At 55.3% G+C, this 140,253-nt stretch overlaps 1 protein-coding gene across 5 annotated transcripts; it reads left to right on the top strand.

The window, feature by feature from the left end:
• The first annotated feature begins 24,499 nt into the window (after nucleotides 1-24,499).
• On the top strand, nucleotides 24,500-134,751 carry GTF2IRD1 (GTF2I repeat domain containing 1). 5 transcript variants are annotated; one of them, XM_041748076.1, is made up of 27 exons: nucleotides 24,501-24,659; nucleotides 58,906-59,034; nucleotides 61,332-61,473; nucleotides 63,970-64,125; nucleotides 66,097-66,280; nucleotides 67,093-67,403; nucleotides 68,988-69,077; nucleotides 71,094-71,177; nucleotides 74,334-74,517; nucleotides 79,719-79,744; nucleotides 80,631-80,739; nucleotides 81,688-81,725; nucleotides 82,190-82,270; nucleotides 82,903-82,992; nucleotides 89,395-89,442; nucleotides 90,371-90,436; nucleotides 91,427-91,610; nucleotides 97,721-97,770; nucleotides 97,992-98,048; nucleotides 99,310-99,393; nucleotides 102,916-103,099; nucleotides 103,654-103,682; nucleotides 125,066-125,143; nucleotides 126,792-126,984; nucleotides 130,841-130,878; nucleotides 133,088-133,221; nucleotides 134,349-134,751. In XM_041748076.1, the coding sequence occupies exons 2-27, from the start codon at nucleotides 58,912-58,914 to the stop codon at nucleotides 134,415-134,417; spliced, it is 2,832 nt and encodes a 943-aa protein (XP_041604010.1). In that variant the 5' UTR covers nucleotides 24,501-24,659; nucleotides 58,906-58,911; the 3' UTR covers nucleotides 134,418-134,751. The 5 variants fall into 5 exon arrangements, with proteins under 5 accessions (XP_041604013.1, XP_041604014.1, XP_041604010.1 ...); XM_041748077.1 differs by lacking the exon at nucleotides 24,501-24,659 and adding an exon at nucleotides 24,904-24,965; XM_041748078.1 differs by lacking the exon at nucleotides 24,501-24,659 and adding an exon at nucleotides 25,531-26,324.
• Nucleotides 134,752-140,253: the final 5,502 nt, after the last annotated feature.

Raw genomic sequence — 140,253 nt, 5'->3', positions numbered from 1 at the left:
GGATATGATCCTAACAGCAACTTGATTCATGTCTCCCAGTGAAATCTGTTCAAGAGGTGATGCTCCTGCCCTGCCCTGCACGAAAACTGGGGCAACCCCCCCCACACACCTCACCAGCCTCTCATAGGTATAAGAGAGTACCATGGTCACTTTGATTGCAAAAATAGTCTCAAGTCAGGACTTAAAATGTTGGGTATCTATCCACTGTGTCTCCCATCCTCTAGGACAGCAGAACAAAGTCTCCCTGGGGTCTTCTTTTTATCTTATTTTTAATTTATTTATTTATTCATGAGAAACACAGAGAGAGAGGCAGAGACACAGGCAGAGGGAGAATCAGACTCCCTGCAGGGAGCCCAATGTGGGACTCGATCCCAGGACCCCAGGATCACGCCCTGAGCCAAAGGCAGACACTCAACCCTGAGCCACCCAGGTGCCCCTCCCGGGGATCTTCTTAATGCCTCTCTTAGGAGCCTTCAGAGTTAGGAAATTGAAACCCCACCCTCGCCCAGAAAGTGAAATTCCCTACATAGCTTCGTTGAAGCCAGTGGTTCTCAACCCAACCTGAATTTTCCAAGGGGACATTGGGCAGGTCTTAAGACATTTTTGGTGGTCACAAAAATGTCCACCATTTGAGGGGGGCATGAGTGGCTCACTCGGTTAAGTCTCTGGACTCTTGATTTCCGATCAAGTCATGATCTCGGGGTCCTAAGATTGGGCCCACATTGGGCTCCATGATGGGTGTGGATCCTACTCAAGAATTTCTCCCTCTCTCCTTCTGCCCCTCCCCACCTCTAAAAAAAATGTCCACCATTTAAAATCTTTAAATAAATAAACAAACAAATCCCCTACAATACACAAGACAGGCCCCCAAAACAAAGAATTACCCCAAACATCAGTAATGCCAAGGGTGAGAAATGCTGCAAGAAAGGAATCCTCCTCTGACTCTTTCTTACCATCCCTGGCTGGGGTCCCCTTTTATATTCCTGATGGTTGTGAATCACTTAACAGTGTCTTAGATCTCATAGGGCTCCCCATTTGTCACCAAGGGGCTGAGACCCAGCACTAACTGGCACTGTCACTGGCACTAAACCTACCTGTGACCTTGGGCACTCCCCCAGCCTCAGTTTCCTTACCTGTAAAGTAGGGCGTGTAATCCTCAGGCATGGGGGTCACAGCGGGAAATGTTGGCACTTTTGAGTTGGGCAGGGGTGGGAGGAGCATCCTTCCCTGGGTCGCTCCTCCTGGGATGGGGTCAGGTGGGGCCCTAGATCCTGCTTTGGGAAGAATTGGTAGAACTTGGAGCAGCAGTGTTCAGGTGCAGAGTCGAGCCACCACCCACCCGGACACGGCGGGGGGGGGGGGGGGGGGCAAGCTCCCTGAGTCCCTTTTTTGCCATCTCCAGTAGCATCAGAACAATGAAATACATTGGATGCGGTTGTTAATTTTTTTTTAAGATTTTTAAAAAGATTTTATTTATTTATTCATGAGAGACAGAGAAAGAGAGAGGCAGAGACACAGGCAGAGGGAGAAGCAGGCTCCCTGCGGGGAGCCCAACGTGGGACTCGATCCCAGGACCCGGGGTCACCCCCTGGGCCGAAGGCAGGGGCTCAACCGCATCCCCCCCCTCAACACAGGGTCTGTCACGTGGCAGGGGGTGGTCTCCAGACCTGGGGGTTCTCTCTGGGCTTCGGGCTTTGCTCTGCCCGCCTGGGGAGACACTCACCAGACCAGCCAGGTAGGTCGGGAGGGAATGTGGGAGAAAGCTGGAGGGTGGGTGAAACCTGCACCCCTGGCTCGGGTTAGGAGATGGAAAGGCCACCGTCGCCCAGAAAGTGGGACTCCCCACGCGGCTTTGTTCCCGCGCGCTCGCGCCCTCTCACCTGTGATGCCGCCCGCTCCCCGCCAGGTGTCACCCTCGGCTCTCCCAAGCCCCATCCGTGGCCGGGAGGGAGGGGCCGCCGGGGATCCCAGGCCTGAGCCCAAGGCGGACCCAGAGGCGCCAGCTCCTGCCCTGGAGGCCTCTGCCACTGTGGCTCTGACCCCCTATGAGCGTCCGCCTGGGACAGTACATTCTGTCCCCGGGACCCCAACAGGCCAGGACTGGAAGTCTCCCTCCTCCGTCTTGAGGCTCCCCACCCACACAAGCTGCCCCCAGCAGGACCCAACCCTGCAGGACCTCGGGCTGATTTGCCCTCCTGCCTCCAGGCTCTGCCCCCACCCTGTCACCACTTCCCCCTCACCAAACCCAGCTCCGGGCACTCACCCCCCTCCCCCGTCCCTCTCTCCTACTCTCTGTGAGTGACTGAAAAATGTCCTAAGACTGTGGTTTGGGGTCTTAAATTCAGGAGGCAACATGGCAAAGGGCAAATAACCAGGCAACAGTTCTAGAATCTTCTCTGGAGCCGTGAGCCAAGATTTCTGCCCTTTCCTTCCAGCGACCCAGCAGAGGGAAGGCCTGCTGTCTCCAGGGCTGCCCCAACAGCCGCCTGGACCTGCCCCTCACGGCCTTGTCTCCAGCTACAGGGGCCATCTGCTCTCTGACCCGCACCAACAACTTTGTCTCCAATTCCCCGCAGGCCTTGAGCCGGAAATTTACCAGGAGCATCTTCGTAGGCCCCTCACCCGGTGTGCACCCCGGGACTCCGGTATGCTCACCTCACCGCTGTGTGTCCTTGTCTCCCCCTCAGGGGGTCCTCCTGCACTCGGTTCTTTTTTTTTTTTTTTTAAGATTTTATTTATTCATGAAAGACACAAAGAGAGAGGAACAGACACAGAGGGAGAAGCAGGCTCCACGCAGGGAGCCTGATGTGGGACTCGATCCCGGGTCTCCAAGATCAGACCCCAGGCTGCAGGCGGCGCCCAAACCGCTGCTCCACCGGGGCTGCCCTGGAATGAGGTTTTTAAATGAAGTTTTTAATTCACCCTTTTTAAAAATTAATTAATTAAAAAATAAAGTGTACGTCTTGTTTAGAAGACAAACATCAGTGTCTTCATTCTTGGTGTTGCTCACGGTCCTGTCTTCTGGAAAATCTGTTTGTCCCGCGGGTGGTCGTCGGACCTTCTTAAATTCTTACATCTTAATGCTCACATGGTTAATCTTTTAATCTGGGACTCCAGGCTTTGATCCTCCACCTTAAATCAAATTCACGTTGTCACTTTATTTTACCGTTATTTTAAACCTCTTAACTCCTGTTTCTTGTTCAGGGTAACTTGTCAGCTCGACCTCTTGGTTTTACATTTTAACTTCATGTTTGCTGCTTTTGGCTGTGATAAAATGTAGCCTAGCCCCCACGTTTCTATTTGACGGTTTACATCATATCGCTCCCGAACTTTTATTTATTTTCACCTGAGATTTTTTCTTTGCCACTTAAAAAAAAAGAGAGAAAGAAAATCTCCAGTTTTAAGTCTTTGCTGGCTTTTGATTTTTCTGTTTCAAATGCTCATTCTCCCTGACTCCTCCTTAATCATCCAGGCGTCCGGGTCTCACAACCCCTTCCCCCCTGTGCAATCAGGGTTCTAGGATTGTCATCAATCCCGCTTTACAGCTGAGCAAATGAGTCCCAAGGAGAGGGAGCGTTTGCTGGAGGTCACGGGGGCTAGTGAGTGGCGGGAGGTGTGACAAACCCAGGCCATGTGGCGGGATCCCTGCTCTCACCCTCCGCTTCCCGGCTCCCTGCTCCTGCCTCTGCTTCTCTCCAGGCACCTACAGTGCCATCCAGGAGGCCAGGGAGGGGGGTGCTCATGCCCCTCCATGAGCTTGTAGGTGCCCCCCCAGACTGCCCCGAGAATCTCCCTGCCTTTCACAACTACTTTTCCCCAAAACCTCATTCCAAGAGACTCCAGAGTCTCACTGGCCTCTCTGTGCAAATGGCCCCCTTGATTTACCAAAGCACATGGCCGCCTAGAACCTCATGCCACCTGGGCTTTGTTTAAAGACCCTTGCACATCTTGGAATCTGTGTTCTCTGACACCCACACCTTTGGAGTCAGGGTAGAGTCTGCCACTAGCATGCCACCATCCTGGAGGAGACACTGGGCAGAATGTCCTGCCTCTGCCCCCACCTTCTGGTGGGGTGCTGGCCAGACCTGATGCTGGAGTCCTGATAGATGGCACGAGGGAGGACAGCAAAGGCTCTACACCAGGCTACCCTGACACACTGATTTCCTTGATGGTCCAGTCCTGCTCTCCAGAAGACAATGTGACAAGTGGGCCATCATATTCCGTGACCCCAGGGGGACCTATTCCCAGAGCCTCATGCAGAGATACTGTGCAAGGATAGTCCTAGTTGGCTGAGGGTCAAGGAGCCCTAGACTCCTGTAGACTCCTCCTTTTTTTTTTTTTTTTTTTTTTTCCTTGCAAAAACCCTCGGCTCACCCGAGGGCCAGTGGAAATTTATTTTTTGTCCTTTGTCTTTCCCCAAGTGGCTTTTCCTTGCAAAATGCCTGACATGACACCAGAGGGGAACCTGGGAGTGAGGGGCACCCCAGGGACTTAAATACAAGCTGGAGGGCAGGGCACAGGTGGGACAGTCGAGAGACAGCACAAGGGACATGGCTTCTCAGGTAGAGACCAAAGGTTTGTTTTTCTGCAGGAAGAAGCTATGCCAGAGGGCATGGGGCTAGGATCCTGGGTGGGAGGGGGTGAGGGGAGAGGCCCCCAACCCTGGATTTGCACCCACATTCCCCAGAAGAGAAGTAGTGACAGGGCATGAGGACCTGCCCTCATAGGCTCCAAACAGAAGGAAGAGAATAAGCCAGGAGCCTCTGTATCCCAAACAGAGGTCATCTTTGGGATCACCTACATTGGTTAACAGGTGGGTTCATAACTCAGGCCAACCAATGGGATGCCCCACTGCAGCACTTTCTGCACTGTCACCAGGATGCCCTAGGGTGTCCATCCTTCAGATTTATGTCACCTCCTTCCCACCTCTCACCCCCAGATATAAAGAACAGAAAAGAGGGTGCCTGGGTGGCTCAGCAGTTAAGCATCTGCCTTTGGCTCAGGGTGTGATCCTGGCGTCCTGGGATCAAGTCCTGTACTGGGCTCCCTGCATGGAGTCTGCTTCTCCCTCTGCCTGTGTCTCTGCTTCTCTCTCTCTCTCTCTTTGTGTCTCTCATGTATAAATAAATAAATAAAATATTTTAAAAACACACACAAAACAGAAAAGTATAGATTTTCTTTTTTTGTTTTTCCATTTTTTTTAAGTAACTGCGTGACAGTTTTTTTTTTTTTTCTTTTTAAAGTACTGTTCTGTGGAAATGAAAGAAGCCAGATAAAACAGTTCATGCTGGAGGGTTCTGTGTGTATCAGGAAAAAAACAGGCAACAGTAATTGAAGTCAGAGTAGTCTTCCTCCAAGGTAATGACTAGCAGGAGGTATAAAGAGGCTTTTGGGGGTTCTACCATATTCTATTTCTTCACTTGGGTGCTGATCACATGGAAGTTTTCAGTTTATAAAATCCAATATGCTGCACACAGATGATTTATATACTTTCCTGTATGTAACACCTCAATTAAAAAGAATTTTTTTAAACAAAAAAGGAAGCATTCTCCTCCACGCAGAGGATATGGCTTTCCCAGGGCCTGAACCAGATCTGGCCTGCCCATTAATTATCTCCATCAGACCCACCATCCGGGGTCACAACTCTTGGAAATTCTCCAGGCTTCTACAGACTTTTAGGTAACAACTCATTTCAGCAAATCGCCCCACTGAGTCGCAAAGGCCTGGTTTAGAGCCCATTTATCCCAGAGGCTTTGCCAGAGAGCCACATGGCTCACACCCACACATCTACGATGCCTTACTGTGTGTTCTTCTTTGTTCTCTTATTTTTTTTAACAGCTTTCTTGAGATATGATTCGCATGCCATACAACTCACCCACTTGAAGTGCGCAATTTGATGGTTTTTCGCGTATTCACAGAGTTGTGCAACCATCATCACATTTCAGAACATTTTCATTACCTCAGAAAGAAACTCCCGTGCCCCTCAGCTGGCACCCCCCAGTCCCTCCACTGCTCCCAGGAAGAATTGTGTTTACCTGGATGCGCTTTTCTCCCCCCCACTTTAAATAAAAATGTATCGGGTTTCCCTGAGTATTGGTTGCCAGAAATTTCAAAGGGAAATGTGTGACCCCACCTCTGACAAATTCATGAGCCGTCACCTCTGGCCAACCTCTTATTTTTCTGTCCTATTTCCCCTAATTTCCTAGCTTGCTTTTGTTTTATCTTATCTTTGCATATATAACTTGAGAAACCCACATCATGACTTGAATGGGATGGCATTGAATTTATAGATTAACTCAGGAAAGAACAATCTTTTCTTTTTTTAAGTAGGTTCCATGACCAGCACAGAGCCCAAATAGGACTCGATCTCACGACCCTGAGATCATGACCTGAGCTGAGATCAAGAGTCAGATGCTTAACCGACCGAGTCACCCAGGGACCCCAGGAATTATCTTTCCATCTGTGAGCATGGTATGACTTTCCATTTATCCAAGTGTTCTTATATTTTTTACATTTTATTTATTTATTCATGAGAGACACAGAGAGAGGCAGAGACACAGGCAGAGGGAGAAGCAGGCTCCCTGTGGGGAACCTGATACAGAACTCGATCCCAGGACCCTGGGATCATGCCCTGAACCAAAGGTAGACACTCAACCACTGAGCCACCCAGCTGCCCCTATCTAAGTGTTTTTAAATTTTACATTAATTTTACAATGTTATCTATAAAGGCCTGGAGCAACTTGTACTAAATTTCTTCCAAAACACCGTATATTTTGTTTTGGACTATTTAATAAATGATGCTAGGACAATTAGCTGTCCATATGGAAAAAGAATAAAATTAGATCTCCACCTCCCACATAAACAAAACCCGGCTCCCGATGAATTAAAGAACTATGAAAAGTAAAGTTGTAAACTTTAAAAGAAAATATGGGGTAAGAAAGTGTATTCCATTGGAAAAACCCAGAGCCATAGTGGCTTCAGTAAACTCTCTTATTTATGATCATTTCTATCTACGGATAATCATGCTGGAGGTAGGCAACAAAACAAAATAATACCAGAAATGTGACCGATTCACAATGATATCAAGAATGAGGCTTCTGGGGCACTTCAGTGGCTCAATCAGTTAAGCGTCCAACTCTTGATTTTAGCTCAGGTCATGATCTCAGGGTTGTGGGATGAAGCCCCACAAGGGGATCCTCGCTCAGTGTGGAGCCTCCTTGATTCTCTCTCTTCCTCTCCCTCACCCCCTTTCCCCCTTACTTCTGGGAGGTCTCAACCTTCATAGCTGCAGATACCTCATCTTCCCCGTGGCTTCTGCAGCTCCACCTTAGGCTCCTTCTCCCACCTTGTCCGCAATGCCTCTTCTCCTTCCTGGCAGAGTTGATCTCAGAGGAATAGGAGTTCTGGCTGTCTTCACTTGGATTCCCCCAGGATTTGGGTGCAAGTGGTTGGGTGACCGTGGGATGTCCGTGAGGACAGGGAGGAAAGCCAGTGAAGAATGCATTAGTGAGCAGGTGAGTTTGGGGGTTCGGTCTTGCTAGAGAACCTCTGAAAGCTGGTGACCACATGCCTCGGGATTGGTCACCAGCTCCCACCCCTCAGTGGTTAAGGGTCACCCCTTTTTCCCCAGAGGAATTCAGGAACTCACCTGGAGCCGGACAGTGCCCTCAGGCAGAGTCCCAGGAAGCTGTTGGCAGATGACTCCAGGTGACCCAAGGACACCCGAGAGGGACACCAACATGCACTCGGCCAAGTGCACTGTCTCCTGGGCAGTGCTCAGGCTTTTCCTTCCTTCTCATCCTATTCTGGCTCCTTTCTCACCATTTATGTCCCGTTCAGATGCTAGTGTCTCTCTCTTCTCACTCTCCCTCCCACCCGGTCCTTCTATCTTTCTTTTCTTTTTCCTTTTAATTTATTCATGACAGATACAGAGAGAGAAAGAGGCAGACACAAGCAGAAGAAGAAGGAGGCTGCATGCAGGGAGTCCAGTGCGGGACTCGATACCGGAACTCCGGGATCACGCCTTGAGCCAAAGGCAGACACTTAACCACTGAGCCACCCAGGCGCCCCTCCTTCTCTCTTTCTCTCTCTAATTACCTGGTATTTATTCCTAAGTTTGCTGGGTGTCTCCCCAGCTAGCCTTGGGCTCTGAGAAAGCAGGGATAGTCAGACCTGCTTCTTCCGTGGGGCCCAGGGTCCGCGCTGTGCCCTACACATAGTAGGTGCTCCATAAAATGCCCAAGGATTCTTGTCCTTCAGATGAGAAGCAAACTGACTTAAATCCCCAAACATCTATGGAGGGAGCACCAACAGTAAACTCAGCCCCACCCAAGGAAATCCTGGCATAGGAGGTGTTGGGCATAAAAGGGGAGATAGCGTGGTCTCTGCCATCGGGGGGCACGGCTCATTCACACATCCAGGGCACGTCAAGTGTCCTGCTCTGTGCTGGAAATGCAAGCATTCGGGATCGGCCAGTCCTGATCGTCCAGGCCTGCGCTAGGCCACATATGGGATTGGAGGCAGGAAGGCTAGGAAAGAAAGGGACTCTATCCTTGTCCTCAAGGAAGCCACAATCCAGAGAGGAGACCAGCGCATCCTGGGAGAAGAAGACCACCTGAGAAGTTCGAGTTATGGTGAGCAATGTGGACAGTGGAGGATAAAGTAGTTCAGAGAAGCCAGAGATCTGGGAAGACTTCTCAGAGGAGGCAAGTTGGAGCTGAGACCCAGAGAACAAAAGGAAAGGTTTCCTGGCTGCCGCAGCCCTCAGAGACCATGGCCCTGGCTCACCAGCCTCGCTTTTGTGTACATGGTCTTCTTGTGAGGGCCTGGTCTCCTCAAAGACCCCAGGAGCCCACAGCATGTAGGAAATCCTACTCTTTGAGATGAAAGCACTGGGTGTAATTCCACAATGAAGCCCTGAGTAACCACAGGCCAATCCCTCCTTTTCTCTAGTCTCTTTCTTCATCTGTTAAATGGGTTCATCGCTCTCATTACCCTCACAAGTTTGCCAAGAGGAAAGGAGACTATCTATATGTGTGGTTTCTGAGCCAGGAGTGAGCAAATCTCCTTAGAGTGAGCAAATCACACCACTCAGCCCCTCATTTCACAGATGGAGAAACTGAGACCCAGAGAAGCCAAGAGCCCGCCCAAGTGCACTTATGTTCAAGTCCTCGTCTGAGGCTCAGCTTTTAGGACAATAGGAGTGTACTTCTCTCCCAGGAAGCCTGGGTCCCTCCAGAGTGAGGGGGGTCCCCACTTGGGGTTGTGTGTGTGCTGTCTTCTTTAACACCTTGGAAATGTTAATTGAGAGAGAAATTATGCAAAGGAGCCCAGATTGGAGATGCTCATTTGAATCTCAACAAGGTGGCTAGATTAAAAATAGCAGGAGCAGGGAGGTAAGTTTGGGCTTGGAGAGGCTGCCAAGAGCTGTAGCTGAGAAGATCCAGGCTCCGGGGCCCGTGGTGTGGAGAGCAGGTCTCAGGGCCTCAGCCTGGACCCTGGTGTCTGCATCCGCGGCCTCCCCTGCTGGCTTGTTCCCGCTCGTCCCTCTCACACACTGGACACCCGGGCGATGGCTCTACATAGCAAATCTGCCCCTGGCACTCCCCTGTATATAACTGGCCGAGGCTGCCTACTGCCCCCCCGGCAAAAGCCTCAGTCTGCACTCAAGACCTATTGTTGCGCCTGGTCCCTCGCCTCACCCCAACCCAGTCCCTAGTGCTCCCCAGAGCTCCTACCCAGGGAACATCCACTCCTGACTGAGCGTTTGCACGGACCACTCCTGCCTCTGGGAACAGCCAGTGTCACCTCTTCTCCACCAGGAGAGCTACGTCATCTTTCCAGCTCCAGCTCAAAGGCACCTTCCCAGCACCTCTGGGCCAAGCTGGTTGTTTCTGGCTCTGCTCTTCAGACAAGTCTCCTACAGCACCTACTCTTGAGGTTGATGTGCCTGTGGGTCTGGCCATCCTGGGCTACGAGCTCCCCAAGATTGGGGCCCCCCATATCTGGGGCATCCCTGGGGCCCGGCCCTGCCTGCAGCTGGCTCTTCCAGCCCGCACAGAGAATGTCTGGGGCGGTTGCAGGGGAATGGCCACAGGACTGCCTCCCTGTGCTCCCCGACTCACCCCTCCCTCAGTAGCTGGCTGGACTGGCCTGGGTGGCTGTGGGCCCCTCACCCCAGCCTGTCCTCAAGGACAGCAGGGGGAGGGGAGGAGAGTGGGGAGAGAGGCTGGTTATTAATTAAAAAGCAAGTCATGTGCAGGCCTGCTTCATTCCAATAAAAACCGTCAAGGGTATTAATTACCAGATCTGGCGATAGACGCCAGGGTTAGGTTTGCTCAGGCCGGGTAAGGATCCCGGTGGTCGGAATGTCAATGAGCACCGGGTCTCCACAGCCCAGGCCTGGGCTGAGGAGGGGAGGGAGGTGAGGGGCACCTTGGCTGGATGACCGATCATGGAAACACCACCACCATAACCACCACCACCACCACCGATTACCTCCTCCTGAGGCCCCCACTTGGCACGTGATAACCACTTGACCATCCTCACATACCATCTGTCATCTCACTCCTAACAGCCTCATGAGATTGGTCCTATTTTATCCCCATCTTGCAGCTGGGACATTCAGGCGCGGAGAGGTTTTGTAACTTGGACAGGGTCACACAGCTAGGAGGTGGCTCCACCAGGACAACAGTCAGGGCTCCTCCTTTTTTATTTTATTTTATTTTATTTTATTTATTTATTTTATTTTATTTTATTTTATTTATTTATTTATTTATTTATTTATTTGAGAGAGAGAGAGAACACAAAAAAGGGGAGGGGCACAGGAAGAGGGACTTGCAGAATTCAGGCTGAGCGGGGAGTCTGACACGGGGCTCTATCCCAGGACCCCAAGATCATGACCTTAGCTGAGATCAAACACATCACTGACTGAGCCACCCAGGTGCCCTAGTCAGGGCTCCTCTTTACTGCAAGGACATAAGAACCTGGACATGTTGCTTAGCATCATTGAAGCAGCTCGTCATCACACAGGTGAGGAAAGTCATACGGCACACTGGTGAACCTAAACCATGTCCTCTGATGCTCTGACCAGGGCTCCCTCCCCTCCTCCCCAGCTAAGTGTGTATCAGGGTCTCCCAGGAAGGGAGAGGATGAGGGGCCCCAGATGAGCCAGGAGCGTGGGGTTCAAGGCTCTCTGCCCCTTGCTGCCTCCCTTCACACCTCCCTGCTCCTCCCTCTGCTGCCTCCTGGGACCTCAGCAGCCCAGCTGGGCTGAACCAACCAGTACTTCCCTGTGTCAGCCCTGCTCAGCTCTGGTCCCAGCAGAGTTAAAATAGGTCTGACCCAAATACAAGCACAATGCCAGTGCTGAAAATACAGCTGTGTCAGCAGAAACTCCAACTGGGTAGGAAACCCATGCATTTTGGCATGAACACCCCCCACCCCAAGAAGGGGGCCAGGCTGGGCGACCATGAACTCTGAGAATTCCCTTAAGTATCTCCAGTGTGACAGAGGTGGACAAGATAGAAGGACAACTGCTCCCCTGACCTGGCTGGCCACAAGCTCGCAGAGCGGATCCAGCAGCCCGCAGCATCGCTGCTGGCACCCCAGAGAAAGTGAGGCTCAGAGAGGGGAGGTGCCGACTCAAGATTGCACAGCTCGGGAGAGGCAGGTGTGGGGAGGCAGGTCTCTGGTTTCTGGGTGGGATGAAGAGCTAGGGGTGTGGGAGATCAGCTGGAGTAGAAATTCGGGGCCATTGCTCAGGGCGGACAGCTAGAGGTGATGGCCTTGACTGGCTTTGGAGTGGAGGCCCCAGGCTGGCCTGGACTGGGTCCCCAGGGCCACAGCACACTCCTTTGGTCACCAGAAGGAACCAGCCCTGCAGGTGGCCATTAATATGCAAACAGAGCCCGCTTCTTGGGCCATAGAGGGCAAGGCTGCTCAGACATGCTCCACACATAGTCACGTGCTCTGCTGTTGTTGTCCTAGACTCCTTAATCAGGGCGCCCGGGGGGCTCAGCGGTTGGGCATCTGCCTTTGGCTCAGGGCGTGATCCCAGGGTCCTGGGGTTGAGTCCCACATTGGGCTCCCTGCGTGGAGCCTGCTTCTCCCTCTGCCTGTGTCTTTGCCTCTCTCTGTGTCTCTCATAAATAATTTTTTTTTTTTAAAAGAATCCTTAATCATTTCATCTTTGAGTGTGTGTTTTAGTGAAGTCCAACAAGATCACGAGCATGCATGGGAGCAGAGGGCGTATTCAGAACATGTGTGTCCATGTCCTGTGCTGTCATAGTTGCATACAGCATTGGTGATGACCCGTGGGCATGGAGTCAGAGTCCCAGTGGGCCCAAGGTGAGCAGGAGTTCAGCGAGACTCAAGCAGGTCAAGGCACACATGTCATATGAAGGGGCTGCCAAGGCACCTGGGTGCCTCAGCGGTTGAGCATCTGCCTTCCACTCAGGGCGTGATTCTGGAGACCCGGGTCGAGTCCCACGTCAGGTTCCCCGCATGGAGCCTGCTTCTCCCTCTGCCTGTGTCTCTGCCTCTCTCTCTCTCTCTCTCTCCTCTCTGTGTATTCTCATGAATAAATAAATAAAATATTTTAAAATAAAATAAAATCTTTTAAAAAGAGGGGCTGCCGACAGCCCTGAGAGGCCCTACTTTCTGTTCAAGCCTGTTCTGAATGCAGAAGGGAGACAATGACTTTCTCAGAAAGCATCCAAGGGTCACCTGTACATCATAAGCCAAAGGTAGAGGAAGTTGGTTGAATGTGTGTGTATCAAGAAGTAAAATAGAGGGGCGCCTGGGTGACTCTCTTGGTTGAGAATCCAACTCTTGGGTCATGATGATGATCTCAGGGTCATGGGATCAAGCCCCACATGGGGCTCCCTGCTCAGCACGGAGTCTCCTGAAGATTCTTTCCTCCCTCTCTGTCTCCCTCTGCCCTTCCCGCTGCTCGTGCACGCTTGCTCTCTAAAATAAATAAATAAAATCTTTAAAAATAAAACAACAACCATGAAATAGAGTTGAGTTAGTTTGGGGCAGTTTTTCCCACTGTTGGAGAAACAGGGAAATACAGGCTACCTCATTTTTTTGCACACATTGCAGATATGTTTTTTACAAATTGGAGATTTGTGGCAACCTGGTGCTGAGCAAGCCTCTTGATGTCATTTTTCCAACAGCCTCTGCTCACCTCGTGTCTCTGAGTCACGTTTTTGTCCTTCTCACATTATTTAAAACTTTTTCATTATTATATTTGTCATGACAATCAATCTGTGATCAGTAATTACGAGTCACTGAAAGCTCGGATGATGCTTAGCACTTTTTAGCAACAAAGCGTATTAAAATTAAGATGTGTCCATTTTTTGAGATATAACGCTATTGCACTTACTAGGCTACGAATAGCATGGCCGTAACTTTTCTATGCACCAAGAAACCATTTGACTCGCTTTATTGTGATAATAGCTTCACTGAAATATTTACTTTGTTGCAGTGGTCTGCGACCAAACCCGCAGTGTCTCTGAGGTGTGCCTGGGCATCTCCACAGGTACAAAGCATGATACTGTGTAAATTTGGTGATTTCAAGTAGGGGTCAAATGCCCTCACAGCTTTGTTTAAAACTGGCATTTGGGGGATCCCTGGGTGGCGCAGCGGTTTGGCGCCTGCCTTTGGCCCAGGGCACGATCCTGGAGACCCGGGATCGAATCCCACGTCGGGCTCCCGGTGCATGGAGCCTGCTTATCCCTCTGCCTGTGTCTCTGCCTCTCTCTCTCTCTCTCTCTCTCTCTCTCTGTGACTATCATAAATAAATAAAACTAAAAAAAAAAAAAAACAAAACTGGCATTTGGGGGCATCTAGCTGGCTCAGTGGGAAGAGTGTGTGACTCTTGATCTCAGGGTCATGAGTTCAAGCCCCATGTTGGGTGCAGAGATAAATAAATAAGAACTTTTTAAATAATGGCCTTGAGCAATGTGAAGATGAATGGTAAAGAATGATAGCAAAATGCAATTTTATTTTTTTTTTGTTTTAAATATTTTATGTATTTATTCACGAGAGACACAGAGAGAGAGGCAGAGACACAGGCAGAGGGAGAAGCAGGCTCCCTGCAGGGAGCCCGGTGTGGGACTTGATCCCAGGACCTGGAGATCACTGCCTGAGCTGAAGGCAGCTGCTCAACTGCTGAGCCACCCAGGTGTCCTGCAATTTTAAATTTAAATTTTTCCTTACTTACAACACTTTTAAGTAGCAAATTGTTAAGAAACCATCATCTAGGGACGCCTGAGTGGCTCAGTGGTTGAGTGTCTGCCTTTGGCTCAGGGCATGATCCTGGGGTCCCAGGATCGAGTCCCACATCAGGCTCCCTGCATGGAGCCTGCTTCTCTCTCTGCCTCTCTCTCTCTCTCTCTCTCTCTCTCTCTCTGTGTCTCTCATGAATAATTAATAAAAATATTTTTTTAAAAAAGAAACCATCATCTATTGAAAGATAGTGGGAGAAAGAAAAATGTTTATTTTAAAGATACATTTTCCTGCTTTTTGAACAGTGCGCACCCCATTTTTCATTCTGCAATTGGAGAGCTGGCCCAGGCCCTGGGGTGTGAACTATTCTGGGGCCCGGCAGGAAGAGAAGTGCGTCTTCTGGTTCTCTTTTCTCCTTTACACAACTATCTGCAAACCTGACTGAGCAGGCGCAGCGCACTGTGGCTGTTGGGGGCGGAGGGTGTGCAGATAGGCAGCTGGCCAGCCTGAGATCAGGGACTCCTTCCTGGAGGCAGTGACATGAGGGCCAGAAGAGGTGATCAGAATGTTGGCAGGCAGACCAGAGGGCTTTGAGGACCCACCCAGTGGCCACCAGTCTCAGGGCCTCGGGGTTCTCTGAGAGTCCAGGCTGGCTGTGGCATGTGTGTCCACCTAAGCAGCATCTCCAAGGGGGAATTAGCACCCATCCCGGGGACTCACTGCAAATCCAGGATTGAAGATTGTCCCTTGGTTGAGGGGTGGGGGCCTAGCACTCCAGGTCCAGGCTAAACCCTAGAGAGGCCCACCCACCCCTCATCCAATAAACACACATCTATTGAGCTTCTTTGGGCAGTGTTCTGGAGGCAGGATGTAGAGCAGAGAATAACACAGACAAGGGCCCTGGCATCAGCGGGACAGCTGGCTGGAAAGGACCAAGAGCTAGCTGTGAGCTAGTTGTGAATGTCTGCAGTGGCAGGAAGCTCCTGGTCCAGCGGGGCTCCAGCCTGGACAGAATTGTTTCTCAGAGCTGGATGTCACTCTCAGGAGCTTGGGCAGAGGACCCACATGCCCACAAATGTCAAGGGGCATGTCTGAGGCAGTCCCAGCTGGCAGGGTGCTGGCAGCCTCTGAACAAATTAGAATGTGGTCAGGTGTGGTGCTGGGGTGATAAGTGTGATGTGCTAACCATGGAGGCACCCTGGCGTCCTGAGCCCCTGTGAGCTACCCATGCCCACGGCTTGCCTGTCTACAGCCTGCCCAGCCACTGAAGCCCAGAGCAGTAGGTCTAGACGTTGGTGTGTCTGTCCTCTCAGGTGCCTGGCTTGCCTCCCCACAAAGGTCCCTGAGGCTGCAGGGTGCTGGGGGGCAGAAGGCAGGTAGTGGGGGCACCCACAGCTAATGCTCTGAGGCCTTATACCAGCCAGACGCAGTTCTGATTATTTGACTTGCAGGACTCATTTACTTCCCACAGCACCTCCTGCAGGCGTGCAAGCTCCTGGTCCCCACGTCATCAGAGAGGTCACTCATTGATGCACAGAGGGGTGAGATTATTTGCCCAAAGACACACAGCTAGTAAGCAAGCCAGTGGCTGAGCTAAAACTCGCACTTTTTTTTTTAAGTTTTTTTTTTTTTAATTTAAGATTTTGTTTATTTATTCATGAGACACACAGAGAGAGAGGCAGAGACACAGGCAGAGGAAAAGCAGGCTCCATGCAGGGAGCCTGATGTGGGACTCGATCCCGAGGCTCCAGGATCACGCCCTGGGCTGAAGGCAGACAATCAACTGCTGAGCCAACCAGGCATCCTTTTTTTAAAGTTTTCTTAAAAAAAGATTTTATTTATTTAATAGAGAGAGGGAGCACGAGCAGGGGGAGAGGGAGAGAGAGAAGCAGACTCCCCACCGAGCAGGGGTCCCCACATGGGGCTCCATCCCAGGACCCTGGGATCATGGCCTGAGCCAAAGGCAGATGTTTAACTCACTAAGCCACTCAGGTGCCCCTCTTTTGAAGATTTTATTTACTTGTTTGGGAGAAAGGCCAGAGAGAGAGAACACGAGTGGGAAGGAGGGGCAGAGAGAGAGGGAGAAGCAGACTCTCCGCTCAATCCCAGGATCCCAGGATCACAACCTGAGCCCAAGGCAGATGCTCCACCCTGGCGCCCCTGGAAATCACGCCGTTAACCACTAGGCTGAACAACCTCTTTCTCTTGATTGCTTGCTTCTCTTTGGTTCTGGCTCAAATGGCCACCATATAGGACGAAACTGAGGGGAATTCATTAGAATGTTAGAGAACTCCCCTCATTTATAAATGAAAAAACAAAAGCCCAGAGAGGGGAAGAGACTTGCCTGTGGTTGCACAGCAACTCCTGACTCCCTAAGCGGGAGTGAAGAGGCTCCAATGGGAGCAAACAGCCCCCACTGTCCCTGAAAGATATTTCCCTTCTGAGATCTCAAGGGGTCCCGGGGACAGGTGGGGGCTGACATCCAGCCCACAGTCGGCTAGCCAACCTCGTGGATCTCGGGCCTGCCATTCAGGGGCCCCGGGTAAGGGGACAGAAATAGGCCATCTGTGAGCTTTCCCAGGGCTCTGCCCAGCCTGGGCCCACCGCCTCCGAGTGCGCTGGCATTCTCTGCTCATTTATTTATTTTTCAGAGCAGGAAAGTGGATTTGAAACGCTCCTCCTGCATGTTTACCCCTGGGGGAATGTCAGGCTTATGAATAATGCAGCAAGTCGGGGGCTGCGGGGCAGCGGGCTCCGTCCTGTTCCAGAAGTCGCCACACGCGGGCTCAGGGCAGGTCCCGCCCTGCCACTTGCTGCTGGGGGTGGGACAGGACTGGGGGAGTCTCTCCAGGCCTCAGAGCCCCCAGCCATAAACGGGGGTGCTGACCCTCCTCACCACGGGGCGGCCCACGCACACCGTCGGGTCCTGGGCCGTGGCCTTCCCCTTGGGCATTGCTCATGGTCCTCATCCGGCTCTCAGCGCCCGCAGCCCTTTCTGAGCACGTCACCATGGAACAGAGCAGAGACCCGGGCTGGAGGGCGCAGGCCCAGGGAGCGCCTGGCCCCACTGGACGCTGCGGGCTCAGCTGGAAGGGGGGCCTGTAGGAGCTCTGCGCTGGCACCTCTCCCCGCAGCCTCGGGCTACCTTGGTGGGTCTCTCAAAAGGGCCATTTTTATGTCTGAGGTGAACTGTTGTCCTTGTTCCCACCCTGGGCCCCAGGCTCGCTTCTCCTGAGCAGAAGGGAAGACCTCTGGATGCCAGAAGTATCCCTGTCCCCCTGGAATGGCATGCCTGGGGCAGTGGCCCTGTCCCAGGGCCCCCTGCCAAGACCCCCAGGCCACCTCTGAGTTCCTGTGGGCCTGAGTCACCAGGCACACCAATGTGGGTGTGAAGGACCATCCTTGGGCCTCCTTACCTCCCAGGTGGGAGTCACACCACAGCCTTGGAGTCCTTTCGTTGGTGGGGCGACACATGGCATGCTCCCACACCCTCACAGGCTCCTAAATGCTCACTGCTGAGCCTAAAGCAGGAGGGATTGCAGTTAGATTTAATCAGGCAGGATTGTTGGTGAATGGATGAGTGAATGGGGGAGGAGTACTGAGTTTTCTGGAGAGGGTGGGACGGGGAGGGGTCACACGACCCCTCATGGCACTCCCATCCCCACCCTATCCCTCAAGCTCTAGGAGGCAGTGACCTCACTCTACTCTCTATCATAATATTTACCAACAGTGCTGCAGTTGAGCCAGGCAGCTCGGCAATTATAATCATGTTATCATTATTGCTGATAATTCCGATCATAAGCATAAATTTTAAACAGGAGCAGGGCACAGCAGGTACGAGCAGGGGCAGGGCCACCTCTGGGAGGCGTGAGTGTGGGGGCGGTGGGGGGTGAGACTGGCCTGCCTCCCCTTTCTCCCATCTCATCCTGTGTCTGGCCAAGGGCAAATCCCCTCCGGAGCCCTGCCCAGGGACACCAGGGCCTCTGGGTGGCCTATTCCTGCCAGGGGCCCGGGGTTGTCCTGACCCCCTCTCACCAAGCCCCTCTCTGCCTCACAGAAACTATTAAGGTGCAATTATTACTGAGATAGTCTTTCCAAATTGATCTTTCAGTTACTCTGCGGCTGCAGCCATGGAGACGGCCCCAACTCAATTACATGCTCTCTCTCTTCTTGACAGATTCCAGCGGAGGAGAGTCGGAGGAGGAGGAGGCGCGAGGCAGGGACGTGCACAGAGCAAGGGGTCCTGCTGGAAGAGCTCCCTACAAAGGCAGCGACCAACAGAGGGAGGGAAACACAGAGCAAACAGATCAACAAGGCACCTGACAGCAGAGGAGGCCCACGTCTTCCTTCCTTCCTTCCTTCCTTCCTTCCTTCCGCAAATGTTTGCTCTGTGTGCTAACCTGGGTGCTGAGGACAGAGCAATGCCTGAGGATCCCTGTACCTCCTCCTCCCCCAACTGAGCAGAGTTTATTGGGGTGAGTCAAACGGGGATCAAATTATCACTCACCCAACGTCAAATCAACCGGCCAGAGTACTCAGAGTGCCTAAGGGCTCTGGGAGCCTCGCTCAGGAGGCTGGTCTGGTCAGTGAGGTCAGGAAGGCTAAGATCTACAGGATAAAGAGCTGGGTGGGCAGGACACTGGGGTCAGGACACCATGCAAAGGTGGCTTTCCTTCTATGACTCCAAGGCCTAAGCAGATCCCTCCTTTCAGGGAGGTGCGCCGGGGGAGGGGGGGTGTCCATGGGTATAGCAGGCTGGTAGGGAAAAGGAGGACCCTTCCCCTGGAGGTGAGGAGCTATAGCTCCTCTTGGGGCCCCAGGAAATCCCAGGGTGGGAGAGAAATATTTTAGGGGGCACTGATGCCAGAGGGGGGGTGTCTGGTTGGTTTGCCATTCCCAATGGGGCCGGGGGCATGACCTTAGGCTCAGGTGGATGCCCTATCTGGCTCACTGGTACACACTGGTACACACACCACAGCTGCTGGCCCAGAGTCCCCAAGTTCTGAGGCTACGTGATACCCAGCACAGACAGGGTACTGTGGTGTAGATCCCAGGCTCTCCCATCTCAGGGCCAGTCTGACTCAGATGTGACAGCCTGTCTGTGACAGAGGAGCTGGCACAAAGTGCCCCATGGCACAAGGGACATGGCAGTGGGCCAGTCCTGCGTGGCTGAGTGTGGTCAAATCACGGATGCCAGAGCTTGAAAGCACTCCCTAAACTTGAATGTGTATCAGAAGAGCTAGGGACCATGTTCTACAGTGCAAAGTCCCGGGCCTCCCTCCCACCCCTCCACAGGGTCTGAGCCCACATATCTGGAAGGTCTTGGGCCTGCACCTTTAACAGGTATGCAGGGCAAGGAAAAACTGAGCCCCAGGCCCCAATAATGTCAGCTGTGAGCTGAGATAGAAGATGACCCCTTTAGCCACTAGCTACGTATGAAAGTCTGTCTCTTCCAAACTGAGATGTAAGTGGATATTTAAGTCAAAGACTTTGTAACAAAAAATATAAAACATCTTAAATCTTTAAAAATATTATGCGCTGAAACAAATACAGTCTGGGCTGAATACATCAAATACAAGGCTGGGTTGAATAAAATTTATTGTTGAAATTAATTTCACCTGTTTCTTCTTCACTTTTTACTTTTTTTTTTTTAATTTATCAAACCGCTGCGCCACCCAGGGATCCCTTCTTCACTTTTTAAAATGCAGCTACTAGGAAATTTCAAATTTCCTCTGTGGTGTGCGTATGTGGCTCGCCACCTATTTCTGTTGGCCAGTGCTGCCCTCCTCTCCTCATGGGGGCAAATCCAGGGACCCAGGAGGCCAAGGCTGCAGATCTGCCCATGTCCTGATGGCAGACTTCCTTGCCTCCTGCCGCAGCTTGCCAGCCTGGGTGTGTGAAGTCCCAGAAAGAGCGCTTTACTTTGTTGGGTCCGGAAGCCTTGGAGGACTCTGAGAGGTTACTCTGCTGATGGGACACCACAGGGAAAGAAATTATTTCTGTCCTTATGGGCCTGGAGGCGCCATGGAAACAAATATTTGGGAATGAAGGGAGATGCTGGTGGCCTGGGGGAATGGCCTGTCTGTGGAGGGGGGTGATTTGGGTCACAGACTCAGGAGGCTGCCCTCCCCTATAGCAAGCCCATCACCTACCCTTGGTCCGATGGGGCCTCCCTATCGCCTGAATGCTCTGGCCGGTAGGGATAACATTTAACATCTAGGCTCCAGATTCTATGCCCACCTTGTCTGTCCTGGTTGTACGGACCCTGCACGGTGCCTTCATTTAAAACATTTATTATTAAAAAAAATAAATAAATAAAATAAAATAAAACATTTATTATTATTATTTTTTATTCATGAGAGACACACAGAGAGAGGCAGAGACATAGGCAAGAGGGAGAAGCAGGCTCCTTGCAGGGAGCCTGATGTAGGACTTGATCCCAGGACCCTGCCCCGAAGGCAGACAATCCACCACTGAGCCACCCAGGCTTCCCTGCCTGCTGCCTTCAAAGCACATTTCCATACAATGAATCTTATTTTCCCTTTGATTTCCATGATGGAGCAGGAGAGAGTCTCTGAAGAGAAAGAGGAGTACCTGGTTCCAGAAACTGTTCAAGTCTTATTTTAAAAGGTTGAATACTAATTATCAGAGAAAAATCATTTCCTGAAAATCCAAGGAAACCCATGGAGATGGGAAACATGAATGGCAGGTTGGGGAATTGTAAGTCTGAGGTCCACCTCTGACATGTATGGCTGGGCTGCTGGGACCCAATCCTGCCCTCCCAAAATGCAGGCTCCTGACCTATAAGATTAAAGTGCTGGGTTCAGCGTCCTCCCCTTTGGCTCCTGTGGTCATGTCCAGGGTAGCATAGTCCCAGGCTCCCTGGAAGCTTGCCTCAAGCTAAGAGTTACCTCACTGGGGACAGCAGGGTTGTCTCTCTATCTGCTCCCTGACCCCCTGGAGTCTTATGTCCAAGAAGCCAGGAGAAGTGGCCCAGAATTGTGGAACAAGGCAATGATGCATGCAGGAGGTCAGGGACCCAGGACTGGGCCCAAACCCCAGTGAGGCATGGGGACTGAGTCCCTGTAGGCAGCTTTTCCTGCTGGCTAGATCTGCTCATCAGAGACCCTGGAATATACACACTGGGCCAGGAGGTAGAGACTAGCTCCTGCCAGGGAGTCCCTGGACTGACAGGGATACAGGACACCCAGGGATGCACTCACTTCCGCCAGTGCCCTGGCATCTTCCATCCCCATCTGTGAAATGGGATTGTCAGGCCCACATGACTGCCAGGAGGGTTGTTGGGAGGGTGACAAGGCTGGAGGAGGCTTTGTGATGGAGGAGGTCCTGTGGCTTCGAGGTTGATAAGGGGTAGGCAGTGGGCAGAGCCTATTGCCATATCCGTGTAGTAGGGGGATGCGGCCAGGTCTGAGGGAGAATGAGGCAAGGCCAGTGCAAATGTTCTTCTTCTTCTTTTTTTAAAGATCCTATTTATTTATTTGAGAGAGACAGACACATAGACAGAGAGAGAGAACAAGCAGGGGGAGGCTCAGAGGCAGAGGGAGGAGCAGTCTCCCCACTGAGCAGGGAGCCCGATGCAGGGCTCCATACCAGGACTCCAAGATCATGCCCTGCGCTAAAGGCAGAGCCATCGACGGAGCCACCCAGGTGCCCCGCAAATGTGCTTCTTAAAGCTGAAAGAAGCCCCTTCAGGTGGGGAGCAGTCACCAGCAAGGACTTCTTCGCCAAGCTCCCCTCCCAACTGCGCGAGCTTCTGCTGCCCTACTCAGGGGAAAGAAGTGAACTTGACAAAATTAGGATGTCCATGACCTTGTCCTTAGAATTCTCACCTCCTCAGGAAGAGCAGCTCAAGCAAAGGCCAAGACTGCAAATTTGCCTCTAGATGTAGTACCAGGCACTACACCAAGCATTTGTCCTGTGTCACATGTCATTCAGTCTCCACAGCCATCACACAGAGTAAGGACTATCTTGTCTCCATATTCTTGATGAGGTAGCTCAGGCTGAGAGAGACTTGGCCTAGGACAGAGGTCAATCAACTTGGCCCAGGAGACACAGTGAGTGAATGTGAAGCCTGGTGTCATATCCCCTGGGGAGCAGAGCTTACGCATGCCGGGCCAAGGCCTTCTGCTGACCACACTGCACCCAGTCTACCTAGGCAAGGTTGGGCTCAGGCTGGCTCTACCCGCCGGCAGGAAGAGCAGCCCAGAGGCTGGAAGAGGGCACTTAACCCCAGCACTCCACTAGCATCATTGCTGCTCTGGATTCTGCCTGCAGAGGGCAGTACTGAGCACACACTGGTGCTCCCTCCCCACTAGGGCTTAGCTACTCTCCACCTTGAGGTGCAAAGGCTTCTGGCACTTTGCCCCAGGACTTAGGGTCTGGAAAGCATTCTCCCTAGAAACCAACAGCCCAACTAGACAGCCCTTTTGGGGACCAGTGTGCCCCAGGTGGGCCCACAAAGGCCACGCCTTACCTCCAACATATCGTGGGCTGATGCAGATGGGATAGAGGAACAGTAGGCCAGTGGGCTGAACCAGGGCTATGATGACAGTCCCAGCCACGCGATGCTGGTGCTGTATGTCCCTAAGCAAGTCACTTCCCCTCATTGTAAAAGGAGGCCAATACAAGACACCCCCACAGGCTTAGTGATGCTTAGAAAGCACCCATCATCACTGTTCTCCACAGTGGGGCCACGTTGTGGTTTACTGAGAGGCTGCAAAAGATGGGAAATAGAGGTTCAGGGAGGTGAACTGCCCTGCCTAAGGTCACCTGGTGTTAAGAGGAAGAGCCAGGATTTGAACCCACAGTCTCTAGATCTTAGCTCTTCCCTTCAGTGACATTGCCACACCAGGGCTAGCAGAGGGCAGGTGGGGATTGGAGGGGCGGGGGGGGGGGCGGGCACACAACAGTGATGCTGGGGATAGGGTGGTACCCCCAAGATGGCAAAAAGCAGTGTGGGATGGAGGGGGCATCGTGGCCTCATGCCCAGTCCTCAGTCTTCTGGCCAACACTGTGAGCAAGGCATTCGGTGGGCACCAGGGCTCCTGGGGCTTGGCCTTTGGCTGGGCCTTGTGGACCTGGCCTGCCCAGGAGGAGCTGTCTGACAGGCTTGTGGGATAGACCTGGTCAGCCAAGTTTATCCTTTGCCGAGTGCCCAGCGGGGCCCCAGGACCCTGGGAGAAGACCTCGAGGGCTTTGCTGGGACCCTGAAGATTCTCAATCTCTGTGCCGCTCTCTCCATCTAGGCCAGGAGCTCCCTGGGGTCCGGGCCTGCCTGACTTGTGTCCCTCCCAGGAGTGCCCAGCATAGCAAGGGCCTAGCACAGGACTCAGGACACCACTCCTTGTGCTGAATTAAGATGCACGGCTTTGGAGAGGATGGGAAGTGTGCTCCCCGATTCCACAGGACGGCTGGCATGGTAGAGGAAGCGGGTGGCAAAAGCCCGAGCCCGGGCCGGGGATCAGAAGGAGGGCTGCCCGGGCGAGATGGGCCCCGGAGCCTCCAACTGGATCTGCTGCGACCTTGGGCAGGCCGCTGCCTTCCTTCACGTCCCGGGGGACACAGGCTGAAGGAGGTACCGGGACCTAGGCCGGAAGCTAACCTGGGCAAGGTGGGAGTGACCAGCGGCCCCCTTCAGTTGTGCAGCCCCCGCGGCCCGGCGCCGCCCTCCGGGTGACCTTGACCCCGCGCCCCGGCCTCCTAATCCGCCCCACCCCGCGCTGGGGAGGGGAGGCGGCGGGCGGCGCCGGGCAGCCAGGGGGCGCCGGGCAGCCAGGGGGCGCCGAGGCCGCGGGCGCCCCTCCCGCCTCCCGCCTCCCGCCTCCCGCCCCTCCCGCAGGCCCCCCTGGCGGCGGGCGCCGGGGCGGCGCGCTCGGGGCGCCGGGGGCGGGGCGGGGCGGGGCGGGGGGCGCGGCGCTCCCCCCGCGGTGCCCAGGCCGGGGCGCGGGGCGGGCCGGGCGGGCTAATCCCGTATGTAAATGGCAGCCAATGGAGGGTGGTGTTGCGCGGGGCTGGGATTAGGGCCGGGGCGAATGGCTGGCAATCTTACTGGGATTACAGAACAAAGAGCCTCCCTGCGCTCCCGCTCTCGGCTCCGCGCCCCGCGCCGCGCCCCGCCCTCCGCCGCAGCCCGCGCCGGGGGTGGGGGCCGCCGAGCGCCAGCCCCCCGGCCGGCCCGAGACCCCCGCCGCGGCCCCTCCCCGCCGGCGCCCCGCGCCCGCGCCCCGCGCCCCCCGCCGCGCCCCCGCCGCGCCCCCGCCGCGCCGCGCTCCCTCCCCCCGCCCGCCCTCCGCCGCGCCTTCCCCCATTCTCCCGGATTAATTAAGGAGGCAGCGGCAGGAGGCTGAGTCCTGGCCGCGGGCCGGGGCCGGGGCGCCGCCGGCAGGAGCGCTTGGGGATCCCCCAAGGTAGGAGAAACTTTTGCGGGGGGCGGGCGCCGAGGCCCTGCTCCCCTGCTCCCTGCGCCGCCGCCCCCCGCCGCGGCCCCCGCCCCTCCCCCTCCCCTCCCCTCCCCCCCTCCCCCCCTCCAGGTGTTCCGGGGTCCGGTCCGGCGTTCGGGTGCCGGGAGGCACGTGACTGCGACTCTGATTCGGGCCGCCGCCCCCCACCTGCCGGACGGGGTGGGGGGCGGGCGCTGTGCCCCGGCCCGGCCGGAGCTGGGGGGCGCCCCGGGCGGCGGCGGCGCCCGCAGGCTGCTGCGGTGGGCGAATGAGGTCAGTCGTGCTGCCCGCGGCGGCGGCCGCCCCTGTGGGAGCGGAGGGGGCCGGAGCGGGCCGGGAAGGCCGCGGGTCCCCGCCCCCCGCCCCCCGCCTCCGGGCTGCGCCGTCTCCGGCCGGGCCCCCCGCGCGCAGGCCGAGTCCCGCAGCCGGCGCTGCCCGGGCGCAGCGGCTCCTGCGGGTCCTGCGGGTCCCCCGGGAGGGGGCCGGTCCGAGCCGCGGCAGCTGAAGCTCCGGGGAGAGCCGGAGTCTGGCCTCGGGGGGCGGCGGTGGGGCCCCCGAGCTTCCAGAGGAGCGAGCTGGGGGTGCCCCGCGCGTGCTGGGCTCTGAGTTCCTGCACGAGGGCACGGAGGCCTGTGGAGCGCCACAGCGTGCTCCGCGTCCACCCCCCCATCCCGAGTCCTTGGAAATGATGGGCTTGGTGCCTCTCCTGGGCTCCAGCCACGGCCTGCGGCCAGGGACAGGGACGATGCCCTGGGCTGGGCCCAGGGCAGAGGGGGGCCTTGCAGCTGAGAGTTCTGCCCTCCTGGCGGTGCTGGAGGAGCCCTGCACATCTGGCCATATGACCCAGCCTCCAAAGACCAGACCTGGGGTGGGAGCCTCTTCCGTTCCCATCGCAGCCAAAGTGAGGGACCTGGCTTGCAGGGGTCCCCGCACCAGGCCCCTTAGGGGAAGCGCCCGCCTTGGATGGAGTATGGGACTGGTGATATGGGGGGCGTGGGACTGCCCCGGGATTCTCCCCCACCCTCCCCCCCCCCGGCCCCAGTAGCTGGGGTGTGGGGCAGGTGTGGACAGCTAGAGGAGTGGGCGTTTGGTCACACTGGAAGGAAGGGGCTGCCAGAAGCTGCTCTGACCTCCTTTGGCGGGATTTGGTTGCCCCGCAGCTGGGACTGCTTGCTCCTCCGCACTGCTATGGTCCTCGGGGCTTGGGAGGTGCCTTTCCAAGCAGCCATTTATTTCAGCAGCGTCATTCCCAAAGGGAAAGGGCATGGGCATTGATTATTTATTCGGAGCAGGAGGTAGTAGTGGCTGGGAGGCTGGTGGCTGCTGGTGGCTGCCGGGAGGGAAGATCTGGGCGCCGGGGTGGCAAAGAGGGGGTGGCCAGGCGCCCATCACGAGCCACCCATTGCAAGTGGGAGCACAGGAGGCTTCGAGGTAGACTCTGACCTCTTCTGAACAGGAACTGCTGGACCAAGGGACAGACCCGGCTCCAAGGTGACAGGATGTCGGAATTCCCGACCTGCTTTTGGGATGTGAGAGGCTTAAGACCACACCCCGTGCCATAGCCTGCTCTGAGAGTGACCTAGAAAGTTGAGGCTCTGACTCAGAGGGTCCCAGCAGAGGAACCAAGCAAAGGTGGGAACTCTGTGGCCACTGGTTGCCTGCACATTTAAAATGTGGAAGACCTGGGGCCGAAGGTTGCAAAACTGGGTCTCGGAGATGGCGTTGTAGGGACAAGCGTAACCAACTTAAGAGGACTGACTGTTCTCTTGGTGCTGGAGGAAGGGTCATTTACGTGCAATGTGTTAATCACAAATACTTTCTATCTGTTCTTTGAAGGCTGGTCTCCCAGAGCCTTCCAACACAGTGGCGGTTGTTAGCGTTCGGTGCTTGGAAATAGTCGGAAAGGCGGGCTTAATGATAGGGGTCTTGGAGGCAGCTGTTCTAGCAGCCTGTCTCCAGCAGCCAGGGCCTGCGCGGTTTGGTGGCAGCTGGGTTGTCAGAAACCCAGGTGAGGATCTCGGGGCGATGCGACGGGCGACGCCTTGGGGCGTTTATATCTTGAGTGTGACCTTGGAAGCACAGATCGCTTCTCTTGGTCCATCCCCATTCTGGATTCTGGTTCATCCGCTCTGGCTCTCCTCTATCCATCAACTGGCTCGTGGAATCCTGAAGTTTTCTTGAATGGCCTTCGCACATGCTGTTCTTCACTGGAAGGTTCTTCCCATCCTTCCCCTGTAGGAGTGGGAGACTTCCTCTGATGTCCTGACCTGGCCAGAGTGGGGGTATGCGCGGTGGGATTTGCTGCTCTCGTCGCCTCTCTGTTAAGACTTAACTGGCTGCTGTGTCCTCGGGCTGGCATCCCATCCCAGGGCCGGCCCAGGGGCTACCTCTGTGGTCCCCCGTGACGTCCTGTCCTTCCTCTGTCCCAGTGTTGATCTCACATCTGCCTCCCAGTTGCTCTTGGAACAGGGCAGGGTCCGAGGCTTGCTTTGGATTCCCTGGTGCCCCGGAGCTGGTCCCCAAATACTTGAGGAATGACTACCTGAGGGAATGAATGAATGAAGTCTAGCTTCAAGCCCTGGGCCCACATTGCTAAGGAGCTTCTCCTGTTCCTGAATCCCCTTCTCTGAGGAAGCACTCCCTTCCCCATGGTGGCGAGAATCCAGGATCTTCCCCTGCCTCCTTATCGTCCTCGGGCCCCGAGCCTGTGTCTTCCCCTCAAACCTGAGCCTGGGGCTTTGCTCCCAGGATGTCCTTTGCCCCGCTTCTCTCAGCCCTCCAACTCTTGGCTCTTTGTGGGTGCTCTCCTTGTGATGCCTCGCGGCTGAGTTCTCTGGGACAAGCAGGAATGTGTGCCCATCCCCCTGGGCCCATGGAGGCCTCAAGGGGCACCTCAGGGTGCAGGGAACAAGACCTGCGGAGTTAACTCACAGACAAAGAGGAACAGAGCAGGACTCTGGGCCAAGGGCTTGGAACCTTCCAGAAAAGTGTGAGGCCCAGAAGATGTAGACCCTTGAGGCACCTGCAAGGGAATTCCCAGCAGGAATTCATAAGCTGGGCCAGAGTAGTGGAAGGATCGTTTTATGTGGGAGAACTGGAAGAGATAAAAAATGATTATAAGTCAGTGAGATGCTCCCCCTTCTGTGGCTGGGTGACAGTGGAGATTTCTGTGGGTAGGTGTTGGGGTGTCCAGGCGGGCCCACGAGGAGCCAGCTCCCTCGCTTGGTTCCCAGGTCCCTCATTTGCAGGCAGATCTGGCTGGGACTCAGTGATCCTCATGCTCACCAGGGTGGATACTGTATCATTTCAGACTCAGTGCTGTGGGTTACGGCTGATGACAGCAAAGAGGCTCAGAGCCCCCGGTGAGGATGTGCAAGGGGCTCAACGCTTGTTCGCTTGTTCGCTTTGTGGGGAGTTAGATTTGCTGAATGAGCTGAGTGGAGGCCATACTTTGTCCTTGCCCGGGCTTGGGATGCCTGGTGGGGGTGTCCCGGGCAGAAGTCTTGCTCCTGACTCCCATCCTCTTGGTCCGGAGCCGGGCTTGGCCAACACAGAGCTATTTGTGTGCCCACCTGTCTCCCTCCTTCAGGACCACCTGCTCTGGTTGCCAGATCTGGCTAATAAAAATAGGGATGCCCAGTTAAATTTGGATTTCAGATAAGCCATGGATAATGCAGGATTGAAGACGTAACGTATACTAAAGACTTACTTGTTTATCTGAAGCTGAACTGGGGTCTTCTGTTTGATCTGGCAACCCTACAGCTCTGACCTCTGGGCAGTGGGACTGTTGGGGACTGGGGAGAGGCTCAGGGCGTGGTTGGGCCTGGGGTTGGGGTCAGGGCTCAGCCTAAAGCTCCCGGAAGGGTCTGGGTCAGTTAGCAGCAGGCAGGTCTCATTCCTGTTTCCTTGGCTGGGCTTTCTCCAGGCCGCGGTCCCAGGGTCCAGATCCCCTGTTAGCTTGGGTGGTGTGGGCGACCCAGGGATCCCCCAGTCTGGGAACCCCTGGTTTTCAGAGATTTCTGTTCACTGTGGCGGGAGGCAGGGGGAAGGGTGGTGGTAAGGTGCACCAAATCAGACACCGGAGTTAGGGTTTGCAGAGCCAGGCCTGAGCACTGGGAGGCTGTTTTCTCTAATGTCCCCCCCCTCCCCACTCCATCAAGGCTTAGAGATCCTACCTGGGGGGTGCCCCCTGGTAGGGGAGGGTCTTCACTGGGCAGGGTCACAGGTGTGAAGGGCAGCCTCTGTGCTGTGCTGAGGCCCCTGGAATGTGAACTGACTGTAGCCAGGAAGCAAGGGGCAGGGTCTCAGGTACCATGTCCCTCCTCCCCCAAATCCAGGCTGTATGCTCACATGTGAAGTGGAGAAGATACCCCATGTCCTGCCAGAGTCTCAGCTGCTGTGGCTGGGGGGGAGGCTTTCAGAGCTGGATGTGTGGGTCACCCCAGTGCGGGTCTGGAGTGGAGACTGTGGGAAGCCAGAGGTGAGTGGTCCTGGCTCGGGGGCTTGGGCTTCTGGGCAGCCTGCAGGTGCCCAGCAAGGCTACGTAGTTGGAGATGGAGGGCCTGAACCCGGAGCTGGAAGGAGCCCCTCTCAGGCTGCTTCTCTCCTGGAGGCTTGGGCAGGGCCAGGCTTGTTTGCCGATTGGAGTGGGAGGGTGGTCTTCAGGTACATTTTCTGGCTTCTTCTACCATAGAGGGGAGTCTCTGTCCATCCGTCTGTCACTCTTAACCGGCCAGTAAGAAACTTACAGATGCCCCAGGTCTGCAGGGTCTCAGGTCCTGGCATCCGGCCCCAGGCCAGCAAGTAGGAGGGGCTCACCCCATAGGTTGTCCTGTTTTGTTTTGTTTTGTTTTGTTTTAAAGATTTTATTTATTTATTCATGAGAGACACAGGCAGAGGGAGAAGCAGGCTCCCGGTGAGGAGCCCGATACAGGACTTGATCCCAGGACCCCGGGATAACGACCTGAGCCGAAGGCAGACACTTAACCACTGAGCCCCCCAGATGCCCCTCTCCTGTTTTATCAAGGGATGGGGGATATCCAGTGAAATGGCTCAAGTTTTAGTAAATGTGCCTTCTGAGGGGTTTGACTCTGTACACATTCACATGGCCCAGCCCCTGTCAAGACACGGAACATTCCATCACCCCTTAAACTTCCCTTAAGCTCACTTGCAGCCAACCTCTTACCCTCCCCCAGCCCCTGGCAACCACTGTGTGTTTTCTTTTTTCTTTTCTTTGCTTTCCTTTTAACCACTGTGTGTTTTCTGTCTCTGTACTTTTGCATTTTCTAGAATGTCACATAAATGCAGTCACACAGAATGCAGCCTGAGTCTGGCTTCTTAGACCTTTTGGTTGCTGAGTACTGTTCCATCATAGGACTGTGCCACACGGCTCCCCCTTTCTGGTGGTGGTGGTGGTGGTGGTCAGGGACACTGGGTGTGCAGAGCCCTGCTTGGGACCAGCCCGGAGGAGGGGGTACCCTTTGCTCGTTGTTACAAAGGCACTGCCTGTACCCCATCCCCACCCCCATAGAGAGCTGACCCTGAGCCAAGAGAGGTGCGCACCTCTGTCCGCAGAGCTAGAATTTCATCCTCTGGTTCTGGTGACTCACAGAGCCAGCGAGCCTGCGATGAAATTACACCTGCCCGCAGCTGCCCTCACACCCACAACCCTCCGCCGTGCAGGTGGGCTCCTGGGACAGTGATGCTCTGAGGCCAGGACAGCTGGGGGGCGGGTGAGGGCAGCCGTCTGTGCCCTGTGCTGTCTCCCCCATCTCCACGTGCCCCACTCCCCGGGATCTGGGGGTCTCTGGCTGTGCATCCCCGGTCTGCTCCTGCAGCCTTTTAGCTTGGGGTAGAAGGTCTGTGTTTTCCAGAAGCAGGGGCAGAGCTTGTTCTGGGGGTGTAGTGGGGTGGGGAGGGACAATGAGGCTGGTGTTACAGTCAGGAACACGATTTAGGGTCATATAGAGGGGGCTCTGTGACCTCCAGCAAGTGACTTCTGATCTCTGTGCTTGGATCGGGGCATCTGCAAATGGGAGAACAGAGCCTCTGGTTTGCAGGCCGGAGAGGGATTCAGCTGTGGTCACACAGGCCAGTGGGCCTCCGACGGGGAGGAGGTGGGGCCCTGCAGACCTCCTCCCGTGTCTCCCTTGGAGCCGGAGTAGGGCCACTTTCATCCACGTTTACCTGGTGGGGTTCTAAATACGAATGTTTGCCATCTACCTCTGCCTCCGGCCCACCCCACGTGGACAGTGGCTGTTCTGAACATTTCTGTGGGCATCACTGAGATTTCGGTTGGGCACAGCCCTGCCACCTGCCTGCTTCGTGTGATTTGGACAGCTGCCAAGCCGCTGAGCCTCAGTTTGACCATCTGAGAAGGAAGAAAGCAGTACCTTGCAGAGTTGTGGGTGGGCGTCATGAAGGGTGGTGTCTGAGTGAAGGGGGGCCCAACAGGGGCTTGACGGCCTCCCAGGGCATGTGTGCCCCACAGGAAAAGGAGCTCCTGGGGTGTTAACATTACCTGCATGGGTGTCTTGAGAGATTTCAGGAGTTTTACCTTTGTTTTTGGTAAACAGGTCATTTTTTTTTTCTTGATGAGCTCAGCTGCCCCCCCAGCACCCCTTTTCCTGCACCCCCTGACTCCCCTGGCTCAGTCTCAAAGCCTGCACCCCTCGGCCCGACCCTTGGGCAGTACTTGGTGGGAAGCCTGTGGCAGGCTCCTGGGTGGCTCCCTGGAAGTGGGCAGGATCTCTGTCTACCCACCCACCCAGCTCCAAGGTGGTCCTGGCGGGCTCCAGGGGGGTCTTATGACTGGGCCCAGTCTAGTGTCTCTCATGTTTATCCAGGAGCTGGTTTTTCAGGTGTGCCGGCTTCTAGCAGAGAGGCCCAGGTTGGGAGAGGTAGGGCCTTTGGGAAGGGGGGCAGTTGCCCCTGTTCCCCTGTGTGCATCCTGGCTTCCAGCTTAGGTTAAGCACATCCTCCCTCTGGTCCTGGTCCATTGCCCTGCATATCCAAGGGAGTGATGCCCCCCCCCCCCCCCCCATGGAACCAGCAGGGCCTTTTGAAGCCAGCCAGACATGGAGTCAAGTCTCAGTTCTTTTTTTTTTTTTTTTTTTTTTTTTTAAATTGGTTTATTTTTTAATTCATTAGCTTTATTTTTTTTTAATTTTTATTTATTTATGATAGTCACAGAGAGAGAGAGAGAGAGGCAGAGACATAGACAGAGGGAGAAACAGGCTCCATGCACCGGGAGCCCGATGTGGGATTCGATCCCGGGTCTCCAGGATCGCGCCCCGGGCCAAAGGCAGGCGCCAAACCGCTGCGCCACCCAGGGATCCCTCAAGTCTCAGTTCTAACCACTGACCTGCTGTGTGCTCTCCGGCAAGTGGCTTCGCCTCTCTGAGCCTCATCAGAACAGATGAGGGTGCTTCTCCCTCTGTAGCAGTACTCTTGGGAGGATCAGCACATCCGGTTGTGGGGAGCTGGTTGCCAATCCAATTTTCTCACCTTGGCGCCTGATGACCCCAGTCCTCCCCAGAGAAGAACTGGTTGCCGTCCTTCCCTGCTGTGCTCTTACATCCTCTGCCCACAGAGCAAGTGGGCATGCCTCAGTTTCTATTTCTGTCAGCTGGGGAAAACCCCTGGGGGTGGGGGGACTGATTAGTCCCCTGGAGCTGTGGCTACCCAGGGGCAGTGGCCCTGTGGTGGGTTTTTGGAGTACCCTCTATTCTCAGAGGGATGTGCCTGAGGACAGCCTGCAGGAGGTGACTTTTCACTGGCCCCTGGAGGGTGGGTGGAGTCTGAACCCAGGAGTAGTCTGGGGTGGGCATTCCAAATGCAGGCAAGGGGTTGGGAAGGGATGGGGATGGGGGTTGGGAAAGGGCAGAAGTGTATGGGTCCAGAGACCACAGTGATTACACAGGTGGCCACGGGAGCATCCTACTGTAGAAGTGATGGCAGGGCCCAGCTCTGGCCATTGTGTTGGGTCCAGGTGAAGACCTTCATCCGATTGCCTCCCTCCCAGACTGGGCATGCTCAGCCCCTGCCTGTTTCCGTGCCAGCACAATGAGCTTCCCTGGGTTTCTAGAACATACTGTGCTGCTGTCTTGCCTCCCCGTGTGGTGTGGCTTCTCCCTGGAACGTACTTAATGCTCTCTGTTGGTCGGTTTCATTGGGCTGATTTTTGCTTGCAGGTCTCAGCTTGGATGGCACTTCTCTCTGGAAGCCTTCCCCGTGCGCCCTTCCAAGTCTGGTGTTAGGTGCCTCTCCTCTGTGTTCCGACAACCCCTGAACGTCCCCCAGCACAGGCCTCCTCACGTACTGGGTTCTAACTGCCCTTGCGCTTGTCTGTCACCCTCGGTTGGGTCCAGGCCTTGAAGCTTTGTCCCTCCGCCTCCCTGCCCCCAGCAGCCTGCCTGGCACAGAGTGAATATCCAGTACAGACTTGCTAAGTGAGTTAGAAGCGGCTAGGTGTCAGGGCACTCGGGGTGGAGCTTTGGAAGGTCCACTCTTCAATACTGATTTTCATTGGCTCACCCCATCCTCCTCGGTTGCTGGCCTGGCTGTGGCTCTTGGAGGCATCTAGGGTGGTGGTGGGGGAGGGTGGTGGTCCGGGGGGGATACTGTGTCTCCCTGGGCTGGGTGCAACCCAGTTTGGGGGGTTCCCCCCTGTGAAGGCAGCTGGTGTATGGGGAGAGAGCACAAGTGTGGAGCGTCAGTACAGTTAATCCCCTGGGCTATTTAGACACACACGCTTGTGTGCGTGTACTTGTGTGTGTGTGTGTGGGGGGTGCATGCCCACACACACATATGTGTGGCATTCTGGGGGCCGCTGGTGGTGACTGTGTCAGATAACCTGAGGTTTAGGCGAATCCCAGCCACCAGCCTGGGACAGGTGCTGCTGAGTGTGCAGAGCCCCCTTGAGTCCCGGCAGGTGGCACAGGGGGCACGAGTCTGTTGGTTAGGAGTGCGTTTGGCTCCAGGTAATAGAAAATCTCACGTGAACAGCTTTGGCAGGGGGTTATTTACTACCTCCCAAGGAAAAGCCGGTGTCTAGGCAGTCAGAGGCTGGGACGGGGGCTCGGCGATGCTGTAAGGGGCTCGCTTCTTTTCCTCCCTAACTTGTTAGGTTGTTTAGCTTGCTTTAAAAATTATTTTTCCTTGAGTGTGCTTTTAGAGTTGTGTGATATTTACCGCTAATTTCAGGGCATTTCATCACCAGGAGAAGAAATCCTGACCCGTTAAGCAGTCAGCCTTCTGCTCTCCCCACCCCCAATCCCTGGCAACCACTGATTCATGTTCTGTCCCTACAGATTTGCCTATTCTGGATGTTTCGAATCAGTGGAATACTGTAACATGTGGCCTTGGCATCTGGCTTCTTTCGCTGAGCATCATATTTTCAAGGTCATCCATGTGTGGTAGATGTCAAGAGGTGCCGCTCCTTGTTATGGCCAAATAATATTCCGTTGTGTGGATGGGCCACCTTTTCTTTTCTTTTCTTTTCTTTTCTTTTCTTTTCTTTTCTTTTCTTTTCTTTTCTTTTCTTTTCTTTCTTTTCTTTTTTTCTTTTCTTCTTTTTTTTCTATTTTTAAAGATTTTTATTTATTTATTCATGAGAGACACCGAGAGAGAGAGAAAGAGACACAGGCAGAGGGAGAAGCAGGCTCCCCGCAGGGAGTTTGACGTGGGACTTGATCCTGGGTCTCTAGGATCACACCCTGGGCCGAAGGCAGCGCTAAACTGCTGAGCCACCCGGGCTGCCCTGTATACGAGTTTTTGAGTGAACTCTGTTGTCTCTTCTCTTGGGTAAACACCTGTGAGTGGGATTGCCAGGTCATTTTAGAAGTTCCATGTTTAACATACTGAGGAACTGCCTGGCTGTTTTCCAAAGTGGCTGCGCCATTTTACATTCCCACCAGCAGTGTATGTGGATCCAGTTTTTCCACATCCTTGCCAGCACTTGGGATTGTCTTTTTGATTACAGCCATCCTGGAAAGGGTGAAGTGCTACTTCACGTGATTTTGATTTAGCTTGTTGGATTTTTATCTTTATGTTTATGCCTCATGGTTACGGAATGGCCACATCCCCTCCAGCCCTCACACCCATGGCCCAGATGGAGAGAAGGAGTGAGGGCAGAGTGCTTCTACTCTCAAAGCTTTGCCTTCACATATGTTTTCCTCAGTGGTTTCTTCAGTTTCGCATATGTCAGACTTTGGTCCTGTTGTGCCCCCTAACTGGGAAGCTAGAGGTGTGCCTATTGGGGGGGAAGGGGATTGGGAATGCTAGTGGACAGGCATCGCCCCTCTTTGCCCCTTGTGGCCCAGACCAGTGTGGACATCTTCATTTCTCCAGGAGCAAGAAGAGGGATGTGGAGCACCCCACCCCCTCAACAGGTAGGGCAGGGGCTTGGATCATGGGTGCCTGGCTCTTCTGTGGTCCAGAGTTACCACTGCCCATCTGAGGCCCCAGGGGATTCCAGTTTGCGGAGGGCGGTACCAGTCACCTGCCATGCCTCCCTGACCCTGTCCCCATCCAGTCACCTCCTTTGTGCTCAGCCCAGGAGGCCTGTGAGCCTAGGGCTCATTCCATCCTGCCTCAGGGCCTTTGTTCCTCCCTTCCCTGTACCCAACTATGGAACATCTTGCCTTTAAAAGTGGCCTGGGCCGTACCTCAGGCACAGCTGGTGGGAGTGTCCAGTGGTGTGGCCATTTTTGGAAAAAGGTTTATTATTTTCGCTGACCTGTAATCACATCATAAAGGTAAAAGTCACCGTGTCAGTATTGTGTCCGGTGGTTTTTAGTATAGTCACAAGGTTGGGCCACTGTCACCACTGTCTCATTCCAGAAGAATTTTTATCACCCCCAAAAGAAACCCCATATCCATTAGCCGTCCCTCCCTGTTCCCCCCACTCCCACCCCCTAGCAACCACTAATGGTGTCTCTGTGGATTTGGGGGCAGCTTTTTGTAAGTTAAAACACATGCTTACCATATGACCAGGCAGTTCTGCTCCTCGGTATTTGCCCAAGGAAAATGAAAACTTAGGTTTACATAAGAACCTGAAGAAAAGAGCTACCTGCAGTGGTTTTATTCATAATTACCCCACACTGGAAATAATGTCCGTGTCCAGCTGGTGGTGCGTGGATAAGCAAACTCCCATACGTGCAGACTATGGGGTACTGGTCAGCGTCGAAAAGGAGCAAGCACTTGATCCAGACAGCATGGTGACCCGTAGGCGTGCTAAGCTGGCTGGAGGGTGCAGACCCAGAAAGCCAGGTCCTGTTGCGTTCATATGACATCTTGGAAAATGCAAAACCATAGGAATGGAGCCGATCCGGAGTCGCGTGGGCATGAGTTGACTTGGGCCTGCAGGAATTTAGGGTGTTGGTGGGACTGCCCTGTGTCTTGATCATGGTGGTAGTTACTCCAGCAAGCGTGCGTTTATAAAAACTCCAGACTCCCAGGACTGGCGGCCAAAGAGCGTGACTTTCACTGTGTGTATGTTACCTCTCGGCTTTATTTTTTTATTTAAAGATTTTATTTATTTATTCCTGAGAGATACAGAGAATGAGAGAGAGAGAGACAGAGAGAGGCAGAGACACAGGTAGAGGGAGAAACAGGCTCCATGCAGGGAGCCTGACGTGGGACTCGATCCCGGGACTCTAGGATCATGCCCTGGGCTGAAGGCGGCTCTAAACTGCTGAGCCACCCGGGCTGCCCACCTCTCGGCTTTAGAAAGCCATCCCTAGGGATCCCTGGGTGGCGCAGCGGTTTGGCGCTGGCCTTTGGCCCAGGGCGCGATCCTGGAGACCCCGGATCGAATCCCACATCGGGCTCCCGGTGCATGGAGCCTGCTTCTCCCTCTGCCTGTGTCTCTGCCTCTCTCTCTCTCTCTCTCTGTGACTATCATGAATAAATAAATAAAATCTTTAAAAAAAAAAAAAAATAGAAAGCCATCCCGAACCTGGAGCTGGCCCCCTCTCAGATTAACCCCTGTGCAGGGTTTACCCTTTCCATTGCTCTAGTTGGTGCCGGTCCTCCTTATACATGTGACTGTGGGGTTTGGGTCTTTCGGATTGGGCCTCATACCTGGGGCTGGGGCTTCCTGGATGGGGTGTGCCGTGCGGTCCGCTGTTGATCCCTGAACCATTAGAACTGGAAGGGACCTCAGAATAGGTTGAAGACCTTTCCTTTTCACACGGGGAAGCTGAGGCCAGGGCAGAGAAGGCACTCGGCTGATTGCAGAGTTCTAAGAATCAAGATCCAAAACCACATCTTGTGACTCCTGGGCCAGGACTCCTTGCCCTCCTGCGGGTGCCGGAGCCTCCCTTGTCTGACTGTTCCAGGCGACTGGGCGGGCACAGCAAGACCAAACAGCTGGCGGGAGGTTTTAGAGCAGATGAGGTGGAAGATGGGGTCGGGGGTGGTCAGGGCCTCTAAAACCCCCAAATGAGGAGAGAAAAGAGTGTAGCTCATGGTGGCTACACATTCTGCCCACAGGCTGGGGGTGGAACATGGTTGGTTACCTTGATGTGTAGGAATGGCTGGTGGCCCCTGGGGACAGGCTAGGGGCGGGAGGGTGGGGGCACGCCAGCTTCTGCCCTGATGTGTACCCTGATGCCCCATTATGTGTCCAGGTAAATCCCAACAGACCTGGTCCTTGGGGTGTGCAGGGTGGGGCTGACAACCTGGAAAATCTTAAGGAGCAACTCCAGGAGACCCTGACAGGGATAGGTGGGCTCTCTTGGGTGGTGACTCTTCTCAGGCAGGAGAGACGCAGGAGAGACCCAGCCTCAGAGATGCAGGCCCTGGGTTTATCCTGGCATTGATGTTGAATGGCTGCTGTGTGGGCTGCATCCACCCTCGAGGTGTGGCTGAGAGGTCTGGAAGCTACTGTGAGGGTGAGCATGGGTGGGCGGGGGGGGACAGGCAGGTGCACCTGCAGCATGGAGCTGGAGCTGGTGCTCAGGAAGCCAGTTTGGAGCTACGTGAGCCTCATGAGGAGGGTTCTCAGGCTGTAGGCTGTGCAAGGCCAGCGGGTGCCCTGGACGGGGCCATGAGGATGCCAGAAGTAAGGACTGGGACGCCTCCCTGCCGACCTGGGCCTCTGTGGGGACATGGCTTTGGAAGAGGAGTGATTTTCTCATCCTAGGCTTCAGATGGGTCTCCTGGCCAGGAAACCAGTGCCTCTTTGCTCCCATTTTTTGGGCTCTGTGCAGCTGCAGGTTGGTGGTGGGGGCCGGGGGCAGACTGGCTGAGCTGGAGTCTGGGGTCTGTGTAGAGGGCAAGCAGTTCCTGGAATTGTGCTGTGCCATGTCTCTAACCCCCACTGTCCTGGAAGGCCCATGATCTTGGCAACACAGGACCCTTTTCTGAGCCCTAAGCCCTGTTTTTGGCTCAGAAAATGATGTCTCCATACTTTGAGGTCCCTTCTGGTTTTCAGGACTCACAGGGCCTCACTGTGACCCCAGTCAGGAAGCCTGGCCCCTTTCCTGAAGCTCCTTACCGTCTGGGGGAGGCAGAAAAGGAGTTTGTGCTAAAGAGATCTTCTGTGAATATCTGCCTGTCAGCCGCTGGGCAGCGAGCCGTGCCCAGGGGCCTCTGGAGGGCTGCTTCCGGGACGTCACGGGTTGGGTGCACATTTGCTCTTTCCAGCAGACCTTGCTTTGAAGCTGGCCCCTGACTCTTCTGGCTGTGTGACATTGGGCAAGTTACTCAGCCTTTCTGAGCATCCCTGTCTTCTGTCAAATGGGAAGAATGCCATTGTGCTCTAGGGTTGCTGTGGGGGATTAAAAGGATGCTCACAGCACAGCACTGGGCAGTCATGTGGCTGTTGATGGTAATGGTGACCATAATGTGACGTGGCGTTTCAGCTAGGCTCAAGGCCAAGGTAGGGTTTGGGTAGAAAGAAAGGCTCTGTTGGGCCTTGCTTCCACTGCCCACCACTGCTCTGGGAGGGAGGAAGGGGCAGGGTGCCGTGGATGTTTGTCTTTTTTGAAGACAGAAATGATGCCCAGGGAGGGGAAGCAAGTTGCCCAGCATCACACAGCCAGTGGGTTGGCAAAGACTCGGCTAGACCCAGATCTCATAAGGAGTGGCCCTGTGCACACTCCTGAGACTCAGGCTTGGCGACGGGCTGCTCTGTCATCAGTCGTTGGGCTCTAGGTGGGGGATGGTGCGGCCTGGGCTGGGCTGCAGGTTCTTCCCATCCCCGGGGAGAAATCAATGGAATACCACCACCTGGCCAGAGCCGCCGGTGAGCCTGGCTTGCCCTGGTGGATCGAGGTGGCCAGGCTCTCCTCACCCACATGAGGGAGTGTGAGCACAGCAGGGCCGTAGTGAGCCTTTACACACGAGCCTGTGTGGGCTTTGGGAGGGGAGGGCTGGGCAACAGAGTGTGAACATGTCCACACTGGCTCCCCACAGTTCTTGTGGAATCATAGGAAGGTCGCATGCACAGTGTGGCTCCGTCGTCCAGCAAGGGATGGGTGACGGTCCCTGCCCATGTCTGCTGGGGATGCTGGGGTGTCGGATGTGATGGAGGATGAAAGCCCTGACGGAGTGTATGTGTGAGGGGGTGTTGGTTCACCTGCGTGTTCACGCCTCTGACCCTCCAGCTACCGAATTAAGTGTGTCATCCCCCAGGGACCAGGTCACTAATGTGTACCAGTCCCCGAGCCAGCAGGTGGCGGGGACTGCGGCACGGTGCCTGCGGGACAGAGCGCGGCCCAGTGGACAGGGAGGCCCTGTGGGCGAGTGGGCGGGGCGCGGGCAGGCATCGGCATCGGCCTGTGCAGCTGCCAGCCGGCCGGAGGGCCCCAGGCGGCAGGTGCCTCTGCCGAGTACCTGCTGGACAGACCTTGATGGAAAAGGCCCCTTCTCTCGAGTGCCGTCACCATTTATACCTCAGCTGCTGTTTCCCCACCTGGGAGCCCCGGGTCAGGGCCTGGGTCTGATTTACCCCCAGTTCTGGGGCTGGGGTATCCGGGTGCACTGAAGGAGCCACGTGATGAGTTGGTGCTCCACGCATCCGGCAGGAGTGCCTCCCACCGGGAGCACATGGGACTGGGACCAGGGGAGCTCGTGGGATGGGGAGTGTGGGAGGACAGGGTCCTGCAGGCTGTGGCGTTGGGATTAAAGGAGCTGGAACAAGAGGCATGGGATCGCAGGGCGTTGAGGGTGGGCACAGGGTGACTGTGATGACTGCTCTTGCATGGATCGGGGCAGGTATGGAGGCCAGAGGCCAGAGGCCAGGGGAGGGGAGGGGGCGTGGTGGTCCTTTCACCTGGGGTGGAGGGGAAGAAGGTCTTGAGAGAAGTTTCCAAAGGCATAGTTGAGGCCCACTTTGGGGGGGTGTTTGGAGTTAGAAGCCAGTTCTCCTTATCCCAACCTGCGGCAGGGCCTGACCTTCCCTGGGACCCCTGCCCCCTACCCCTGGCAGACTGGGTTGAGCGGGATAGCCAGCAGCAGGAGGAGGGAGGGAGCGGGCCGCTCAGGAGGGCTGGCTGGGGTGGGAGCCTGTGAGCCAGAGCCTCGAGATTAGATCACCCACTGTGATTAGCTTTTTTCCGCCCAGCCTTTTCCCGACAAGAAAGGGCCTGATGCTCCTCATCCACGTTGCTCATCCTTCTGAGAAGGCCTGTTTACGTCTGGCAGGGGGGCTCTCTGGAGATGGGATCGCCCCAGGGGCTGGCACCACCCCAGTGCTGGCTTCTTCCCACCACCTCCTGACACCCCAAGCGCTCCAGAAGCTTAAGAACCAATACATACTTTCACCTCCTGCAGCTGAGTTGCCAAGGTTCAGCCAGAACCAGGGGACAGGTGCTGGGGTCTCCTGATACCAAGCCCAGTGCCGGGTCTGCATGTCCTACCCCAGAGCCCCCTCACATGGGGTAGCAGAAGCATCTGTGTGCTGCCTGTCCGGGGACCTGCGTGAGCTAACTCAGAGTTAATGGGATGCGGTGATGTCAGGGCGGGACAGCAGCTCTGTAGTCCTCCTCCCCATCATCACTCCCGTGTCTTTAATGAGCACCTGTGATCTCTAGGCCCCGGGCCAGACACTCTTCACACGTCAGCTTGCCGTCCTCGAAACGCTGAGAGCAGCAGAATTGGTGGCGCCAGTTTGCTCACAAGGAAACTGAGGCATGGTGTGTCTGCCTCCACTGATGTCACAGGCCGGTGATAGCTGGGTAGGGACTCAGACCCAGGCTGGATTGACCCCCAAGTCCAGACATTTCCTTGCTCCTCCAGCCGAGAGGTCAGCCTGGTGTGGACAGGGCCTCAGCCTTAGGGGGACCCCATGTAGTGGGGCTGGAGGTGCCCTGGGAGGGCCAAGGAGGCCAAGGATGGTCTACTCTGGTTAAGCTTCATTTTGCAGTCCCTGCTCTGACTTCTTTGAGTCCTCGCTCATTCACCAAGCAAGTATATATGGAGTGCCTGCTGTGGTTCTGGGGCTTAGCCAGGAACAAAACTAAATTTCTGTCCCCATGTGTGCATGTTCTGTTGGGGGTGTTGTTGAGACCACCCCCACTTGGCTTGTGGTTCCCCCTCTCCTGTCCTGCACACACCTCCTCATCCAATGGGATGAAGCAACTCTTCAGCGTCCTAGACCAGCAGAGGGCCAGCGGGGAGAGGCTCCTGGCTCAGGCTCTGAGATCTAGCTGGAAGGATGTAGGAGGCCTGCATGTGTGTTTGTCCAATCCCATTTCTTGAGGTTTTCCCATCCTAGAGAATGAAGCCCTCTGGAGCCCTCTGCACCCATTCCCCTGCCCATCTCGTGTGCCACCCCAGAATCAGAACCTGGGCATCACTCCAGGTGCCCCCTTCTGGGGACTCCCCCATCCATGCTGTCCCAAACCTCTGCCCTTTTCTTGGTCACAACCACCCTCCCCTCCATCCTGCTGCTGCTGCCCTTGGCCTCAGACCTGGCCATCTCTTGCCTGGACCATTGAAGAAGCTTGGTTACCACCGGCTCCCTGGCTCTGGATTCATGTCTGCCCAATCCTGCCAGGATCCCTAAAACTAACATCTTGCCCCTGCTCCCAACTCTTCAGTGAGTCCTGCTCCCTAAATGATGATGACCTAAGGTTCTTGACCTGACCCCCATTGCCGAGCCTGCCCCTCTGCCCACCACTTCCTGCCCTGCCCTGGACCTTCTAGGCACGCAGAGCCGGCCCCACCCCACCCACCACCCTGCTCAGGCCCAGTCGAGACACGTGGGCAGCTGGACTGGAGGTTGGGTTTCCCGGGCAGCCAGTAATTTGGCACTCCTTCAAACGGGTCTAGCTGTATTTGCTCAGCATTTGTTTCCAGGGAGGGGGGCTGCTCACATCCCCTGCATATGAGCAGAGCTTGGGCCCCGTTCCCCTGGCTATGCTCCTGCCCTGCTACCCGGTGGCATACCACTCCGCTCAGCTCAGGTGTCACCTCTTCAAGGAGCCTCCCCTGACTTCCCCACCCGCTAGCCTGTGCTTCTTGCATGTCACTCATTTTTATCTTTACTATAAAATGCATAAACTTTAAGTGTCCATAGTGATGAGTTTTTACCTGTGTATACCCATGTAACCATTTAAATCAAGGTGTATCATAGTGGTGTTTTGTTTTGTTTTAATTTTTAAAAGATTTTATTTATTTGAGAGAGAGTGAGAGACAGCATGAGAGATAGGGAAGAATCAGAGGGAAAAGCAGACTCAGCAGGGAGCCCGACTTGGGGCTCAATCCTGGGACTCCGAGATCATGACCTGAGCCAACTGAGTCACCCAGGTGCCCTGGATCACACTTTTAATCTTTTTTTTTCTTAATAGTCTATTTTATTGTCATCCCTGCCCCCTTCCAGCCTGGGAGGGACTCTCTCACAGGCAGGAGCACCTGCCGTGGGTCCCGTGCTGTATCGAATGAAGCATGACAGAGGTGATTGTGCACAGTGGTCACGTCCCATGTGTGTGACTATGAGTGGGGGGTTGTGGCCGGGGCCCTGGGAATTTGTATGTTTTGAGACCGGCCAGGGGCACACCTGCAAGGGCAGATGCCCTGTCCTCGGCTGGGAGAGGCCTGGGTCCCCTTCCTGGCCAAGGGTCTCCACGGGGAGCAGGGGCCCCGCCTGGAGAGGCCCCTGCAGGCTGGCAGCCTGGAGATTAGTCTCCAAGGCCACACCGCCAGTTGCCATAGGCACGCGGGCCGAGTCAGGATTGCGATTTCTCATCCTAGTCACGCAGGCGGCGGCTGGCCCTGCCCGCCTGGAGCCTGGAGCCGGGCTTTAAATAACGGGGCAGAAACCTGACCCTGGAGAGCCGCCTGCCCACTGGAGCCCAGCCTCCCCTCCTGGCGAGGCAGGCACGGGGCCACCTGGTCACCCGTCCCACCAGCAGCACCCCCTGGTCACCCGCGGGGCGCCGAAACCCCATAAAACCTGGATTTGCAGGCTTCCTTCACGGTCTCCATGCCCAGCACCCAGGCCTGGCCTTGGGGAGCCCCGTCTGTGGGGAGGCTGCCCCGCTTCATGAACCCCTCTCCACCCCGTGGGGATAAGGCCGTACCTTCTGGAAGCCCTGGACTAAGAGGAGACCAGCTTCCCACAGCCAGCTCGCAGACCTGCCCCTTCCCCCAGCACCCCTCGGCAGAGAAGGCCGAGGCCTCCCTCATTTTCCAGGAAAGCCGCAGGAGGCATGTGCTTCCCTGCGTCTGCCCTTTGCCCGGGCCGGGCCTGCTTTCCTATCCGGGGGGCGGGGCGGCTGGAAGGCCTGAGCTTTCTGCTATTTCTCTCCAGATTGCAGAAATGACACGTCCTTAGCTCAGATCAATTACAAAAGATGGAAAAGTAGAGGGAAGAGAGGTCAGCTGTGGATGCAGCCCAGCAAGGTGCACGGCCTGTGTGGGGACCATTCTTGGCTCTTCCAAGATGGGTACCTGGGGCCAGTCATCACCCCAACGTCGCTTCCACCCCCCATGGGGCGCTTGGATTGTCTGCTGTTTCCCTTTGGTGTGTGTGCGGTGTGTATTTACGGATGTGTGACATGCTTTGGCGAGATGCCTTTGCACATAAAAGTCTTCATGTTGCGGAGAGTTTTCTCAGGATGAAGCGAGAGAACTGAAAGTGCTGGTCACAGGGTGGGAACTTGGTTCACCCTCTTTAGGTATGTCGGGACAGCGCCCCTGTTGTCTGCCACCTAACCGGGGATCCCATACCTGACATCTTTTTAAAACTTTTTACTGAAAAAAAAAAAAAAAAAGCTATGGGTTCTAAGTCAACAGCTTGATAAGTTTTTTGAAACTGAATCATCTCCAGGTAACAGCCCAGATGGAGGACAGAACATTCCCAGCCCCCCAGGAGCCCCTTTCATGCCTCCTTCCCACCCCCCCCCCCCCCCCCCACCAAAATGACCAGCATCCTGACTTCTACCTTCGGAGTTCGGATGTGTTTGAGCTGCACATAAATGGAATCCTACAGTGTGACCTTTGGCTCCTGGATGCTTTCATCATATTTGAGAGACTCGGCCGTGTTGCTGTGGGTAGTTGTGGTTTGTTCACGTCTGATGTCTTTTTCAACAGACCAGCCACTGGGGAGAATGCACCGGAAGCAAGCATGTATGGGCACCGCTCTAGATCCAGGATGCCTACTGTTAGAATTGTTGCCCATTTACAAAGAAATCAAGTTTGTTTCCCAAAGGACCTAGCCAGTGAATAAGAAAGAATTTGCAACTGGCATAGCAGTTATGCACACGGGAGAGCACATTGCGTTCTGGTGCAAACGTGCGTGGGTCATGCAGTGATCTGGGGTGGGGGCTGACCCCCTGGGCCTCAGCTTCTCCAGATGCATGTGGAGATGGTTGGGCGAGGGGCTCATCCATCTCTACACACTCCAACATCATATACTTTGAAGCACTGAGAGCTTATTTCCCAAAGTAGTTGAAGCCTGCTCTTGCAGTCCTATTTCCATATAGGGCCTTTCTACCCAAAGCAAACATCAGCGTCCCTTGACCGCTGCCCATGTGACCCCCTGCCAGGTGCCTTGTGGAAGTCTGTCCTTCAAAAAATGTGCACAGACCTTCTTTTAATGGTCTTGAGGGGGCACCTGGGTGGCTCAGTCAGTTAAGCATCTGCCTTCGGCTCAGGTCATGATCCTGGGTCCTGGGATCAAGCCCCATGTCGGGCTGTCTGTTTCTCCCTCTCCTTCTGGAATCCCTCTCTCATTCTTTCTCTCTCAAGTAAATAAATAAAAGGTCTTGACAAATAGATGACTTCCACTTGCAGACCTCTAGGGACGGGGAGCTCGATGCCTACCTGGCTGCCTATTTTCCTCGTGGACAGCCCTCCTGGCTGGGAGATATTTTCTTGGGTTGAACCAGAGCCTGTATCCCTGTGACTTCTATTGCTATGACACCAGTGAGCCTGGGGCTGGCTTGGAACTTAAGAGCCAGTCATGGGCTCAAGGCTTGGGGAGACCCATGTGCATCACCAGACTTAGTGTCATGGGTGTTTCTAGATAACTCTTAGTAAGTGGCTGTTATTATTTAATTGGGGTAAAACACCCATCACACAGAATTGACCATCACAACCATCTTTAGGTATCCAGTTCAGTAGCGTTGGGTACATTGACATTACGGTGCAACCCGTCTCCGGAACTTTCTCATCTGCCCCTGATGAGACTGAAACTCGTCCCCAGTAAACACTAGCTCCCCCGAGCCCCTGGCACCCACCATCCTCCTTCCTGTCTCTGTGAGTATGGGTACTCTAGGGACCTCATACAAGTGGAATTGTACTTATCTGCCTTTTTGCAACCCGCTTATTCAGCATGGTGTCCCTGGGTTCATCCATGTAGTAACATTTGCCAAAATTTCCTTCTTGTTTAAAAATAGTAATATTCGGGATCCCTGGGTGGCTCAGCGGTTTAGCGCCTGCCTTTGGCCCAGGGCGCGATCCTGGAGACCCGGGATTGAATCCCACGTCGGGCTCCCGGTGCATGGAGCCTGCTTCTCCCTCTGCCTAAGTCTCTGCCTCTCTCTCTCTCTCTCTCTCTGTGACTATCATAATTAAACTAAAAATAAATAAAATAGTAATATTCAAAATAATAATATTCTGGGGGGAGCACCTGGGTGGCTCAGTTGGTTGAGTGTCCAACTCTTGATTTTGGCTCAGGTCATGATCTCAAGGTCATGGGATTGAGCCCTGTGTCAGGCTCCATGCTCAGTTCGGTGTCTGCTTATCCATCTCCCTCTGTTTCTCTCCACTCCCCAAATAAGTAAAGTCTTTGAAAAAATAGTAGTATTCTGAATAATATTCTGTTGTACGTAAAGACCACATCTTTATCCATTCATCCATAAGCGGGCACTTGGGCTGCTCCCACCTTTTGGCTATCGCAAATAATGCTGCTATGAACATGGGTGTATAAAAATCTCTTTGAGACTGTAATTATTACCATCTTGCTGTAAGCTCTTCCACTTGGAATGCATCTGATAAGCCACCTCTTGTAGTCCTTACCCAGTGCTTGGGTCATTTTGTTGTTGTTGTTTGTGCTTGGGTCCTTTTATGCAGCATCCAGCTGAGATTTCTTCTGGCCTGGGATGGATGCCAGGAATGGGATGAAGCCCCCAATACCTTCTAACACCACTAGCCACCTAAGGAAGGGACAAGCAGGCATCCTCTGTGTCTCCACATGCCCCACTAGAAGGAAGCAGGTGAAGAGGCTGTGGCAGGACAAACTGCTTTATTTGGTGCTTGCACAAATGCCTCAGTGACAAGGACTGAGGGATGGTGACATTTATCAGGAGAGTTGTAGAGACTCAGGTCTCTAAGAATAGAGTCCATTGCAACTAATGTTATTTACCCCCTGCCCCCATGCTCCTGCCAGGAATATAGTAACATTGGTCTGCACTGTTGCCCCATTTTACAGATGAGGAGAGCGGGGTTGGGGAAATTAAGTAACTTCTCATTAGACTAACTGGAAGGCAGGTCTTTCCTTGAATGGTGCCCAGCACTAGGACTTTTAAAAGATTATCAGATTGATTTCTTTTCATTTTTTGTAGCATACCTTGTTTCAGAAGTAATTAGAAAGGCATTAAGAAACGCAAACTCTAGTAAGATAGAATAAAAAAGCAGTAAAACAAGAGTTATGGCTTCAGATAGAGCCAGAAGTGAATATAATTTGACCAGACCATGGAATCTGTTTCCATTAAGAGTGTATTCAGCTGCAAGTAACCTGATAGACAGGACTTGGGAAGGGAGGGGTTGGTTTCCTCCCATAACAAGACATCTGGAGGTGGGCAGCCCAGCCCTGGACACCAGCTCAGGGACGTCAGGGGGGCCAGCTCTGTTTTCTGGTGCTTCATCCTAAGTGGTCACTTTGGCCTCAAGGAGCAGCAGGGGTCGGGCAAGGGAGATGAGGGTCACGTGGGGGTCTGCTACATACTCCTATATTCTCTTTCTTTTTAATATTTTATTTATTTATTTGAGAGTGAGAGAGAGAGAGCAGAAGGAGGAGAAGCAGACTCTCCCTGCTGAGCAGGGAGCCCGACACGGGGCTTGATCCCAGGACCCAAGATCATGACCTTAGCCAAAGGCGGATGCTTAACTGACTGAGCCACCCAGGTGCCCCAGACTCCTAGATTCTTGCTGTGGGCACCAAATGGAACATACACTCTCTACCCATAAATTGGAAAAGGAATCTTGGTCTGTTATAAAATAGACCAGGACACCCAAACAAATGGATAACCAGTAGATGTTGACTTACTAGGACACTTGGTTTCTAACCTTTAAAAAAAAGTGTGAGGTCCAGTGTGATGAGTTTTTTACCTGTGAATATACCTGTATATAAAGCCACAGGGAAAAGAAACCTCCATTGCATGGGGCTTAAATGGAGCAGCTGGCAGGCTCAGTTGGTGGAGCGAGCATATGACTCCTGATCTTGGGGTGGTAAGTTTGAGCCCCATATTGGGAGTAGAGATTGCTTAAAAATGAAATCTTTAAAAAAAAAAAAAAAGTGGCTTAAAGAAATTGAACATTTATCATCTCACCTGAAGCCCAGAGGTGGTCAATTTCAAGTCCTGAAGGGCCCGGTTCTTCTGATGGTCTACACCGTTGCCCTCTGTGTGATGGCTTCACCTCCTGGGCGGCCTCCTATTAGGGTCCTCCTGTGATGCCATGGTTGAAGGAGGAGGGCATCCTTGGTTTCAGGCACACTTTAAGAGCGAGGAGAACTTTCCAAGAAGCCCCTTGAGTCTCAGTGGCCAGAATGAGGTTATATGCTTCTCTTTAAACCAATCCCAGGTGGGGGAATGGGATTGCCTGCATCTAAGCGATAGAGAATCACCAAGATTCACTGCCCCAAGAACCTCTCCCGTTAGATGCCAGGACCCAGTGAGGGCTCTCTTTGCAGGGAGAAGGGATCAGAGCGGAGGTGGGGCTCAGTGTCTTGACTGAGTCTGGACTGCCTTCCAAGGTACTGTGGCTGGTGTAAGACCCCCTCTGGCTGCCCTGCCTGGATCCTTCCCAGGCAGATAGAAGTGGGAGACAGGGCTTTGGCCTGTTGTATTCTCCGCCAGCTGCAGTGATGGTGGACACGGGGAGGCGGCAGGATTTCAGGGCTCCGAGCACGTCCATCCCCACTGGGGAGCCCTCAGGAGAGGAGAGGAAATATGGGGGGGGACTCCTGGGGAGGAGAGATGCCCCCACCCCCCAGGGGAGAATATTCTTTTTTGTTTGTTCTCTCAGGCTTCTTTTTCAAGAAACACAAGCATATGGCGGCGGATGGTGCGGGGGCCGTGTTTGGGTGGTGTGTGCTCTTGCCTTTGCCTTTTGCGTGGTTGTGTGCATTTTTTTTTTTCCCCACTGGCTCTTGCGCCCAGCTGGTTCTTAGGGCACTGAGACTTGGATCAGAGGCGTTCCCTTGGCATCCTGAGAAATCCAGCCCTTTTTACAGTGATTGGTGCTGGGGTTTCCAGTGAGGGAGGGATGGGTGAACTTTCTGGCAAACCCAGGCCTGAGCTTTTTAGAGGTCTGAGCTGAGGAATGTGTGTCCAGGGCAGTTGAGGACGCGGACCAGAACTCGGGGCTAGGGTGTGAGGAGTGAAGGTGTCCCAGATTCATCTCCTATAACAAATTGCCATACACATGGTGCCTTAAAACCACCAAAACTTATTCTCTCCCAGTTCTGGAGGCCAGAACCCAGATCAGGACCACTGAGTCAAAATTGAGGTGTCAGCAGAGCCATGCTCCCTCCAGAGGCTGTAGAGGAGAGCCCCTCTCTGGCCTCTTCCAGCTTCTGGTGGCTGCTGGCATGCTTTGGCTTGTGGCCGTGTGGATCCTACTCCCCGAGGCCAGCAGATCCTCTCTGCTCTGCTTCACATGGCCGTCTCTTCCCTGTGTGTCAGATCTCCTGTCTCCTTACAAGGATACATGTGATGGCATTTAGGGCCCTCCTAGATAATCCAGGATAATCTCTCCATCTCATGGTCATTGATTTTTTTTTTTTGAAGATCTTATTTATTTATTCATGAGAGACACACAGAAAGAGGCAGAGACACAGGCAGAGGGAGAAGCAAGCTCCCTGCAGGGATCCCAATGTGGAACTCGATCCCAGGACCCCTGGGATCATGCCCTGAGCCAAAGGCAGATGCTCAACTGCTGAGCCACCTAGGCGTCCCTCATGGTCATTAATGTAATCACATCTGTAAAAAGTGATTTTTCCATTTAAGGTGACATTTACAGGCTGCAGGGATTAGGGCATGAGTGTCTTCTGGGGGCCACTTTTGGGCCTACCATGAGTTTCTAAGAGCAAATTATTATTTTAAAGATTTTGTTTATTTATTTGAGATAGCACATCCGCAAGGGCAGGAGCACGAGCAGGGGGAAGGACGTAGGCAGAAGGAGAAGCGGACTTCCCGCTGAGCAGGGAGCCCGATATGGGACTTGATCCCAGGACGCTAGGATCATGACCTGAGCTGAAGGCAGATGCTTAACCCACTGAGCCACCAGGTGCCCATCTAAGAGCAGATTAGAGCAGCCATTATTGGACACAGGCTCATAATAATGCTGTCTAGGAAGAGGAGGGCAAATGGAGGTTCCCCTCTTCCCAATTCAGCTATGTCTGCCCTGGGGCGCCCTTGAGTGCATGCATGTGATACCCCAAATATCTATCCAAGCTCTAGCCACCCTCCCAAACAGCTGCCCGTTGGAGGTGCACCTGCACTGCATGATCTGCCTGTAGGGTTACCCATCACTGTATAACAAGTACCCCCAACCTTCTCAGTGTGTCTGACAGCAGTCATTTCATATTTTAATCTCTCAGTTTGGGGCTTGACTGGACTCGGCCTGACGGTTCTTGCCAATGGTCTCCAGCACTCGCAGTCAGAAAATGCCTGAGATTGGGGCTGTCTCAGAGACATCTTACTTGCTGATGGCTGGAGCGAGAAGAAGCAGGGTCTCCCCAGGCGTCGCTAGATCCTCCTGTCCGTCACAGTGGCTTCAGGATAGCTGGACTGCTTACGTGTGGGCTCGGAGCTCCCATGCTGAGTGTCGTCAGGAGAAGCCTAGTGCCTTTTGGGACTTGGCCTTGGAGGTCACGTGGCGGAGAGTGCCAGAGCACTCTCTTGGTTAGAAGTGAGTTATTAAGTCCCGTATTCAAGAGGAGGGGAAGTGGATGTCTCCACTTGTTGGGAGACGTATCAGAATTTGCTGTCATGTTGAAAACCACGGGCGGAGGACATGCCAGAGAAAGGGCCCCCAGGGGCCCAGAACAGGGATTTGTTTGCCTAGTGGACTCCAGGGGCCTGAGCACCCAGAAGGTATCCCAGGGCAGAATCATTCTCTGGGTGGGATGTGTCCTCTTAGGCTTGCACACTACTGTCCCTTGGAGCAGGGCTGGAGCAGAGCCCTCTGGAGCGCAGGCCCAGGCTCTGGGGTTGAGGCCAGGACAGAAGCACTGCGTGTTTCCTCCTGGACAGTCTTAGTACCTGACCTTGGTCTCGGTTGAAAGGGCTCAGGGATCTGGTCTAGCCCCCAGTCCCCTCCCAGCCTCCGCGGGGACCCCCATACCTTGCCCTGCTGGCTCATCGCCTTCACTAGTGCTGCCCCTTGTCCAGAGTACCCCCCACCTCCCCACCTACTTTCTTCTTGTCTCCTGATTCTTCCAAACATGCATAAACGGCCCCTCCCCACCGAACGCCTTTCCTCCTTTCCTGGCCCAGTTCTGTGCACCAGGCTGGTTCTCAGCAGGCCTGGGGGTGGGGGGGTGGCACATAGGAGGTGGAGGTCGTGGGCTTACAGGGGCCCAGATGCCTCTGCGTCCTGGTGGGGGTGGAGTTGCAGGGAGGGAGCAAAGAGCCGTGGGTGTCCAGCCAAGGGGCAGCGGGCCAGCTGGGAGGGTCGGGACCAGAGGCGCCAATGTCCCTGACAACAGCTAGGAGTGAGCCAGGTGAAGGGGAGGGGTGTCTCTTAGAGAGGACACAGAGGTGCTGGGTCCCAGAAGCCAGCCAACAGGCATGGCTAGAGGCCTGCAGGCTGTTGGGGGCGGGGGAGCACTGGAGGGAGGAGAGTGAGGCTGGGAGCAGAGGCAGAATCAGCTGGCCAGGACTGTGGCCCCCCCAAGGGCAAGGCTTGTGTCATGTTTGTCTGCGTGCCAGGCAGGGTTCTCCTGCCTGAGCTTGGGCTGGCATCTTCTCTGTGAGGGTTGCCCCCGTACTCACTGTGCCTGGATGGGCCCCAGGAGGACTTAGGCTGAGCACAGTTGTGTGCACACCCGTACGTGCATGTGTGTGAGTGTGTATGTGTATTTGGGTTGCTAGCATTCACACTCTGGGACAGAGATAAGCCTGGAGGTACACTGCCCCCCTCCCCCGCCCCTCATTCCATTCCAGCAAAGGCCACTGAGCACCCACTCTAATCTTAGGATTGACCCTCCAGACAGACACCTCGCTTTACTTATGGAGTGAAGGTTGTATGTCCACAAGCCAAGCTTCTTCCCTATTTACAGAAATCATCTTTCCACTTGTGCTCCCAGAGAACTCCTATTCACCCTTCAAAACCCATCTCAGTATTCTTCAACTTTGGGAAACCTTGTTTGGAGACTCCCTACTCCCCCAAAGTTAAATCAACAGAAGATGTGAGTCAAACCCCTTTCTCCCATGTCAAGCTCTGTAGCTAGGGCAAACTTCCCCGCTTGTCCTCATTTCATGGTCTGATAATTCTCTGTGGACAGGCTGGCCCTGTGAGCACTAGGAGGGCAGGTGGGGCCATCTGAGTCGTTTCCAAGTATGCCTAACCCAGGGCAGGCTCCCAGGAGGATTGAGTAAACAGGTTGGGGTGAAGGGAGGCCAGGGAAGCATCCTGCCTGGGGCCTCCTGAGCGGTAGCCGGGCCTCAGGTCTGCTGAGCTGTTTTGCAGGCTGACGGCCAGGTGGAGTGTGCTTCTGTTCTGTCCCAGGACGGCCCGTCTGGGTAGCTGATGTACACCTCGTGTAGCCCTTGGGGATCAACAAGTGTGTGGGAGGGAAGGCGGAAGGGAGCGGCGCCTACTTCCCTGACTCGGAGGGGCCTGGAGCAGACTCAGCCCCTGGGTGGCCCCCAGCTTACCACTCCCTAAAAGCGTTGGTCATAGGAGAGTGGTGGTGTTGGTTTCTTGGTTCAGTCCCAAACCCATGGGGACAAGTGACCCTCTCCAGCCTGGTGGGCTGTGCCACATGCTGTCACTATGGCCGGGGCCAGGGTAGGGGGCCTGTTCTTGCTCTGTGGGTTGTACACACCCTGTCTCGTTTCTTACCCCCATCCGTTCCCCCACTGTGCTTTCTCTCTCAGATACACGTACCATCACATCTGCACCCTCACGCCGACACACTCACAGATGCCCACTCATGCTCCTGATTCCTTACGCACATATTTAGGCTCCAGCAGACTTGAGGGGAAAGGAAGAGCAATCTCTAGATTCCCAGTAGGGCCACTGGCCAGGGAAGGCGTCCTGGGGTCGGGACAGGCCAGCTTCCTACAGGCCTTCCTGGGGTCTCCTTGCCTGCACCCACCTGGGCTCCATATGCAATGAAGCAGAGTGCTGGGTGCGCCGCCCTGCCCTGCCAGCCAGGCCAAGCCCACCGATCTGTTGGCATCCCAGAGGGAGGTTGTTGAAGGCTGCATCAGGGGAACCCGGATTTAGTCTGGATGATAGGAGCAGAGATCCTGCCTTTTTGCACATCCTGGCTCTGGGGTTTGTGAGCAGGGTGCTCGAAGCTCAAAATCCTGCTCTGGAAAACGAGGGCTGTTGGGAGACTTAGCCAGACATCAGGGTCTAAGCAGTCCTGGGTACTTGGGCCTTGTCGCTCCCTCCTTCACTCCCCCTCTGCTGGTTCCCTGGCAGGGAGAGTGGCAGCCGGGTCCCTGGATGGCTGGCCAGCCCCACTTCCTTGGCACTTCTGTTTGAGATCTGGACCCTTCAGGTGCCCTCCGTGGGTTGCTCTGAGCCCCTGGGCCCACGGTGTGGAGGACTGGCACCTGGACTCCTATTCCCGAATGCACAAGCTCTCTCTCTGCTGGCGTCCAGCCAGGAGCATGGCCAGCTGCATGGGTCTCTTCAGCCACCCTGCTGGCCTGTCACTGCACCTGGGGTTCCACTATGAGCCCCAGGCCTCAGAATTAGGGGTCTTACCCCAAGTAGGAGGAAAAAGAGACTGGTTGTGTCAGATGTCCCAAACATCATCCTGGCTTTGTCCTTCCCTTTGAACAGGAATGTCCCGCAGGTCTTGGTTTCTTTGCCCTTAAAGTGGGCAGAGTCGCCTCCATCCTGCCTGCTCACTGGACAGAGGTCACCGGTGTCAGAGTGCTCACAATGGGACAGCAGCGTCTGAGGGGGCCTTGGTGGATGGCTGGTCAGTGGCCACGAGGGTGGCCCTTCAGCCTGGGAGAGGAGGAGGGAGCTGGCAGTGGAAGCAGGGCACGGAGACAAGGCAGAGTGGGAGGGTTGAACCCTTGGATGAGGGAGCATCCAGATGCTGGTGGGGAAGGAGGGGGGTTTTCTTGTTTTTTCTTTTTTTAAAGATTTTATTTATTTATTCATGAGAGACACAGAGAAAGAAAGAGAGAGGCAGATACACAGGCAGAGGGAGAAGCAAGCTCCATCCAGGGAGCCTGATGTGGGACTCGATCCCGGGACTCCAGGATCATGACCTGAGCCAAAGACAGGTGCTCAACCACTGGGCCATCCAGGCGCCCTGGGGAGGGGGGTTTAAATGGGCCGGGCTGGGAGGTTTCTCTGCAGCCTTGACGTTTTGCTGGCACACCCCTCACCCGCCTCCTGACAGCATCAGCCACGTTCACTTCTGCTGGGCCACATGTCACTGCAAGAGATCGGGTACCCGCCAGAGCAAGCACCTGTCTCCCCAGGCTTGCAGGCCATGGGCAGCAGAAAGGGCAGGCACAAGGACACCCCCCAATGAGTGTTCCAGCTGGCCTGGAGCACCCAGTGCAAGGTGTTGGAGCTTAGAGACCCCGGCTGAGCTGCTGGTGCTGGCCCCAGGGCCGGCTAGGGTGGGCTTTCTGGGCCTGAGCCCCATGGGTGCCTCCCCATGGGAGACAGGTCTGCCTTGGGTGGGGGCAGTAGTGACTCAGACGTGCACACAAGCACCTCACTAATCTTTGGCTCAGAGACCCAGCTGGCCTCCAGCTCTCGGTCGCCAGCAAAGCCGCCACTGTCTGGGCGACGACTCCCCAGCCAGGGGTGGGGAGGTGGGCAGCAGGCAGGAAGAGCAGAGCTGCTCGGAAACTGGAATCGGGATGCTGGGGCTGGAAATGTGCCCAGAGATCATCCAGGCGGTACCTGGCTTCGGGTCAGACTCCCCCGGGGAACTTAAAGACACAGTGTCCTGGCCCTGCTGCTGACCTGTCACCTCAGGGCTTCTAGGGGGTGGGGCCCAGGAGGCTGGGGGTGGGAGGCAGGTGTTGGCAGCAGCTGGGCTAATGCCTTCTCACAGGTGCAGAGTGATGGGGCAGGTGTCACACAGTATTCCTGCAGACCGGGCAGCCAGCATCTTCACCCTCCCCAGCTCTGTCTCTTAGTGCTTCATAAAACGAGACTCTGGCCAGGTCAAGAGAGTGGCTTCCTTCCCTCCTCAAGATCTCCCCAGAAGGGCACCTGTGCGGCTCAGTGGTTGAGCATCTGCCTTTGGCTCAGGGCATGATCCTGGGGTCCTGGGATCGAGTCCCACATTGGGTTCCCCGCAGGGAGCCTGCTTCTTCTTCTGCCTGTGTCTCTGCCTCTCTCTGTGTCTCTCATGAATAAATACATAAAATCTTTAAAAAAAAAAAAAAAAAAAAGATCTCCCTGGAGAAGGCAGTCCTGTCCCCTCCCCCGGGAGCCACCAAGCCTGTCTCTTACCTGATTAGATAGAATTGATTTTTGGGACCCAAGGACAGGCCCTACTGTCCATCACTAAGCTCTCTTGTCTGTCCGTCTCATTCTCAGCCTCTGGGAAGGGCATTTGGGCCTGTTGGTCCCTGTGTCATGATGTGACTGCCTGCCTCAGTTTGCCTGGGCTTGAGGAATCTCCCAGGATAGGGTACTTTCTGTTCTAAACTCAGGAAGGTTCCTGGCAAACCAGGGCAAGTGGGTCACCCTCGCCATGCATCAGCTGTGGATTCAGTCAGCTGATCTTTCTGCTCCCCGTGTCCCAGTGTGAGTACAGTCCTCCTGCCACTCCTTGAAGGATGGGAGTGGCCTTGAGGACAGACAGGCAGACAGACCTCATCCCCGGTACCCCCTGGCCAGGGCCTTGGGCAAGCCCCTTCCTTGTCCCTGCCAAGGAGGATGATGTAAGCAGAGACGGTAACACACACACTGCAGCTCCACCCAGACAGGTGGCCATGGGCCTGCTGCTGTGGGTGCTGTGGGTGCTGTGGGTCCTGTAGCCACGCAGAGGATCAGCAGGACACCTGACTGACCCAGCAGCCTCTGTCACTCTCAGTTTCTGGACTGTTCCTCCATGATCCAAACACATCCAGACCCGCAGTGTTGCACATGGCCTCTTTTTTTATTTTTATTTTTTGAGAGCCTTCCAAGCCCCGAGTGGTCACTCTGCTTACAGCTTGTGACCGTCCTGGTTCCTGCCAAGCGTCACACTGGCTAGTTCCCCCGAACATTTGCTGTATGCCCACAAGAACCCAAGCAGGCGTGCAAGGCAGTGGGCATCCTGTCACCTGGCAGGCAGGGCCCCGGCCTCCCAGAGCTAACAGTCCCACTGGGGAAGCCCAGGAGCAAGTCCTTCAGATTGCAGCAGGTTCTGTGAGGGGAGAAGAGATGGGAAGCCGGTGTGAGGGTGAGACTGCAGTGTGGCCAAGGACAGTGCCCCAAGATGTTGGTGATGGGGCTGATGGAGCTGGGGAGGCAGGAAGTGTAGACCTGAAGGAGGCCACTGCACTGGTGTGGGGGTGTCCCGTAGGCATAAGGCCGGAGAGGGGCACCCAGGTGGCATAAAAGGGACAGGAGGAGGACAGAGCCAGAGCCCAGCACACAGGCAAGAGGGCCGACGGGCTGGAGAAGGCAGGTGGGCCCAGCTCACACGGCAAGACACTCGGGGGGTGTTATTTTGACTTCTCTAAGCAGGACAGTGGCATGAGATTGACTCGGCTGCTGTCAGCAGGACGGACCACAGGGACAGGAGGAGGGTGAGGAGGCCCTCGCCGTGGGGTGAGCTAGCGAGGATGGTGGCCTGGGTGGGGTGGTGGCCCTGGAGGTGATGAGAGTCGGGCAGATCAGGTGCTTTCTGGAGCCACACAAGTGGGATTCTCCCCGGATTGTTTGAGAAACGAGGGAGAAGGGAGCAGGACGAGGCCCCGGGTGGAGCCTGAGCGCCTCAGTGGCTGGCTGGGGAGGAGCTGGTCCCAGACAGAGCCATGGCGCCCTGCTCCATGAGTTCCTTGTTAGACATGAAGGTGCAGCAGGTCGCATTCAGAGAGAAGGGAGAGAGTCACTAGCCTGTGGCATTGGAGCCAAAGATTGCCTAGCTGCGAGGGGCAGGATGGGTCAGGGAGGAGGAGGGCCCAGCATGGAGCCCGAGCCCGCCCGTGGTCAGGGCAGCAGTCAGTGCCAGCAGGCCCAGGGGCGGGGAGGTACAAGAAGTATCTGTCGGGGCAGAGAGGGGCTTCTCTCGGCTTCCCTGCTCGCCTTCTGGCCCTCACAGGCATTGTCCACCCGGGAACCCAATGGCCCTGGCAGCCGCTCGCCCCCTGTGCCCTGCGTCAGGAGCCAGCTGCCCATCACCCAACGTGACGCCTCTCGTGTCCCTCCCTGGGTGTCCCAGAGCAACACTTGGGTGCCTCTGGCCTTGCCCAGCCCTGGCCTCTGCTCCCTGGTGCATGGGGCTCTGGCTGGGGCTCCTGTCCTCCCCTCCCGGCCCCCGGGCCTCTGTCCTGTTCATGCTGGCCACTTACCTCCTACTTAACTGCTCTCATCCTCGTGTTCTGTGTTCTGTGGTGCTTTGATTGGGTGGTTTTCTTGCCGGCCTCACGTTAGAGCTAGCCCCACCTGACAAACATAGAAAACTACAGTTTGGGGTGGGTTGACCCAGCATGGTCCTGGCAGACCTGGGCCTGGCTCTTGTCCCGGCAGACTCCGGGCCCAGTGCTCTTGCACCTCAGCCCCAGCCACAGCAGCTCCAGCCACGAGGGACCTGCCCCCCTCCCTGAGGCCCCCCGGCATTTGCAGGAGGGTCTTCTCCCCCCTGCCTCCCTAGGTGCACCCACCTTCCCTCCCGGACAAGGACTCAGGGGCTAGCCCAAGGCGAGCCCCCCTTCCTCCCTCCCTCCCTCCCTCCCTCCCTCCCTCCCTCCCTCCCTCCCTCCGCCTCTGAGTCCCTGGTTCCTTCCTAAATGGATTAAGACTTTGCAGGAAGGAGCCAACAGCTGTCTGGGGCGACCCAGAGGCCCTGCCGTCTGGTGCCTCTGGCTTTGCCCTGATTCAATTTGGGCTGGGAGGCTGGCAGGCTGAGGTCTTTCTGGGAATGGCTCGAGGGGTGGCCGAAGGCAGGGGAGGAGCCGTCAGGCCCCCAGGCAGGCAAACCTCTCAGCTGGTCACACGGCAGGCCCTCAGGTGGGCTTCATGGGGCAGGAGGCCCCAGGCGGTGGCTGCCAGCTGCCTGTCGGCCCACTAGGATGTCCCCCAACCGTCCTGTCATGCCTTCGGCAGGTCTTTATATTGTGAACTTCAAACGTTTATAAAATTACAACCTGGTTGAAGAAATAAATTTTGCAAACATCTAGAAGTGAACCCAATTCACATTTTGGCCAGCTACTGATTGGACATTTGTTAAAATCAATATTTATTCACAGCCAAATAGCAGACTCGGGCCAGACCTGAGGCCAGAGCCAAGCTCGAGGGCATTCCTAATTCCTCTACATGTTTCCATAACCCTAAAGTTGGGACACTTCTCACTTTGTTATGTGTGATGCACTCTGACACTTGTTCTGTGTCACCGATTTTGTGACTCACGGTCTGTGGTTTCGACCACACTCTGCCCTGGCCTGTCACACGTCGTCTGGCCCTGTGCTGGGCCCTGGTGGTGCAGCAGTGACAGGCAAATCTGTCCCTGCCCTCACAGAGCTTGCGGTCCAGGGGCAGCTGTGGGCTTGGCAGCCTTGAAGACACCAGGTATGGCTGTCGGCCTGCCCAGTGCCCCCACCCGCAGGAAGTGGAGACCAGGATCCACAGAGTCTCTCTGAGGCCTGCAGCCCTGCTCCCTTCTCAAGCCCCCGAGCTGGCCACCAGCACCTGGGTCAGGTCAGGGATAGTGGAACCTGTGACAGCTGGAGGGCCATGAGGGACGTGGGTATGTTTGGGGGATGGTGATTCTTAGAGTACCTGGAGCGTGGGGTGCAAAGGGGGAGTTCGCCGAGGGACTGGAGTCCCGAGCTAATGTGGGCAGTAGGGAGCCATGGAAGGTGTGTGAGCGACGGAGAGCCATGGCCAGAGCTAGTGCGGGGGTGAGTTGGCAGCTGAGTGCCAGGCAGACTGGCCATGGTACTGGGCTTGGCCCTGGTGTTGCAGATTTGGGCATGTGCCATGGAGCACACTCCTCAGTGCATGGTGCTGCGTGCGGGCCGCTAATGCTTTCATGCATGCAACCCCTTGAGTGGAAGGGAGGCCAGCTCTTGATTTGTCCCACGCGGGGAAGTAGAGGCAGCCCTGGGTGCCTGGGCGCCTGGCGGGTGGTGGTGGCACACGCCCACCTCTGCTTCCTCGCTCCATCCAGGTGACCATGGCCTTGTTGGGGAAGCGCTGTGACATTCCCGCCAACGGCTGCGGACCCGACCGTTGGAACTCTGCCTTTACCCGCAAAGACGAGATCATCACCAGCCTCGTGTCTGCCTTAGATTCCATGGTGAGTGCCCCTGTCTATGCTGGACATCAGCAGACGTCAGAGCTCAAGTCCCAGCCCTGCTACCTCGGGGGGCCATCAGCCACCTGAGACTCCCTGTCCCCATCTGCCACAGGTCCCCTACCTACATCAGGGGGGCGGGAGGCCTGAGTGAGGCCATGTATGTAAAAATCCAGCCCTGGAAAGAAACGCTGGTGCTGCCCGTTGTCCCCTGGTCCCCTCAGCCCTCATCCTCATTTCATCCCTCCCATCAGAAGGATAAGACCTGTGGGGACAGTGGTTCATGAGAAAGGTGCAGCCCCTGATGTTACAGCAAGAGATGTATCTGATCTGCCTCTCAGGCCCAGGAGAGAGAAATGGGGCCTCGTACATCATTCCTCTGGCACGATTACCTACATACCTCAACCTGTAGTAGTTTATCCCAAATGGGGAAATAATACCGTCATTTTCCTGTAGCCTTTTCTTGGGGGAATGTTCTTCGACAGAGGGTAGGCGGGTGTTAGAATCTGTCTGGCATCAGTTAGCTTCACCCCTGTGTTTTAGGATGGTGAAGTTGAAGTTCAGAGAGGGCAACATCTTGCCTGGAGTCACACAGCATGACTAGTTTTTGCGGATTTTTTAAAAGATTTTATTTCTTTTGAGAGAGAGAGTGCACAAGCTGGGACAGGGATGCAGAGGGAGAGAGAGGCAGGCTCCCTACTGAGCAGGGAGCCGGATGCAGGGCTCGATCCCAGGACCCTAGGACCGTGACCTGAGCTAAAGGCAGACACTTAGCCACCTGAGCCACCCAGGTGCCCCGACAGACCTTTTCCATCATCACAGAAAGTTCTGTTGGACAGCCCTGCTCTAGAGGGCCTTACAGACACTCCTGGGAGGAGCACTGCCCCTGTAGCTAGCCTGGGGCGTGGATGAGATTTGCTCCCCTGCCCTTGGGTCCCTTTCTGGGTTTCCTGAGAGACCCGCAAGGGTAACAACCCTTGCTCGGCAGTGACTTGACTCTGGTGTCCTCTGGGGCTGGGGCCTGGGTCTGCGGGTGGTCTGCAGTGGGTATGGGGCCAGACCCTCTTTCAGACCTTTCCTTGAAGCCCCGTTGTCTGTGCCTCTGGGGAAGTGGATTACCTGGAGAGTGACCCCAAAGGGAAGTAAGTATCTCCTCCAGCTCTGATGGCCACTCCTTTGTTGGAAACAACTGGACTCTATTTGTCTCCTTTGCTTGTTAATGTTCTGCAGCATTGGCATGGGGAGAGCGAGCAGCAGGCTTTTGTTTTAATCTTAGCAGGAAGTCAACATACACCCCTCACCATAGGAGATCCCAGAGGACAGGCCTTTTGGCTCTACAGCCTACAGGGTCCCCTGCTTCCACAACAGAGCGACTCTGGACTGAGGCTTCCACAGGAGGCATGATCATGGCCCAGAGAGGTTGAGGAGCCAGTGCTAGGTCACGCAGCCGCGGAACTATGATGAGAAGCCAGACTCCCTGGTGCCCGCCGAGCGCTACCTAACTCAGATAAAACCCAGCATTTATGAGGCACTGAATGCATACTGAGAGCTTTGCAGGCAGAGCTTTTCTGCTGACTTAGGTCGAAGGGCTGAAATGCTGGTGGTCTTGGTTGCAGGGCCCCTCAGTTAGGGCTTCTTGTGCAGTGGGCCTGCCAACCCCTTAACTCTGCAAAAAATAACCTCTCTCTGGACCCACACGAGATACCCCGGCTTAGAGATTCTTTCCTGCCTGCCAGGCCTCATGAATCCCACAGCCAAGCCCACTGAAAATCTGGGAGCTGGGCTGCTTGCCCCCTTTCTGCACATTTAGAGACAGGCCCAGAGCAGGGAGTGAGTTGCACCAGTCCTGCAGCAGGAAGTGGCTGATGTGGAACTGAACCCCAGATCTGCCTAAGCCGTGGTTCTGCTGGGGCCATTACCTCCTCCTCATTTAGGACTTTAAGAAAACTGAAGACAGGGTTGTCCCTGGGGCTGGGGCCAAGCCTCAGGCAGGAAGCTCCCCCCATGACAGGGAGGATGTGGGAGGAGGGAAGGGCAGAGGCCGTGTATCTTTATTCTTCTCAGGGCTCCTTGACCTGTCTGCTCCCTTGACCTTGGCCAAGCTTTGGGCGGGATGGGGGTCATTCACTCCTTCCTCCTGCAGAGTCCAGCTGTGAAGTGGAGGGGTGACCTCTCCCTGGAACTGCCGGTGGGCTCTTAGGCATCTGGAAGCTTCTGGCTCGCCCCCAAAGCTGTCACTAGAGGTGTCCCCAGGTGGGGGGACCTCCCACTGGCTCACATATTCTGCCCCTCCCCTGCAGTGCTCAGCGCTTTCCAAGCTGAACGCAGAGGTGGCCTGTGTTGCTGTGCATGATGAGAGCGCCTTCGTGGTGGGTACCGAGAAGGGGAGAATGTTCCTGAATGCACGGAAGGAGCTGCAGTCAGACTTCCTCAGGTTCTGCCGTGAGTAGCCCAGGGCTCTGGGGGGTGGGGGCCTGCAGTCCCTGAGCGCAGGAGCTCTGGTGCATCTCTGGGTCCCCAGAGCAATAGCAGGTGGCTGTGTGTCAGGGGTGAGGGGTGCACGGACAGGAGGGGGCAAGGCAGGCTTCCCAGTGTGGCATCATCGTTGGAATCACACAGCAGCCCCTCGGTCCATAGAGACTGGCTGACTCTACCCCGGGAGGCCAGACCCAGACACCTCCATCTGCTCATTGATAGAAGGGGACACTGAGCCCAGTGTTGCCCAATCTCTATACCTCTCTGACATGGGGACCAAGTGCACTTGTTCAGCCAACACTTATTGAGCACCTGCTGTGTGCAGCACCCTTTGCCATGCTCAGTTATCCTGGCATCAAGCCTGTGAGGTAGTCACTGTCATTACAGTAACAATCCTGGAGCTACCTCAAGGTGGCTCTTGGGGCCGAAGTGACTGAGGACATGTGGCAGCACAAAGGAAGTGCTTGCTAAATTGAGCAGTTAGTGATGATGTGATCAGTAGAGCTTTGGGCCAGGCTACGCGCTCTGTTTACTTTCCCCAGCAGGGTCAGGAAACAGTGACCAGTTTACAAGTGAGAAACTGAGGCACGGTGAGCCTGAGCCACTTGCCCGGGGACACACAGCTGCCAAGGGATGGAGGCGAGGTTTCTGTTGTGAAACCCATGCTCCTTCTGCCCCCCCTTCAGAATCAGGGAGGTGCAGCAGGACACCTCCACCTCCCCGGGAGCCCTGCCAGGGGATCCTGGCTGCTTGTGGAAGAAAACAGTATGCAGAGCAGTGAGCCAGGAGCCCTGGGTTGGGAGAGGGGGGGTGTTCTTTTTTTTTTTTTTTTTTTTTTTAAGATTTTATTTATTCATGAAAGACACAGAGAGAAGCAGAGACCCAAGCAGAGGGAGAAGTAGGCTCCCTGCGGGGAGCCTAATGCAGGACTCGATCCCAGGATCACACCCTGAGCTGAAGGCACATGCTCAACTGCTGAGCCACCCAGGCATCCCATGGGGGAGCGTTCTGAAGCCCCCAACTCCTCCATGCTATGCCAGGGCCTTTAGTCCCTCGTATCCTAGCCCCTGCCTCCTCACTGCCCCTCCCGGCATCCCTCACTCCTCTGCAGGCAGCCCTGGGCCGAGCACTAGGTCTCCACGTGTGTTCTCACCTCTGCCTGTGTCCCTGCTCTCCCCCCACCGGGAAGACCTTCCTTCCTCTCCTCTGCCAGCACATTCCTCCTGCCTGGGGCCCCCATCTGTACCCTGCCACCCCTAGTCCCCCACCCCAAACCCCATGGCTACTCCCCACACCATGCTAGCTTCTCAGGCCCTAAATTCCCATCTGTGCTCCTGGTGAGCTCCTGAGTGATGTCAGCTCCACTTTTGTGGTGGGTTAGGTCCTACAGGGTCAGGGCCTGCCACCAGCACTGAAGGGCAGCCCCCAAGCGGCCACTCGAGCCCACGACTGGGGACTCCCGGCTCTTGGGGTTAAGAGCAGGCCCTCAAGTCAGACATCTGGGTCCTCTTCCTGGCTCTGCCACCCGCTGGCCGCTGGCCCTCAACCTCCCTGTCTGTGAAAGGGGAGGACAGTGCTACTTTTTGGGGCTCAATCTGAGGATTAAGTAAATCTAATACAGGCTAGAACAGTGCCTGGCACTGACTGCACACACAGTAAATGCCAGCTGTTGTCCTTGCTGTTATTAACATCTGCATTACACTTGGGTCTGGAGCTTAGATTGGCCGTTTTGGGGAAGGCTGTCCCCCACCCCCCTGCACTGGGCATGTCATCACTGTGGTCCAGCTGCTTCTCCTGCCACCCCCACCCAGCTCTCAGAGCCTGTACCCTGTCTGAGGCTGGATGGGGGCCAGGCCAGGGCAGACAGTGGCACGGTCCTGTGGCCCCCAGTTGGCCAGGCTGGGGAAGGTGCACCTGGCTTCCCGCAGCCCGGCAGAGCCACTATTTATAGCACCGGAGCTCAGCTGGTTTATTTCAAGCTCGGCAGATCCCGGGAGAAGGAGCAGGCTCCAAGCTACGAGCAGGCCTCCGGGCCCTCCTCTCTCCCCCTTTCCAATGTGGTTTCTAGCATCTCCTTACCCAGGAGTTCCCTGACACTCCTGGGGTCCTGCCCTGGCCCAGCCTGGCCTGAACTCGCCTCTCTGCAGCCCCTTGGCCTCCTGGAGCAGTCCCCGTCGTCTCCTCGTTTGGCAGAGCACTAGTGTCGGAGCGCAGAAAGGGGTGCATGGAATGAATGTTGGTTGAACCCCAGTTCTAAGCTGGGCCGGCTGGCTTCGGTGAAAGCTCACAGACTGAGGCACAGAGAGGGAAGGGACTTGCCCAAGGTCACACAGCAAATTAGAGGTGACCGCGATGAGACCCAAGCCCTAGGCTAGGCACTAGGAACTCAGAGATGACCAGCCCTGGCCCTGGGCAGGGGGTGACACAGGTGCTTATCATGGCCCGGCATGCTCTGTCCCACAGGAGGGGCCCCGTGGAAAGAGCCGGAGGCAGAGCACCCCAAGAAGGTGTTGCGGGGTGAGGGTGGCGGCCGGAACATCCCTCGGTCTTCCCTGGAACATGGCTCGGACGTGTACCTTCTGCGGAAGATGGTAGAGGAGGTGTTTGATGTTCTTTATAGTAAGATCCTTCCTCATTCCATTTGGGGCCCCCAGGCGGGTGGGAGCCCCAGACCCCAGCCTGGTGAGGTGCGCCTCCTGTTGCATACGGGCCCAGGGCAAAACCTCAAAGCCCTCCCTCATCTTGCATCCCCAGACGTGGCTCCTCCGCCCCAGCCCCATTTCCTGAACCACTGTCCACACTTCCCCAGGCCCGGCCTGGTGCTGGTGGCTGCCACCTGTCGCCTGGAAATGGTCCTGGGCTGGCCCTGGTCTCCCTGCCTCCAGGTCGGCTCCCTGCTGCCCCCTGTCCTGTGACTAAGGGCACCTTCCTAGAGCACAAGTCTGACCAGGAAGCTCCTCTTTCCACTGCCCTGGCAGCTCCCTGTCACCCTCACTGTGACATTAGCACCCACTGTGGCTGGTCCCTGCCCATGTCCAGCCGTGCTGCCCTGCCTCAGGGGACCACTTCCTGTTCCCCGCACACTCTGTCTCCATTTCACGCCCTCTCGCCTTTGCACCACTGTGCCTTTTGGGGCTGCCTTCCCCTCTGTCTGGTGGACACCACGTTATTCTCTAAGGCTCAGCTCTGGGAAGCCCCTGCTGCTGGCTTAATGTCCCCTTTGGGCACTTGCTGGACCCTGATCCCTGGCTAGCCCAGGGCCCTCTGGGGCCAGAGTCTGTGCCTGCCCTTTCCGCTGTCCCCAGCAATGGCAGCCGATGTTCACAGGGTGTTTGTTGAATGACTGAATGAAAGCTAATGTGACTACATGGCCACGTCCTTCCTGCAGGGGGGGTGAAGGCGGGGAGGCGGGCAGGCCTGGCTGGCCTCCCTCAGAAGGGTCAAGTTTCAGAATCTCTGGCCCAATGGTAGCCATCGTAGTCTCTAGGTAACCTGGGGCAGGTAGGTCCCTTTGGTCCCTAAGGGTTCCACCTCTGGCTTTATTCCTTTTGTACTGTGGCCTTTGGGTCTTTGGAGCAGAGATCTGAGGAATCTCCTGCTGTTGTCCAGCTCAGGACAGGAGGAGGAAGGGAGGAAGGAGGCAGAGGAAGCCTAGGTGGAGAGGAGGCCCCACGGTGGGGGCGGGCAGCATGCTGAGTGGGAGGACTTGTCACACCTGGTTGGCTAGGCCACTGCACTTTTGCCGGCCACAGGGTTTGTGCACACAATGCCCCCCCTCACTCCCACACTTTGTCAGCCTCCGTTGCCTGCCTCATCTGAGGGGGTGGCCCCTTTCTGGCTGGGGCTGCAGTGTGGGAATGACACAGGCGTTCCTGAGCCCAGGCCATCTCACCTCCTTAGTCCCCAGCCAGTCTCCCCTCCACTCACCTCTTCCTCATCCCCATCCCCTTTCTCTTTTTTAAGATTTTATTTATTTGAGGGGGGGGGGAAGAGAGAGCGTGCGCACACACACACACACACACACACACACACACACAAAAGCAGGGGGAGGGGCAGAGGGAGAGGGAGAAGCAGACTCCGCACTGAGCAGGGAGCTAGGACACAGGGCTCGATCCCAGGACCCTGGTCATGACCTGGGCCCCCCAGGCACCCCTACTTCCTCCTTTCTAAATCTGCTCTTCCCTCCCCTCCCTCTCCTCCCTGTGACTCTTCCCTGCAGTCTCTCTCCTGCCCTCCCTCCCTTCTCCCCCATGTCCCCTTCTAAGCTCCTGCACAGCCTTGTGCCCTGCTTTCCCCTCCACCCGGGTGCCAGGAGAGAAGAGAATGGCAAGTGAAGCTGGGAGCCCCGTCAATGGGGGGGGCCCCAGCCTGCAGCAGGGCCTGTCCCCAGTGCCCACCCGCCCACCCGACTCAGCCCACAGGGCCTTGTTCTGTCAAGCTTGCAACAAAGGGGCCCGTGGGGTCCAGGTTCCCGGGAATCGGGCATCACAGGGGGTCTTAGCCTGGCCCCAGCTGTGGAACATGCCCGGCCCCCACCCCCGCCTGGCTGCCCTCTTACACTAGACCCTCTCCTCGACCCCCTCCCCACAGGCGAGGCCCTGGGAAGGGCCAGCGTGGTACCCCTGCCCTATGAGAGGCTGCTCAGAGAGCCCGGGCTGCTGGCTGTGCAGGGCCTGCCCGAGGGCCTGGCCTTCCGGAGACCAGCAGACTATGACCCCAAGGCCCTCATGGCCATCCTGGAGCACAGCCACCGTATCCGCTTCAAGCTCAAGAGGTAAGTGAGGCCATCGGCCTGGAAGCGGGCCCAGAGCCTGGTGGCTGGGCTGGACCATGATGTCCTGGCCAGGACGGCCAGGTAGAGGGCGACCTGCTTCCATGCTGGCTCAGCCACCTGCAGCCATTTACCCATCACCGGGACTGGACTTCAGACACCCACGTGGGACCTCAAGTGTCAAAGCTCCCAGTCCGGCAGTGGAGGGGAGGCAAGCCCCCCAGTTGCAGAGCATGATCTGAACCAGGCATTGTGTCATGGGAGTCCCCAGGGGACTTCTGTGTTGCAAAGAGGCTGGAACAGACTGGGTGCAAGAGAAACAGCACCAATGGCCATGCAGGTGTCCAGAGTGGCTGTACAGTGGAGGTGGGGAGCCACAGTGTGTGCGCTCGCATGGGGTTATGTGAGGGGCTGGTGGGAGATGATGCAAAGGCTTGCCCAGCTGGGTACTGACTGTTGGGGCCACCCAGAAGCCACCCTGAGTCCCTGGCATTGCCCAGCAGTACTCAGGCGCCACCGGCAGAGGAGGGCTGTGATAGGAACGGGGCGGGGGGTGACCAAGCACGTGATGAGTGTGTAGGGGTCACAGAGGCCAAGAGGAGGGCCTAGCTCTTCCAGTGGCCCAGCTGTGTGGCCCAAGGCACATTACAAGGCCGCCTGGGCTTGTACCCACACCTATAAGCTGGGGCCCGGCTTCTGTCCTGTGTACTTCACAGGCTGTCATGTTGTACAGAGGGTGGGCTGGGGCCTGGAAAAAGAGAGACAACTGAAAGGCCAGATGTATAAAGCTGTCCCGTGTCCTTTCCTTCACCCAGGCCGCTTGAGGACGGCGGGCGGGACTCTAAGGCCCTGGTGGAACTGAACGGTGTCTCCCTGATAGCCAAGGGGTCTCGGGACTGTGGCCTGCATGGCCAGGCCCCCAAGGGGCCACCCCAGGACCTCCCCCCCACCGCCACCTCCTCCTCTGTGGCCAGCTTCCTGTACAGCACCGCGCTCCCTAACCACACCACAAGAGAGCTCAAGCAGGAGGCGTCCGCCTGCCCACTTGCCCCTAGTGACCTGGGCCTTGGCCGTCCTGGGCCTGAACCCAAGGCCTCTGGCACCCAAGACTTCCCCGACTGCTGTGGTAAGCTGCTGCTGAGACCCCTAAGTCTGGGGGTGGGCAGAGGTCACTCCTATGGGGGTAACATCCCTGGGCAGATCGGGGTGCCCGGGCCCACCCCAGGCTGAAGGAGGCACATTGGGACAAGGGGCTGGGACATCTGTGAATGGTATCATTGGCCCAGAACCCAGAGATGTTTGGAGAGACTCCACAGAGGAGTCTGTGGAGGGAGTAATCAGGCTAATCTGTCACAGGCATTTAATGAGCACCTACTACATACCCGGCCTGGATTTGGGGTACTTGACAGCATAAGAGAATGGACAACTGGGTATGACAAAGACTTGGATTCATATCCTAGATCCTCTGCTTCGTGGCTGTGTGTCCCAGAGCAAATCTCTACCTCCACGAACCTCAGTTTCCTCGTCTTTAAAGTGGAGATGGGGGAGCCCTGGGTGGCTCAGCAGTTTAGCACTGCCTTCGGTCCAGGGCGTGATCCTGGAGACCCAGGATGGAGTCCCAAGTCAGGCTCCCTGCATAGAGCCTGCTTCTCCCTCTGTCTGTCTGTCTCTCTCTCTGTCTCATGAATAAATAAATAAAATCTTTAAAAAAAATAAAATAAAAATAAAGTGGAGATGCCGATATGACCTCTCACAAGGTTATTATCAGGGTCAAAGCACAGGGCAAGTTAGAAATGCACATTCTAACTGCCCTGCTGCGGTCCTGCTGAATCCAAAGCTTTTTTTGATGTTGTATTATTTTGTTTTGTTTGTTTTGGTTTTTTAAATATTTTATTTATTCATGAGTGACACACAGAGAGAGGCAGAGACATAGGCAGAGGGAGAAGCAGGCTCCATTCAGGGAGCCCGATGCAGAGCTTGATCCCGGGACTCCTGGATCACGCCCTGGGCTGAAGGCAGACGCTCAACCGCTGAGACACCCAGATGTCCCTGAATCCGAAGCTTTGGGATCTGCCGGGGGCCCAGCCGTCTGTGTATTTAAATCTGCCGAGTGGCTCCAATGGGTGCTCGGGCTTGAGAACTGCTGTATTAAAGCAGAGTCCAGGGGAGCCTGGGTGGCTTGCTCAGTTATGCATCTGCCTTTGGCTCAGGTCATGATCTCAGGGCTCTGGGATCAGGCCCCAGGTCCGGCTCCCTGCTCCCTCTGTCTCTGTCCCTTTCCCCATTTGTTCCTACTATCTTCTCTCTCTCAAATAAATAGGCAAAATCTTAAAAATAAATTTAATAAAAAGAAGTAGAGTCCAGTGCTTGGTACATAGTGGGTGCTCATAAGTCATACTCACTGTCATGAGAAAGAGAAAAAAGAACTACCCCGCCAAATGTTGCACTGAGCAGTAGGATGGGACTTATGCACCTGAAATGGGTGTCCCCACTGGTAAAAGGTGTCCTCGGACATCCTGGCCTCCTTGATCTGCTGTTTGGAGAGCAGACTCTGCTAAAGAATATCTGGGCAGGTAACTTGCCTTGAGTTTATGATCATAGGGCTGAGTTGTGAGGCCTCCCTGGTGGTGTTAGCCCAGAGCTGGCATCTGCACCCAGGCTGGATCTGGGGGCCCACCTTGAACCTGTGCCTTTCCTCTCCCTTGTCCAGGACAGAAGCCCCCTGGGCCTGGTGGTCCTCTCATCCAGAATGTCCACGCCTCGAAGCGCATCCTGTTCTCCATCGTCCATGACAAGTCAGGTAGGATGGTGCCCACAGCGGTGCCCTGCCCAGAGTGGGGCTCCAGGGCTGGGGGTGGTGCTTCCTGAAATGGAAATGCATCCACTAAAAAAAAAAAAAAAAAAAAAAAAAAAAAAAAAAAAAAAAAAAATAAATAAAATAAATAAATAAAATAAAATAAAATAAAATAAAATAGAAAAAGGAAATGCATCCACTGGGTCTTTGAGAGAGAAGGGAGGACAGCCCTGCCCCGGGGACTTATGAGTAAAACCAGAACGTGACAGTTATGCATTGCTGTAGGCCTTTACAGTTATAGTTTTAGTTTCTATGGGTCCCAGTTTCAAGAGCGGCTTCGCTGGGTGCTTCTGGCTAGATTCTGTCATGAGGTTGTACTCAGGATGGCAGCATGGGCTGTGGTCATTGGAAGGCTTAACTGGTGCCAAGGATCTACCCCAGTCTCACTCATGTGGTTGCTAGTGGGTGGCCCCTTCCCTGCTACATGGGCCTGTATGGGGCTGTTTGAGTGTCCTCGGGATGTGGCGGCTGGCTCCCTGACTTTAACAATCCAAGAGAGAGGGGCACCTGGGTGGCTCGGTGGTTGAGCATCTGTCTTCGGCTCAGGGCGTGATCCCGGGGTCCTAGGATTGAGTCCCACATCTGGCTCCCTGCAGGAAGCCTGCTTCTCTCTCTGCCTGTGTTTCTGCCTCTCTCTCTCTGTGTCTCTTATGAATAAATAAATTTAAAACAAACAAACAGTCCAAGAGAGAGTAGGGAGGGAGCCACAGGTCTTTGATGACTTACGTTAGAAGTCATCGGTTCTCCGGTTTCTACCCTTAAGAAGCCAGAAATGATCCGTCTGCACTCACAGGGAGTGAGAGGAATTAAACTCCACCTCCTGAACATGGGAGAATCGAAAAATTATGTGGACAGATTTTTTAAAAGTACCACACTGTGTTTGGGATTTTTCTATACCAAAAGACATGAAGCAAGACTCTCCAGTAGTTATGTGTGGGGTGGGGTTGGGGTCTTGGCCTCACCGTCTTTAAGAAGACCCAGTCCCCTGGGATCAGAATGGAGATCCCCACTGCCCCAAACAGGGTCCATCCTTGGCAGGGAGGGAGGGCAGTAGCATCATGGGAGGCCGTGGTGGGCAAGGAGTGGAGTCTCACTGGGTCCTTGCTGGGTGATCTCAGGCCAGATACTCAGCCTCTCTGAGCCTGGTTTTCCTAGCTGACAAATGGGGATACTATCTATGCTTAAAAGGCGTCATAGAGGGACACCTGGGTGGCTCAGAGGTTGAGCATCTGCCTTTGGCCCAGGACGTGATCCTGGAGTCCCAGGATCGAGTCCCACATCGGGCTCCCTGTGTGGAGCCTGCTTCTCCCTCTGCCTGTGTCTTTGCCTCTCTCTCTGTGACTTTCATGAATAAATAAATAAAAATCTTTAACAAAAGAGGTGTCATGAGAGATTAGATAGGGTACTATGTGTAAAGTAGCCCGCACAGATAATCACTTACTGAATTAAAGGTGGTATTTGTAATGGTAATGTGATGAACCATTATGATGATCGCCGTAGTTATTAATAGTAAGTGGAGGCCAAGGCTTTGGTTTCATGGAAGAGGCCAGCAGGAATGAGGGTTTGAGGCAGGCCTCGGGGTCAAGGCTGGGTGAGACCCCAGCTGCACAAAGCATGAGGGTTAGTGCTTTGAGGTTAGGACTCGGCGTCTCCTTACTCAGGGAGACCACCCTCAAATCTCCTGCTTGTCTGGTGGCAGGAGACACCCAGCATGGACAGGCTGTGCCTGGGGGTAGAGGAGAAAGAAGGGGGGGCGATCGGAGCACTCTGGATTTGCATAGGGCTGCCTCCTGGAGGAGACGGGGATGTCAGGCTCCGAGGTGGGAGTGGGGGGAAGAGCCGAGCCCCTCTGTGGGACTCTGGAGGAGAAAGCCAGCGGCCCGGGCCGTGCAGGAGTGCGGCTGGAGGCTGTGGGTTCCCTGCTCTGACCCGCCCTCACCCGTACCTCTTGTGTTTTGATAGAGAAGTGGGACGCCTTCATAAAGGAAACGGAGGACATTAACACGCTCCGGGAGTGTGTGCAGATCCTGTTTAACAGCAGATATGGTGAGTGGGCGGCACGGCCCGCCGTGTGGCCCCGGCAGCGTGCTGAGCATCTCATTACGTGGCAATCACTCGTGTTCCCTAACATGACAGCGGGAGCCATATGCTGGCACCCGCGCACCGGCAGCACTCATGTCATCTCCTGTCTGGGTCGGGGGTGGTTGTGTCAATATTTCCCTTCCAGATTTTTCCAGGGGGCGGAACTGATGGCAGAGCCCCAACCTCAACTCACCTATGGGAGGTGGGCGGGTAGGGGGCAAACTGACCGTCTGGGAGGCCATCCAGAGAGAAGACCCAGAAGAATGGCCGTTGGCCTCATGCACTTGCAGACTTCCCCACAGCAGTGCCCCGTTGCCTGCCTCCTTGCCTTTGTGCTCTGCCCTCTGCCTGGCATGCCCTTCACCTGTTTGGGGAGCAGACTCCTACTTGTTCTTTGAGACTCAGCCTCAGCCAAGTGGGGACCCCAAGCCTTGATGGGCTCCTTTTTGTTACAAATCCTGCTTTTTAAAAATTTTTTTTAACATTTTATTTATTTATTCATGAGAGACAGAGAGAGAGGTAGAGACACAGGCAGAGGGAGATGCAGGCTCCATGCAGGGAGCCTGATGTGGGACTCGATCCCAGGACTTTGGGATCACACCCTGAGCCAAAGGCAGATGCTCAACCTCTGAGCCACCCAGGTGCCCCTCAGTCACACGTCTTAAGTGCCCCACCAACTCCACCTTGTGCCAGGCACTCAGGCCAACGCTAGCCTCACGGTGCTTAGCAGGTGCCTGAAGGTGTGTATGCAGGGGCGTGCAGGAGCATAAGGTAGTATACAGTAGTATGCAGGGGTGGGGACCCTCGGAAAGACAGGACAGCTCAGAAGGCAAGATCTCAGGCTTGAGTCGGGGGTGGCTTCATGGAGGAAGTGCCCTTTGATCCACACTAAGGCTTGGTAGGCTGCGCCTTCTGGGTTGGGGTGGGGCTGAGCAGAGCTTTTGAGGCCTAGTGAGGGGTCTGGGATAGCCTGGGCGCCTTTGATAACCTTTGATGTGGTCTCTCTGGCAGACCCACTCCCTTGCCTGGTACCACTCCAGGCAGGCAGGTGCGAGCTGGATGGGCAGTAGGGGGAAGGGGTCTGGGGAGGGCTGACTCCGTCTGCCTTGGGAGCGTGCTGCCCCAGCAGAGTTGGAACGGCAGCTGCCAGTCTTCTACCTGTTGTGTACCCTAGATGTTTCCAGAGCACTGAGCCTTTTGTGGATGCTAGCACTTGGCCCTGCCATGTCCAAATCCAAGGAGAAGGCTGGGCTTGGTGTAATTGAGGCCTTTCCCCTTCTCAGGCCAGAGCTCTGTCTCAGCTTCCCCTGCAGCTGCCCTGGGGAAAAGGAAGTCCCTCAGGAGTCCTGGGGACGTCCCTGTCGGGGAGGACCTCGTGTGGCAGCCTGTGGCATCCCACAGACCCTCGATGAATGGATCGTGCTCCTGGGTCTGCCCTTTCAGCCACCAGCTCTGGGTGAAGTGGGCCAGCAGTGGGGCTGGGGGTGCAGCGGGGGATAAATAAGAGAAGAAATGGGGGGATCCCCAGCCTCCGGGATGCCTCCAGAACATTTTCACCTGGGAAGAGGTTGAGACTCTATGAGGAACTGAGGTTCCTGCCTGGCAGCTGGCTCTCCCCTCCTTGCTGGGCAGAGGCTGGAGACCAGGTGGGGTCGGCTCTGTCCACCAGGTCTCCTCACCACCAAAGAAGCAGGCCCAGCAAATGACATGACCCCAAGTGGAGACGAATGCACACAGACATCGCAGAAGCCATTGCTCACCGGCTGGGGCTGGGGCTGGGGGTGGGAGGTGGGGGAAAGAAGTGGTTTGACAGCTGTTGCAATTTCAAGGGTTTAATTTGACAACGAGCTAAGCGTGGTTTCACAGTAAGATCTGGCTGCCAAAGCCGCCGACGCAGACCTGGCTGCATCAACAGAAAAACAATCTTGAAGGCATGCCAGGGAGGGCCCCAGGCGGCTCTGCGCTGTCCCGGGCAGGGCACGGCTGCACGGGATGCCAGCTTGGGGCTGCCACTTGCCAGGACACAGGCAAAGTGGCCAGAGGAGATTCTTGGGGGAGTCTGGAGAGATGAGGCAGGAGGGTAATGGACCCCAGCCCCACTCAGGGCTCCGGTGGCTTCCCAGGCCCCAGGGAGAACAGGGACCTGGGTAAGTACCATCCAGCACATAGTAGGTGCCCAAGAAGCACCTGGCACCCGAACAAGTGAGAACGACCAGATGGGATGGAAGTGAATAGTTGAGGTGGCCCGAGACCAAACCCCAATGTCTGGAAGCAAGAAAGAAACAAGTCACACCACTTCGTAAGCCTGGTTTCTGTCTACACTGCTGGTGGCAGAGTTGTCCGTGTCCAGTTTCTATCCCTGATGAGTGAGAGGAATGCCAGATGCCTCCCTGGAGGAAAGAGCATGTGTGGAGGACTGGAGGAGTTCCCCCGAGAGAGCCACCCACTTCAATCCTGGGAGCTTCCTTCAGCCACTCCATTACTCAGGGAATGCAGGGAGCAGCTAGCCTGTGTCCCATCCTGTCTAGATCCCAGACGTGGCCCAGTGACCACCCCTGCTCCCCTGGAGTTGAGGTTCCAGGTAGTGAACCAGCGTACAGATGAATGTGTCTATAGCATCAGGTTTCAGTAAACATTGGGTGGAGCACAGAGTAGGGTTTATCACAGGGGGCTGTTGTCAGCTGATGAGGTGACATTGGAGGGGACACCTGAATGGGGAGAGGGAGAGAGAGAAGTATATGGTGATTTGGGAGAAGAATATCTCAGTAGCCAGAAGAGCACGTGCCAAGGCCCTGGGGCAGGTGTGTGCCTGGCCCACACCTGTTAGGGAAGCAGGAAGGAGGCTGGAGAGACTAGGGTGAACAGAGGGGTGAAAGGGGCATCAGGTCAAAGGTGATGGGCACCCAGTCATGTGGAGCCTCGTAAGCCCTAGTAGGACTCTGGCTGTCCCTGAGGGGGTTGGGAGCCTGTGGGCAGTTTTCAAGAGGAAGTGACATGCTGCTGCCTGGCTGGGGTGGCGCAGGGGAGGGGGCGGGGGAAGGTCATGGTGACTGCGGCCCTGGGGCCCCCGCATGGCCCGCTGCTTCCGTCCCGTGCTCAGCCTTGCCGTTGCCCTTCCAGCGGAAGCCCTGGGCCTGGACCACATGGTCCCCGTCCCCTACAGGAAGATTGCCTGCGACCCGGAGGCTGTGGAAATTGTGGGCATCCCGGACAAGATCCCCTTCAAGCGCCCCTGCACCTATGGGGTCCCTAAGCTGAAGCGGATCCTGGAGGAGCGGCACAGCATCCACTTCATCATTAAGAGGTACAGGGTGGGGTGTGGCGCCTGGGCTCAGGGCACCGGGTGTCAGAGCTGGGCAGGGGCATCCGCAGGCGGTGAGGAGGGGCCCCTGGCGGGTGATGACAGTGCAGAGGTGGAATCAATGGGTTCTGACTCAACCAAGAGGACAGGCGAGTCTGGGAGAGGAGTCGGGTTCCTTAGCCTGACAGCCGTGTGGGGCCCTCCTTCCTGGCTCCTCAGAGGCTTGAGCAGGGAAACGGAGGCACAGTGCCTGGCCTAAGCAGGCACTCCGTCAGGTTTGTTTGTATGTGTGTATGTATGTATGTATGTATGTATGTATTTATTTATTTATTTAAGATTTTATTTATTCATGAGAGACACACAGAGAGAGGCAGAGACACAGGCAGAAGCAGAGGGAGAAGCAGGCTCCATGCAAGGAGCCCAATGTGGGACTCGATCTCCGGTCTCCAGGATCACGCCCTGGGCTGAAGGCAGATGCCCAACCCCTGAGCCACCCAGGTGTCCCTCCGTCAGGTTTTAGTAAGACAGTTTCCTCCCAACTACAGAGACTCGAGGCCTTCGAACTTACCTGCAATGAGAGGGGAGCTCACCTGAGCTCAGGTGGGGTGGGCCTGCCTCTCCCCTTCGCACCCCACATGCAGCTTAGTGGCTGCCCTAGTGATGGTGGTGGCCCCCTCCCCTGTCCTCCCTGGTGGCCTCCCCTGGTGCAGCTGTGGGTGGGTGGGGAGAAGGCAGAACACAATGCATTCCAGAACTGCCCCCCCCCCAGCTGCGGGCGGGGGAGCGGGGGGGTTGCTCTTGGACATCCCCCAGCCTCCTCTCCCGACTCCTGCAGGGGAGTTTGCACTCATGGCTGGTTGGGCTCACCACCCAGGAAGCATCGGGGTCTCCAGGCAATGCCCAGACTTCCCAGGGTGCTTCTTCCTAAATGGAGGGGTGGCCGGAGGCCATGGCGTCCAGCCCCCCACCGCCAGGCAGCGCTGCTCCGGCAGCGTTCAGGCATCTGTCCGCCAGCTCTCTGAGGGCGTGCTGCCAGTGTGCGCGTGCTTGTTAGACCAAAGGCAGGCACTGGGGGCACGGACTCTGGCTCATTGCCGAATCCCCAGCGCCTAGAACAGCCCTGGGTATGTAGTACATGCCCAGAGTGTGTGTGTGTGTGTGGAATGGATGGATGGATGGATGAATGAATGAATGAATGAACAGAGGAACTAACAAACAGATACTTGCCCAGGGGTACAAGGAGCCTGGGTGTGGGCAGAGGCTGGGGATCACTCTGAGAGCACAGGGCTGTGGAGCTGTGCCCGAGTGATGGGAGGTGATGGGAAGGACCCTGGCAGGATTGCTGGAAGCCGGGGGTGGGGGGGTGGGGGGGTGGGGGGGTAGGGGTGGGTGGTGGGTGATGCTGTCTGTGGGGCTCTCTGGCTGCAGAAGAGAGGGGGTGCGGGCTGGGCAGCAAGCTCTAGGGCAACTGGGGAGGAGGCCCAGTTGACTCCGGAGGAGGCCCCGGCACAAGCCAGGGGCTGGCGTGGTGGCTGCCTTAGGGGTGGATTCTGAGCTCTGCTGGATTTGCCGGTGGGTGGAATGTGGGGGTGTGTGGGGGAGCACGGAGGCCAGGGCCACTCTACATTCCTGAGCCTGTGATTGAGGGAAGTGGGGGTGGAGTGGGGAGGGCACGCCGGGTATGCTAACTTGGAGGTGCTCGGGAGATGGAATTTTCAGAGACCACACTGAGAAGTCAGAAGCTCCAGAGAAGTCTGTGTCAGAGACAGACAGTCTGAGAGTTGTCAGCATGGGCCAGGGGGGGTCGCCAGGGAGGGTCACCAGGGCAGACTCAAGAGGTGAGATGGGGGTCCCCACGGAGCGGGGGGGTAGAGGAGGAGGGAGGAGGGGAGGAAGAGGAAAAGGAGGAGAGGTGGGGGAAGGGAAACTGCCAGCAAAGGAGGCTGAGAAGTGCTGGGGGTGGGGGGTGGGCAGATTATTCTAGAAGTCAGCCGGGTCCCCGGGGTCTCCTGCCCCTGGGGTGCCGCACACACGCAGCCCCACACACACATGCAGCCCCATGTCTGAGTCCTTGCTGCTTTACCTGCCTTCCGCCTTTGTCTTCACCCTTCAAGGCTTGCTTATCTCTGGGTCTGGAAGGCCTCCCTTGTCCTCATTCTGAAAAAAACTCACCCTCCTGCAGCAGATGGTTTCTTGGCCTCACCTGCTCCCTCTGCCAGGCTCCTGGCAGGCTCCCTTGTGGCAGTGGGGCCGCCTCTGAGCTGTCTCGTGCCCTCACAACCCCGACTGTGGGGTCCCTCTTGGTAAATGACTCTGGAGGTGAATTGAAGTGACTCGCCCCTCTGTCAGGCAGTGCCTCCTGTTGTCTGGCTTAAATCTCTCTTGCTGCCACCTGTTTCCTTCAGATGACTCTTGGTATAGGGGGAGGGGGGCTAGGTGGGGAGAAAGCTGTAGGGACACCCTAGCGTCCCTGTAGTATTTAGGTCCTCACCTGAATTAGTCCCTGTGGTATTAGGTCCTCACCGGGGCTGACTTCAATCTACCCCAGTCTAGACTGTGGTTTATTCAGTTCTTGACTGGGTTTTGCCACGGGCCTCCTACAGACCCCCGCCCTTCACTGGGCTCTACTGGGGACTTCACAAACAGTAGGCAGAGCCACACCTGTCCCCAGAGGCCACTACCAGTCATGGGGGTAGTGGGGGCGGGTGTCACTCCTGTGATGAGTCCAGGGCACAAGAGGATGGCAGATTTCCAGGTGTCAGGTCAGTGGCACCTGAGCAGCAAGCCTAGGGGGCTTCCTGGAGGAGGAGGCTTTGGCATCGGGCAGATTAGGCCTGAAGTCACTTGAAGCAGGATAACCTTGAATAGTGCCTCCCTTCTGAGCCTTTTCCCTGGTTTGCAAAAATAAGGACAATCACGTGTCCACCCCTCGATTTTTCTCGACATACAATGAGGAGGCAGACATAACTCTTGGCACATAGTAGATGCTCAGTAAACATGAGTGCTTTCCTTGACCTCATCTCCCTCGTGTACAAAAAAGCAGTGAAGTGCATTGGTGCTGACAGCCTGAGTTTGAGTCCTGGCCCCGCCTTTACCAGCTGTGTGTTCTTGGGCAAGTTACGTAACTGCTCTGCGTCTCACTTCCCTATCTGTGAAATGGGGCTAGTGGTTGTCCATGCCTCACGGTGCTAACGGGAGACTGAATGGCTGGATGGGACTGGAGCGCACAGAGCAGCGGCTGTTCTGTTCTCAGCCCTCTGGACACTTTCTGCTGTTACACATCGCAGCCTGATTAGTGGAGCCTTTGAGAAATGCTCGGGAGAAATAAATTGGGAGAAAGGGCTGAGGAGCGGCCAGCAGATGGGGTCTCTGCCCCAGGCTGAGGGGAGGCCAAGGGGAGAAGCCACTCGAGGAGGACTTGTTATTGGAGGTAGGGGGCTCCCCAGCCACCCAAACCCCTGTTCGCACCAGGACACCAGCCCCCAGGGAGAGGATCCAAGCTTCCGCCCAAGGGGCAGGCATATCAGTTCTACCTCAGGCAGAATTTAAGGGGGAAGAGTATCTGGAGGGGACCCTAGAAGTCTGGGCTGTGTTTGGAAGATTGACAGCAGCCCCTGGTCAGTATGCCTGTCCAGTGGGCCTTCCAGGCTGGGCAGCCCGTGAGGGCACCTGTCACAGTTCCCGAGCCACATCAGACCTCCCTGTCGCCTGCCTGCCAGTTCCACCCAGGAACCCGGGCAGGCCTGGTGCTGCCTCGAGCCTCTGCCTCTTGGGCTCCCCGATAAATGGGTAACGCCATCAATAATAAAACCAGAGTTGACACCTGGGTGGCTCAGTGGTTGAGCGTCTGCCTTCAGTTCAGGTCATGATCCTGGGGTCTTGGGATCGAGTCCCACATTGGGCTTCCCACAAGGAGCCTGCTTCTCCCTCTGCCTATGTCTCTGCGTCTCTCTCTGTGTGTCTCATGAATAAATAAATAAAATCTTCAAAAAATAAAATAAAACCAGAGTGGAGGCGGACAGCTTCCTTGTCACCAGGTAGGGCTGAGGAAGAAAATTGATTTCCCCATAGGGGCTCCCATGGCTGCTCAACCTCATGGGGCCCAGATGAATGTGGGCCCCAGGAGCAGGGGAGCTGGGGTCCTTTCAGAATGAGGACGGAACATCACGTCTGGGGCCTTGGTGCTCCGCTCCGGTGGCCCGAGCTCAGCCTCCCACACTCACTTTTGGCCTCCGTTTGAATTTCCCACTGGGCCTGCCCTGAGCATCGTTTGGCTCCTGTGTCCAGGCTCAGACATCCTTTCCTGGGCCCCATGGAATGTCTGTAGCCTCAATGGCACGACCATGGGCTCATTCCCTTGTCCAGCTGCTCTGTGGCATGTAGGCTTTGCTGTAGGCACCCCCACACCAGCTGCCTATAAGGTTCCCTGACCCTCTGGGTAGTATCCAGGTGGGGGCTGGAGTGGAATAAAAAGAACACCAGGCACTAGAGGTAGAGGGCTGGGTGATCCCAGCTTCCTCACCAACCTTCACTCCACCTTCATGTTTCTGGCCCAGACTTCCAGACATCTTATCAGGATTATGCAGGGATCCCAAATGGTCGCAGGTCCCCAGCCATCCCTCCTGCAGTCCGTGCTCTGTGTGTGATGGAGTGGCCTTTGGGGGCCCCCCTCCCATTACCTACTTGCCTGAGCACAGCACTGGACGCTGTTCACCTCCTCCCTGAGGCCTTCCCTGACCCTCTCCCTGCCTGGGCCCCATTGGCTTCCAGGACGCCGTGAGGGGTCCCGTTGTTACCCTGCGTGGCTGTGATCTGGTAACAGGCCTGGCTTGTGCAGATAACCGAGAGCTCCTTGGGAGTGAGGACACAGCCTAGGGGACTCTGGTTGGGAAAGGGTATGTCATCTTCCAGCTGTGGCCAAGGGGAGCTCACAGCTGGAAGCAGCCCCTGGGTCACCAGGCTAAACAGATTGAAACCTCTAGGATCAGCCAGGGGCTGGGAGTGTTTTGGGGTACCTGGCTGTTCTGGGGTGTGCCCTCTCCTGTCCCCGGGCATCGCCAGCCCAAGACCCAGGTCTGTAGCAGTAGCCTTGTGTGTAGGACTCAAGTGAGCATCACCGAGGGGGCCTGCAGGCCTAACCCCGAGCCTGGGGGGCCCCTCAGGCCTGCATGGCTCTCACACTCCTGTCTCTCCTCTCTCCCCAGGATGTTTGATGAGCGGATTTTCACAGGTACGTGTAGGGACCATCTTATCTTGTCCCTTCTGATGGTGCCAAGTAAGTGCTTGACCTGCCATCACAGTGGACCCCGGGGTTGAGGGGGAGCCTGGGTATGGCTTCCGCACCCAGGGTAGACACAGCCCCAGGCTCCCAGGTAGACAGCACCCCCCATCCCAGGAATCCGGTAATAATAAAGCTAATGTTGGCTGAACGCTGAAGCGTGCCAGGTACTCTGCTAAGCTGTGAGCATGTTCAATGTTACTTTGATATCATTTGGAACAGCCCTCTGAAGCGGGTTCTGTTCCCGTCCTGAAGCCTGGCTGCAAACCCAGGGCTCTGAGGCCTCAGCCAGGAGGCAGCACCCTTCCCATGAGGAAGAGGCTGGATATGCCTGGTGCAGCAAAGGGAGTGCAGATCTCGGGGCACGACATACCCGGTCCTGGTCCCGGGCTAGGTCCCACCAGCTCGGTGACCTTGGGCAGGGTCATAGGGACCTCAGTTTCCACATCTGTGAAATGGGGGCATTGAGAAGCCCTTTCCCCTGAGTTCCTGGGATAATTAAATGGGAGAATGGTCCCATAGTTCGGCCTTGGGGGCAAGTTGGTCTCTTTCCTAAGGGTTCCCTTGGCTTTTGTAGTGGAATGTTAGGTCAGGACAGTCATATCTGACTGCTCCTTCCTCCTGCAGTCCTCCCATATCTCTTGGTCTCCTCTGGCACTGGGGCTATATTCCTTCTCCCAGGGGAGGCATCTCTACCCAGGACCTATTTCTGGCTTGGCAGAGGCCAATACACAAGGGATGTCCCCAAGAGCCTCACACAGGCTCCTGCCCAGGTGCCCCGCAGGCAGGCAGGAGGCTGGAGGGCCTTTGCCCTGACCTTCCCCACCTTTCCACCCAGGGAACAAGTTTACCAAAGACCCCACGAAGCTGGAGCCAGCCAGCCCGCCAGAAGATACCTCTACAGAGCTCTCCCGTGCCACGGTCCTCGACCTGCCCGGGACCACTCGGTAAGGCCCCACCCAGCTCCTGGCCCACCTTCCCAATCTGGGCGGGCAGTATTACCTGTGGGGAGGAGCACGGCCTGGACCTGGCTAGAGGGTGTAGTGCTCAGCATCTCCTGACACCCTGACACCCCGATACCCTGTATAGGCACAGGGTCATTCCGCCACAGACCCCCCTCTACACCCTTGTGTCGTCACCCTACTCTGGGCCAAGGAGAATCCAAAGGGACAGAGGAGAGCAAAGGCTTGCTGACTTCTTTCTACCTGGAGAGCTTCCGTCCCCCCTCAGGATCTAGCCAGATGTTGCCTGGTCTCTAGGAAGCCTTCCCTGGCACCTAGACTCGGTCAGGCACCTGCTCTGTGTGTCTACAAGGCCCTGCACTCAGCTTGTGGCCTGGTCACCAGCATCAGCCAGTGCCCCCCACCCGGGCTCCGGGCACCTTGACACCAGGGATGGCCCATTTATCCCAGAATCATCATGTCCAGCCCAGGATGCCCCCACGGTGCTCTGTGAATTAAGTGAATCATCCCTCCGGGGGATGATGTCCACCTTTGCACCCCACCCCTCTTCCTAGACCTCTGTACTCGCTCCAGGCTGGTGGTCCTTCAGCTCCCAGTCCCCCCAGCAAGTGCTGGTCACCACCATACTAAGTGGTGGGGCTCCCAGACTGGCCAGAGCCAGGCCTCAGGAACTCCCAGCCGGGGTGGGGGACGGTGGACGCCCAGACCGTTCACCCCAGGATTACGAACAGAATCTTGGCTCAGGCAGCAGGTGACTGTTGTCCTGGGAAAGCCAGTGCTGGGCATTTTGCCCGTGGGGAGGACTGTGCTGTGGGGATAGGAGGGAATGTGGTCAGGGGAGCAGAGTTGGCTGCAATCGTGGGCTCCTGACTGCCTGGAGGAGGAATCTAGGGCTGATGCCATGTCGTTTCTTGGCCTCCTTCCTTCCCACAGGTCAGACAAGAACAGTATCTCTGAAGACTGTGGGCCAGGTGAGGAGGAGGAGGACCCTGCTGTGTGTGTGTCCTGGGGTGAGAGGGCGTCCACCAGCACCCCCCCAGCCGCCACGGGGAGGAGGCAAGCTCAGACCAGGAGCCTGAAGTCCTAATAAGTTACCCTGCCACTCCTGCCCCCATTCCTGAGGCCTCAGAGGGTGCTGGGAGCTCAGTGGGGGGCTGGAGGGGCAGGTGGGACGCACGGGAGTTGGGAGACCCAGATTCTGGCATCACCACTGCTTCTCAGTGTGTCTGTGGCAAGTGGCTTCCCTCAGGCGCCAGGCCTGTAAACTGGAGATACCAGTCTCTGCCTCTCTGGGCTGGGCAGGAGCTTGAGGCCAGCATGACTTTCCCTGAGGTGTTACTAATAAGTTACAGACATAAGAATGTTCTGGAAGGTTTGCTTTGCCCAGCCAAGCTCACGCCCACACCTAACTGGCTCCCTCATTTCCTCCTTGCAGGAACTTCTGGGGAGTTGAGTGGGCTGAGGCCCATTAAAATTGAGCCAGAGGATCTAGATATTATTCAGGTCACCGTCCCAGGTAAGGGACAGATGTCTGAAGGGCCGACCTGCTGCACTGCAAGGACCTCCAGGAATCAAACAGCTCCCAAAGCAGGGCTCCTGAACTGGCCAGAACCCTGTGTCCCCTTCTGGGCTATCCGCTCTGTCTCCCGAGGGCCAAGAAGGGGTTTCCAGCCATTGTTTCTCTAGTTTGGTCCTGAGAACAGTGGGGTATGGAATGTGCTTTCTGCAGCCGTGTCTGCCCCTGTGCTGGCAATCCCGTCCCTTGGCTCTGGCCATCCTGAAGGTCCCCCACAACCTTCCCTCCTAGGCCTGACTCCCCTGGGATTTATAAGGCAGGAGGGAGGAGAAGAAAAGGTATGGGAATGGGAGGGTCTGAGTTTGACACCAGACTTGGAATCTTCTGAGCCTTGGTCTCCACATCTGTGAATAAGAGAGTACGCTTGGTCTCTGGATGCTCAGCGTGGGGTCCCACAGCTCTCAGGCTCCCGCCTGGCCTCTGGCCTAGCTGATCACTAAAGCCATCCTCCCAGAGTTCCCGGGCTCGGCTTCCTTAGGGGTCCTGCTCTCTGGGCATGTGGGGCTGGGCTTCCCTGAGGGACCGTGATGAGGTGTCACAAGCAGAAGTTGCTGTTGTCATTTTGTCTCCAGACCCTTCGCCCACCTCTGAGGAAATGACAGACTCAATGCCTGGGCATCTGCCCTCAGAAGATTCTGGTTATGGGATGGAGATGCTGACTGGTAAGAAATGGACTGGCGACCCACCTTCCTGGGCATAAGGGGGAGAAGGGTGGGCCAGGAAACCCCCAGGCTTTCCTTGGTATCGATTGCTCTCCTCAGGGAAAACCCAGTATATGCCTGACTCCCTGTGTAGCCTAGGTTCCCTTCCAGAGACTTAAAGTAGGTCTTGGTTATGTTAAGTATGGCTTCTTCTTTTTTTTTTTTTTTTTAAGTATGGCTTCTACATCTTTCCCAGAGGCCCCTGTGTGAATTAGCTTGTTCATTTGTTCAGCACCTATTTGCTGAGCACCTACTAGGTACCAGGAGGTCCTGTGTACAGTGCTGGGGACAGAACAGAATACCAAACACATCAAGGTCCCTGTGCTCCTAGTGGAGACAGAGTAAGCAAATCAGTAGGTAAAATAGAAAATCAGATGGTGGGGACTCCTGGGTGGCTCAGTGGTTGAGCGTCTGGCTTTGGCTCAGGTCGTGATCCTGGGGTCCTGAGATTGAGTCTCGCATTGGTCTCCATGCAGGGAGCCTGCTTCTCCCTCTGCCTATGTCTCTGCCTCTCTCTCTATGTCTCTCATGAGTAAATAAATACAATCTTAAAAAAAAAAAAAAAGAAAGAAAGAAAGTCAGATGGTGCTGAATGCAGTGGGGGACACCAAGCCAGGAGGGGCTGGGTGTGAGGGGCGGGGGTGCAGTGGTGGTGGGTAGGTGGACTTGGGTGGTTAGGGAGGACCTCACTGAGAAAGTGACTGGAGCAAAGATTGGAAGGTGGTGGGGGCCACTAGACGTCAGGAAAGAGCTTTCCAGGCAATGGGAATACTATGTGCAAAGGCCCTGAGGTGGGTTATGCCCAGCATGTCCAAGGAGAAGCAAGGCAGCCTGGGTGGCTGGCACGGATTGAGGTGAGAAGGATGACATCAGGAAGGTAGGTGATGGTGTGGGTTATGCAGGGCAAGTACGGACATTTTAACAGTGTTTACTCTGCCCGTGGGGTTGAGGATAAACTGCAGGGGAATGAGGACAAAGGTAGAAACAGATTGTTGTAATATCCTAGCCAACACGACAGGTCCAGCAGGTAGATAGCAAAGGAGAGGGCATGGGATTCTGTAGGTTTTGTGTTTGTAACTTCATTTAGGAAATGTTCAAAAACATGCAAAATTTAAAATAGTAGTTTAATGAATCTTATGCACCCAGTGCCCATCTCCAGCCATTATCAACAGATGTTCTGCATTTCTTATAGATCATAAAAGTAAGAATTATTATAGATAAAGTTTTTCATTTTTTTAAGATTATTTGAGACAGCAAGCAGGAGCGGGGGGGGGGGGCAGGAGGAGAGGAAGAGAGAATCTCAAGCAGACTCTACTGAGTGTGGAGCCCAGTGTGGGGCTCCATCCCAGGACCCCGAGATCATGACCTGAGCCAAAATCAAGAGTTGGATACTCAACCCACTGAGCCAGCGAGGCGCCCCCGGGGGAAGTTTTTTAGAAGTTGGTTATCACAAAGACAAATAGCATGTCAACGTTCGCAGATATGCTAGAAAATGATGTTAGTACTCAAATAATTCAAATTTGGAAAGCTTTGTAGTACAGGATGCAGGGCCAGGCCACGAAACTCAAGGGGACTGGACTGGCTTTTTTCGTTTCCCGTGTGTGCAGTATCCGGCATGGGCTTCATTGGAAGTAGAGGGTGGGGGCACCTAAGGGTACGAGGCATAGCAGGTGGCATTTAAATGACCAGCGCAGGGGCACCCGCCTGGCTCAGTTGGTAGAACGTGCAACTCTTGATCTTGCTTGGGGTTATGAGTTCGAGCCCCACTTTGGGCGTAGAGATCACTTAAAATGGTGAAATTAAATAAATGAACAGTGCAAAGCGGTTTCAGGAGTGTAATGCCCATCATGAAGAGCAACTGCAGAGAGGTATTGGCAGTGTGGCATTTATGTAAGTTTGGAAACATAAAAACAGTGCTGCTTTATGTTTTATTAAAAAATCAGGTGCAAAAATGACAAAATGCTAACTTGTATTCACTCTGGCTGTTTGTTAAAATATTCTGTGTGCTTTTCTGCACTTTAGAAATTCTTCCCCAACCAAAAATAGACACATGACTGGAAAAACATAAGGTTTCCTGCAGGCCCAGGCGGGTGGTGCCATGTTAATTGGTGACAGAATGAAAGCAGAACGTCTCTGCTCCTTGTCCGCTTCCGTCGTCTCTGTCAGGGAGCATGGCCTGGACACGGGAAAGCGTCAGAAGGACCCAGAAGGACCCCGTACGCCTGCTCAGTGAGGAGATGTGCAGACTCGTCAGAGCAGCTGTGGATGCCTGTCAGTCTCCAGCTTCCGAGGAGTCGGATCCCAGGCAGATACTACCTAAGCTCCCCGCCCGCAGCACTTGAGAAGTCATGGGGTGTCCATGGAAAACAGACTTTTCCAGAAGAGCGTTTGTCCAAATGGCAGACAGGTCGAACACCTGCCCATTCTGGGCTCAGTTCTGAAACAGGTTGCCACGCAGACGACTGAACCATCAGAAGGGATCCAGGGGAGGCACATTCTTTAGGACTGAGTTGGCTCATGGGACACCAGGATCTGGGGCCGACCGTGGGCCAGCTAGGGTGGCAGGGCGGCACGGGGACCCCAGCCTCTTCCTGGGGGAGCTTTCCCACATTGTCTTGGAAAGCTCGGTACTTCCTCTCATATTTATCAGTTGGGTAAAGGTAGCTGCAAGGTGATGCAGTTGGCAGATACCTTGGGAAAGGGTGCACAATGTACCCAGGAATGACATTACTTGTGGCCCCAGTCCCGTGAAAAGCTCTGGAGCTGAATGGCCCCTTGGCGTTGTTCCAGGTTGAAGTGGGATATCTTCCCTTCAGTCATGGGATGGCAGTCGCTCTGGAAGGGCAGTGCTTTGAGGGGCAACTGCCACGGCCAGTCGCCGAGCACACTCCCTGCTGCTGCGGCCATACGCCTTTCCTGGAAGGGGACCTGAAGGGCGCATCCCAGGGTCTGGCCCCACATGAACGGATGATCGATTGCACACAGAAAAGAAAGAGCAGGCAAGACAAACAAGTGCAGCCTCAGAGACACAGAGGCATCTCTTTTGCACCCCTTAATCGGGCCGAACCTCTGTTGAGCATAGTGAGAAATGGGTGCTCCTCTGGTGCTGGTAAGAATGCAGATTGCCAAGTTGCCTTTTCAAGAAATACGTCAGCTTGAAGAGCCGTCAAAACAAGCACCTCTCTGGTAGCTCCCTGGGATCCAGTCCTGGGAAAATGATCTGAAATACGGATCGCGTCTCCCGCATGGAGATGTTCATGACTGTGTTACGGGGGACGGTGGAGAACCGGAGAGAGCCAGCCCCGCCATCAGGGAATTGTTGGTGGCAGCCTCCTGATGGACTGTCAGCCCTGCCAAAAATAGGCAGGAAGGGGGAGCACGGAAGGGCACAAAGCTGAGCTGTGTGCAACTGTTGAAAGAATAATCACCGGTTAAACAAAAAGGAAGGGATCGCCGCCATAGTAGCTATATGAGGTTACATGGTGTGTCTTTTTGTTTCCTAAGTCAGTTAGGGTGTGCTTTTAATACCTCGGTCGGGGAGAAAATATTCTGGACGGGTGGGGCAGGACCGGACTTGGCAACAGTTGAGATGAGCTGAGATGACCTGAGGCTCAGGATGAGCTGAGCACCAGGGGTGGTGGGCCACCAAGGTCTCAGGGCACCGGGCTGTGGGCACAGCACTGGAAGAGAAGACTGTGGGTGTCTCTCTCCATCCGGACACCAGGGAGCTAGGTGACCGAGGACTAGCCTATGGCCATGGTCCATTTCTATTGGAAAGGCATCTCCTCTTTGGTTTGACAGAGAAGGGGAGCCTGAGGTCTGGCACAGCCAGTCCCCCCACAAGGTCACCCAGCCTTGGGCTGGAACTCAGGTTTGCTGACTGCCTGTCCAAGGCGCCTTTCCAAGCCCCACTCAAAACCTATGAAGCGGAGAGATTCTGAGGCTTTCAGGACCTCCATGGATTAGAAGGGTGTATGTGTGCACGCACGTGTCCGTGTGTGTGCTTTTTCTGCTTACGTGTGTACATCATAAAGTAAATGATGCAGGGCTATGTCACCCATATAGGAGACGCTCCGCTGCCCCCTCCTCCGGCAGCCACCAATTTAGCATCCATCCCTCGTATGTCTTTTCTGCAGATGTGCATATGTACATCACTACGATTTTGCACAAATTGTCCCGCCTTCCCTGACCCGGTGCCTTGGACATCTCTAGAGCGCTGTGATGTTTGGCGTGTTATTGATCATTTCTTGAGGATGTTGCCAGTTACTTGCAGTTGAGAATGTGGGAGCCGTGACCAAGTGGGTGGGCTCGTTCAGGGTAAATAGCCCAGTCTCCAATACCTGGGTGGAGAATCTGGCGAGTTCCCCACATTTGGAATTTGGAACCCCAAAACACATGGGTCACAGTCCCCCAGGAGTGGAACCCAGCCCAACAGGAGCCCCTCCTTACCGGGGCCGAAGATACCTGGACTTGGTAGATGGCGGAGGTGGGTCCTCTCCTGCTTTGGCTTTCCAGATTGTTGCCACAGCCAGGACAATGGCACGTGGACAGCTCACGGCAGGGACAGACACCCTGGCCAGGTCTCCCCCTCATGTCTCTCCAACCCACCTCCTAACTTTGATTGGTGCCCCAGCCCCGGGGACTGATAGTCACCTGACTCCTTGTCATGGGTCCCTGCCCAGGAAAACTCCCTGATGGCCCTGCTGGTCTCACTAGACTCCTCTCTGTCTGCCTGCCCTCTTCACCCAGAAATAGCAAAAATACAGTGTATTTGCAGGACCTTCCAGAAGCTGACCCTGAGATAAGGCTTCGCATACTTGCATGGGAGGAGGTCCAGGCACACGAACCTGGGGTGGAAGTGGGACAGGGACGGTGCAGGAGTGGTACCGGTCCCATTACCGCTGTGGACAGCTGAGTCGGGACCACCAGGGCTGCGTCAGCCGCACACCGAGTTACGCAGCTGGGCGAGGAGGGAGCTGGGGTAGTGACCCTCTGGATCGCCCTGCATCGCTGGCGGAGGGAGCTGCCTGCCAGGCTCTGCTCCCCTGTCCCCTCACAGCTTGCTGGGGCTGCCACTGCAGCCAGAGTCGAGCCTTCAGGCAGAGCCCAGAGGGCCCAGCATCCGCTGCCCACAGTGTGTCTATCTCCCTGACCAAGCTTTAGGCCTGAGGTCCAGGGCTGGCCCTCTGCCTTTTCAAGTCTGCTGAGCATAGGTGCAACCCTCCAGAACCTTCCAGCGCCTTCCAAGCTATGCCCCAACCCTCAGGCTTGCCTGGTGATCCCGGCACAGGCTCACGGTTCCCTCCATCCTGAGTGAATTTTGACTCTGGGCAGCTCTGCCGGCATCAGCCCCTTGATTTCTGGCTCAGCGTCCTGTATGGGACAGGGGACCATGCCCTGTAGCCCTCGTCTCCACGTGCTCCCTCCGGGAGCAGGCGGGAGAGCAGATGGGCACTGGCCAGGAGTCTGGCAGACCTGAGGTCACCTGCTCCGCCACTCTCCAGCCCGGCTACCCGTCATGGGCCGAAACAGGCCCTTGAAGGCTTAGTCCTGTGTGTGAAGGCACCTGGCGACACTTCCCAAATTACAGCCTCCTTCCAGTGGTTTCAAATACTGAACAGCCCTGATGCCTTCCTGGCTCTGGCCCTGGCAATAAGGGGGTGCTGCTGAGGGAGGCCCTGCAGTGTGCCTGTCCAACCCCCTGGCCCCGTGCACCCCGGTCTGCTGTCTGTGCACGTGTACTTCCTCCTCCAGCCAAACTTAGTTTGCAACCACCCCCCGCACTGCACCCCTCTCTCCCCCCACTGCTTTCCCCAAACCCTGGTCTCCACCCTTGGTGTTCCTCTCCTGCAGAAAGCCTCCCTCAGCCCCCTCCCAGGCCACCAGGGGCCCCCACCCCCATACAGCTCCAACACTCCCCTGTTCACGCACCATGGCCTGGCTGCCTGGGGACGAGGCTGGATCTGTTGCTCTGAGCTTAGGTGAGGGTCGGTGCCATCTCCTTAGCCAACTGTCTTCACGGCATCGCTGCTGATGGGCATTAGGTGTTCGATCTGGTGTTACAGCAGGACAGGGCTTTGTCTTGTCCCTGAGTAGCCTAGCACCTAGGGCAGAACCTAGAACGTGGAAAGGACCAACTGGGGTCTGGTCTCCAGAGGGGTGCATACCAAATGTGCGAGGCACCTGGCTCTGAACTTGCCCTCCTTGTGTGAAGACAAGGGTGGGGTGTCTGTACAGGATCGAGGTCCCTGATCCCTTCTGGGGGGTTGCTATGCCACACCCCACTTGTCTGGCCTGACCTTTGCAGCATACAGCCCAGGAGGTGATGCCCGTGGCTTCCTGGCACCCTCTGTTCTCTTTCAGAGAAAGGCCCCAGCGAGGACCCGCGGCCTGAGGAGAGGCCCATGGAGGGTGAGGCGCTGTCCACCTCTCACATTTCACCCCATCACCCCATCTCTCCTCCCCTCCTGAATGCTTCCCCTCCCTGTTGTCTCTGGTTCTCTCCACCCCAAATCCCCCCAACACCCTGTTTGGACGTGAGAGTCCTGCGGGCAGCCTAAGGTGGGCGGGGGTTTATAGACCTGTCTTCCAGAACTAGGAGGCACCTGGTCAGTACAAGCAGCTCTTTCTGGCAAGGGAAATGCAGAGCATTCTCTGTCTTTATTTTTATACACACCCTGTTTCTTTCACAAAGGTTTGAAGTCTGGAGTCTGAGAGAGTGCTATTGAGGCTGAGAAGCACAAAATTGGCTTTGTGTCCGAGAGATCTGCCCATTCTCAGGAACACCACTCATTGCCTTCCTGCTAAGTGAGAGTAGTGCAGGGAGAGATCAAAGTGGTGATGGGTCTGTTTCCTCTTGGGAGTATCTGCCCCAGAAATGGAATCGAGTGGGTGTGAGAGGAGAGAAGGGTCATTTCCCTAAACTCAGCCTGCCCTGGGGTGGGAGTAGAAAAGTCACTGCCACCTGGTGCTGGTGTACTCAATTTGCAGGCTTACCATCCCCCAATAGCTGAGTCACTTCCTTGGCTGGTCTAGAGTGACAAACGCTTAGAAAGGGCTGTGGTCATTCTTAGGCTGCAAAATCTTCCAAACCTTCATTCAGGCCCAGTGATACTTTAGACCTGACTTTACAAGCAGATGTTTGAATTCAAGAATTGCAGACCTGTTTGGGGAGCCATTCCTGAGGAAACAGTTTACCTGCCTCCACCACCCCAGCCTTCCCCCATTCCAAGGTCCCAATGCAGGGTCATTCTTGGTGCCGGCAGAGCTGGGACATGAGCTGAGAAGTGGGGTGCTGCTGCCCCTGGGGAGGCCCAATAGGCTGCCTTTTGCCTTCCAGACAGCCACGGTGATGTGATCCGGCCCCTGCGGAAGCAGGTGGAGCTGCTCTTCAACACACGATATGGTGAGCAAGGAGCCGGCCAGGGCCCCAGGGCAGGTGGCCCTCCTCCCGCTGCCCTGTTTTCAGAGGGACTTTGGATCCCACTGCGCCCTGCTCTGGGACAAGGCAGGGAGGGGATGGAGGGGCTGGGGCCCATTGGGAAGGGGATGGGGGCACCCAGGGAGATGAGACACTGCCCAGAACACCCCACCACCACCACTGAAATGTGGCCCCGGCCTTCTCTATCACAATTGGCCGCAGGTCGGAGAGCCCATTCTGTCCACTGCTGTAACTGACCTCTGTCCTCAGGGACACCTTCATTCAGGGTCCTCGAGAGGACTCACACAGAGCAAGAACTTCCCTACTCGAGAGTCCAGGAAGGAGGCTGGTGGGCAGGGCAGGGGAGGCTTTTCTTTTATTAGGACCCCAATGGTTTGCCAGGCGCTGGCTAGGGGCTTCACGCGACCTTTCCCAAAGTCCAACAAAATCCCTGTGTCCTCATACTCATTTGACGGACAGGGAGACCTGAGGCCTGGGGAAAGTGTGAGTGGTGGTGCCCGGCCTGGGCCTCAGACCTGTCCCATTCCCAAGGTATGGTGTTGGGCCACCCAGAGTTTTGGTGTCATATATGGTAGCAGGGGGCTCTCTGGAATCCTTTCTGGCATCACAGGGACAAGTGGGCTTGGGCAGAGCCGACGCCAGGCCTCACCAGCCATTGGTGGTTTCTCATGCACTGCCTGAGTGTGGGGGTTTACGGGTCCCCCTGACTCAGGTTCGCATTCCCCAGCTCTGGGGCTCTGCTACCTGTGTCACATCCACTCTGAGCCTTGGTCCCTTACCTGCAGACTGGGGCAACAGGACCCAGCTCTCAGAAGGGTTGGGATGAGGTCAACTAAGCATTAACTCTCAAGAGAGCCCTGGAACCTGCACCCCCACCCAGATGTGGGAGGCTGGAGCCGTGGCTTGTGGCCTCGGAGCCCTGGTGGCCCCCCTACAGTAGCTGTGTCTCTGCAGCCAAGGCCATTGGCATCTCGGAGCCCGTCAAGGTGCCGTACTCCAAGTTTCTGATGTACCCAGAGGAGCTGTTTGTGGTGGGGCTGCCCGAAGGCATCTCCCTCCGCAGGCCCAACTGCTTCGGGATCGCCAAGCTCCGGAAGATCCTGGAAGCCAGCAACAGTATCCAGTTTGTCATCAAGAGGTAAGGCCTGGGATCCCTGGGTGGCGCAGCGGTTTAGCGCCTGCCTTTGGCCCAGGGCGCGATCCTGGAGACCCGGGATCGAATCCCACATTGGGCTCCCGGTGCGTGGAGCCTGCTTCTCCCTCTGCCTGTGTCTCTGCCCACCCCCCCCCCTGTGATTATCATAAATAAATAAAAATTTAAAAAAAAAAAAAAGGAGGTAAGGCCTGGCTGCAGCCACAGGGGGCCCCTCCAGGCCTGCCTGCCATCTCGGGGTAGCACCAGATTGCCATCTTCATCTTCAGATTGGGGCAGGCTTTTTTATTGTTTTGAAACTGGCAGGGGGAGGGGGGGTTTGGCCACAGTTGGGCAGGTGTGAGGTTTTTGCCCAGGCCTGCTGGACCTGAAGCAACCCTACTGTTTACCTACATGTGGAATGGAAATCTGTCTGCTGGCTTGAGATCCTGGACTGTTCTGAGGATTCTCTGGGCATGTGTTGGTATCCTGGGCCAGAGGTATTGCTGAAGACAATGCCCATTACCCCAGGGTTTTTGTCTTCGAGGGCCCAGTAGAGCTCCACATATCCAGCCTGTGTGCCCAGGTCAGACATAAAGCCCCTGTGGAGGTGGAGGCAATTATTGATTTAGGGCAGGGAGTGAGAGGGGGCTCTGGGGTGACTTGTTTGTTGGTACTGTGTGTTACTGTGGTGTCATGTAAATTTAGGCTTGGTTTGGTTGAAAGTGGCAGGAAAGAGGAGAGTCCTAAGGGTTCTTCCCCCTGGGGGATTAGAGGCCCCCAAATTGAGAGATTCATGGCATACCTTCTTGGCAGGTGATGCGGTGTTGGGGGCAGGCCCCCAGCAGGGCTTCATTTGCGCCAGGAGGAACAAGGAATGGGGTTCTCCAAGAGATACAAATAATGGACATGTGATTTTTGCCTTCCACAAATACATCTTGAGTGCCAGCTGTGCACCAGACTGTGAGAAGCAACACATGCCAAGATCTGCCCTCGAGTTGGCCAGTCTCATTGACTAAAACTACCGTATGAAGTCAGGTAGAGATAAATGCTATAACCCATGGTCTGGGGGCAGAGAGGGGCAGGAGGAGCCTGTCAGGAAGCATGGCATGCTGATACCTGGTGAGAGACCATTCAGGCAGAGGGAATGGCAGGTGCAAAGGCACTGAGGCATGGGCATGCTTGCATGTTTGAAGACCAGTGAAGCACCAGCATGGCCATGCACAGTGAGCAAGGGAAGAGTAGTAAAACCTAGGAGGGAGCAGGGGCCAGATTATGCAGGGTCTTGGTCTAGCTTAAAGAGTTGGGATTTTATCTTATATTTAATGACAACTCACTCGAAGATCCAAGGAAGATTCTGAGAATATGATGCAACCTGCTCTTTATTTTTTTTTTCTCCAGCTGTGAGGTAGAAGAGGATCTGGGGGCTGTGGGCAGGCAGGGGCAGAAGCAGCAGCCAGTGAGAAGGCTTTCCTCTGGCCCCCGGGCAAGGTGGTAGCTTGGTGAGAAGTCCCATTCAGGCGGTATTCTGAAGATGAGCTGTCAGAATTTGCTGACATGTTGGATGTGGAATGTGAGAAAAAAGGGATCTGAATGGCTCCGTGTCGAGGCTGATCACCTGGGGTGGCGGTGATGCCATCCTCTGCGATGGAGGGGGTGCAGGCAAGGCTGCAGTCTGGAGTCGGGTCTGATACGGGTTTGTCTGCAGTGTGTGGGGTCTTCCTGCAGGGGGGACGGCAGGTGGATAATGGGACTCACCTCCCTGCTCAGGGGAGAGGGCGGGGCGGGGACAGGACGTTGGGGCCTGAGTGTTCTGAACACATCCAGAAGGGACGTGACCCCTGGGGGCCGCCTGCCACATCCGACCTCCAGACTGAGAACCAGAAGCACTTGGGCAGCTCAGAGGTAGGAGCCAAGTTCACAGCACGTCCTCACGAGCTGACCTTTCTCATTGTTCAGTGCGGACACAGCATCCCTCTCCGGTCTCACGAGCATTTTATCATGCCGCTTTACACTTAGAAAGGGAGGAGGATTAGTTGGGTGGCTCTCCGCAGACCGAGAGGCCCTCTCCGGGTGTGAGCCCAGGCATCCCGCTCCTCCCCGTGACCTTGGGTAGGTGGCTCCAGGGTGTTAAACGGGAAGCACCATGCCACTTCCTGGAGTGGCAGTGGAGGTCAAGGCTCAGCAGAGGGCCTGGCACACTGTAAATACTCCATGGAGATCGGTCTGGTTTTTTTCGTAACGTCAAGTTTATTGGAGTTTAATTATATTTGGTAAAATTCACCAGTTTTAAGTGTATAGTCCTTTGAACTTTGACAAGTTCATACGTCATATAACCATCACCACAATCAAGATGATTGGGGCATCTAAGTGCTCAGTGTTTGAGTGTCTGCCTTTGGCTCAGATCATGATCCCAGGTCCTGGGATCAAGTCCTGCATCAGGCTCCCGGCATGGAGCCTGCTTCTCCCTCTGCCTGTGTCTCTGCCTCTCTCTCTGTGTCTCTCATGAATAAATAAATAAATAATCTTAGAAAAATAAAACATATGGCACAGTCCCATCACCCCAAAATGTTCCCTTGTTTCCCTTTGTGGGCCACTCCAGCCCCTGGTGACCGCCCATCAATCTTCCATCATTGCTTTGCCTTTTCCAGAATGTCCTACAAAAGCAGTGACAATGTGCCACCTTTTGAGTTAGCATTTGAGGTTTGCTCATGTGCTTTGCCTGGATGAGGATTTCCATGTCTTTAAAAATAAATCAGTTTTTTTAAGATTTTATTTACTTGGGCAGCCCTGGTGGCTCAGCGGTTTGGTGCCTCCTTTGGCTCAGGGTGTGATCCTGGAGACCCAGGATCGAGTCCCACGTCAGGCTCCTTGCATAGAGCCTGCTTCTCCCTCTGCCTGTGTCTCTGCCTCTCTGTCTGTCATGAATAAATAAATAAATCTTTAAAAAAAAATTTTATTTACTTATTTGAGAGAGAGCGCACAGGAGCAGGGAGAGGGACAGAACTGAGAGGGAGAGATCGATTCTGTCCTGAGCAGGAAGCCAGATGTGGGGCTCAATCCCAAGACCCCAGGATCATGACCCCAAGCTGAAGGCAGACACTTAACCAGCTGAGCCAACCAGGTGCCCTCAAAATCTATCAGTTTTATTTATTTATTTTTTATCAGTTTTAAAAAGTAAGTTTAACTGATTTGAGTTTCCTGAAAGTCAAGCAAAGTCTGTGATTTTGAGAAAGCGCTGAGCTGTGCTAGGTGTGGCATTTGAGGGTGATTCTGAGAGATTGAGCACTTAGTATATTTATTTTGTGATTTCTCATTTTAAAAATCAGCAGAAAATACTGCTGGGAATATTAAGTGTAAAGGAGCCACTTGTCATTTATCTTACTTTAGAGAAGGGTGCCTTTGGCGGGTGATGTAAATGTTCTGGAATCAGGTAGACATATATCTGTATAAACAACTTTGTGAACCTCCCAAGAACCCCGGGTTATGCTTCAGAGGTGAGTTTTATGGCATGTAAGTTCCATCTCAATTAAGTAGTATATGCATTTATCTTCTATATATGTATGGATACAGATACTGGTGCGTATTGGTCTGCTGAGGCTGCCGTAACCAAGGATCACAGACAGGGCAGGGGGAGCACTGAAACGAGATTTATTTCTCACTGTTCTAGAGGCTGGAAGTCCAAGATCAATGTGTTGGCAGGTTCAGTTTCACCAGAGACCTCTCTCCTTCATGTGCAAGTCACCACCTGTTCACTGTGTTTTCAGGGGGCCTTTTCTCTGTGTGCTCACATCCCTGGGGTCTCTTTCCATGTGATCTATTCTCTTCTGCTTATAAGAGCACCAGTCAGGGGATAAGGGCACACCCCCCACCATGTCTTCATTTAAATTTAACCAGTTTTCTGATAAAAAGTAAATAAATAAAACTGATAGACACCGTCTTCAAATATAGTCACATTCCAAGGTACTGCAGGGTCAGGGCTTCAGCATATGAAATTCAGGGGGAGCACAGTTTGTCCCATAAAAAATACAGAGTTGACCCTTGAACATGCCCAGGGAAGTAGTGGTGGAACGTTCTGGTGGATGTTTTGCATTCTGACCATGATCACCTGGCATTTGAAAACCCTAGAGGTTCAGGCCACAGACCCCAGCTGCAAGTTCAGGGGTCCCTAGACCACCTACACTTCTGAGCAACTGGCTCAGAATCTGAGGCCTCCCTCCATGACTCCCCAGGGTTCAATCACTAGCTGGAACCACTCATAGAACTCAGGAAGTGCTATATTACAATTACTTTTGTGTCAAGGATAATAATCAAGACAGGCCAAATGAAGAGACACAGAAGTCAAGGTCCCCACAGTATCAGGGCATGTCGCCCTTCAGCACCGAGCTTCGGTGTCCATGATTTTTATTGGGATTCATTATGTTGGCATGCTTGATTGCTTCTAGAAATCAGGAGGGTGGGCGGATATCAGGTGGCTCAAAGCCCTGGCCCTCTGATCACAGGGTGCATCTTCCAGAATCCTGAGTCATCTCGTTAGCATAAACTTAGGTGTGATCCCAGTGTCCCCGCCAGGAATAATAACTCAGACACTCCTGTCACTGGAGAAATACCAAAGATGAGAGGTTACCTCCCAGAAGCCAGAGACAGGAAACAAAGTCTGTTATATAGCACTGATTCTAAATGCCCTGTTTTCGGGCACCTGGGTGGCTCAGTGGTTGAGCGTCTGCCTTTGGCTCAGGGCGTGATCCCGGGGTCCTGGGATTGAGTTCTACATCGGGCTCCCCACAGGGAACCTGCTTCTCCCTCTGCCTGTGTCTCTGCCTCTCTCTGTGTGTCTCTCATGAATAAATAAATGGAATCTTTAAAATAAATAAATAAAGTCAGTAAGTAAGTAAATGCTGTTTTCAACGCAGGCCTATCCCCTCTAAGAGAGAGAGGCATGGTCTAGAGTCAGTGGCAGGCCGAGGGCATTGAGGAGATCAGGCTGGCCAGGGGACCGTGGAATGGGGACACCATTCCTTCAAATCTCCCGAAGGGTGTCATGGGGCAGGGGGGTTCATGCCGACTGGGGTTCAGTGTGAGGATGGGTCTGTGGGTGAGGCTGCCAGGAGAGGTAATGAGCTCTCTGTCACAGGGGTGGCCAGGCAGTGGCACAGAGGAGACGCTGCCTAGAAGGGAGGCCAAAGGCCAGATTCACAGGCCCCCCCCAATCAGGCAGCTAGTGGATGAGGATTTGGTGCCTCTTCTGGCACTAGGCACCTGGGTATCTGCCCAGAGCTGGGCTCACAGGGCTGAGTGGGGAGGGAAGGAGACACAGCCCTGCCCTGGAGTACAGCCTCAGGAGCTAGAGAAGTTTGCATGTAGAACCCCTCCGCCACTACCTCTCCCCCTTCTCCTTATGAGGAAACTGAGGCCAGGAAGTAGAATGGCGTCTCCACTGTCACCTGTGAGAGTCAGGAGCGGAGCAGGGCTCCCAGGCTAAAGTGCTCTGTGCCGACACGTCAGATGAAAGGTCTCTCGGCTGAGGAGACGCCCGGGTGAGGGGGCCAGGGCACCTCACTCACCTTCTTTGTGCCTGGCTCCTCATCCTGTAAATGATGGAAACAGTACCCGCCTCAAGCAGGTCGAGAGGCCTCCAGGACATCCAGGAAGGGCTTTGTGGGGTCTAGAGTTACAGACATGAATGCAAAGCAGGGAGTTGGTCCCCGAGGCCCCAACTCCAAGTGAACCCTCCAGAAACCCCATGGGGACCTTCCCTGCCCTTCAGGATCTTGCCATGTGGTGGGCCTGGCTGCCTCTGCACTTCCAGCCGGCCCTGTGGGAAGCATCCCAGAGCCAAGGGGCGGTGTCGGCTCCGCTTGGTGTGGGTCGAGCCGGCCTCCCTCTGGGCCAGATCCGCAGAGCCCAGCACAGCCCCCCCGATGTCAGGTGTGGGTTGGCAGGACAGGTGCCAGGCTGGGGGGGTGCTGGTGTGGGGGAAGGGACAGGAACCCCAGAGCTGGGCTGTCCAGAGCTGGGAGGGCCTGTTGCATAGCTGTGTAGACTCAGGGGTGTGGAATGAGGCTGCAGAGGGAGACCCGGAGGGGCCTCAGTGATTGCCCTGCTGTGTTTTCCAGGCCTGAGCTGCTCACCGAGGGAGTCAAAGAGCCCATCACGGACAGCCAAGGTACCCCGCGCAGGGTCATGGGCTGAGGCACCGGCCAGATGGGTGGGGGGTCCCCGGTCTGTGCCACCATCCCCCATCCTTCCTCTCTCCTGGTCCCGCCTCCCCTGGTGCCCCCACCACCCTCCCTGTCGGGTTCCCCCCCAAAGATATACCACCTCTGTGCCTGGGTCCCAGGAGCTGACTGCTCACCCTGGCTTCTCTCCCCCCCTCCCCGCCCCCAGAGAGGGATTCCGGGGACCCCCTTGTGGACGAGAGCCTGAAGAGACAGGGTTTTCAAGGTAAGGTTGCAGCTCAGGATGGAGTCAGCTGTCCCAGTGCCATGAACTGACCTGGCTTGGGTTTGGAGGGCCAGGCTGTGGGTGGGAGGGGCTGACCTCCCTACGTCAGGGCCTGGGGGACTGGGTGAGGCTGGCTGGCAGGTGGGGCAGGAAGAGAAGTCTCCATCAGGGTGTAGAGGGGATGGCAGGGCGCAGGGCAGGGGCCGGCCTGCTGTCCATCTGACCCGCTCCCTACCAGGCAGTTAGCTGTCGTCTAAATGCGGAAGCCCAAGGAGGCCAAGTCCCCAAGGGCCAGGGGGTTCTGTGGAGGAGAATCAAGAAGGACTGAGAGGCAGTGAGCAGGGAGGAAGATGGATGGAAAGTAGGAGAAGCTTGCACCAATGCAGGCGGGGTGGCAAGCAGGAGAAACAGAAGCAGGGAGTCCGTGTGCATGTGAGGACCGCTCAGGGGTGTGGCCATGTGTCCCCGAGGCCGGGTGTTCCCCAGGTGGCCCCTGGCTGATCCCTGTGGCTCTCAGGGGACAGACCAGCGAGACCAGTGACAGGAAGGGCCAGCCCATGGAGTGGGGCGTCCAGAGGTAGACCCAGATCCTGGAGGGGCAGCTGCTCCCTGCCCTGTCTCCCTGCCTCCCGGGCAGCAGAACCACCAGCTGTGACGAGGGACCCTGATGGCTTTCAGCCCACTCACAGCTCCTCATACCCAGCCTCACAGCAGAGGGGGTCTTCACCACACCCCACCACCCAGTCACTCAGAGGTCCACTCCCTTCCTCCCTCCCCATTCTCTCCCCAGGCAGTGCCAGGCTACAACCTCTTGAGGTCAGCGGCCCATCTGGGGCCCCCATAGCATAGGCTGGCCCATGGAGTCCTTAGCTGATGCCCCCAGCAAAGGGGAGTGACCCAGAGTGGTCCTTCCCACCGGCCCCCCCCAAAGGCCCTGCCCCTAGCCCACCAGGACGCCAGAACCTGCTGCCTCTCATGGGGCCTCTTACCTTTCAGGCTTATTTACTGGTTTGGTGGTTTTCAAATGTCAACAATTAACTTAATTTCCCACTCATGGCTGTTGTCACAACCGTGTGCGTCCTTCCGGAAAAACACATCTCTGTCTAGATGTTCCTTCTGAAGGACTCTGAGGGGCCCACTCGGAGGATCTGATAATTGCCAGAGACGGAGTTCCCCATAATTAGAAAATCATATTCCTTAAAAGTCCCCAAGTGCCTTTTAATTTAACGGCCCAAATCCATAATTGTTTTTCACTTCGCAGAAAATTATGATACTAGACTCTCGCGCATCGACATCGCCAACACGCTGAGGGAGCAAGTCCAGGATCTGTTCAATAAGAAATACGGTGAGCCCCGGGGCACCCAGGCGGGAGCAGCCCAGCGCCCTGGGAAGAGAGGCAGGAGCTTCCCACCTAGAGCCGTGGTCACTTCTGGGAAAACCATTAGTTCGTTCACGGACATTGCTTGAGCACCTACTACGTGCCTGACACTGGGGGTAGAGCAGTGGAGGAAACAGAGCCTCTGCCCTCTCGGGCCCTGTAAACCAATGAGGTAAGACAGGTATTCAGGAACTACACATGGAATCTACTAACAGCGAGGACCTATTCCATGATTTTGCAGGAAAAGAGCAAGCTGCTCGAGAGAGGATAATTTGGATACTTACCTTGGACTGGGAACCAGGGAGGCCTCTCTAAGGAGAGAACTGAAGGGTGGATAAGGAGTTAATGTGGCAGCGTGTGAAGGCAGGACGGTCCAGCTGCGGTAATAGCACGTGCAAAGGCCCTGCTGTTTGTCCTCAGAAGGGACAGGAAGCTGAAGTAGGGGAGTCAGGCTGGAGCGGAGGGGCCCCGTAGAGGCTCCCAATCCAATTACTATGGCCACAGACCAGATCACCCAGACTGAGCAGCCTAAAATCACGGTGGCTATTATTCTTTCTCATGGGATCAATAAGTCCAGAGTCTGGGAGCAGCTCTGGGTGGCTCTCCTCTGGAGTCTGGCCTGAGGTTGTAGGCAGAAGGTAGCCAAGGCTGGAGGCACCTTGCCAGCATCTTCACTTCCGGTGTTTGCCGGCTGGGCCGGGGGAGCAGCTGATGCTGGAGTAGCCAGGCCCCTGGGGCATCTCTCCCCGTCTCTGTGCCTTGTCTCCACAGGGACCCTCCAATGTAGCGACCCCAAGGTGGCTGGATTGTGAACCAGTCTCAGAGGCTATGCATCATCACCTCCACCACATGCTGTTGGTCGAGGTCATTAGAGTCCCACCCAGGTTCAAGGGGTGGGGACAAAGGCCCCAGTTCTCTGTGAGGGAGTGTCGATGTGTTGCTAAGAGGAACATGTGGGATGGGAGAAATATTGGTGCAGCTGTCACTGGACAGTATAATCGGCCACAGCTCATAGCGTGGAAAGTCCAGCAGCCTTTAGGATCCACTGGTTCCAGCAGGTCAGAAGTATCCTTGGTGTCTCTCCACCATGTTGGCATCAATCTCAGGCTAGCTTCCCACTTGCTGGCAGAAGGCCACAGCCGGTCGAGACATCCCACCTACATCTTGGGGAAGGAGAAAGAGAGCTGGCTGTTCCACAGGCTTTCTCCAGAGAGTGAAGGATTTCTTTCCTAGAATTCCCTGAGCCTTCCCCTTGTTTCTCACTGGTCCCCCCTGAGTCACATGTCCATTCCTCACCCAGTCACTGTGACAAGGAGGGTGTTGGGGGGTAGAGCACGGGGCCTGGAGACAGGTGAACACCCAAACTGTCAGCCAGAGAGAAGGGGCAGTGCCCTCACCAAGGAGGGGAAACCTCAGGAGGAGATGATGGGTTCCATCTTGGATGTGTTGAGTTTGAGGGCTGAGTGGAGATGACCCATAGACAAGTGGAGATCTGGTCTGCTGTTCAGAAGTGTCTGGATTGGATGTAAACCTTAGGCCATGAGGGTAGAGGAGCAAGAAAGATTATCCAGACCAACGGCCAAGAAGCCCTGGTGTTTAGGTCAGGTCCAGAGGCAGCAGAGTGACCTGAAAGGAGGGAAACTGGGAAAATGGGGCCATGGACATCGAGAAGAGGGCTTCAGGGAGGGCAGCATGGTCATCAGTGACAGACTTTGTTGAGAGAAGTGCAAGTGTTACTGGATTTGGCACCATGGAGACCGTAGTGCTCCCTCGCACTGGTGGATTGTGGGTATAAATTTTCCTGTGTGTCCCAATTATTTTTTCATTTCAAAAAGGATCGCCTAGGGACCCCTGGGTGGCTCAGCAGTTGAGTGTCTGCCTTCGGCTCAGATCGTGATCCTGGAGTCCTGAAACGAGTCCCACATTGGACTCCCTACATGGAGCCTGCTTCTCCCTCTGCCCATGTCTCTGCCTCTCTCTCTGTGTCTTTCATGAATAAATAAATAAAATCTTAAAAAAAAAAAAAAAAAAAAAAGGATTTCCTAGCAATTGCATGTAAACTAGCTAGCAGCAAAATCAGGGTAAAGAATTAAAAAGGGGGCACATAGGGATGCCTGGGCGGCTCAGTGGTTGAGCGTCTACCTTCAGCTCAGGGTGTGATCCCAGTCTGGAATCAAGTCCCACATCGGGGCTCCCTGCATGGAGCCTGCTTCTCCCTCTGCCTGTGTCTCTGCCTCTCTCTGTGTGTGTCTCTCATGAATAAATAAATTAATTAAAATAATAATAAATTATAAAAACAAAGGGCAGCTGGGTGGCTCAGTTGGTGAAGCATCTGTCTTCGGCTCAGGTCCTGGTCCTGGGATCAAGCCTGTCATCAGGCTTTCTGCTCAGTGGGGAATCTGCTTCTCCTTCTCCCTCTACCCCCTCCCCTGCTCATGCACACAGTCTCTCTCTCTCTCTCTCTTTCAAATAAATAAGTAAAACCTTTAAAAAAAATTTTTTTTTAAACAGGCTGACAATCCATCAAGACAGAGTAGGCTCAGGGAGACAAGATAGGGAATGGCTGTGGATGGCTACAGGTTTTTTTTTCCTGGAGTGACGAATATGTCCTGGAACTAGCTAGTGGTGATAATTTCACCACCTCACGTATATACCCCAAACCCTTGGATTGTGAACCTTAAAATGGCCAGCTGTATGGTTTGGAAATTCTCTCAATGAAAAAAAAAACCACAAAACTGGGCTGGAATGATGGCACCAAGACAGGCCTAATAGGAAGCCCTCGAGATTCTATACTTGATATCCGGATGCAGATGACAAATCGGGCTCTGGGTTTCCTGGGAGCCAGAACAAAAAGGGAAATGAGTCCAGCTGTACCATTCCCAGTGTCCCTGAGATAAAAATTAGTTTACTGCACAGAGAAGGTTCTGCTGTTGCTCTTTGCGCTGAGATGTGCAGAGATTTCTGCATTGTGTCTTCATAAAGGGACATCCTGCGATGCAAGGGATGATGCTCTCAATGAGCCCCTTGGAGGGATTCCAGTGAACGCCTTCCCTCTGTCCAGGAGGGACCCCAAACGCAGTCTGCCCTCAGACCAGGCAGGTCCTGAACCAGGGTGAGGCAGAGCCTGGGGTCGGGGGACTTCTGGGGGGCCAGACGTTGTAGGGAAGGGCCAGCCATGCCCACAGGTCCCATCTTCCAGGTGGGCCTGCAGATTCTCAGCCTGTGAGGCTGAGGAACCTGAGCTGCCCTCTCCCCCGTGGCTGAAGCCATACGTGCTCAGCCCATTCCTCAGTACCCCCGGACACTCTGGAGCCCTACACGACCCACTCACTAACTCCTGGTCCCCAATGATTGTGCCTTTCTACAGGGCTACACACCAGCCCCCTTAGACCGCCACGTGCATGCCCTCCCATCACATTTGCACCCCTGTGCCCACACCACAGCACTGCTCTGGCTCCTGATGACAATTCCTCTGTCCGTTCTCAACAGGAGAAGCCCTGGGCATCAAATACCCAGTCCAAGTCCCCTACAAGCGGATCAAGAGTAACCCCGGCTCAGTGATCATTGAGGGGCTCCCCCCAGGAATCCCGTTTCGGAAGCCCTGCACCTTTGGCTCCCAGAACCTGGAGAGGATCCTCGCAGTGGCTGACAAGATCAAGTTCACAGTCACCAGGTACTCAGGGGAAGGGCGAGGAGGCCAGGCTAGCATGGGGGCTAGGGGGGGCTCTTGGCCTTGCCTTTGACCTTGCCCTGCCCTGTTCTGCCCTACTGACTGGTGCCATCCTGGGTCTCCAAGTTGGTCGTGGGGGAGGAGGTTGCAGAAGGGTGACTACAGGCCAGCCAGGGTGCAAGGAACCCCACCTCCACCACCACAACAGGGGTGGCCTTCTTGTCACCTCCTGCCCATCTGCAGCACCCACTCACTGCCCTCCCAGCCCCGGGGAAAGGTAGTCAGCCCACTTTGGAGGGGAGGACACGGAGACAGGTGATTTGTCCGGGGTCACACAGAGCCAGCCTGGTCGGAGCTGGCAGGAGGCCCTGGCCACCCTCCCACACAGCAGCACTGCCACATTGTCATGGTGTCAGCCCCAGTAGTGAGTCCCCGGGCAGCTTATTAAAACACCAGTCTGATGCAGCAGGTGTGGGGTAGCCCCAGATATTCCTGGAGAGCTCCCAGGTCCCCACCCCACCCCTGCCCTGATACTCCCATCTCTGTTTCTCTTCCAGGCCTTTTCAAGGACTCATCCCAAAGCCTGGTAAGAGGCACTGGCTGCGGGGGGGGCCGCATGGCGTGGGAGGCCGGCTGCCATGCTGGGGGCCAGAGGCTGGAGCCCAGCTTACTGTGGGATGCCAGGCCCTGCCCTTCTGTCTCCAACCTCCTCTGGGCACCAGCCCCAGGTCAGAGGAGGAAGGCCACACTGGAACCTGCGGCAGAGGAAGGGGGTAGCAGAGGGTGGCAGGGGGGCGGGTGTGATTCATGTGCTCCAACCCCGCCAGGGTTCAGGAGGGAGGGAGGGGCCAGACCAGGTCAGTGCCCTCCACGCCTGCTGAAGGGGTCTGGATGACCTGAGTGCATGGATGAGGTTGGAGACAGGTGGTTCCTAATCACAGAGGGAGGGGCTTCCGCATAAAGCTCAGTGGTAAGATGCTGGTAAGTGCTTCCGCCTTTCAAAGCGGCCACCCCCTCCATCTCCTCCATGGGCTGTGTCCTGGCCTCCCAAACCCCGGATGAGAGGGGCGCCTGGCTGGCTCCTGGAGCACACAACTCTTGATTTTGGAGTCGTGAGTTTGAGCCCCACGTTGGGCATAGAGATTACTACAAGAAAACAAAAAGTGAGAAAAGACCAAAAAACCCTGAGTGAGCAGAGACAGTCTGTGTCCCTGCAGGGTGATGTGCCTACGTCGTGAGCACTCTGGGCTGGCCAGGATCCCCAGGGCTGAGGCTGCATATGCCGAGTTGCTGACCGCAGGTCCTGTGTATGGAGAGATGGGAAGCCTTGCGGCCCAGCCCCAGCCCCACCCCGGGAGACCCTGCAGCTGCCCCAGGCCCTTGGGGAGGCTTTGCTGATGTGCTGAGAATGGGGGGATATCTGGAACCTAGAGAGCCCTGTGGAACAGGAATCCAATGTCATGGTCACAGTGATGCCCCCCCCACTCCCACCCCAATGCACACTGACCCCTGCACCCCACAGCTTCCAGTCCCTGGGCCCAGGCCTGACTTGGTGGGCTTCTGGGGAAGGGGCAAGAGGCCGTCAAACTGCAAGAGGGCAGGACTTACTGGGGGCATAGAGATGGGGCCACTGCTGTTGTGCTGAGGGACCCCAAAGAGGAGGAGTGAGACTGGGGGCTGGCACCACTCCCTTCTTTCCAGCCATGGGAGCCAGGAAACACCTTTCCTGGTGTCACCCGTGGCCCCTGACCCATGCCTGCCTTGGGATGCCCAGCCCTCTGTGGACCTGCTTTGCTCCGGGACCATGGTGGGCAGCCTGTGGTCTGCTCACCTGCCCTGTGGCAGGGGCCCCAATCTGCCAGGCCCCGGGGCTGATTGCTGAGCGCCCTTGACTCAGCTCCCAGCCCAAAGGGGGTTTGTGCCTGTGTCAGGGTCAGTGTTGGGCAGCAGAAAAGGAAGCACAGACCCAGCAGTGGGAAGAATGGCCAGCCTCCCTCTGCTGAGGGACAGCAGAATGGCAGTAAGGCAGTCAGTGCTCCCAACCCCTGCTTCCAGAAGGAAAGGTCTTCGTGGGGGCCTGAACCAGTAGCTGCTCTGGCAGGGCAGTGGCAATGCACAGGGGCAGCGCTTTGACTGTGACCTTTTCCTGTGTCCTTTGATGGAGGAGGAGACTGAGGCACAGGGGATGGAGGAGGAGACTGAGGCACAGGGAATATCAGTGACTTTGCCCGGATGCCCCACCTGTAGTGAAGGAACTGTTGGCACCAAAGCCTGGCTCCCTGCAGGGAGGCCCAATGATCCGGGTGCAGTGTCATTCCGAGCCGCCGGCCAGGTGGTGGAATGTCGGGCTTTGGGGATGAACACAGCGGGCAGAGGGGCAGCCAGCAACCTTCACACTGACCACGGAGCTTCCGGGCCCTTCCACTAACAAGGGCTTGCCCTCCGGCTAGGGGAGCTGGTGGCCCATTTGCTGTTAGAGCAACTTCTTGAAGCCTCTCAGCCAGACTGCCTGTCTGCCTTCCCCTCGGCCTTTGCTTTGGCTCCTCTGTGTGCAGAGAGCTCTGGGAAATGCTTTCTTGACCCACGTGGTGTGGAAGAGGGTGGCAGGCTGCCTGGAAGAGGAGATGGGAAAGTAGGCCTGGCCCAGCCCTCAGGGTGCGTCTGCCAGTGCCTTTCCAGGCATTGGCACTCCAGTCTGGGTGGCACCCTGGAGGGGCCGGGACAGACGGGGTGGCCAGCCAGCTCTGTGCTTACTCATGCCACTTGTCCTGCTGGACTGGGAAGGCGTCCAGGCTCACAGGGGCCTCCGAGAGCTCACCGGAGGTCATAGCCTGTCCCCAAACCCTCCGTCAGATAATCGCAAAAGCCTGGCACAGGCCAGCTCCCGGGGAACCGGAGCAGGAGCTCAGGTCTCTCGGGGAGGCAGGACATTAGCAGGTGCCATAGTCTGGAAGAAGGTGGGCTGAACCAGATGCAGGTGCCCTGGGCATGTGGAGGGGTGACAGAAAATCTGATTTGTGTTGTGGGTCGGGGGCAGCACATGGGCCATGGGAAAGCACAGGCTGGTGTTCAGACAGACCCAGGTTCAAATCCCTGCACCCTCTTTACTAGCCTTGTGACCCTGGGCTCATAATTTCACACCCCCAAGCCTCTAATTGCTCATCTGTGTGATGGAGAAAGGCATACCTGTCTCCTTAGGTGATCGGACTTGGATAAAGGTGGACAGGGACAGGCGGGCTGCGGAGGGGCTTCATTGTGATGCTTAAGTGAGATATTTGTAAGTCCTTCAGCCCTGGACCCGCTGTGATAGGAAGTGCTCAGCCAGTGGGGGTGACGGTTGTTATTCCTGGGGCTTAGGAACGCTTCCTGGAGGAGGTGGCATTGAGCAGAGCCTTGGAGATGAGCAGAACAGCGTGCAGTGGTGACCTAGGGCCCAGCCTGAGTGAAGGCACAGAGGGGCTGTCAGGGGATGTGACAGAGGGGCTGTCAGGGGATGTGGCTGGGCACAGGTAGGGGGTGAAACCAGCATGGCCAGGAGGGTGTGGTGTGGCGTGGCAAAGACACAGGCCTTATCCTGGGCACAGCAGGGCCTTCAAGATATTTTCCTTTTTCTTTTGTCCTCTTTCAAAAGTATGGAATGAAAACTCAGAAGCACGGGATTTGTAAAACTAAACCAGATTCCTACCAAAAACCCTCATTGCACAGTGGGAGAATCTGAGTCCATGTTCATCCCCTTTTCCCTGAACTCATGTGCAGGTTCCAGAAAAATTCATAGTGCCAGGGAGATAGGGACAGGGGAGGGCCTACCAAGTCTTGAATGTTGTGTGTCCACGTTGGTACCTATAAGACATCTCTGGACAACTGTCCATGCAGATGGTTGTTGCTCCCCATTGAGGCTTTCCCAGGGCCTGGAACCTTCTATGAAGCCCACCGGTGCAGCCACTTGCATACAGCAGAGGGTTTGAGCAAGAGCAGACCAGAGAGGGCGCGGCCAGTAGGCGGTACAAGGATGGGAGGGCGGATCAGGGGTGCGCTGGGGAGGTGCAGGGGCGTGAGGTTTGCGAGGGGGGGGGGGGGACATCCCTGGGAGGGGAAGCCTGTGAAGGATGGCTCTCAGATTTTCTAGGTCATTTATTAAAGCCTCCCAGAGAAGCCTTTCCTAACAGAACCATCCTGAGAAAGTGAATTCTAAAGGAAATGATACTTTGAAGATCAATGGGTCATTAAACCTGGGGCTTTCCCAGTGCTTCCTGGAATGTGAGCTGGGCGGAGTGGGGCGAGGGTATGTCGGCTCCTGGGCCAGCTTTGTTCTGGGTCAAAAGAGATGAGCCCAGGGACCTTTAGTATTGTCCCAGCTGGGTACATCACATCTGCCCTGGGGCCTCAATTCTCCCCCTGGTGTCTAGTAGCCCTTTCTGCTCCTGCTGAGTGTTGGCCAGGTGCCTGGCTTATAAGATGGGCTTGGGCCAAATCTGAAACCGTGGGTGGGACTTCGGATCTTAGGTCAGGAGAGCTGTGGGCCAGGGATTTGATCGATCCCTAGGGGTTGGGGATGCTGGCTGGAGGGGTTCTGATGGGGGGGAGCCCAGGGCTGCAGATGGATGGCAGGGCCAGGCCCTCTACTGCTACCGGACTGAGCTCCAGCCCTGCCCGCAGTGGCCCAAGTGACCAAGGCCTGACCTCAGGAGCCCTAGCGTGTTGGCCCAGGAAAGGTGCACACCCTTGGAGCTGCTTGCCTCCTCACTGGGCGGCTCCTCACCTAGCACACACCTGCCTGCAGGGGCATTGCATTAAAGCAGGGAGGCCAGGCCCGGCGTGGAGCAGGGAGGCAGTTGCCTGGGGACTGCACAGGAGTCCCTGCCCGTCTAGCCCCAGGCACCCAGCTCTCGGGCACAGATGTGCATCAGGGGCCACAGGCCACGGGTCCCCACAGAGCACAGTGGTAGTATTTGCTGTGGAGGGGGATCTGGGTGAGCCTGGCACCAAGTCAAGGCATTCTCCCAAAACCCAGGAGGGCCCATGGCCATCAACACCCAGGACAGCAGAGGAGGGTGTTCAAGGTAATGCTGGGAAGAAGCAGGGGCAGTGCAGGAAGGAGAAGCCCTCGTAACCACCACAGAACATTCTAGTAGGTAATAAAAACCTGAAGGGAAACACAGATATGCGCCCGTGGTGGAAATTTGGAAAAGACAGAACTCTAAGTGCCCAGATGGCTGTTCATTTTTATGATGATACATTTCTTCCAGATTTTTCCCCAAGCTTTTTAATTTTACATCTCACTGTTCTATAAATTAATGTACATACACACTGAAAACATAAGCATTCCCCGATGTTTTTAAAACTCTTTATGATATTCCTTCATCAGTCTGCTTCATAGTTATGGAACTGTCCTGTCAGGGGTGGACATTGGACACCACCCAGGGGTGGACATTGGACACCACCTCACACTGTGGACACCTAACATCTACGTCATGCTTATGATCTGCCAGTTACAAAGCCTTCCCATAGCAGCACATGGGATCCCCCCCAATAACCAATCTTAAAGGAAGAACCTGAGTTTCAGAGAGGTTAAGAAACTTGATCAAGGTCACACAGCATGTGCCCTTGCTTCCGGATCTTTCTTCCACAACAGGCAGCACTTTGCTGCTGCCTTCTGGCTGCCAGCATCTATAACAATGACCCTGCCTCTCCCTCCTTAGGCGCAAAATTAATCCTTTGAGTTTATTCATTTGTGCAACAAGAATCTATTGAAGGGGCATCTGGCTAGCTCAGTCAGAAGAGCATACAGCTCTTGACCTTGGGGTTGTGAGTTCAAGCCCCACGTTGGGTGTAGAGATTACTTTTAAAAATTATATATACATATATTTATATATATGTATGTATGTATGTATTTATAGTGCCTACTTTATCGCAAGCAGAATCTAGGAATACAAAATAGACAAAAAATTTCTACCCTTGTGGAGCTTATTTTCTAACGGGGAAGCTAAGAAGGACAAAGCAATGTATTCAATAGTGAGAAGCGACATGGAGACATACAACACAGGACTGTCAAAAAGACAATTTTAGATAGGCCAGCAGGAGTTGAGGCCTGAAAGAAATAAGGGTATGAGCCATGTAGAAATCTCCATCGGGGGGGAAAAAAAAAGAAAAGAAATCTCAGTCGAAGCATCCAGGGGAGGAGTTAGTGCAAAGGCCCTGAGGCCCTGGACATATTTTGAAAGTATACGGCTAACAGGATTGCTGATGGTGGAGAGTATGGGATGTGAGCAAAAGATTTTGTCCTGAGCAGCTGGAGGGCGAGAAGGGTCCGGATGTGAGTGTCAGGCAAATTAGACCAGTGACCAGGTCAAACTAGATCTATAAACTATAAATCAGAGAGTGTCCTGTTGGAGACGTACAGGTGGGAGCCATTCCACATGTAATGTGTTTGAGTCATGAAACTGGATCACCGTGGGGATGAGTGTTGACAGTTGGAAGGGGTCCAAGAGAGCCCTGGGCCCTCCTGCATTTAGATGTTGGAGATAGGGCAGTCCCAGTGGCGCAGCGGTTTAGCGCCGCCTGCAGCCCAGGGTGTGATCCTGGAGACCCGGGTTCGATCCCGCATCGGGCTCCTTGCATGGAGCCTGCTTCTCCCTCTGCCTGTGTCTCTGCCTCTGTGTGTGTGTGTGTGTGTGTGTGTGTGTGTGTGTGTGTGTGTGCTTCTCATGAATAAATAAGATCCATCCTAAAAAAAATTTTTTTAAAATTTAGATATTGGAGATAGGAGGAGAGACAGGCGGGTGGCCAGGGACAGGCCAAGTGAGAAACTTGGAGGTGACCACTGAACCACGTGCTGCATTCAAGGTCAAGTATGGGAGACCTGAGACTGGACCATGGGGGTTGAATGTCCCCCAGAGGTCATGGGCAGTGTGGTTAAGAGCAGTTCTGGGGAGGGGACCTGAGTGGAGTAGCAAGCTTCAGAGGGAATGAGAGCAGAGAAATGGGTCGCAGCAGGGACAGATGGCCCTTGAGGGGCAGGAGAGAGATGGGGCGGGTCTACCAGCTGAAATGGGATCAGGAGCAGGTTTTAGAGGTAAGAATAGCCACAGCATGAGTTTAGAGAAATGAGTCAGGGGGAGGGAGGCAAGAAGAGGGGCACTCCCTCCCCTCCCCACCCCCCAAAACAGGATGGATGGAAGAGGGGAGCTGAGAACTGTGGGGAGATCGCCTGCCAGCTCTTCCTAGGGGGAAGATGGGGCAGGGGCGGTGGGTCCCAGTAGGGGTGGGAGACTGGTGGTGTCAGGTCCCAGAGGCAAGGGTTAGAAAGATGGGAAGGGACAGTCCTGTTCCATCCTATGGGCCACCTTAGAAGATGGCCACCACTGTAGGTGACACAGCAGGTCGAGGCACAGAGGGCCGGGGGCTTGGAAAACGTGTGTGCACAGGTGGATTGGTCCCCAGGAAATGCAACGGGAGCCTTGAGGGTGTCCTGGGCACCAGACCCTAAGGTCAGTGCCACCTGCAGGCAAAGACCAGCCCTTCTGCCCCCTGGAGACCTAGTTCCCTGCCAGGCCACCGGAATCTGAGACCAGGGGAAGGCAGGCATTCCACAAGAGCGGGTGGCTGTGAAATGACTGTGCCCCGCTTCTGCTGAGCACCGCCCACACATGCCAGGCCCCGTGGAGCCCTCCACAAGCCTGTGGGGTAGACGCCGTTGTCATCCTCATGTCGCGGCTGAGCACACTGAAGCTGCAGGAGGCAGCCTGGCTCAGGACTGGGCCTGGGACACCCCCAGGTCTGTGCTCTTCTGGGCAGCGGGGGAGGAGGGTAGCGAAAGAATGAGGCCAGGATTAGAAAAGGCAGAGACCACAACTTTGCTGGTGACTCAAGCTTTATCTTGTAGCATTGGGGGCTTTTTTTTTTTCAGTCAACAAAATGATAGGATCAGGTTTGCATTGTCTTACAATTACCATGGTAACCACGCCTCCACCCTCCACTGGGTGGATTGGAAAAGCAACACTGGGGCGGGTAAACCAGGGAGGGGTGAGGAGGCTGACCCCAAGCCGGAGGTGGGTGGTGCTGGGATGTAGAGGTGGCAGCAGTGTGGGAGGGAAGCCGGGCGGAAAGTTCTGGAAGGATCACGGTGGTACCCATGCTGCAGGCAGGGTCTCCGGGCCCGTGGACCACCAGGGGCCAGGGAGCCTTGGTGGAACCTGACTGGTGCTGCTTTAGCGCAGGGTGGTGAGGGGGCTGGGCACGGTCCCTGTGAGGGTGGCCGCTGCCACCACCACTCAGACCAGCGCATGGTCAGTGGACAGGGCCTGTGAAGGACCAGAGAGAGGCGGAGCCCCAGGGAAAGGAGATGGAGGGATTTGCTGGTAAGAAGATCTGAGAGCAAGGCCTTTCTGGGAAAGGAAATGACTTTCTAGAACTATTCTCAAATAGCAGTAGCAAAAGAAAGGCTTGTTGGGTAGTGAGGTCCCTATCCTTGGGGGCATCTGAGTTGATACTGAGTAGCCACTTCCCACCGGGGCCCGCTGGGTTTCCCAGCAGGAGCCACTGTGGCTTGACTGTCACCTGCCTGGAGACCGGAGCCCTGGCCATCTAGAAGCGGGAAGGGCTGGGAGGGGGGTCCTCACCCACCACATCACTTCCCAGTGCCGCCCAGCTCCCTCCTGGGCAAGCGCAGGTGTCCCCCACCCTGCCGGCTGAGGGGACCCTCCGCTAAGAAGCCAGGAAGCAGCCCTCCCACCCCAGAGCAGGGTCCCGGGTCCCGGAGACCGAGCAGAGCTGCCGACTTCCTGTGTGACTCCAGCAAGTCAGGTTTGCCTGCCTGGGCCTCGGTTTAGCTCCCACTGAAGTGGGAAGGTCCCAGCGGGGGGCACCCCGGGGCGCAGGGCAGCGGGGAGCACCGGTGGGCGTGGGCGTGGGCGTGGGCGACAGGCCGGCCAGGCGGAGCGTGGAGGGCCTGGAAGGCCTGGCTTTGCAGCGTGTTCTGGACTCTGCAGACCCGGCCTTGGCAAGCTCTTCCGCTGACGTCCCCGCGGCCGGAGCCCCAGCGCCCCTGCAGGGCAGGGCCGACGTCTCGGGAAGGGTCCCCAGCTCTCTCCGGAAAGTCCCCTCACAGCCTTAGTGTGAATTTTACTTGAAGGAACGTGCTCAGTTCCATTCTGCTGAGGAAAGGAAACCATCACACTGACGCCCCAGAAGCTGAAGTAGGAGAAGCTGAGCGGCCAGGCGGGCCGAGGGCCGAGGGCCGAGGGCCTCCCACGCAGGAGGGCTCTGCTCGCCCTGGTCCCCACTGGGGCCCCTGCTGGGTCTCTGCGAGGCCTCCCGTTCAGCAGGTGCAGCGTGGGGTGGGCTTCCTGGAGGAGGGGACTGGCGTGGGGCTGCTCTCAGCGCAGGGGAGGGGGAAGGGACTGCCGGGGTGGGGGGTGCTAAGCCCCCCTCTGCCCCCTCAGGCACCAACTCCATCACTTCTGGGCTGTGTGATGGCAGATAAGTGAACTTCCCGTCTCTGGACCCCCAGGTCACTCGGAGCGAGCGGGGACACCAATGGTCCCCAGGCCCTCCACCCTTCGGCCGCCCCCACGGTCATTTCAGCCTCTGGAGATGGTCCCACGCTCCACCTGCGTGTGCCCCCCCCACCCCGGGGGGCCCTCCCCACACCCTCGCGCCCCGACGCTGTCACGCTCTGGAGAGCTCAAAATAAAACCCCTTTCTCGAGTTTCTAAAGATATCCCAGTTCCAGCGCCAGCCACATGTTTCTCCACTTAATTATCTCTGCTTTTCTTTGTTAATTAGGCTCCAGTCGCAGTCTCCCTGCTGCCTTCCCGGGAAGAGCTGGCATCTGCAGGGCGGGGCCCGGAGGCCTTTGGGCAGGTGCCCAGCTGCCAGGCCGGCCTTGGCCCTCTGCCTCCTTTCTTCCAGGCAGGGTGGCGTGGGGGGCCGCTGACCAGTGCCTTGTCGGGAGGCCCCTGCCTTTTCCTGGCCTGTGGCGACCCAGCAGGGTCTAGGCAGCCCTGCTGGTTGGGGAGGGGGACCCCGCGGTTCCTGAAGGTTGTTAGGGCTGGGGGCTCCACGGAAGGGAGGGGGGGCGGCTTCATGCTCCTGCCACATTCCAGAAAACCACATTGAAACCAGTTCTCCAGCTGGGACCACCCAAGCTCTCAGAAACAACCAATGCCTTTATAATTGGGCTGGAATTGAGATGGGAAGCGTCGCCACCAGGCACCACGTGCTGAACAGACGTTCTCGCTGGTGCAGAAATGCATCTCTGAGCCACAGGGGTGGAGGCATGGGCACTTAGGATGGTTCATCCTGTGTGGTTTACTGGGTGGACTCCATCTTTCTCATGGGGGGGAGGTCTGATGACGAAAGAGGCCTCCTGGTGGGAGGTGAGAGTAGGAGACAGGCAGTCCTATCCTTCTGAAGCCCTCAGCAAGCACGGGGACCAGATACTCCCCTTTGGGAGCTCAGGTGCTGGGCAGTTCCAGGGCTGCAGTGAAGCCAGGGCACTAGGCTGGGTGCTGGGCTTTCGATCAACACCAATTGTAAAAAAAAAAAAAAAAAACCCTGCCTCATGGAACTGACATATGGTGTGGGTGCAGAGAATAACGCACAAAGCATAATAGTATGTTAGATGTGTGCTCAGGAGAAGCGGGCCAGCAGATGGTAGACGGGGTGTGTATTGTCGGGGGGTTGCATGTTAGCTAGGCCATGGCCTGGGAGTACTTCGGGGTGTACTCAGGGGGTGGTAGTGAGCCGAGGAGCTAGGGAAGAGCAGTGCGTGCAAGGAAAACAACTGCAAAGGTTCACCTACCAGGGTGTCAGAGGAAGAAGGGGAGGACATGGTAGGGGAGGAGGTAGAAATGGGGAGAGAAAGCAGATTGTGTGAAGCTGGATGAGAACATTGGCTGTTGGGGCGCCTGGGTGGTGCAGTGGGTTAAGCAGCAAACTCTTGATTTTGGCTCAGATCATAATCTCAGGGTCATGGGATCGAGCCCCACCGTGGTCTCTGTGCTCAGTGTGGAGTCTGTTTGAGATTCTGTCTCTCTCTCTCTCAAAAAAAAAAAAAAAAAAAAAAAAACCTAATAATAGTAAAAAGAACATTGACTTTTGCTCCCAGGTCAGTGGAAGCCAGTGCAGGCCTCTGAGCAGGGGAGAGAGGGAATCCAGTTTAGGATTGAACAGAATCCCTCTGGCTGCTGGGTGAGGATAGCCAGGCTAGAAGCACGAAGAGACAGGGTGGGGAGGCGCTAGTGCCAATCCAGACTAGGCCTGGTGGTGTGGGGAAAAGTGGGAGGGCCGTGGGGAGTCAGGGGCTCTGGGTAGAGTTTGTAGTTAAGCCAAGAGAATTTGCTGGTGTGGGCTATGAATCAGAGGAGTCATGTTTGACCTCAGGGATTCCAGCTGGGCTTCTAGAAGGATCATGGTGCCGGTAGCTGAGATGGGGCTCGTGCAGGAGGAGCCAGCTGGGGAGGTGTGGGGAATCAGGCCCATGGTTTGTGGGATGTTGAGTGCAGGGTGTCCCCTAGCAGCACTTCGATGCACAAGTGGGGGATCAGAGGTAGTATCAAATATAATGAAGTATAATTTGGGGAATCACGAGTATGTTGCTGGTTTCTAAAGCCCTAAAACTGTACATCCGGGTGGCTCAGTCAGTTAAGCATCTGCCTTGAACTCAGGTCATGATCTCGGGGTCCTGGGATACAGCAGTGGTGGCTCCTCAGTAAAGCCCAGACCCCCTCCACAGAGTTACAGATGCCACACAGATGGGGCAGGAGAAAAAGGTGTGCCCTGCCCACTCCAGAAAATAAGGCAGCCCCGAGTTCCCATTATGTGCTCTGTGCAACTGAGATGATGTCCCTGTGATGTCTCTGGTGGTTGGAAACAGGAAGAGTGACACCAGCAGAGGGTCCTGGTTGCCAGGGGAAGGAGGATGGATTTGCCCCCACGGACAATGCAGAGTCCTCAGCAAGTTTTTGTTTTGTTTTGTTTTTGTTTTTTGTTTTTTTTTTATGATAGTCACACACAGAGAGAGAGAGAGAGGCAGAGACACAGGCAGAGGGAGAAGCAGGCTCCATGCACCAGGAGCCCGACGTGGGATTCGATCCCGGGTCTCCAGGATTACACCCTGGGTCAAAGGCAGGAGCCAAACCACTGCGCCACCCAGGGATCCCCCTCAGCAAGTTTTAAGCAAAAGGATGGCGGGGGTCCCCTAGACTCTTGATCTTGAGAATGATTGACGTGACTTGCAGAGCAGAGAACGTTCTTGGGGAGGCCAAGCAGGAAGTTCTTGCTGCAGAGAGCAAGTGAGATGAGCGGTTTGGAGACCTAACTGGCCGTGGGGTGGGCCTGCCAGAAGTTTCTCTGGGAAAGTGGCCCTTGTGGTGACCATCTGCATTTGTGGGTGAGGGGGCCACATGGGGCCAGGACAGGTTTGGACCAAAGTGCCCCGATTTAGTGGCTTAAAGCAGCCCAGATATTATTTTTCCCTGTAGAGTTGTAGAGCTAAGAAACCCCAGATGAGCCTTGCCAGGCTCGAATCAGGATGTAAGGGGCAGATTCCCTCTGGAGGCTCTGAGGGCAGAACCTGTTGCCTTGTCTTTCCCAGCTTCTAGAAACCACCTGTGTTCCTCATTCTGGGGAGGGCTTCACTCTGACCTCTGCTTTCACTGCCCCGACTCCTGCCTTCAACCTTCTTGCCTCTTTCTTAGAAGGACTCTCTAAATATAAATGTGATTACATTTAGGACCCACATTGGATGATCCAGGATAACCTCCCCATCTCAAGATCTTTACCTTAATCCCACCAGCCAGTGTCTTCCATCATGTAAAGAAAAGTCGCCACGGATTTGGGGAACTAGGATGGGAACAGTGTGGGGCCACTACTCAGCCTGCTCCTGGGTTGGAAGCAGCGACCAGGAGGAGACCCCAGAGAAGGAAACCCAGAGAGGAGGGAGACAGGTTGGAGGGAGCTGTGCAGAGGCTGTTCCGGGATGTGCAAAATCACAGGTGCTCCAGGAGGCAGTTGGAAATGTGGGTTTGGGGACTGGGGGTACAGAGAGGGGGAGAAAAAAACTGCAGTGTAGACAGAGTAGGAGAACCTGCTCTTTCTTGCCTCCCCCCGCAAGTGGAAACAAGGTCCTGATAAGCAGTCAACAGGATCATAAGCCTGGATTTTGAACACTCTGTCCTCCAGCCTGGACGGGAAAGGCTGCCATGCCAGCTGGCTAGACATCTGGGGCAAGTCCCAGCTCCCACGTACTCACACTGTGTAACCCGGGCCAGGTAGCTGTCTGTGTGCCTCAGTTTCGTAGTCTGTAAAATGGAGATATTCACAAGGCCAGCCACAGAGGGTTGTTGGAAGGATTAAGTGAGCAAACCTATGCAGAGCTCGAAGAACAGTGCTTGACTTCTCTAACAAGCATGGCATGCCCGTGGTATTGGGCATCATTGCAGGTGCTAGGGCTTTAATCATGCACAGGTGAAAGCAGACAGGTGTCAGCCAACAGGGAGTGACCACACTCCTGTGTTTGGCTGTAGCATGGGATGCTGTTGTGCAGTCACTGGATGGTGTTCTGGAAATCACCCCCATACACCCCTGGGGATGCAGCAGGACGTGCATTCTCTCTGCCACTGGCCTATGCAATCAAGTGCCCAGATCTGTCGTCTTTCCCAAGAGGGGCGCTGTCGTCCTGTGCATCATGCTTAGTGCACGGCCTTCTGTGCCTGGCCGGTCATGGCCACAGTTCAGCCCAGGCCTTGGCCGGTCTTGGGGCAGTGACGTCAGTGACATCTGCTGTGTAGCTGGGACCTTGGAGGAAGGAACGGGAGAGGAGACAGAAAGAGGTGATTCCCCTTGGGAAGGGTCATGTGCGTGGCTGGCACCTGGCAGGATCGCCTCTCCTGGGTGAACCCCCACAAGAAAACCTGGTATTTGCCCTGCCACACCTGGCTGACAGGTTCAAGCCATAGGGCTGCGGGAGATTTTGTAAGAACGTCCCAGAGAAGGTGCTGGGCCGTCCTCAAATAGGAAAGCAGTACCCAGGGGTTAGAGGGACCAGGTCTTAGTGTTAGCACCACTGATTATGGACCTTGTGGCCTTGGTGACGTTGAGTAGGCACCTTGACTCCTGTGAGCCTCAGTCTCCTTATCTGTAGAATGGGGACCATAGTACCTGGAGGTCAGGCTTGTTGTGAGGAGTGAAGGGCAGATTTCCAGGCACGGTTTCCGGTGGGCTTGTCATCAGCAGGTGTGAGATCTGCATCCCAGTGTCTGGCCACTGAGAGGGCAGTGGAAGGGCCTGGTAGCCCCAACACGGTACGCTCTAGCCAGAGAGCCCCGTCAGCCATTGTTACGGCTCTTTGGGTGCAGCCTGTCAGCTAGAGGTCACAGAATTGGGCTCCAGGGAAGGGCAGGGAGCGCCTTTCCAGGGAAAGGAGATGGACTGATGTGGACACAGAGCCGTGCCCGAGGAAACTCTGGAGGGAGAAGGCTTGCTTTCTTCCCTCTGTTCTCCCCATCTCCTCTGGACCTCATGCATGGACCGGATCAGTCATGATCCATGGTTCAAGATCCACTCTGCCATTGTTCATCCCTGCATGTGACCATTGTTTGGTTGTTTGATGTAATATTTGTTTCATTTTGAAATAATTTTTAATTTCCAAAGAGTTATAAAGATAGCTTAGAGTCCCCAGATATGAGATAGAGTCCCCTTTGACCCACCTAGGGTCAGCAGAACCACGTGCCTTTGTCAACGCTAAGAATTTATCCCCAGGAACCTGGGTGACTCAGTCCATTGAGCATCTGACTTCAACTTGGGTCATGATCTCAGGGTCCTGGAATTGAGCCCCAAGTCGGGCTTCCTGCTCAGCCGGGAATCTGCTTCCCCCTACTGCTCCCCCACTCATCGTTTCTCTCTCAAATGAAATTAATAAAATCTTTTTAAAAAGAAAAAAAAAGGAACTTAATCTTGATCAGTACAATAAGATTAACTAAACTGCAGGCTTTATATTTAAATTCCATGAGTTTCTCCACTAACATTTTTTACCTTCCAAAAGCCACTCTGGGTACCATGTTGCATGTAGCATGCATCTGTTTTTAAATATTTTATGTAAAGAAAAAATAAAAATAAAAAAATAAAGATTTTATTATCTATTTATTCATGATAGACACAGAGAGAGAGGCAGAGACACAGGCAGAGGGAGAAGCAGGTTCCCTACAGGGAGCCTGATGTGGGACCCGATCCCAGGACCCCGGGATCACGCCCTGGGCCAAAGGCAGATGCTCAACAGCTGAGATACCCAGGTACCCCATGCATCCGTTTTTAGTCTTTCATTCATATTCTTGCTTATTCGTCTACTTGTCAATGAATATTGCAGTGAATCCCGTGAGCCCACCACCCTCCGAGAATTAGAACACTCCAATAAGGTGCCCCCACCCCCATGCTCTCCCTCATCTTGCCCTCCTCTCTCTCCTTATCCGCGGTTTCGTTTTTCAGAGCTTTGGCCACTCGCGGTCCACTGTGGTCCAGGAGCAGGGATTGTCCTCCTGATGGGTCGTCAGGCCAATAGTAGCCTAACTCTGCATCCTGACGTCCACACCGCTCACATTCCTTCATTTCCCCACGCAGGCATTTTATCCTCTCACATCATCACAAGAAGGGGAATACACCACAATCCGGTATTTTGACAGAGAAATAGACCACATTCCCACGACTTCTGTTACAATATGGTACAGTTAGAATTCTGTTTTGTTATTGTTCATCTCTTACAGGGCCTGATACTTTGTCATCGGTGTGTACCTCTAGGAAAAAACATCTAGTGCATATACAGTGGCCTTATTATGTGTGATTTACCTAAACCAAAATGGTTTCCTTTCACTTGCTTCTTACTTTTTTTTTTTTAGGTTTATTTATTTTAAAGAGGGGCCAGGTAGGGAGTGCAGAGGGAGAGGAGAGGGAGACTCTCAAGCAGACTCCCCGCTGAGCGTGGGCCCCCAGCCCACGGAGCTCGATCTCATGACTCGAGATCACAACCTGAGTGGAAACCAAGTCGGTCGCTTCGCCGACCGAGCCACCCAGGCGGCCCCCACTTTTTACTTCTCTAAGCAAAGTGTGTCCTCATGTGCCAGGTCTGGACTTGCTTTCCTCACTTGCCCTTATGTAATGCGATGCTGGGCCGGCTGCCAATGGATCGCTGCTCCGTGGGGTTCCAGCGGGTGACCCTGCCACTCTGCCGTCCTCAGCTGCTTGGGTTGTTTCCGTGGCGTTCCTGTTAGGAAGAGTGCCCCTAGCACTCTTGACCATACTTCCTTTGACACATGTAAGAAGTTTCTCTGGGGGGTGAGAGCCTCCACCCCACTGCCGCACATGCTTGGCCTCTGAGCTTCAGTTTCTCCGTCTCTAAAACAATGACGGAATTCCTGCTGCACCGAGGCAGGTGGAAAGGTAATGCTGAGCCCATCTTCTTTTTTGACGAAGGCCCAGAGCCAGGAAAGGAAGGTGTTGCTTGCAAGCTGCGCCCCTACCAAGGGTGGGGGAGGGCACGAGGCAGCTATTCCAACCAGGTGGGGACCCCTGTGGAGACCCAGCCCGGGCCTGGAAGAGAGGAGGGGATGTGTGGAAGCCCTGGGAGAGGGGAGAGGAGGAATCGGGCTCCTCCCTCTCACCCCCCCCCACCCGCCCCTCCTGCGCGCAGACACCAGTCTGAGCTGCCGACCTCAAGCTGGTGGAGAGGCCCCTGCTGGCTGTGCCAGGCTCTCGTACTTTGCCCTGGGAGAGGGCTGTGGAACCACTGCGGGCAGCACCCCCGAGCCAACTGGGTTCCACTGCGCACCTGGCTCTGCTAGGATTTGTTTATTTATTTATGATAGTCACACAGAGAGAAAGAGGCAGAGACATAGGTAGAGGGAGAAGCAGGAGCCGGACGTGGGAGTAGATCCCGGGTCTCCAGGATTGCGCCCTGGGCCAAAGGCAGGGGCCAAACCGCTGCGCCACTCTGCTAGGATTTAATAAGCTTGGTTGCTTTCTTCCCTCAGGCAAAACTGCCTTAATCCTGGGGCTAACAGAGGGCGGATTAGAAGGGAGCAAATGAGAGCTACTGGGGCAGGCAGAGCCAGAGAGGAGACCAATAAACCAGAATAAGAGGAAGAGAGGCAGAAATGCCCACAGGGTGGGCCTGTCATCAAGGGTGTCGCTGCCCTGGGGGTAGGGAGTAAAGGTCCCTGGTGGGTGGGTGGGGTCCTGAGGCCGATCCCCCCCTCCTCATCCCCTCCCCCTGCTCCACCGTGTGCTACATCAGAAAGAGCTATTTGATGCATTTGAGTCAATGGCTGCCCCCAAATGGGTCCAGCAAACCAGGGGATTTGAGAGAATAAGCACCTGTTATCTGAAAGAGTCTCACATGTCAAGTTTAATTCCCCGAGCCTCCAGGATAACTGATGCATTGATCTGCTAATAATGTCAGGGACAGCCTGACTCTGATGGTGGGAGGCCTTCAGCTGTTTTACATGTGACATCACGGGATCCTCCTGGGCAGGCCGGGATTCCCATCGGGGAGATATGGAAACAGACCCAGAGAGGTTGAGTGACTCTCCAAACACCATATAGCATTAGGTGTAGAAAAATCGAGATTGCCTTGCAGTCTGCTGAGCCAGGGGCTCCCATGTCACCAGTCCTGGGCCCCCCTTTCTTCTCACTGCATACAGGTATCCAGGCGGATACACTGGGGGCACGCACACTCCACCTTGAGCCCTGACTATGACCTCTCCACATGGAGAACATTCTGAAATGTTTGCAGACACCAGTGTCCTTTATTTTTTTTATTTTTTTATTTTTTTACCAGTGTCCTTTATAGCCAGCCTGGGTTCAGGGGAGCTCAGGTAGGTCCCCCCCAGAATAGGTTTGGTGACTTGGGCCTCAAAGCAGTAAGACCAGCCCTGGGGACCATGCCAGGCACGGCCGTAATGTCATCACTTGGTTCTTTCTCGTGGCCTTCTCTGTTGTGGTAGCGACTTTCCAAATGAGGAAATCCAGTGGTTTGGGGAATTGTTCAAGGTCACGAGCTAAGCTGAGTGAAGTAAGTCAATCGGAGAAGGACAAACATTATATGGTCTCATTCATTTGGGGAATATAAATAATAGTGAAAGGGAATAGAAGGGAAGGGAGAAGAAATGTGTGGGAAATATCAGAAAGGGAGACAGAACATAAAGACTCCTAACTCTGGGAAACGAACTAGGGATGTTGGAAGGGGAGGAGGGTGGAGGGTGGGGGTGAATGGGTGACAGGCACTGAGGGGAGCACTTGACGGGATGAGCACTGGGTGTTATTCTGTATGTTGGTAAATTGAACACCAATAAAAAATAAATTTATTAAAAAAAGAAAAGGTCACAAGCTAATAACAGAGGTAGGATTTGAACCCAAGCTGTCAGCTATCAGAGTAAACACTTAACTCCTGGCCATTGGGCTGCCCTTCAGACTGGGTTTATGGCTGAGGCCCCACAGGGCCCCAGTGACTAAGCTCTCTCCACCCCACCCCGTGTCCTCTGAGGCAGTTTCCTGGTCGTTTATTGCCCGCAAGCAGACCAGACTCCGGGGGACCATTCCCCAGTGACCCAGCAGGCCTGGCCACACCCTCTTCAGCTGGTGAGTGTGTGACAGTGGTGGCAGGAGCCTGGCTGTTGGGAAGGGGTCTCAGGACCTGCCCACAACCTACCCAGTGGGCCACTTGGCTGGGCCACCCAGGCCAACAGGGAGCATGGCTCTCCTGCTTGGGGCTGAAGCAGGGACACCACGCTGGGCAGGGGCGGGGGTTCTCCGCCCCTGTGGTCCGCCTTTACCACCCCACGTCTGCTTCCCTCTGAGCACCCAGACGGGCAGGGGCTGTCTCCCCTCCAGCCCCAGCCAGAGCCTACCCTAGCCTGTTTCATTCAAAAATATGTCCTTTAAGAAAAATGTAACTCCTTTCCTTCAAATTAAATAAAAACAGAACAATAAAAATGTTTTTAAAATTAATAAATAATAAAAATGAAGAGTTAGGAGAAGCCAGGAGACACCCTTTCTGAGACCTGGTGGTGTGCACACAGGATGTATTTACTACCCAGCAGCACCTAGCCCCCCAGCACCCTCCAGAGGTGTCAGGGACACTTCCCAGTGCCACCAGCGTCCCTCAGGCCACCCAGGTCCCACTTTGCTGACATTTCACTGCTCCCACCATTTCCATCAGGACCCGACTGCTCTTCCTCTTTGCGACCCATGGTGTCACTCCTCCTTGATAGCCACTGAGGCTAAGAGTCTGGGGGTGCTCTCCCCTCCCCCTCCAGATCAAGCAGGACTTAGACACTGATGTGTTTTTAGCACCCACGGGATACCGGGAGCCCCAGCACACAGAGGAGGCTGCATCCCATGGGTAGTGTGGCCATCCCCTCTGGGAAGCCCTCCCTGATTCTCAGCTGGGTTAGAGTCCCCCTATGTGCCCTGAACTGATAGTTATCAAGGCCAGTGGGTCACCACATGTCACTCACCATCCCCTGCTTGGGACCAGGGCTGTCTTCTGTGGTCTGTGCTAAATGCCCAGGAACAACACCATATCCAGGCGGGATGGTCTTCGTGAAATATTTGTCCAAGACAAATATTGTGTCAGGACAGTGAACAGAAACACTGAGAGGGGACATTACACAACCCTCACGTGGCTGGCACAAGCCTGGGTTTGTGGCTTTAGGTTCTGTGCCCTTCTGGAGCCTGGTGTGGCTTCTACCAAGGTGAGGCTCAGGCCTGCCCCACGTGTGCTTCTCTCTGTCCACACAGCCGCCAGAGCCTCGAGGCCAGGGCAGGGTAGCAGACACACCTGCACACACAGGAGACCACCGTGTCCCCAGCCACAGTGACCTCAGCGTACCGGGCTCGTCCTTGAGGTCCTGTGCATGCACTGCCTGGCTTTGTGGAGAACAGCCCTGTTGGCCCTGCCCTGGGCCCCGGAAGAGACAGAGACTCAGGACTGTGAGCTTATAGGACAAGAGATTTAGAGGAAACATCCCGAAGATCAGCCCTTCTTTCCACAGACAGGGAGACCGAGATCTTGGGGAACCCAGAGCTCTTGGTCAGACAGATGGACTATTCCAGGCACTTAGCAGCTGTGTGGTCTTGGGGAAGCTATTTAACCTCTCTGAGCCTCTGCATCCTCAGCTGTGGGGAGGGGTGGCCATGACGGTGCCCGGGAAAGCTGCCAGCAGAGCATGTGACACTCATTTATGGGAATCCAGGCCGTCCTTCCCTGTCCTGTGGGGTGCCGCATGTCTCTTCGGAATCCCGGCCACCAGAGGAATCCCCGGTGGCAAGGGGGTGGGGTGGGTGTGGAAAACCTCTGCCGCCTCCCTGCAGGCTCTCAGGGGCCCTGACCCCAGGACTGTGTCAGCTTGTCCACAGGACCTGGAAGAGGGTCAGGTAGATGCTTGTCAGTGTGGGGTCCTGAGGACCACCTGGAGGGCGGATGTGGAAGGACGGCTCTACGTGGGGCTGAGTTCCGTGGCTCGGCCCGGCTGGTGGGGCCTTACTCCCCGAGAGGGGGACACACGAGGAGGACGTTGTGTGGGATACGTGACGTGTGCAGGGTCTCGGGCACCCCGGGGGCTGGGTGGCCACGGTTGAAGGCTCTTCTGCAGGAAGTCTGAGATACGGCACATCTCGTTTCAGGGGAGCGTGGGCATGACCGGGACCACAGCCGGCCCGCCGGCCTTCAGGGGCCCAGGCAGCAGGGAAGGAGCCCCGGGAAGAAGGGGCATCAGGCTGGGAGGGGGGCCCTCCCCTGGCGGTGGGTGCGTGGGGAGGGCTGGACACACACACACACCCGAGGCCAGGGTCGTCCTGGGCGGCAGAGACGCGGTGCAGAGCCCAGCCCAGCCCGCTAGGTGCAGCTCCTGACTTGGCCTCCAAAGCTGAACTGAGTTCTGTGAGATTTTCCACATTAACACAGGAGTTGTTTTTCTGCACAAACTCCTTCTGTCTGTCCTGCCCCGCGTCTCCCAGGCCCTGGCTCCCGGCCTGCTTGCTCCCCACACCCACCCCTGTCTGCCCGCCTGCCCGGAGGCCCAGCCAACTCCCTCCCCAGCCCGGGGCAATAGCCTGCAGGCCCCTCTGCCCCCGGGACCCCTCCATCCCATCCACGCCCTCTGCCTCCCCACTCCCCACACCCCCCAGCCTGGCCCAGGCCCCATCTCAGGGCTCACCTGACCTGCTGCTCCTTCAGACCGAGGATGGGAGCAAGGGGAGCCAAAGGTCCAAGAGCAGGTGCCCACAGAGGTCCTGGGTGCAGAGGCTGCAGCCCCAAACACTCCCCCTGCATGCCTGACTCCCTGGTCACAAGCCTCAGGCTCAGGCCCTGCCAGGCAGCTGGAGCGAGTGTCTGACAGCCCCGCTCAATCCTGCCAGCGCCCCTGGTACCACCTTGTGCGTCAGCCCAGGTCCAACAAACCATGATCTTACCCTTTGGTGCCCTCGCCTGCGTTACTTCCTTCCACACCTTCCCAGCCCACCCCCATCCAGCAGAAGCTGCCTGCCTGCCTTCTGAGAGGACACTCAAACAGCCTCCCCCAGGAGGCCTGCCCAGATTTGCAGAGGGGGGTGGGCACCCAGACTCCTGCCGCATGTTGCCTGTCACACTCATGGGTGGACACTGTGTGTACCACCCCCACTAGACTGGGGGTTCCTCCAAGGAGGCTCACTGCCTCTCCAGCCTCAGAGTGCTCCATGCCTGACACGGGTCGGGGGTAGGGGGTCCTGTGCTGGGGAAGTTGTTCAGAGAAGTGGGGATGGATGGGTTGATATAAACAGACAACCGGGGCCAGAAACACAGCTGCCTGATGATCATCTCGGTGGGCAGGGCTTGGCACGAAGGCTCCAGCAGGTGAGGGTTGGGGATGCCATGCAGGAGCCCATCCAAGGGCCCATCTGGGTACCACCCTTCACAGCCCCCCTGTCTTCCTCTTGTAGATGAAGATGACGCCAACAGACTAGGGGAGAAGGTGATCCTCCGCGAGCAGGTGAAGGAGCTCTTCAATGAGAAATACGGTCAGTGCGTGAGGAGCAGGGCCCATGGGGCAGGGTGTGCGGGGCCGCCTTCCTTGGCTGCCCCTCCTTCCCTCTGCAGCCAACCTGGTCTCCTCCACTTCCCCCCAGCTGGCCTGCCTGCTTCCTGGGGACACAGCTGCCCTGCCCATGACTGGTGGGAGCCTACCCGTCTGAGGAAGGGGAAAGAACCTGTCAGGAGCGCCCAGGGCAATGGTGGTGGTCAGCATCTCCACTCCTGTAGGGGTGGGCTGTGCAGCAGAGCCCATGCCCACTGCCAAGGGCTTTGCTCCTGCATCTGCCCAACACACACTGAGCTGTGGGGCAGGGTCCGATCCCTGTCCTCCTGGGGCTCAGAATCTGTGAAGGGAGGTGGACACAGAATAAGTAAGGGCCATGCGATGCTAGGTGAAGGCATCCTGGGTGCTCGGGCGCAGCCCAGGTGGGACAATTAATACAGTTACAGAGCACCTGACTGGCTCAGTGGGTAGAGCGTGCGACTCTTGATCTCAGGGTCACAGCGTCAAGCCCCACATTAGGTATAGAGATTACTTAAAAATAAAATCTTTAAAATAAAATAAAATCTTAAGATAATAGATAATAATAATATGGTTACAGCCAAGTACAGTTGAGCTTTCTAGATCATTGAGCTGCCAGACTGTGTATGCTAGATGTTTTGTATATGTTACATTTTATTTGTGATGAGTTTAGTATTATTTCCATTTTGTTGCAGGGAGACAGGCAGTGATAAAAAATATGTTTAAGTAGAATTTTGGAGAGTGATAAAGGAAAAGACAAAACTCAAAACCCCAGTAGCAGGACAAGGAGGGGTGCTGGGCATGGGGATGGGGCAGGAAAGCCCCTGGGAAGATGGGACACATTAGCCCAGACCTAGTGTCAGGAGGGAACACACAGGCCAGGAAAAGCTTGCCAGGCGGCTGGGACAGCTGGGTGACTGGACACCAGCTAGGAGGCCAGAGGGCCTGGAATAAGCAGCTGGGGGAGGCCCCCGATGTTCAGGGAGGCCCAGGCAGGCCTAACGAGGAGTTGGGGTTTCACTTTGAGAGTGAGAAGCGACTCTGCTGGTGGTTGGTGGAGGGGGGCGGGGGTCGTCCTTTTCACTTATTGTGAAATCAAAATTCAAATGTGTACAGATGCGGGAGGACAGCGTAGTGAGCCACCCCATCACCCAAAGCCAGCTCCTATGATCACTAGCATCTTGCCAATGTCACTTCTTCTCTTTCCGTGTACACACTTCTAAATTTTTGAAAACAAACCCAAGACACCCTTTCATATCATCCATAAATATTTAAGTAAGAACTTTGTATTTTTTCTAACATGATAGTAGATTTTAGGCAGACATCCTCATTTGTCAGTTCCAGGTATGCACACTTCACAAATCAGGCACATGTGAAATCATTGCACCAGGCACATGTGGAAGCATCTGTTTTAATGGTCAGCACTGGGCATTAGATTTTTACTTCTAAGTGGATTTTTAAAAAGGGTGTGTGTGTGTGTTTTGATTTTTTAAGCTCTAGTACAGTGGCTGCTGAGCTAGAATGTGCCAGGATCCAGCCCTTTCCCTAGAGGGCTTACTTAGCCTCTAACCTGGGGACAACTTCTCCTTGCGCTGACCCACTGTGTCCTGTAGGTGAGGCCCTGGGGCTGAACCGGCCTGTCCTGGTCCCTTATAAACTGATCCGGGACAGCCCTGATGCCGTTGAGGTCACGGGCCTGCCTGACGATATCCCCTTCCGGAACCCCAACACGTATGACATCCACCGGCTGGAGAAGATCCTGAAGGCCCGGGAGCACGTGCGCATGGTCATCATCAACCAGCTCCAGTGAGTGCCCCAGTGCCCAGGGCAGGGTGGGCAGAGTGGGCAAGGGCCATGGGAAGAAGACTGCTTGCATCCGGTCGGGAAGTTCCCAAAGCAGGTGCAGCCAGGAGACGAGAGAGACAGACACAGATAGGCAGGCAAGTGCCTCCTGCTTGCACGGAATCCAGGAGACAAGCTAGCTTAACAGTCTCATCTTAGATATGCGGAAACGGGGGGCACCTGTGTGAGTCAGTTAAGCATCTGACTTCAGCTCAGATCATGATCTCCGGGTCCTGGGATTGAGTCCTGTATTGGGCTCCCTGCTCAGTGGTGAGCCTGCTTCTCCTTCCCCCTTTGCTGTTCCCCCCTGCTTGTGCTTTCTTTCTCTCTGTAAAATAAATAAAATCTTTTAAGATTTTTTTTTTTTTTTTTAGGATTTTATTTATTTATTCATGAGAGACACAGAGAGACAGAGACAGAGGCAAAGGGAGAAGGAGGCTCTCTGTGAGGAGCCCGATGCAGGACTCAATCTCAGGTCCCCGGATCATGACTTGAGCCAAAGGCAGATGCTTAACCACTGAGCCACCCAGGTGCCCCAATAAAGAAAATCTTAAAAAACAACAACACATAAACATAAGGAAACTGACACCCAGAGTGAGGAAAGGGCTGGTGTAAGTCATGGTGAGTCAGCTGGAACACAAACCCAGCTATCTTACTCCATCCAAGTCCCTGTAACACAATACGACACACCAGACACACCAGGTGGCTTATAAACAACACGCATTTGGCTCTCGCAGTTCTGGAGGCTGGGAAGTCCAAGATCAAGGTGGTGACAGATTCAGGGTCAGGAGAGGACCCGCTTCCTAGTTCCTAGACAACCATCTTCTCGCACGAGTCCTCACGTGTTAGAAGGGGTGAGGGAGGGGCTCCTTGGGGGTTCAGTCAGTTAAGCATCCAACTATTGGCTTCAGCTCAGGTCATGATCTTGGGGTCGTCGGATTGAGCCCTGAGTAGAGTCTGGTTCTGTGCTCAGCGAGGAGTCTGCTTGAGGATTCTCTCCCTCTGCCCCTCTCCCTGCTCATGAGCACGTTCCTCTAATAAATAGATCTTAGAAGAAGAAAAAGAAAAAGGTGCAAGGGAGCTCTCTGGGGCCTCTTTTCTGAGGGTACTATCTCCTTCTAAGGGCTTCTCCCTCCTGACCTCATCTCTCCCAAAGGCCCCACCTCCCAGTATTGCATCGGGATTAGGTTCCCACATACAAATTTGGGGTGTGGAGAGGACACAGACTTTCAGTCTATAGCTCCAGGTGTTCTGATTCTAGCCCCTTCCTGCTCAGACACACAGCCCCAACATTCATGGGTGTTTGTTTGGCTTTTTCTAACTATACCATTAATTTTTACCCATTTCAATATATTTATAAAATAATATTTAGTACTCCCATCATCCAGAGATAACTGCCACCATGTATCCTTATGGTCTTTTTTTAAAATTACAATAGTTTATTAGATTATTTTTAGGGGCACGTGGCTGGCTCAATGCAATGCTTGATCTAAGGTTTGTGGGTTTGGGTTCCACATTGGGTGTAGAGATTACTTTAAAAATAAAAAAAAAAATAAGAAAAAAAATTAAGAACACAAATAAAAATAAATCACACCATAGTTGCTATGACTATAGTTAATAATAGTTTATTGCACATTTGGAAGTTGCTAAGAAAGTAGATCTTAAAAATCATCAGAAGAAAAAAAGATTTTGTGGGGTGTCTAGCTGGTTCAGTCGGTAGATCATGTGATTTTTTTTTTTTTTAAGATTTTATTTATTCATAGAGACACAGAGAGAGAGAGGCAGAGACACAGGCGGAGGGAGAAGCAGGCTCCATGCAGGGAGCCCAACGTGGGACTCGATCCCGGGTCTCCAGGATCATGCCCTGGGCTGCAGGCGGTGCCAAACCGCTGCGCCACCGGGGCTGCCCGATCATGTGATTTTTAATCTCACGGTTGTGAGTTTAAGCCCCACATTGGGTGTAGAGAGTACTTAAAATCTTAAAAAATAAAAAAAGATTTTGTAACACTGTATGGTGACAGATATTAACCAGACTTACGTGGTGATTTCACAGTATATACAAATACTGAATCATTATGTTGCACACCTGAAACTACTATGATGTCATATATCAATTATACCTCAATAAAGGGGTGCCTGGGTGGCTCAGTCAGTTAAGCATCTGCATTTAGCTCAAGTCATGATCCCGGAGTCCTGGGGTCGGGTCCTGAGTCAGGCTTTCTGCTCAGCTGGAAGCCTGCCTGTGCCCATCTCCCTGCCTCTGGCTTGTGCTCGCTCTCATGTGCTCCCTCTCTCAGATAAATAAATAAAGTCTTTAGGGATCCCTGGGTGGCGCAGCGGTTTGGCGCCGGCCTTTGGCCCAGGGCGCGATCCCGGAGACCCGGGATCAAATCCCACATTGGGCTCCCGGTGCATGGAGCCTGCTTCTCCCTCTGCCTGTGTCTCTGCCTCTCTCTCTCTCTGTGACTATCATAAATAAATAAAAATTAATAAATAAATAAATAAATAAAGTCTTTAAAAAAAAATTATACCTCGATAAAAAGAAAATACAGCAAACTTGAAAACAAAAACATTTCTTGGAAACTTTTCTTGTTTCCAAGAAAAAAAGGAGATAACCATAACTAACTCTCCTCTTTAAGGCTAACACCGTGTGATGCATTGATTTCGAACTTTTTCCCCTACTCACATTTTCTATTCAATTTTACATAAGATTTTTTTTTTTAAGATTTTATTTATTTATTAGAGAGCACTTGAGCGAGCAGGGGGGAGGGGCAGAGCAACTTGCTGTTTCTCATCTGGCTGTCTTTTTTAAGGGATTTTTTAATATATTATTATTATTATTATTTTAAGATTTATTTCTTTTATTCAGAGACAGAGAGAGAGACTAGAGGCAGAGACACAGGCAGAGGGAGAAGCAGGCTCCATGCAGGGAGCCCGACATGGGACTCGATCCCGGGTCTCCAGGATCACACCCTAGGCTGCAGGCAGCGCCAAACGGCTGCGCCACCGGGGCTGCCCCCCTTTTTTTTTTTAATATTATTTATTTATTTATTCATGTGACACACAGAGAGAGACAGAGACATAGGCAGAGGGAGAAGCAGGCTCCCTGTGGGGAACCTGATGCGGGACTCAATCCCAGGACCCTGGGATCACGCCCTGAGCTGAAGGCAGACACTCAACCACTGAGCCACCCAGGCGCCCTCTCGTCTGGCTGTCTTGTACATGCTCGAACATTATCCACATCCTTCATGATTCCCTTTGGTGACTGACCCATCATCTTTATAGATGGCCCATAATGTCCTCTACTGATGGACACTTAGGCTGCATCTCATTTGGGAGGGGGGGTTGTATAAATAATGCTAAAAGTAAAATAATAAAATTATAATTAAAAGATATATAAAAATAGTATTTTGATGAATATGCATTTATCTAAATCCAGGCACACATTTTTTTTTTAATTGATTTATTTAAGTCATCTCTACACCCAACACGGGGCTCAAATTCATGACCCTAAGATCAAGAGCCTCATGCTTGACCAACTGAGCCAGCTGGGCACCCTGGGCACATATTTCTGATCACTTGGTCAGGTGACACTGTCAATTTCTAGACCAGGAACCCAGCAGCAGAGGGGCAGCTGGCCTGGCAGGATACTGCATGGTCTCAGGGGTGCTCACCATTTCCATCCGGGTCTTAGCTGGCACTCCAGTGGCAGCCACAGCCTCTCATCTCATGAGAGGTGTCATCCACATTCAGGGGGCAGGTGAGAAGAAAGAGAGGAAGCCCCATTTTCTAACTGCCACCTCCTTTCTTTCTGTTTTAGACCTTTCGCAGAAATCTGCAATGATGCCAAGGTGCCAGGTAAGGTGGAGACTGAAGAGACCACCTCACTGCCTCTTGGGGACCAGGTCTGTGGGCAGATCTGGCCCAGGTGGCATGTGGTAGGTAGCTGACCACCCTGAGGAAGTATAGTGCCCTCTGCCCAGTACGTCCACAGGGAGCCTGAGACTTCCCCCTGCAGGCCAGTGTCCCTGGAAGGCCCCAGGGAGCCTGCAGTTGTCCGTCAAGGGGGGACCCTGCCATAGCACAGCTGAGTGTGTCACCTCAGCTAGGGATGATGGGAGCAGGCCAGAGCCAGGAGGAGAGGACAGTAGGTGGGATCATAGAAGCCACCTGGGGAAGACAGGGACAATACCAGCAGAGGGGGGCAGGCCAAGTGGCTGAGATGGGCTGGGCATAGGGGATACCCCACCATTCTCCCTGTATTTGCAGAACACACATCTGCACCAGACATTGTCTCTTAGAACCTATGAGTTCACAGGAAGCTGGGAGACCATCTGGTATGATGGTTCTGCCTGAGAAGATGTACCCCGGGGATGGGGGGTGTTTCCCTGGGTGGGTGATTTGGAGGCATACCACTGATTAAAATACACAGATATAGTCCCAAACACATTGTGCAGCTGGGAAGCTGAAGCCCAGAGAAGGAAGGGGGGTTAGCAGGTCCACAAGGAGACTTGGTGGCCACCTTGAGCCATCCATCTAAGCTGCAGTCCCAGCAAGTGCTCAGTGGGCACTGTGATGGGCCCCCATCCTGGCCTGAGACCCGAGGCCCCACCTCTAGAATGGGCCTAGGGTGGCACAGCCCAACCAGGAGCCCCCTCCCTCTGTCCTGCACTGGTCACACCAGATTTGTAGTAGGGAGGTGACAGATTTGGGAGCTGTTCTAGGTCAAAGGCAGAGGGGCAGAAGACTCTGCTGAGGCCTTGGGAGGAGAGTTTAGGACAAATTCTCGGAGCACAGATGCCATAACTTGCATCCAACACTCCACCATGGCCATCTTTGGGGTCTTAGAGTGACCCCAGGTTGGCCATGGCCCTTGGCCAGCACCTCTGCCTTCATTGTTCACGTGAGGCCTCCTACAAAAATCCCTTGTCTCTGGCCCATTCCCTGAGCTCCTTCTGCCCTGAGTCTTCTGTTTCCCAGGATGTCTGATTATGCCATGTCACAGACCCCCCAGCCTCTGATTTGTCTCCGCCAGTTGGACAAACAGCCACTTCATGGGCCCAGCCAGTGTTCATACTGTGTTATCACAACCCTTCTGGTGTCTACTCAGTGAGCTGGCCGCTCAGTCAAGCACCAAACCCTACTTGTGTGACACACAGTTGCAAATCTTTTCCAAGTCTCTTATATTCATATCAATTTAATTCTGCAGCCACAGAACACCTGCTGAGTCCTGCCCTGTGCTGGGCTCTTTCATACACATAATCTCCTTTGAGTCTCACATCACACTGTTTTTCCCATTTGGCTCAGAGAGGTTAATGCTAGAGAGCTAGCATTGGCGGTAATGGAATTTGAATCTAGGACTTTCGATTGTAAAGCACAGTCTCTTTCCATGGGTACACTGCCTGCTGTGAACTGCTGTACTTGTGAACGGTCATTTGTCATAGCATTATCCACAGTTAACAATAGCGACAGTACTAGTTCTCGATTGTTAAGTAGATCTGGAGGCCCAGGCAGGTCACCCACGGGAGCCTCCCAGCAACCCTGCAGGATCTGACTCATATTTCATCTGAGAGGAAATGAAGGACAAGGGCCGAGTAACTTTAAGTGACTTTCTCCAAGGCCCAAGGCCGAGCCCTTCCCTGTGGGATGCTAGGCCCTGGGAGTTCCAGGGAGGCCTGACCCCATTGGGTGGTCTGGGGATGGTATGGTCTGGGGATGGTATGGTCTGGGGATGGTATCAGGAAGACCTGGGCCCGAACTGAGCCCACTTGGGAGGCACACCTGGGGGATGAGGCTTGTGTTAGCAAAGGCAGGCAGATGACCACTGGGCTGTGGGACCCAGCTAAGGCAGGAGGTTGGAGGGATGGGCCTTGGCCACCCGAGGGTGGGGGGAGCGGCAGGGAGGTCTGGAGCCTTGAATGCCGAGAAGAGGACTTGAAACATGAAAATAAAAGCCTTCCCTCCGTTTAAAAAAAAAAAAAAAGCCTTCTCCAGGGGGGTTCAAAGGGGGTTCAAAGCGCAGACACAGCAGCCGGCATGAGATGTCAACAGCCTTTTCTCCCACCAGCCAAAGACAGCAGCATTCCCAAGCGCAAGAGAAAGCGGGTTTCTGAAGGGAACTCCTTCTCCTCCTCCTCGTCTTCCTCCTCCTCATCCTCTAACCCGGAGTCTGTGGCATCCACCAACCAGATCTCACTCGTGGTAAAGTTGCACAGATCCGGACCTGACCGCCCTGCTCTTTGGCCTTCACCCTGCGCTTGGGCCAGGCCGTCTGCTGTGGGACATGGGTTTGGGGTGCAGGGAGGCACTAAGTAAGCTCTGAGTGGGGCTCCTTGGCCTCAGGGTTGCACACCCATCTGCCGGACCTACTGGAGAGGTAGCCCAGGCCTGTCATCGGGCTGCTCACGTGCACCTGGGCAGGAAGCCACACCCCCACTGGGCATGTGGGCAAGCCGAAGCTGGGAGAGGGTAGGGGACTCCCCTGGGCGGTGCCAGAGCAGTACCCAGAGCTGACTCTCAGGTTCCCGGGTTGCCAGATGCTAAGTTAATCTCTGTGCTCATATCATGCGCTCTGGGCCTCACCACAGCCCTGTGAGGTGTGGGTGTTACCCACAGGGTACGGAGGAGGGAAACAAGGGTCAAGGGCTGGTTGACTGTGGCCTCACTGTGGTCAGCGGTGGTGGATGGTGGATGGATGGCCCACCTGCAAGCTCCTCCTATCCTGCCATGTGGTTGGATTGGGTTCTCTCCCATCCAAGAGGAAGAGCTCATTTTAGGGGCACACACACTTGCCAGTTCTTTCTTATCTCAAAATACTAGCTTTGAAATCCTGAGTCCAGTGGGGAGAATACTGGAGCACATTTGAAAATGATTTGGGGATTTATTTTTGACCGTGCCTCCCTCTAACCCCTTTCCTAGGAAACCCCAAAGTTCAGGCTGTACCTTTCTCCCCACCTACGAGTGCCTATAGGGGGTCCCTAGTTCTTCCCACATCCAAGAGACAGGACTCTTTGGAGCATAAGCCCTGGAGAGGGCTGAGTTTGTGGGGGTGACCACCTGGGAGTGTTCAGAGCCACTCCTCAATCCCATCTGGTCCACATGAGTAGTGCCTGGGACAGGTGGGAACAGGTCAGAAGGCCCCAGCCCAGGCTCCATGGCCACTGGTGGACTGTGTGACCTTGGACAGGTCACATCCCCTCCCTGGACCTCCAGCCGCCTCAGAGTGAATAGCATCTGAGAAGGCCCTTCTGAAAGTAGAGCTAAGTGGTCTGGCGTTCTTTCCGTGTCATCTGGAGTCCTAACCCAGACCATTTGTCCCCTCTTTCTAGCAATGGCCAATGTACATGGTGGACTATGCCGGCCTGAACGTGCAGCTCCCAGGACCTCTGAATTACTAGACCTCAATGCTGAAATCAGGACCTCACTCAGAAAGACTAAAGGAAATGTAATTTATGTACAAAGTGTATATTCGGATATGTATCGATGCCTTTTAGTTTTTCCAATGATTTTTACACTATATTCCTGCCACCAAGGCCTTTTTAAATAAGTAAAAAAAAAAAAAAAAAAAAAATTTGCGCTTGCTTATAACTTTTGAGTATTCTCGTTTGGAATTACAACTGCGGCTGTCACTGGGACAAGGTCAGGAAACACAGCTCAGATGGCCCACCAAGGTCCCCCCACCATTCCTTGCCAAAGCAGAGGCAGTGTCCCTGTCCCCCACTGGGTCCTGGTGTCTGGGGCTGACTTCTCTTATTTCTCTCTCTGCTGCTGGGGCCGTGTGACTTCCGGATGAGGTGCCATGTAAGGGCAGGTGGCACACTGACCCCCTGGCCTTGGGGAGTGCACAGGGTGGCAACAGGGGTCTGTCGTGCTGAGTAACAGGTGAAGTCTAAGGTATTAAATATAATCGTCAAGGCTGGGATCTCCATGGCTGGAGAGAAGGTGGCTTGGCGAAGGGGCTCTGCTTTGGGGCCGAAGGGGTGGGGGGGTGGGATTTTTGATAGAGCTCAGGGCATCTGAGCAGCAGTGATGGGTCACAGCTGTGTCTCAGAAAGGCCACTCTGGTGGCAGGTGAGAAGATGAAGGAAGGGGACAGATCAAAAGGGCCTGGCACTGGGCGGCTCGGCCCATTCACGTGGGTGGGGAAGGCAGGGAACCCTGGGAGCACAAGGCAGGGTGACTTCAGCACCGAATCAAGGACCATCTCTGAAGAGGAGACTTAAAGAGCACAGTGAGGGTTGGCAGGGCAAAGCTGAATGGTGTTCTAGGAGAGCCGCTTGTGCCAAGGCTGGGAGGCTGCCCGAGACCTTGGGCGTTCCAGGAACAGAGAGTGCCTGGAGGCAAGATGAGGGATCAGTGGGGATGCCCAGTGGGCTGTGCGCCGCACCCCACACAGGGAGCCAGGTTGAAGGGGTGAGTGCAGCAGGAATGCAGCCTGGGTTCTTCAGCTGAGCCATGCACCCTGGGGCCAGCCTGCACCCCTTTTTTCTGCTGGCCTTGTGGGCCAGGAAGAGGCAGCCTGGGGGGGGCCACCACTGGATCTGCATTATGGAAGGGCCCACCTTCCAGCAGGGAGTGCCTTGGAGGGCGGTGAGGAAGGAAGGAGAAGCTGGGAGACCACACCGGAGGCTCCTGTAGGGGCTCCAGGAGAGCTGGCCCCGGATCCAGCCAGGTGGAGCAGAACAAGGTCAGCCAGCAGGACTCGGAAGTCAATTGGACAGGCAGGCTCGGGCATGGAGGGGTCAGGGTGACTACAGGGGCAAGCCAAGGGCCAGAAGCGGGCCTACCACTTGGAGGAGCTGAGCTGTGACTCAGCCAATTAAGTGATCAAAACCGGCCAGGAGCGTCTGCCAACCCCCAGGGTCAGCCCGGTGCCCAGAGCGCAGCGCCCCGAGGGGAGGCCCCGGCCCCGCCTTCCGGACTCCGCTCCGTCCTGGAAAGATGCCAGAAGCCAGAAGCCGCAAGGCTGGCACGCGGCGCCCACACCGCTGCCCCGTCTGCTGCTGCCACCGCCTGCTCCCTCGTCCCAGCGCCCCGGACCCAGGGACCCACGAGGGCTCCGCACCGCACCCTCAGACCCCTGCCCCTCCCTGTCCAGGCTCAGGGCTGGGGCGCGCCCACAGCCACCACCGCTGTCAAGGGCAGAAACTGTGGACTAGAAGGCACTCTTGCATCTGCCCTCCAGCCCCCTAGACCTGCGTGCCAGCTCCTCGGCCGGCGGGGACCTTCTCCTCCACTCTCGTCCCCTGCCTCCCACCCCTCCCCTCCTCCTCCACCGCGGCCCCCGAGCAGGAGCGCCGGCCCCCCGGGCGCCCCACCGCAGCCCGGCCCCCCCCCCCCCCCCCCGCCTACCCCGCAGCCCGCCCCCGGCCCCCCCGCCTCCCCCGCAGCCCGCCCCCGGCCCCCCCGGCTCCCCCGCAGCCCGCCCCCGGCACCCCCGGCTCCCCCGCAGCCCGCCCCCGGCACCCCGGCTCCCCCGCCTACCCCGCAGCCCGCCCCCGGCACCCCGGCTCCCCCGGCTCCCCCGCAGCCCGCCCCCGGCACCCCTCCCCGGCCCCCCGGGCCCCCCCGCAGCCCGCCCCCGGCCCCCGCAGCCCGCCCCCGGCCCCCCGGCTCCCCCGGCTCCCCCGCAGCCCGCCCCCGGCACCCCCCCCGGCCCCCCCCGCAGCCCGCCCCCGGCACCCCCCCCGGCCCCCCCCGCAGCCCGCCCCCGGCACCCCCCCGGCCCCCCCGCAGCCCGCCCCCGGCACCCCCCCCCGGCCCTGGCCCCCCGCAGCCCGCCCCCGGCACCCCCCCCGGCACCCCCGCAGCCCGCCCCCGGCACCCCCCCGCCTCCCCTGGCCCCCCCGCAGCCCGCCCCGGCCCCCCGGCTCCCCCGGCCCCCCCGCAGCCCGCCCCCGGCACCCCCCCCCGGCACCCCCGCAGCCCGCCCCCGGCACCCCCCGCCTCCCCCCGGCCCCCCCGCAGCCCGCCCCCGGCCCCCCGGCTCCCCCGGCCCCCCCGCAGCCCGCCCCCGGCACCCCCCCCCCGGCACCCCCGCAGCCCGCCCCCGGCACCCCCCCCGGCCCCCCCCGCAGCCCGCCCCGGCACCCCCCCCGCCTCCCCCGGCCCCCCCCTGGGCACCGCCCCCCCCCGCCGCCCCCGGCCGCCTGGCGCCTCCCGGTCGCCTAGAGACGAGCCCCGCCCCGCCCCGCGGCCGGAAGTGGCTCCTGCCCCGAGGGGCGGCAGCGCGGGGGGCGGGGCCCGCGGGGCCTCCCGGGTCCGCCTGCGTGCGCCGGGGCCGTGCCGACTGGGCAGTGACGCCTGCTGTGCGGCGCAGCCCGGCGCCTTGGGCCCGACCCCATCGCATAAAGCAGGAGGGTGCCCCCCGCACACCCCTAGAAGCCGCGGCGGCCTGGCCGCTCCCCTGCCGGGAGCCCTGCGCTCTGGGCCGTGCGCCGGGACCGGGACCGGGACCGAGGGCGGGGAGCGCGCGTGCCTGGGCCGCAGGCTGCCCGCCCCCTCGCCTCGGCGGCCCGCAGCCCTGGGGATGCCTCCCCTTCCCCGCTCGCAGCCCTGCTTCCTGCAGAAGAGCCCAGATGCTGTTTATGCAACCTCTCCAGAATCTCAGTGCACTGTACTTTTTAAAGTGATTTGATTCAAAGCGCTCATTCTTTAATTAAAGTTCATTTAGCTGCCATCTGTCTGGGTTCAAAATGGCTTCGTGTTTTGCAACTCTAAATGAGGATTGTTATTGGATTTGTAAACACATCCACCAAAAAAAATCACAAAACATTTTCAAAAGTAATAAATGAGGAATGTGCAGAAGGAGTGTTAGGATCTGCATCTTAAACATTCTAATTGCCGGGGAATGTATTCTGGTGGGTACATAATCATTTTATATACAAATCTTTGTACAAAAATCTGGTATCAGTGAAAAGATCAAGATTATAGAAAATGCTGGAATTATATCTGATTGAAAACAGTAATAAAGCAATAATCAACGCTGAGACAAAGCTAGGGTGAGGCGGGAGGGGAACTGAGGGAGGGGTGGCTCTCAGGCACCTGCTCCCCTGCAGCCAGCCTCCTTCACAGCCCAGGTGCACCCCTTCTGCTAAAAAGGAGGTGATCCGGAGCTCCAGTGGCAGGGATTCCCTATAGCCCTGCAAGGGGCCTTCTTTTAAGGAGTCAAGACCTTATGGGGCACCTGGCAGGCTAAGTCCATAGAGCCTGGTGACTCTTGATCTCAAGTTTCTGAGTTCAAGCCTCATGTTGGGCATAGAGATTACTTAAAAATAAATTTATTTTTTTAAAGATTTCTTTTTAAAAATAAAGATTTATTTATTTGGGGACATCTGGGTGGCTTAGTGGTTGAGCCTCTGACTTCTGCTCAGGTCATGATCCCAGAGTCCTGGGATCGAGTCCCTCATCCGGCTCCTTGCAGGGAGACTGCTTCTCCCTCTGCCTGCGTCTCTGCCTGTCTCCGTGTGTCTCTCATGAATAAATAAATAAAAATCTAACAACAAGAAAAGAGAAAAGGTGTACTGATTGGGACACTGGGTGGCTCAGTCGTTTGGGTGTCTGCCTTAGGCTTGGATCATGATCTCAGGGTCCTGGGATAGAGTCCCACATAGGCCTCCCTGCTCAGTAAGGAGTCTGTTTCTCCCTCTGCCTCTGCCTCTCTGCCCTGCTTGTGCTCTCTCCCTCTCACTCGAATAAATAAATGAAATCTTTCAAAAATTAATTAAAAAATTATTTATTTACTTATTTATTTGAGAGAGAGAAAGCACAAGTGGGAGTGGCAGCAGGAGATTGAGAGAGACTCTCAAGCAGACTCTGCACCTGAGCATGGAGCCTGATGCAGGGGTCAGTCTCACCAACCTGAGATCACCACTGGAGCCAAAATCAAGAGTCAGGTGCTTAATCGACTACACCACCAAGGCACCCCAAAAGTAAAAATAAAATTTTTAAAAGATTTTATTTATTTATTCATGACAGACACAGAGAGAGAGAGAGAGGCAAAGACACAGGCAGGGGGAGAAGCAGGCTCCATGCAGGGAGCCCGACATGGGACTCAATCCCAGGTTCCCAGGATCACACCCTGGGCTGAAGGCAATGCTAACCTGCTGAGCCACCCGGGTTGCCCAATAAAAATAAAATTTTAAACATTTTTTTTAATTTTTTTAATTTATTTATGATAGCCACAGAGAGAGAGAGAGAGAGAGGCAGAGACACAGGCAGAGGGAGAAGCAGACTCCATGCACCGGGAGCCCGATGTGGGATTCGATCCCGGGTCTCCAGAATCGCGCCCTGGGCCAAAGGCAGGCGCCAAACCGCTGCGCCACCCAGGGATCCCAAAAATAAAATTTTAAAAAATTATTGAAGGTTGTTTACTAAGCCCAATGATGCAAAGTCTCTGCCCTCCCACCTGGTCCAGCCAGAGAAGAGGAGAAAAGATGGAGAGGGAAAGTAGCCTTTTTTTTTTTTAATACTTCATGTGGTGGCCCAATGAAAGGGGAAATACTCTTCAGAAAAAGTAATAATGATTTTTCGGTGGGGAACCTGAGGCACAAAATCAGTAGAAGAGCAGGGCTGGAGGCGAGTCTCAGGGCAGCCAGCTCTCTCAAGATGCACTGCCCTTGTCGAAAATATCTATCCTGGGTGATATCTGATGATACGAAGGGGGATGTGGGGAGAAGCTAGGTGTGGGTTAAAACAGAACCCAACCGCCCTGAGGCTCTGTGCATGATCTGGTCTCTGCCCCATGCATCCTCAGATGTCATCTTTGGGGCTGTCTGCACATTGGGTTAGGAGTTCTTCTTCCTTCCCAGCTCAGCGCAGCACTTCCTTCCAGCTTTACCTTTTTTTTTTTTTTTTAATCCCCAAAGATGACTATAACATCTTTAGAGTGGGGGAAGTTTTACTTTCTTTTTATTATTATTATTATTTTATTTATTTATTCATGAGAGACACAGAGAGGAGGCAGAGACACAGGCAGAGGGAGAAGCAGGCTCCCTGTGGGGAGCCCGATGCAGGACTCCATCCCAGGAAACTGAGATCACAACCTGAGCCAAAGGCAGATCCTCAACCACTGAGCCACCCAGGCACCCCCCAGCTTTACCTCTCACTAAGAAGTCTCCACCTCAGAGGCCGTTCCAGAACACCCAGCAGATGCTCCCCCTTAGCACATAATTTTTAAGCTTTATCTCCTTTTTATCGAATCACATTATTACTACCATGTGTCCTAGTTTATTC

This window comes from Vulpes lagopus, chromosome 3, assembly GCF_018345385.1.
Source record: "Vulpes lagopus strain Blue_001 chromosome 3, ASM1834538v1, whole genome shotgun sequence".
Taxonomy (NCBI): Eukaryota; Metazoa; Chordata; class Mammalia; order Carnivora; family Canidae; genus Vulpes; species Vulpes lagopus.
The sequence above is the reverse complement of the archived record's forward strand: the minus strand, read 5'-3'. Positions and strand labels throughout refer to the sequence as shown.

Coding starts and splice junctions, on each gene's coding strand:
- GTF2IRD1 (XM_041748076.1), top strand. CDS start 58,912: ATGGCCTTGTTGGGGAAGCGCTGTGACATTCCCGCCAACGGCTGCGGA. Junction 82,993..89,394: donor TGGGATGGAGATGCTGACTG/GTAAGAAATGGA, acceptor GTTCTCTTTCAG/AGAAAGGCCCCAGCGAGGAC. Junction 103,100..103,653: donor ATCAAGTTCACAGTCACCAG/GTACTCAGGGGA, acceptor TTTCTCTTCCAG/GCCTTTTCAAGGACTCATCC.